Source organism: Chiroxiphia lanceolata, chromosome 4 (genome assembly GCF_009829145.1).
Source record: "Chiroxiphia lanceolata isolate bChiLan1 chromosome 4, bChiLan1.pri, whole genome shotgun sequence".
Classification (NCBI taxonomy): Eukaryota; Metazoa; Chordata; class Aves; order Passeriformes; family Pipridae; genus Chiroxiphia; species Chiroxiphia lanceolata.
Genome location: NC_045640.1, coordinates 14,066,768 through 14,183,515, shown reverse-complemented (window position 1 = coordinate 14,183,515; position 116,748 = coordinate 14,066,768). Strand labels below are relative to the sequence as shown.

The 116,748-nt window shown below is 39.0% G+C and overlaps 5 protein-coding genes across 10 annotated transcripts; 1 reads left to right on the top strand and 4 right to left on the bottom strand.

The window, feature by feature from the left end:
• Nucleotides 1-28,850: 28,850 nt before the first annotated feature.
• DRD5 (dopamine receptor D5) lies at nt 28,851-30,912 on the bottom strand. Its single transcript, XM_032685852.1, has one exon. The coding sequence runs from the start codon at nt 30,910-30,912 to the stop codon at nt 29,455-29,457; it is 1,458 nt and encodes a 485-aa protein (XP_032541743.1). The 3' UTR covers nt 28,851-29,454.
• Nucleotides 30,913-42,278: 11,366 nt separating this feature from the next.
• Nucleotides 42,279-58,024, bottom strand: OTOP1 (otopetrin 1). Its single transcript, XM_032686113.1, has 6 exons — nt 57,664-58,024; nt 51,403-51,539; nt 48,435-48,493; nt 46,694-46,824; nt 43,192-44,138; nt 42,279-42,806 (listed from the first exon to the last, which is right to left on the bottom strand). Exons 1-6 carry the CDS (start codon nt 57,947-57,949, stop codon nt 42,636-42,638), a joined length of 1,731 nt encoding a protein of 576 aa, XP_032542004.1. The 5' UTR covers nt 57,950-58,024; the 3' UTR covers nt 42,279-42,635.
• Nucleotides 58,025-60,257: 2,233 nt separating this feature from the next.
• On the bottom strand, nt 60,258-67,957 carry TMEM128 (transmembrane protein 128). Of its 2 annotated transcripts, none has more exons than XM_032686064.1 (5): nt 67,822-67,957; nt 66,593-66,734; nt 64,521-64,682; nt 63,336-63,444; nt 60,258-62,001 (listed from the first exon to the last, which is right to left on the bottom strand). In XM_032686064.1, the coding sequence occupies exons 1-4, from the start codon at nt 67,946-67,948 to the stop codon at nt 63,345-63,347; spliced, it is 531 nt and encodes a 176-aa protein (XP_032541955.1). In that variant the 5' UTR covers nt 67,949-67,957; the 3' UTR covers nt 60,258-62,001; nt 63,336-63,344. The 2 variants fall into 2 exon arrangements, with proteins under 2 accessions (XP_032541955.1, XP_032541953.1); XM_032686062.1 differs by having other exon boundaries at nt 63,349-63,444.
• An 8,766-nt stretch (nt 67,958-76,723) lies between these two features.
• On the bottom strand, nt 76,724-87,856 carry LYAR (Ly1 antibody reactive). Of its 5 annotated transcripts, none has more exons than XM_032686057.1 (9): nt 87,781-87,856; nt 86,800-86,988; nt 86,298-86,412; nt 83,027-83,134; nt 81,557-81,640; nt 79,347-79,683; nt 78,998-79,081; nt 78,293-78,378; nt 76,724-77,993 (listed from the first exon to the last, which is right to left on the bottom strand). In XM_032686057.1, the coding sequence occupies exons 2-9, from the start codon at nt 86,919-86,921 to the stop codon at nt 77,859-77,861; spliced, it is 1,071 nt and encodes a 356-aa protein (XP_032541948.1). In that variant the 5' UTR covers nt 86,922-86,988; nt 87,781-87,856; the 3' UTR covers nt 76,724-77,858. The 5 variants fall into 5 exon arrangements, with proteins under 5 accessions (XP_032541948.1, XP_032541952.1, XP_032541950.1 ...); XM_032686061.1 differs by lacking the exon at nt 87,781-87,856 and adding an exon at nt 87,678-87,737; XM_032686059.1 differs by lacking the exon at nt 87,781-87,856 and adding an exon at nt 87,603-87,623.
• Nucleotides 87,857-87,915: 59 nt separating this feature from the next.
• ZBTB49 (zinc finger and BTB domain containing 49) lies at nt 87,916-106,057 on the top strand. The gene is made up of 8 exons (XM_032686532.1): nt 87,916-87,993; nt 89,334-89,507; nt 91,519-92,624; nt 97,839-97,885; nt 101,670-101,743; nt 102,399-102,481; nt 102,572-102,733; nt 104,702-106,057. The coding sequence occupies exons 2-8, from the start codon at nt 89,356-89,358 to the stop codon at nt 105,364-105,366; spliced, it is 2,289 nt and encodes a 762-aa protein (XP_032542423.1). The 5' UTR covers nt 87,916-87,993; nt 89,334-89,355; the 3' UTR covers nt 105,367-106,057.
• The last annotated feature ends 10,691 nt before the right edge of the window (nt 106,058-116,748 follow it).

Sequence of the window (116,748 nt, the reverse complement as noted above, 5' to 3'; positions counted from 1 at the left end):
GTGTCTGAGAAATCATCCAAGTGACTTAGACGTTGCTGCTGTTGATTTAATTAATATAAAATACATAGGTAGGCATCTGAGCTATGACTGAAGTAATGATAAAAGCACTGCTCACTTTACAACAGTAGTCAAAGAAAACAAAGGACCAAAGGGATAGGAATGGACAACACAAGTATTGCAAGTCTTGTCCCCCTCTGTAAAAAGGGACTTAGGAGGAGGCAGATTATAATTATTTTAAGTTTTCTAATGGAATATGAAAGTCAAAAAAAGTTAAGAAGAAACATAACTGAGGAAAACAGGATGCAAGACAGAAGGATGACTTGTTTTTATAGTACATGGCACAGGATTTATTCAATGAGCAATTAAAAATTAATTTTAAAGTAACAGAAAAATTCAGAAATACAGAACCAAAACAATGTAAAACCCTAATTCATTGGCACAAATTAGAATTAATTAATATTTTTTTTGAGTAGATATTTAAATTGATGGTAATTTTCATATTTAACTTAGATGCCAGAAATAAATAAAAGAAAAGCTACAGCTAATAAAATGTGAGAAATTTCTCTAAGGAGCTTAGTTTTCTATAATTGGACATTAGATCCTACTTTCACCTTGTTTTGAAATGTACAGATAATTTATGGACATAAACCAACGCTTTGCCTGGACCATTACTCAGACATGCTGTTACAATTCTTGCAAATTGCAGTGAGCCCTATTTGCTGACCGAAGTACAATAGAAGTGGGAAAATCCCAGCACTACCCAATAAATAAATAAATCAGACTCTAAGTCTCACATTGTTTAAAAAAACAACCCTCAACCCTAAGTTTTTTCCACACAAGGGAGCATTTAGATTAAAATTGAAACATTATGCCTACTGATAATCATTGGGAAATTGTGTGCTGAACTTTCTTTACTCTTCCAGGAGCTTTGCTACATTTTATTAACTCAGTTTTGCATGGCTGTTACTTGGTACAAGTTTCAGCCTCTTCTCATTGTTGACAGACTGGGCTAATAAGCATTAGAAATGAATGTTAGTAAGACAGAAGGAAAATGGGAACAATTCAGCAATAGTAGGAGGAGAATCAGCCTGTCTGGCAAGCTCGTGTGTTTGCTATGAACCAGGACAGCTGGCTTTGATTATTTAAGAAACCTAATAAATAGCTTTTTTAGATATTCTCAAACTATTTACTAAATGGGGTCAGCTTTGCAGTCCAAACCACCGGCTTGAAGAACTGGAGCTCAAATAGAGTAGGTGATGTTGGCACCTGGGATGTAGGTGGTGCTGAAGAGATGATCATTCTGGAATTCAAAATCACTCACAGCTCTGACAATTTTTGTTTTAAATTTAGAAGTGACAGGAAAATTGTAACACATGATACATGCTTTCACTGTCATTAAGTTACTCAATACTACTTTAAAAATCAGATTTTGAAGGCAAAGACATTTCTTTTTCCTTTCAAATGAAGGATGTTGACAATACTTTCTTCTGTACACAATATTAGACCACGGATGACTATTTGATGGCCATTTTTGATCAGTTATACCATGAACAGTTTCACCAGACCAACAGTAGAAAAGTCTTTCCTGTCCCACTTGACAAGGAGATGTCTTTTAGGTTGCTTGTACTTCAGGATCAAAAGAAAAATGCCAAAATAGTCAAATATAAAAGCCATTCAGTTCTGGAGCTCCAGACCATAGTTCCTGTAGAAGTTTTACCACTAAATATTGGAGGTCAGATCTGAGGTAGGTAATGGTGGGCATTTTATCCTTCCCTTCCATCACAGGTCAGGATTTTACTCAAAACTTTTACACAGCGTTGACATAAATGCTTGTAGCAGTGTGAAAATGATAGGTTATCAACACAAATGAGGGCTAGTCATAAGATTAAAAAGTAACAGGACTGGGTCCTTGTTCGGTTAACAGCAGATATGGCCAATCCCCCGAGTCTGTGGTCCTATAGATTTATTATGGAGCTGACCAGGATACTCCTGCTGCCACCTAAGAGTGAAATTAAAACCATCTCTACAATTTGCTTTCTGCTTTGAGAATCTGCTTGGTAGGCCCTAGTACAACAACGGGATTGGCCTGGGCATTTATCTGTAATATTTCATCTGACCTACATGCACAATTCGAGCAGTGTGAGATCTGCCCTCCTTACAACTGATTGGGTTGGACCAAGTTCCTGCATGTTGTCACTGATGGCAGTAGATCAGAGATCCAGTCCCTCTCCCTCAGCCTGGCAGAAGTGCTTAGTTTAGCCCTTTCACAGTTACTTAAAGGACAAAAACCTTACAACCTATTGAGCTGGTACATGACAAATGCTTAATCTGCTCTATGACCTTTTGTGCTTCATATTTATGGAACTCGGTAGTTGCTTTATTCTGGTCATTTTTGGTATTCTCTTTATTCATGTATGTGTCTTTCATAGCCAAGGAACTTCTGCCCTTGCCTCTTTTTAAGCTGCAGAAACCTGGGAGATCAGATTCTCTTGCATTATAAAACAAAAAAATAACCTTGCAGGGTATTTATTTAATAACTCATCAAATAACATTTTCACAACCCCTTTCAAAATCTATGCTTTTGTTAACTGGATTTACTGGGGACTAACAGAGAAGAAGGATGAAGCACCACAAAAACAAATGTTGTAGAAGTCCACAAAGGTGTTGAAGATGGAAGAGGGAAGAGTCCCTCTTCCTCCAGCTGCCACTGTCCTGCAAGGAGCCAGTTCACCTGCAGGACAGCTTTGGGGGCTGTGAAGTTCATGCCACATGACAGGAGAAGGAGCAGCACCACTCTACCTCGCTTGTGTTTCCAACAGCTTCTCAGACAAAAAGCAGACTGTGAAGGGGATGTGAGAAGCAGAAATAGCAGCTAAATACCAGGCTCTACCCAGCCAGGCTCTGCCAGCTGACCATCTGACCTAAGGTGCATCCTTAGCACACTAGATTTAACACACAGCGCAAATGTCTATAAACCTTTCTAGCCCAAGGAAAAATCACTGCTTGAAAAAAAATCATACATAATGCTCAAAAGTTTGCTTATCTTCAAGTATGACAGTCCTCTGACAATGACACGGCAATCAAATACCAGTTTGGTTAGAATTTACTCTCACTTGGTGGAGTAAATACAGTTCTGCCACTGTAGTGACTAATGACTCTGCATCAGATGAATCCTGGTGCAAAACAGAAGGAAAAATATACATTAGACAGCTAAATATTAGTCAGTTATTCCTTGTATATATTCATCACAGTATGAAGAATGTTCATAGACTTTAAATGTCTTGTGTTGTTGTGATGGTAATTGCTTTTTTTAAATAATTATTAAATTAGATAATTGCTTTTTCCAGCTGTTTCTTCTGCAATATATTCAAATAATAGTTATGCACAGAGAAACATGCACCTCATACTCAAGGGAACTCTTGCTCCTGGGTCAATAGTGCAGCTTTGTGATTCATTTCCAAAATTACAAGTGCAGAGATCTTTTTATTCAAAAGGGGGAATGTATACAAAAATGTCCTTTCATTGCAGTAATTGCTTTCAGTTACCAGATCCATTCCCAGAATAATGGAAACTATATGCACAGTAGGGGATACATATGTATTTTCACACACAGTTCTTTATACTTAGATGCCTATATATATATAATACAACTTTATGTGCCCTACAACATTGAAAAAATCCAAATTTCATATTCTAATAGCAGTAATCCAGTAAACTGTGTCTCCTTGAGCATGTAGATTAGATGTCTTCATTAAATTGCACAAACTGAAGCAATTCTCCAGACCAGTTGACAGATTTTTAAATTATTTATGTATCTGTAAAGAGTCTAGTCATTTGCTTTCTTTAGTTAGTAAAGAGAATTTCTATAAATCATCACTTGAATAGTTCTAGTCCTTGAAATATAAATGCAACTGTGCACAATTAGTGAAGAGGGATCCAGGTCCCTGCTGGTTTGTTTTTTTCTGCATTCTTTCCCAGTTATTGATGCAAAGTTTGTAATAACCATCAGTGTACTCCTGTGTGAGCTGTGTGTGCAAATCCAGGACCAAATAACAATAGGCTGTGAAATATAGCTCTTGCCAAACTGAGAGTGGTTTAAAAAGCCACTGAAACTAAATTTTTGTGAGTTAATTTCAGTCTGGTCCTACACTGAACATATTCAGAAATTCTCACACAGCTTAACTAACAGCTTTGAATGCCTCATGAATTTTTATGATCTTGTTAATACTGAAATAGTGTTCTTTCTCTATTGCTTAGTTTATATTGGCAGTAGAATGGGGAGTTATATTAATCTATTGATACCTGCATCTTTTTCCAGTACAATGTTTATAGAAAAAAAGTTGCATGATATCATTAATCCAGAGTCTTTGGGGTTTGACAGCTAAAGCCTAGGTTTACACAAGACTAGATGGCTCAGGTACAGTAAAACATTTTGTAATTTAGTCCTCCAAAGCAAAATCCACTGTTTTTACACAAACTGGAACTGGTTTTCTTGTTTGAATTGCCCAAACAGCTTTACAGCCTGTCAGTGGGTGCTCTTAGCCTGCCTGACTGGGTCAAAGTCCTGGCTCCTGATGAATGTTTTCAAAGGAACTGCTAAGGATATGGAGGGGGAAATCACATTCTTCACCCTACATGTTAACTCCATTTAAAAATGACACCAAGCCATTGAGAATATGCTTTTTCTTAGTCTCGGCTTCTTCTTTTAAGCACAATTCCCACAGCACTCTCACACAGTTCCAACCCACTTCTCATATTGTCCATCAATTACATTGTTTTCTGCTTTCTATCAGCTTGTGCCTCATTGGTGCAAACAGTGTTTTTCAGGTCTGCAGTCCTGCAGGTTTTTGATGGGAATTGTGATTTACACATTTTCACTCAGTTTTCAAGCCCACCATGTGTGTTTGATTCCCTACTCAGGGTTCATAATGAGGTGCAGTTCAGTCTTGCAGGTCACAAAACAAAGCTGCACTAACGTGAAATGAAACCAATATACAGAGTTTGACAATGACAGAATTACTTAGGTTGGAAAACACCCCTAAGATCACCAAGTCCCACCATTAACCCAGCACTGCCAGGTCCAACACTAAACCATGTCCTTAAGCGCCACCTCTACATGTCTTTTAAATACCTCCAGGGATGATGACTCTACCACTTCCCTTAGCAGCCTCTTCCAATGCTTGACAACCCTTCAGAACAGCCTGCCCAGTGTATTACCTGAGTCTCATCTCATAGGTTTTGAGGAAGAAGGTTTTGTGGTGCTGGCAGATATCAGTCTCTGAAGAAAGAATGAAAGAAGCAGGGCTCAGCATAAAGAAATCCATCACATGTAGAAATATATATATTTCTACATATATATAAGAGGTTGCTGCAAAAAGGGAAGACATAAACTGTGCTCTTGCTGGATTCAATAAGAGCTAGGAGGGTTCAATTGCAATTTTTTCTTTTTTTCTTTTTTTTTTTTTAATACCATTAAAGTCAGCATGACAGTGGAGTAGATGTCTGTGGGAGCTGGGGAAGGTTTTTCTCTGGTTGTGCCAAAAAATATATTGTAGAAAATGATTTAGATGCAATTAATCCCTTTCTAACAAGGCACTAGAATACTTCCATAGCTCTCCCACGGCCATATGCAACAGTCTTCTAGTGCTCACAGGTTCAAATTTCTGGACTTCAATCATTGGCAATGTGATACAAGGCAGGATGAAGCCTACTGTAAAGACTATGAACAGCCAGAAACCACACAGTGAGCAGGAATGTAATGACAATTTCTCTTACTTTTTGAAGTGCCCTGAATCCCCCTGACCCTGACTGGGAGTGAACTGTGAACAGGCAACTCTCAAAGACACAGATCAGACACAGGTGTTTCTAATTCCATGTGGAATAATCTGTGCTTCAGCTCCTTTCATCTTTTATCCTTTTCTCTTTTTCTACAACATAATCAAAGCCTTTCAGTGCAAATTTTTTAACTGACAGAATACAAGAGATAATTGTTGAATTTTTGAGTGACTTCACCCAGAAAAACCTCTCTCCTGATAATCCTGATAATATATTTCTGTCTCCAGCAGAAGCATGCAGTATTGATTATAGTTTTTTGACATGCTCAGAACTTATTTCATCCTGAATTTGTTTTACAGTTCAGCAGAGAAAAAGCCATTGCCATACTGAGTGTATCACTTTCAGCTAACAGTGCTGCAAAATGTGGCTAGCTCCTCTCATCTATACATTATCCACAGAGCCAAGGTTTAACTGTGCTCCTTCTGAATGTGATGGGAAAAGTCAAAAAAAAGAAATCAATAGGAATAGGAAACGCATTTTAATTACCATCTCAAATTCAAAATGCTAAACATATTGATCTGGAAAGTCTCTGGTAATTGCAGTTGAGCATCACAATATAGAAATGCCACAACACTCAGTTACACTGTGTTTTAAAGCCATGTGTCAAAAAAAAAATTGCTGCTGAATAATTTTATTCTCTTGGCTCAGCTTTAGTGGAAGCAGTGATTTGTGTTGATATTGTGGAGTGAGAGATTTCAGTTTATGTCCTCTGGATGGAACCAGTGGGTGATGTAAATGCGCTCCTCGTTAAGGCAATGTGGTTAAATGAAGGAACAAGCTCTACCATAAACCATCTAGAACTTTCCAGGCACCTTGCTGTGCACTAGGAACTTGATAGGTACAAGTTTAATCTTCCCAAATGAGTCACGATAATACACACTCATGTTGAAAATAAACAGAAAATGGAGTCTCTTTGGTATATATACCAAACCCCAACATCTGCTCCACAATAAACATACACTGCACAGTTGCTGAATATTAGTGGCTTCATCAGCAGAGATAATCAACTTTGAATAGCTGACTACCTACTTCCAGTAGTTACATAGTGCTTTACCTTAAATAGCTCTCTCTTGGGAGAGAGACACCCTGTAAAGAATGTTTTAAAGATCACCTTCCAACAGCGTGCTAACATCAGCTCGGTCATAGCTGTAATGTCTGTATTGGGGTGAGCTATGGCCCATGACCTCTCCCAGCACCTCACAGTGCTTCTGGTTAACACCACACAAGCAATGCAGTTGCCCTGGCATGAGATCTGCTGCAATGGCAAAGGGTGAAACATGACTGCAGAGAGGTTGGGAAAACTCAGGGACCCATCTACAGATCCTGCTCATCTTCTGAGAGCAGAGCTGTGGGGCTCCCAAGGAGCGACTCCCGTCATCTTCTCAAGGTCCTTTTGTCCTGTCAGAAAGTGCATTTGGAGGCACAGGGAGACCTGATGACTCTACCCCTTAGAAAGACTGTCAGATGAGGCTGAGAGGAGGCAGGTAAGCTGGCCATGCCTATCACAGCCAAAGTAAATCAGAGTGCTTCTCAGCAGCAGAATAAAACCAAATGCAACACACTCTGCTCTCTGGCAACAGTAGCTTGAGGCAGAAAGGACTCTGCATAGTTCTGGTCCCACTCTTAACTGGGAGCACAGTACCTCACCAGGACACACAAGCAGGGAGAGAGGAGACCTCTATTCTTACTTTTTGCCACGTAAATCTCACCATAATCTCCTCTCAGGCTTTGGAAACTGCTGATGCAGGTATATAATTGCATGCTCAATTGCGAGAGCATGTAATTGTCAGAGCCAGAACCCCTTCTGTTACCAGTGATCCTGGGGCTGGAGAGGACTTTCTCTCTCCATACTGTCATCTCTTTCCACTATTAGTGCTATAAAAGACATTTTGCAATGCAACAGTGGCAAATCCACACTTCATAGCCCGTGTCTCATCCTGGGCACTTAAAACACAGCTGTCAATGTTGCTGTGGTCGGTGGAGCTTCTGACCCTCACCACAAAAGAAACAGCTGTAGTTTAGGGATTTAAAAGAACTTCTGAAACAGGCTTGAATAAATACCTACAGCCTGAGGGAAGGAAGTGCCAAATGCTGAGGTACCTGGCCATGCTGGCAGCATCCATAGCCCAGATGAGGAACTAGACCATCCTGCACATGAGAACCAAAGGGTCCTGGAAATATCAGTGTAACACTGAGTATACTGGGGATGTGGGTGTGTGTCAACTATCACAGGTACAGCAACCTCCTATTGCAGCAGCTCTGTTACGTACCAATATATCAGCCAGTAAAATCATCTTGTCCATAGGATTCTTCTTTGTCTATGAGAGGGCAGTTTAAAAAGTCCTCATGTTGATGAATGTGGTGAATTACTGGTGAATACTTGGAGTTATCTGCACTCAACAGTGTCATTTTGCCAGTTGCTAAGACATTTGAATGACTGAAGAACTTCAGAAAAAAAAATAACAGAACTTTGACTGTATAAACAGAATATGTATATATAAATATAAATATAAACTGTATATGTACCACTAAAATCAGGGTAGTGCCCTGAGTTTTATTGCTCATAAAGTCTAAAGGCATTCTTCTACCAGCATAAGAAAAATAAGGGCTAGTTTTAAAATTGCTCCCTTCCACCCAGAGCCCAAATCCAACTGTTGAACACACAGTTCTTGTGCCCACTTTATCCACTGCCCACAGAATGACATTACTGATTGGCAACCTTTAATTTGTTGGATTTTTCTTTTTTTAAAATACTAGTGATAAAGGACAGGCTTTTCAAGAGACCTTGAAATGCATATGAGCAATAACAGAGGTGGCTAGACTTAGACATGAAATGAGCATGGCAAGTTGGGTCATGTGCATCTTTAAAAATGGCTACTCAGTCAGCAGATGAGCACTGGGAAAAGGTCTGCAAGCATAATGATTTTGAAATACATTGCTTTCAAATTATTCAAAATAAATTTTAAATGTTTTGATTTGAGTTGCTCTTTAAGGAAGTAAACTCAAGTGCCAGTTTTTGTAACAAGTTTCCTGCAGATATCAAATCTGCCTCAGTCAAATTCCTGTCCAACTGCTCAGTAATCTAATTATCACCTTCATCTTTTACAGGTTACACAAATTAATTTTAAATAGAAAGATATGGGAGAGAAATGAACCTATGAATTATCTAAATTATTCCTACCTTGTCTACCTTGTTTATCTTGTCAGAGACACCAGGGTTGCTGGACTCACACATGGGTAGGGACACCTTCCACTAGACCAAATTGCTTAAAGCCCCATCCAACCTGGCCTTGAACTTTTCCAGGGTTGAAGCATCCACAGCTTCTCTGGGCAACCTGTTCCAATGTCTCACCACTCTCACAGTAATGAATTTCTCCCTAATATCTAATGTAAACCTGCCCTCTAAGCTCAAAACCATTCCCCTTGTCATATCACTTATCTTCAATCTGTTCTAAGGTATTCCTGGGAGTAAATCAGCCAGATGTAAATCCTGACCCAGATTTACATCCGCACAGCACCACAACAAACTCTGGGACTCTGGTCCTGTACGATGGTCCATTGTTCCTGGGAAGACAACATTCAAGTATTTCAGAGCTAGAGCCTTTTTAAAAATTAAGGTATGCATTGGATTAATGTACACGCAGCCTCTGAACCACCTGGAATAAACTGACATCCCAGGATTTCTTTAGAGCTCCTTTAGATGTAACAGCCAGATATCTGGAAGTGATTAATTGTAACATTACAGCTGCCAGAAAAAACATATTTTTCTATCAGTTCATACAGCATTTTATAGCATGTAATCAATGTGCACTAAGGTCCTCAATTTATTGCCTACAAAGGCTTGAATTTAGCTCCCAAAGCACACCTTGTTACTACACAATGTGACACAAGTAATTTCTGGAATCATTTTCCTGTCCCTTAGGATTAAATTCAATGTTAATACATTCCCTACATGCTTCAAAACAAAAACTGTGTTAAAGATGGTAAATGCTGCAGTGGGGCCCAAGTCCATTACTAAAATAATAAACAAAAGCATTTGTTTCGGAAACTACTTTTCAGATCACTCCAGAGAGGAGATGAGCCTGTTGTGTCAAGAAAGAAGATAAATGTCTCCCTTACTGTATATCTCACTTTTCACTCCAGCAGAGTTGTAGGTTATATTTAAACTCCAGAGAACACCATCACCTTGCTCCTCTTGCTGGTGAAGATACTAGGCACTACATTTGTTCTTAAACAGGTCAATATTTATTAGACTCTTGTCCAAAGCCTGACATTCATGACAACCTGCACATAAGTCCTGTATAACTCTCTAATTTGCACCCTTCTTGCAGAGCCAAAAGTTGTGTTTCAATTGAAACTCTAATAGGTGATGTTCATACCAGCTGTCTATTCTCTCCTCCTGCCATACATCACAGCACACTGACTGGTCCTCCACACAGTTTTACAGCAAAGCTGCTGGTGGGACCAAGGGAGAGATAGAGCTGCTCCCTCTGTCACTGCTGCCTCTGGTCCTGGTGCGTGGCAGGGAATTCTCTTGGCCTCCACAAGCAACCTCCTGCAAATCCCACGTGGTTCAAAGCACCAGAGGTGGCAACAGAGGTGCACAGAGGAGTGGCACCCATCTCAGTGAGACCAGGTGGTCCAAAAAATAATAATATTCCTTATGATCTCTGTGTTTGAGTCTTAGCTTGTAAATCAAAAGGGCACGTGCCTGGGCATTCTAACCTTACAGCTGTCTAGCATTGAATTACTAAAGAGGTCCCTGGCTCAGTTTTGGCCCATGCTGACTGGCAGCCTCCCAAAAACTTCCCAGGCAGAGTCTGGGAGTTGGGACAAGGCAAGAACCATTTCTGATAATTAGTTTCTCATTTCTCTGTAATTTCTTCTAGTAGAGCACTGAAATGAGTTGATGCATCTAGGTAATAGGTCCAATTTCCCTATTTTGTGGAGACAATACCTGTGTAGCATCATCATATCTCTCAGCAAAATGTTATGCAAGAATTTCTGGGGGTTTTTTGTGGATTTTTTTTTTAATATGGATTAGGAAAACAGAAAAAATTTCCATGTTCGCACTGTCAATGTTTTCCTATTTACTGGTCCCTAAAAAGATTCCACTGGTTACAGATTTCTGTAGGAAACAAAGCCCACTGACAATAAAATTACTTTTCTTAGGCATTTCTGTGTACCTTCCAAAATAACAGCCAATGCTCCAGTGACCAGCCATAGGACAAATCCAGTTGTTCAAGCACAGTACTGCAGTTCTAGGCTGAGGAGAGCCACTCCTCTGTTCACCACGTTTTTTACACTGCACTTAACTCCCTAAAAGACAACGTCTGCCTTAATTCTTTGTGATTGTTAAACAGCAGGAGATGACTCACTTTGAACTAGCAAAAAACAAGAAAGAAAATGCCAAAGTTCCCAAGTTCAGCATTCCAAAAATGACTTTCAGTTTGACAAGCATGAGTGGAAAGAGTTCTTCACCAGACTCTGAACTGCAGATCTGCTTAGCTCTGGAGCAGCAAAGCACAGGTCAGGCCAGTGAGATAAGAAATGGAGAGCAAAACAGAGAACTGACAGGGCATTTGACTTCACAGAAGAAAAGGAGAGGAATCATTCTGACATAAATCTAAAAAGCCTGATGAACATTTTGTTCCTAACAGGAATAATAGAGGGATGGTACACAATTCAATCTACTCCCTAGGAATAAAGCTGTTGCCATTCTCCAGAATATGTCCAATAAGGTGTAAATCAAAAGCCTGAAAGTAAAATGAAATTATTCATCTCTCAGATGGGTACCCGTCTTGCTGAGAGCAATGTAGAGTAACCAGTCAAATTCCTGAAGAAGGTATTCTGAGGAAACAGATTTCTGAGTAATCTATCACCAGCTAAAGGTACTGTCTGCTGACAGTGAAGTTTTCTGCAGCTTGTAAGATGCAGTATACTCCCAAGCCCTTAATCAAATTATTACATTCTTATATTTCTGAAAGCCATGATGTGGACTCATCACATTTCCAAGAACATTTCCTGCTTTGATTTAAAGACCCTGGTAAAGAAAAATCAACTTTTCTAGAAAGGTCAGGCAGTTTTCACTTTTGGGGGGCTCAGGTGTAGTAAAAAAATCATCCACATTTTGGGCAGAAAAAACACACATCTTTAAAATAGAAATGCAACACGACAGCATTCAGTTGGGCTGCATACAGCAGGTATGCACTTTCTGTACCACAAGCCCAAAAGAGCATGATGTGGAAGAATTTAGGGAGTTATCTGCAATATCCTCAAAGAAGCTATCAGAATGAAGGTAAAAAGCTGTAGCTCAAACTACGCAATATATATAGCTTACTGGCTGTCTGGGAATTTTTGTCTTCACTTAATAATCTATCTTCCAACATAATCAATACCAACACTTCAAAATGTCAGCAGCTTTCAAAGAATCATTGTGTCTTTTAAAGTGATTAGCTTAAAAAGAATGTCTTCCTCAAAAGTCATTAGTAATGCACTGCTGTTGCAGCAGTTGATGCTTCATGCTGATGAGACGGAGGCATTCTGAACTAGTATATTTTTATTTTATCCTAAGTTAGAGGAACCACCTCATGAGGGCTCACTGCAGGTTAAGGACAGCTGTCCAAGATAGCAAAGCCAAGCTAAGGGACATCCCTTCCTGCTGCAGACATAGCAATGAACAGGAGACCAAGGCCACAGAATTTGCAGAGAGATTCATTAAAGTTTATGAAAGTTTTGCATGAATGAGAACAGCTCCAGAGCAAATGAATGCATGACATGATCACAACTAGATTCACAGAAGTATTTATTTCCCAGATACCATAAAACCCTGTGATACAGGAAAGGCCAGTAAAACATGCACAAACAGGAACCTAGTGAGCTCTCCTTTTAGCTTCTCCACAGTCCTGAGCTGGAAATTCATGCACTTGTATGCTGCCAAGTAGTATTTTGTAAAACAGGCTGGAGGACGGAGACTTATTTATGAGGTGTATGTTTTCTCCCAATTGCCTGTTATGGCACTGGTAAGGTAACTCATGAACCTATGTTTTCTCCATCCTTGGTAGAGCAGTCTTTCCTTCAGGGACAGTTTAGTGGCTTTAAACTACACCTCATACCTGGAAAAGTTCAAGGCCAGGTTGGATGGGGCCCTGAGCAACCTGGTCTAGTGGAAGATATCCCTGCCCATGGCAGGGGGTTGGAACTAGATGATCTTTAAGGTCCCTTTCAACCCAAGCCATTCTATGACTCTGTGACACTAGCAAGTGCCTGGCCTGGCCTGCAAGAGATCATGGGATATTTGACCAAGAGCACTCAGGAGCACAAAGGCAGGGGGCTTCTTTCATCCTCTGTGCTTTCCAAACTTTCCAAGCAATGAAAGACTGCACCTCAGCAGCAATCCCACACCTTTCAGCCCTGAATTTCTTCGTTCTCAAGATCAAAAATCCCAAACACAGTTGAAAAAAAATGCATCATATAAAGATTTTCCTAATGGTCACCATCTGAGTCTAAAATATCCAGGCTAGCCAGAAGCAAGCATCCAGGCAGGAAAGCCACACCTGCTAGGCCACCGAAGGACCTCAGAGCCCACAGGTAAGGGGACAAAACCTGGCCTCCGGGCTGAAATACAAAGGAACAAACAACTGTCTGACTTCCATACTGTGGGAGGACTCCCCAAAAGGGATACTGAAAAAGCCCTCAGCCCATGGAAGAAAGCTGTCCAGGGCTGGTGCCAAATACATGTTCTTGGATTGGAGCTTGGACCTCAACTAAGGACTGTAAGATGCATGATGAGCTTTCAAGCCTTGAGGTCCAGAGACTGAGATCTGCTGAGAACATTCCAAAGAGATCCTCTGAGCTCATTCCCTTCTCTATCACTCATCTGGCATACAGCAGCCTGGTGGTTAAAGCACAGCAAGAAACAGACATGGATTTATTGCTTTACTTTTGTGTGCGATGGGATGTTCAAATTCCAGCTTCCCAGAACAAATTTAGACAAGGCTGCTAAGCCTTTCTACAACATTGCTTAGGCTTATAGGGACATGCCCCAGGTATCTTTGTGATCTTTAGCTCTTCAAATTAAAGGAAAAAACGTGTCTTTCTAGCCCTAACTAGGAATTGCTGTGTTGCCAGCTCTGCAGTTCAGATCATGACTCAAACCTGACAATCATGAGAGAGACAATCTCCCCTTCTAGTCTAGGGAGAGCTGAGAGGGGGGAAAAAAGTATTAAATTTTATCACTAATCTGTGTATCTTTCTATTTCACCTCTCTTTCCCACATAGCTGTGATAACTGTTAACATGTTTCCTTGCTAATTGCACAGATGGAGAGTTTACTTTTATTCTCTTCCAAAGCAAATTATAATAATTTCCAATCATTCACTTGATTAGTTTCTTACCTCTAGTGCATCCTGTTCAATATTCCCCTTTCTTCCTCCATACTCTTCCTTTCAAGTGAAGAGCCCTCTTGCAGTGCAAATCCAACGGCGAGTCCTTTGGCTGAGGGCCACGCTCTGCTCTCTCCCACTCCTCCCTCCTTCCTCCAATGCTGCTTCACAACCCTCACTGTCCAGGTGCACAATCCTAACTTATACTGAAGATACTTTAGGGAAAAAGAATCCCACTGATCTCCCATGCCACCGTCCTTTGTTGTCCCGAACAGCAGCCCTACCTGCAGCCACAGGACCAAGGTCAGTGGAATGGCACTCATGTAAAATGACCATGTTTGGGAGTATTCCCAAACCTCAACTTCAGGGTGGCATCCTGCAATCACTTCCATTTTTCAGAAGCTCCTGTGATGGAATATGACCTTTCTGTTTCTGTAGAAACCTAAAAGAGTAGACACGAATGAAAAATTGATGAGGTTTTCTACCCTGGCTGCTGATTCTCAGTGTTTTTTTAAGAACCAGTGCAGGATTTGCACTTCACTATGAAACTGCATGATTGAAGAGGATGTCAGCCTGTTCACACCATCACCTCTGCCCCAGTATGGCACACGTGCTTTACCTCCTCTACTGTTCTGTAAACTCACCCACAGTGATGGCTGTAGAGTGACCAACAGGTAGGGGAAAACCAAGGATATCATCAGGGGATTAGTAAAAGCAGAAAGACAAACATTACCTGGAAATGTCTGCTTTTACTCACCTGTGCCATTTTTATCTGAATTGGAAAGAAAATTGTGAAAAGAATTTTTGACTTACATTGAAAATGGATATCTGAAAAATAGCTTCTAAATATGAACAAATGTATCTTAATAGAGTGGTGAGCCAAATCACTGGAAGAAATAGAGATTTGTTTTTGGAACATAATGATTCCACTGGCATTAAGTATCTCTAAATGCATGATTGAAGGTAATACTCAGACAAATGTCTGCATCATTAAAGGCGTAAAAATGACCTACAAATTTAGGGCATATTCAAAAACTTGAATTTCATCAGATCATCCATGTAAACACCAAATTTTTCAAATCAATCTACCTTCATCTTGCTGTTTCCACCTACCGAAGGTACCAGACAGCAATCAGCTCTTTCCTTTCTCAGGTTTTTTTTTTGTCTTTTTAAGGTAACTTTCCAGTTCTGGCATCCCAGAACCAGGCTAGAATTAGATACGCTGTGGTACAAGCAGGAAAGCGACAGGGGCCACCATTGCCCACAAAGAACTGGCAGGGAACAGGTCCCAGAAGCTCACAGTAAAAGACTCTGTGCCCTGCCCATCCTAATCACAGCTACCTGTGACTGAGGATCACGGTGGGGGATTCTGTAAGCCTCACTTATTTCACACAGCTCCCTGGGCTTGGGACCATCCCACCCAGCTGCAATTGCAGTTCCAGTCCAGGCCTACTGGATTTTCTTTCGGCTCTCTTCCTTGAGTTATAACAGACTAGAAAAAGAAACACAATCGTCCCCCAGTGGGATGGGGAAAGACAAAAAGAAGAGTAGCAATGAGAAAGCTTGTGGGTCAAGATAAAGATTGTTTAATAAGTGAAGGGTGGAAGGAAGAAAAAGCAAAACAAGTGATGCAAAGGCAATCACTCACCACCTCCCTTGTGCAGACCAATGTTCAGCCAGTTCCTGACCAAAAGATGACTAACCTACCTAACCTCACTCTTCTCTGTTTTACTGCTGAGCACGACTTTATAGGGCATGGAATAGCTCTTTTGTTAGTCCAGGTCATCCCCTCCCAGTCATCAGTCTATTCAGGTGGTGGGCAGAGTGAGAAGGAGAGAAGGTCTTGATGCTATACAAACACTCTTTGCACAACATAAAACCACTAAAAACATTATCATACGTGCTATCATTAAAACATAAGTGTGCTATAAGCATTGTTCTGGTCACAAAATGAAACTTCAGGGCCATATGAGCTTCTATGAAGAAAATTAACCCTACTTCAGGCAGAACCAGTACAGAAAAGCTGATTTTCAGAGGAGATGAGCAGCTCTGGTTGTAAATAACTACATTAACAATACAGAATTCATAGCCAGAAGCTGATCATATTTTTGTTATATTTATCAAAATTGTCTCTGCATCTTCAGAGGCAGATTTAATGTAGTTGGGTGAGCTAGCCACTGAAAATATTACGAACACAATACAAATCTTGATGTCAAAATTGTTTATGTAGCACAAATTGCAGTTTTAATATGGATGTGGGTTTGTTTGCTTTCTACAGAGAATGTAATGATACTTCTCTTAAATTGCACCTAGCAGACTCGTCTTTACCTTACTTTTTTTGTGGAGGAGGAAAAGAGCTAGCAGAAATAAAATATTGCTGATAGAATTTCCTAACAATTTGGCGATCAATTGGAATAATACAGATTATTTTAAATGCATCTGAGAGAAATATTTTGACTTGAATACACACATTCCAATGTCTTTTGGAGTTCGAGTTATCATGTTTTGGGTTGGGAATGGGGAAGAGAACTTCTAGACTTATCAGATCTCAAGTGTCAGCTGCATCTCAGAATCTGTGGATGCATGACAAGTTCACTTTCGTTATACATCATCAACTTCAGAACCAAATTTGTCCAAAGAAGGATATGGAAATGAAAAACCCACTCAGTTACAAAACTAGTCAGTTACTCCTACCCATGCAGGATGCTGCAGTTACTCTTTCGTTGTTGTAGTTACCTCCAAATTTTAACACTGAAATATATATATAGGATTCCACATTTTAATTGCGGGAAGGAAAACAACAGTTGGCCTTTGCATGCAGCCCCACTCCTTCTCTCCTGTCGTACACATATGGTTCCTGCCGTTCCTGCCACTCACACACCCACAAATGCAGGGTAGGGGTTTCATACAACACTGTCTACACCACGTTCTGTCACTTAAAAGCATTTGATTTGCTTGCTCACTCTAATACTTCCTGTTTTCCTACTAAACCCTGCATATGAAAGCAGCTATAATCCTCCAGGCAAGGAAAGAGCACCAGCTGAAGAAGATTTTTTTATTGCCATGTTATCTGCACAGCCCTGACTCAAATAGTTAATGATGTATGGGGATGTTCAGTAAAACCTGTCATTTCCTTTTATCCAGCCTTCCAACCCTTAGATGTATAATTTAAAAAAATAACTTCAATATTTTCCCAGATCTGCACAGGGCAATATAGTCAGTCTCAAAACTTTTCCATAAGATGGAAAAAAGATGGAAGTCGGCGATTCTCTTTCAAATGCCTTTTCGAGTTGCATCAGTGACTCAAACTCTTCTTTTGAATCACGCTGTGCTTTTACTGAGACAATACATTAAGATGGTGTCAAAGTGCCACAATAAATCCCTGAATCGGGCCTGCATTGATCACAGGATACTTTACATACTACGGAGGCAGAACTGTACTAGGGCACAGGTTCTGCACAGGAACTATAAGGGTCATAAACTACTCCACCGTAAAGTGTAACTGAAAAGTGTAGAAGCTTTTACCTTAAAAGCATATAAGCTCAAAAATACACTGGAGTGGGAGGTTTCGTTCTCTTTGCCACGTGACACAAGAAATAAGGAGGCATTAGATGAAACAGGGATGCAGCAAGTCAAATGCTGACCACAGGAGCCAATTTTTGAAACAGTTGAGCACCTTCAGTTTTGAAAGTGAAACTGTAGTGAACTTCTAAGACTAAGCTGGATATTAACACAATCTTCAGCAATATCTAAAATTAGTTGCAATTGTAAAGGAATCGCTACTTACCAAGCACAGCACTATTTGTTGCAGGTAGTATCTGCAACAAATATCTTTTATTATCCTCTATGACAACCAAAGAGACTTTCAAGCATACACACTTTGCTTCACCAGATATAGAGGCAAAATACTTCTGACCTCGAGAAAGGCTTTTGTTCTCAGAAATCTGACTGTTTATTGTATCAGTTAAATACAAGATATCAACAAAAATCAGGGATTGAGTATAAAACATCATGACTCAGATACCAGTATTTTAAGCACAATTTAACAAGGAACAGCTACAGAAAAGGCAATGCCTTCATTTTGAGCTACAAAATGTAAAAGGGTTAGACAAACCATGCACACATCTTACCAGGTATTACAGTTCCTTTTTTTTCTGGGATTTCAGTGCAAGATCTTCCTGAAGACCTCAGCAACCTCTCTCCCCGCTTAAGGAAGGAGCTACTGGCTTATTTTCAAATACCTTCAATACCAGAGTGGTAAATAGGACACACACTTTCTTAACTGTGAAAGAAGTTAAAACTAACACTTTGCCATACCCTTACTAGGGCTTATTAAAAGTTTGACAAGATGAATTTAAGTCACTTTTCGGTGCTTTTCGTCCACTTCTTCCTATAGGAAGAAATTCGTGCTGTGGGACTACAATGATTTACCTCGCGTAGGTCGCTCAATGGACTTCATTGATCCTGTAATCACTAACCAGGTCTGGATTCCAACCAGAGAACAAATACAGAGACACTTTGTATAATCCACCTTCTAGGTATTTTGTGTTGCTGTATGAAATATTGGCTGAGGTGGGAGTGGGAGGAAGCAGCCGAGGCTGAAATGTAGCCAGAAAGAAATCCAATTACTGCTTGTTAACCATAGAAAGTTTTTTGTGTGGTTGGTTTTCGTGGGTTTTTGGGTTTTTTTCAATTTAACTTTCTAAGTGTAGGTTCGTCAGCCTGGACAGCTCATCTTTCCTTCTAATCAGATTTATTTAATTCTAATCAAATTCAGAGGTTTACCAGTGGCGAGCAAATTAAGCCAGTGGTGTGGCACAACATGGGCTGCAGAGCACATCAGTCAAGAGAGTACAAAAGCACTTCAACTCCTTTTAGCTCTCAGTTTTGGAAACTCAAAAACAAGTGGAAGCTATGGGATGGGAATACCAACTAATTATATCAAGGACTTTTGATCTGGACTGGGCCATTTAACAGGTGAGAACCATATCTGGGCTAAAATTTCCAAGGACATTATTTACACCAGGACCAGACCAGATAGCATTGGTGCAGATCCCACCACCTCCAACAGAGTCAGAGAATTAACTGAATGGATGAGAGCAGCAGGAACTTCATAACCTGACACAAGCAACAAATGAGACCTCCAAGACTTACGACAGTGAGAGGGGAGGGGAGGCGAAGAAAGGGGAGAGGAGGGAGGGGAGGCAAAAAAGAAGACAATTTTAGGATGGCAAAGTCATCCCTTTTAAATCAGCCTTACCACTGAATGATCTGTCCTACTGGATTAAAGTTATAAAGTTTATATTGCTGCCTCACTGTATTCATCATATTTGCTTTTATACACAAGGCACTGAAGCATACCATCTTTTAAAAAAACAACTGCAATTCAGCTGTGCCTCTCTGAGTCACAAAATAAAGCTCTCAGCCTAGAAACAAAGTGAAGTTCAGGGCATCTTTTAGCTTCCCCAAGGCTGCCTGAATGCTATACAAAGAGGCACAGATGTAACACAAGCCATTCTTTGGCCAGCTCAAGCTGGGGAGAATATCACATAAGATAGTCCTCTTTTTCCATCTACTAGTCCCAGTGCTTCAAAATCCTGCTCCAGGGTGTTTTAATATCCCCTGTACAGGATATCCTCTGTACAGAATGGAGTGTCTGGAAGGCAGTGGCTTGTTTCAGCTCACTGTGAGAGAACACAAAGCAGATGCTGAACCAGGTGATGTTACAAGTGAGAAGGGGTGATCCTGCTTAATATGGGCTTGCCAAGTCATCCAGGTTACAAACTTTTATGCTGCATTTAAAAGCCTGTCCAGCTGGGATCCAGATTCATTTGCAACATGTACAGGTATACTTGGATAAATAAATCTGTAATCTAGAACATATTAAAATGCTTGCATTTTCACCTACATGGAATTTAGGTGCCTAAGTTTAAGACAACAGTCTTGAAAAAAATCTCACTTCCACGCCTAGCTGATTTTTAAGGCAATATTATCTCCATATGCCTAAATCTGTGCCATCACATACACCCCACTGGTCTTCATTTTGGCTGAGGCATATTCCAACCAACTGTGGAGGGCTTGCACCCATAGACTAGGTGTTCCTGCATTGCTCTCACTTTGCTTGATTTAGCGAGCACACTTAGAACCTGCCATTTAGCTTGACTCAGAAACATTGAGTAAGGAGAGTATCTGCAATGTGTATCAAAGTCTACTGGTTAGAGATCCTGCTGAAAACAGATTAAGTTTCTGCAACCTACAAGGAGAGCTGCTGAGCAGCAATGTGAGCAGGGCTACTGTCTCTCCTTCTCAAACCTGGGGCACAATTGGGACAAGTCTAGAGTGTGCATGGATCCATGGGGAGGGCAGGTATGAGGTATTGAGCTGTACCTGGTGCAGGTCTTTCTGTTAACATAAGAACATATTCAAACAGAGGTATCATCACTTCTCATCCAAACACTACATAAGCAAAACCTTTAAATCTTGGAGTTTGCTCTGCAGACCTCTGCAGGCTGTTACCATCACTTGGGTATCCTGAAAGAAGCCACTGAAAGGTTTTAAAAAAAAAAAGACACATTCTGCAAAGATGTAAAACAGCATGAGCCTTACTACCTTGTATAGTATAGAACTGAATATCTTCCTATTAGATATTACATGATATATAAATATCTATTTATGAAGTTAAGCTTTCTGTCTCTTAGGCCCATTTCTGTCTGTCCCATCACTGTACAAAACTATCTGTACTCAACAGGCAAGTAATGGTAGAAGTTGGTACCTTTGTATTTGAAAAAAATATTGCTAATTCTCACATTTATCAGAAAGCAGAACCCCCACATCTTTTGTACTTACACATTGGCTGATTTAGGCTTGAGTCAACTCCATAACATCATCACAGGAGACCAGATTTTCACAATGAATGACTGCATTCAATATATAGCACCACGTTATGACTATGTTAGATACCTTATTTGCACAGATTAAAGAAATCATAGTACTGACGTACTGAGGGTCATTCTACCTGAGATTTCAAGTGGTACCTTTAGGAAGTTTCTGCAAGACAGACTTGCTTCCAGCAATCCAGCAGGATAAACATGTAAAAAGCCCTACCATCACACAGTGAAAACAGCACTGTACAGCATGGTGGGAAGATGATCTCAAAGCCCTCTTTGCTCTCCACTCCTTGACTAAGCATTCCTTGTAGGATGACACAGAGGGTTTCTGTGAAAGTTATTTTCTGAGCTTTAACGCAATGGAATAAATATGACAGCTCTGCATCTGCTGCACAGTAGACAGACACTTGACAGACACATTTTTAAGGATAAAAATGTAATGGCAATACTGAAGTTATTTAGAAGTGGTAGGAGGGGATTGCACAGAGCAGGAGGATCTGCAGATCCTAGAAGGTGGACAGGCAGTGAGTTGCCCGCTCAGCCCTCCTTCCCCATGTATATCTCGTCCATCTCCATATGGCCTCCCAGAGTCCCAAAAGCCCTTAGGGATGCTCACTGCCCAGACCCCATCCTGACCCCTTTCAGACCCCTTTCACCTACTTGCTCCGAAATCTACTGACCTCTATTACCATCCCTGCCTCAGACACCAAGGACCACAGTGATTCCTTCTGGTCCCTCACAGTCTTCAACCACCACCAAATTTCTGGATTGCTGGACCCGCAGCTGGTTTCTCTAATTCCTCCTTAAAATTCTCTTCGTGCCTTCTACCCAGCTATTTTCTTTCCTATGCTCACACAGGGCTCTGCTATCGCCAGGATGTTCAATCCTGCTTGCTTTGTCCAGTGCTGCTGAGCCAGTCCTGGTATTTGCACTTTTATATCCCATTTGACCTATGAAACCCTGACCTTCTGCAAATACTGTTTTTAAGAGAAGGGCATTATTTGAATTATTAAAGTAATTGTTTAATACAGAGAATACTTTTACCTAAGAAACCATTTAACATTCAGACACTGCATTACCTAAATTGGATGTTTTGAAAGGTTATGACAAACATTTTATCTTCTGATGAAGCAGAAACTCTTCGCACTCTGTCAAGAATTTTGCATCTTAGTTTCACTGAATTGGAAAGACAAAAGTGTTGTCTAATATCCATTGCTAAGAGACATCCAAGAGGTACCTCTAAATCATCACCTCTTCTTGCTATCTGTCTCAAAATGCTTATATAGATCAATTAACAAATCATTATAAAACTGCTTTGAATGTAAGATAATTGGGAGAAATTTGTATATTCCCTCTTACTGTATAATTCAAGTTTGGATTTTCAAAGATTCTCAACTTTAAACAGCCAAAATGCCCTTTAAATATGTGGAAAGGCTGTGTACTTGTATTTTATTGTTGGGATGAGAGATAATAATAAAATTTTTAAATGTGACTTGCTTCATTCTGGATGAACTTGCACATTTTGCATTTATAGAGAGAAAAATATATTTAATTACCTTACAAATTGGATTAAGTATTTTTTGTTTATATAAAAGAACGTATACATGCAAATATATAAATACCAAATATGTATACTCCTCAAAAATTAAAATATTCAGCCTTTATTTCCATAAAAGTCTAAAAATTAAACCACTTGTAGAAAAAAATCTGTTATCTCTGTGTCTAATACCAACTCATTCTCACTTTGTATTCTCAAGCAAAATCCCCAAGAGCTTTTAAAAAAGTCTATTTATGCTTGTCCTCTAAATTATGTTTTTGGTGAACAATCTTGTGTTGAGAAGGGAAATGTTGTTGCTTGGGAAAAAAAACACAACACCAACAGAAAAAGAAGATCTAAAAGATTCCCTGTGGGTGGACACATAATGTAATTTAAGTGTAGCTTGAGGTAGTTCCAGATTTGGTGACAATGAGGTGCTCAAGCAGCTAACTCCACGCCAGGAGCTTCTGTTCACCGAAGGACACTAATTATATGAAGCTAACAGAGACAGCAAAAGGTCGAGGCCAAAGGCTAGAAATTTAGGTTTTTAATCTTACTGAAAACATTTCAGATTGGAAATTTAGGTCACAGGGTAAAAGAGGGCATGCTGAACTTCCTGGTTAATATTTTACTCCTGGGACATTTTCAAAACTGCAGCAGGTAGGCTGCCAACTAGACTCCTCCAATATCTCGGAAGCAACCAAGCTCAGGCTGTGGTCGAGGCTCACCTCTGCTATGCAATCACCAGGCTCCTCAGGGGCTCTGGAAAGAACTATAAGAATTTAGAATTTCTTCAGCTCAATGTTAGGCCCCTAAACTATGGCCTACGTGCAGCTCAGACACCAAAACCCCGAGCAGCTGTCGTAGCCACATCCGTTCAAGCCACAGCCAGGTACCAGCTACACCGGAGAGGCTACACCAAACTGAGCTCATTTGCAACCACTTTTTCCAGAGCGTAACCTCACAGGAGAAAAGTGTGGTTTCTCTGTTATGTAGTAAATAAAAAGCATGAGTTTTAAAAGTTCAGACTTCCTATGTAATACATGCAGATTTTGATCATCCACCTTGGGAGCAAGGGGTCTACCACGGAGCCCAGAACCAGAGAGCACGCATTTGTGGTGGAGAGTGAGGTTCTTATACACCAGGAATGGCTCACTGCCCTGCAGTCCCCTGCACCAGCTGGCTGACACTAGACCAATTTCATGCAAACTGAAGCCATCTGTACATGTTATTGCCATTTCTTTCCTTATTTTTCAGACCTCCCTCCTAATGTGAATCAGCAGATTAATAGTAGCAGGTTCAGGGCACTCTTCTGGTAGCAATGAGGGTGCAGAATATGATACAAACAAGTATTTGCTGTTAACTGCAGGGAATAATTCACAGGAAGAAATTTTTTTCATGGACTGGAATCTTTATTTTTTTATGATTACTGCACTGTATTTTGAAAACCTCAAAAATGTGACTGTGATGGCTGTGATGATATAAATGATGAAGCCAACAAAAATACTCTCCTTAATTAGCAATCTATTCACTACAAATATTATTGAACATTATCTCCAGTCACAACTAAGAATGGATTTAGACATATAACAAGATACAATCATCTTGTAAATTTTCTATTAAACTAAACTACTCTGGGAGAGACAGCAGGCTCTCTGACAAAAACAATCCATTATCTGCTTCAGATGATAATATTATTTGTATTTCCACTCCTTACACCCCTTATGACATTACCGCTCACTGCAATCTTACCAGTGCTACAATAAACAAGAGGTTGAAGAAAGAGGCACATCTTTGATGCTCTATTAATAACAGAAATGTTCTCATTTGTAGTTGGTTTTGTGCATACCATTGCTTTTAGACTATAAGTAAACTTAGAGGAGCAAAATCTTGTTAATAAATGCATAGTGCCCTATAGAGTTAACAGAACACTAAAAATGCAACAATTGTTGCTGATCTAAGATATCAAAGTAGAGATGCTCCACACGAAGTATGGACTTCGTGAAGCTCTTGGAAAGTTTGAAAAGTCTTCCAAAGTTTGAAAGCAAATAAGCAAATCTGAATAAAAGAATTATTTCTGCATTTCAGGGGGTGAAATATTTTGTTGAGTGTGCCAACTTTAACATGTCAGCATCCGCTGGCAGAGAATTCTGGTAGTAATATTCATAAGAAGCCAGGAGAAATAATTTCATTGCTCTGTGACCCAAGCACACATTCATCACTGCAGTCTTCTGCTGATTTAAATAGGCACTGAATATATTTAAAGATCTCATGAATTCAATTAAACAGTAGCGAAGATGGCCTCAGAGGAAAGAAAAATCTCTGCATAATTATTAACACTGACATAGGTGTGTACCCTGTGTTCTGCGTGACAGTGACAAAAATGCCCTCCTTATAAAGAGTGGCGATTTTGGCACATACAAACAGCTAAGGAACTTGTGACCTCTCAAACCTCCCCTCTGATGCATGTTCTGAACACTGCCTCCAGTCCTGTCAGTCTTGAATGCTGAGTTTATACATGATTGACTCCTAAATGGTGTAAGATTGTGCTTAGTGTTATTTCTACAAGAAGCCTTCCTAATTTTGAAGCCTTTTTTGTTATATGTTACAAAAATACGAGAGTTCTCAGCAGGGAGCCTCCCTGAGACACACATCATTTCGTGTTTGGTAAAAGTAAAAAACACAATGAATGCAAAAGGATAAAGTACCAGACTTACCAAAAAATACTGTAGTAATTTTTCTTCCTTTGGAAAGTGTTTTATCTGTGTTCACCTCTCAGAAAGACATATACATTTCCTCAGCTTGGGAGCAAAAAAACAAACCACTATATAACCCAACACCCATTGATAAAGCCAGAGTTGTTAAAAGCTCTTTTGGTGTTTGAATAGTGAGTGAGTCTTCATGGTGTTTGCAGCATTTTACACAAAACACTTTTGTGCCCTCCACTTCCCAGATTCTTAAAAATTAACTGAGATAGCTTCACAGGTTCTGCTCTTTCACTAAAATGACCCGTCTGTAATTACACACAGAGATACAGACCAGATACACTGCCCCTCCTTTGGTAGGGTGTTATCCAGGACTAACAGAGTAAAGAAGCCATAACACAAGATTCAGCTGGCTAAGAGGTAATTTAAAAGTGACACGTATTGATTTCTAACAATAACTCAAAACAGAAACCGAAAACAATCTGTGACCTTGAAAGTCAGCCATCACTCAGGACTAGATTAAGTCAAAGCATTAAAATACAAAACAAATGAACAAAAAAAAGAATTACAAAAACAACAACTGAGCTAGCAATAGCAGTAAGTGATCATGCTTAATTGACGAGTAAAATGCATGACAGGAGCAAGGTGACTTTCACAGAAGATGTGGATGAGAGGCACAGAACCATTGGTACAGATGAGTTCCAGAGAGACACCACAAGGATATGGGGATTATAAAAACCTACTTGCACTGCCAATGAACTCTGCTCTACGGTTAGGCAGATGCATTAGTCTTTAAGAGGGAAACCATTAAAAAAGTAGGGCAGCAGTTTCATCTGAGAGAAACAAGTTAGAACAATCCTTTTGGGAATGTTTTCATTAAAAACGGTTGCCCCTTTTTATAGTTCAAGGCAAAATACACATTTCTTTTAAAAGTTTATTTTGTTAATTCTGAATACTCTAGCTTTGGTAAGTAAGTATGACACATTAAAAAGCAACAAATTTTCCCTGTGAGTTAAGAAAAAGGTTTTCTTTCAGATCCGTAAGGTCAAGCTCTGCTTCCAGCAAAAAAGTACCTTCTGTCTGTCTTTTGAAGCAGAAATGTTCCCTTTCTGATGCTCCCAGGCTGCAAAGGATGAGGCCCCTTGACAGATACATACTCCAAGAGAGATTACATCATAGAGCCACCCTCAGAAATCATTTACCAGATGAAGTAATGAAAGGCAAATTACCAACAGAAAGTGGCAACTTGAGCAGCTTTCTGTATTGCCCTAATCATGCTCACAAAATCTAGGGGCAGGCAAAAAATGCCTTCCTTCAGATCTAAGATAAAGATTATTCCGAACATTCTGCACAAAGCTGTTATATAAACCCACCAATGGAGATATCTTCTTGCATCCCAGAGTTAGCCCACTCACTTATTCCAGAAACCCAGGCAGTTAAAGCCTCAACGAGGAGAACACCGATCAAGGTGATGCACCAGCATCTTCTCGTGTACATCTAGCCCTCTGCCATACCTGTAGTGAACTGGATCCAAGGGAACTGTCACACCACCCACACAGGGATTATTATGAAGCAGAAAGGCTACAGGGGGAGGTGGGGGGACACTCTCTTTGCTGCTACTACCCAAATTGTCCCGCTGCTCTGTACTGCTGCTGGAGCAGGGGGTAACACCCAGCATCAGGCTGCAAGCCTGCTGGCACACAGCTGCTCAGGAAGAGATCATGATTTCCCTACTCCATTTCCCCGGGCTGTTTCTGGCTTACTGTGGACTAAACTGGATAAAATACAAGCATTGCCCGGGAGCTGGAATCAGCACCAGGTGTCTGCACCTCTTGCATCTGGATGTCACAGGCTTTTTTGCACAAATCTAGACAGTTTAACATGCTGTACTAGCATCAGAATTTGAGTAGTAACTAGAAAAGTCAAAAAAATCTAAATTGTGGTTGGGATAATTCATGACTGCATCACCAGAAGCAGTTTCCTTCATTTTCATTTGGGAAAATGGTATTATTCTGGGCAAGTTTATCCAAACAGCAGGGCTAGAACTATGGCTAACTCCTCACAACATATGATTGCTTTAGCAGAGGAGTGGTAACATACTCACCCTTGATGTCAAGCCATTAGTAGGCTGAACCTCATTATGGGTATAAGATTTGTTTTCCAAGTTTCCCTAAGCCACAGTCACAAGACCCTTTCCTAAGGACAGCTGTAAAGGGATATTACACTGAGATTTCATATCAAGAGCAAATAAAATGCTCAGGTAGATGTCAATCTTCAGTGACAAGCAGTTGAAAAGATAATCCAAGATGATATAACTAATTAATATCAAAGACTACACACATAAAACATTGCTTGCAGATGAGCCCAGATTGCAGCAGAGGCAACCAAAAAGGGATTTAAATCACATGCCTCCTGTGCTTCTTACATCCCATATCCTAAGGGGAAGACAACCTCCAAACAGGTATTAAGGGTTTGATTTCCAAAGAGGCTCAATATTAAGCCCATAACGTTCACAGATTCCAGCATCTGGTTAAATGATTCCCCTGAACCATGCTGCCCACTGCAGATCCCACTTTTCCTCCATACACTATACCATACAGGGGCCTTCAGTTCACAGTTATGCAGGACTGGGAGCCCCCAGGTCAGGGCCATTAGGAGGGAGGGCTGTTTAATCCACACCTACAGTTCAATTCAAATCTGCTCAGCTCTTGGCATGGGTATTTTTAAAGGGTAAATTAATCCAAGTGTTGCTCATTTTGTGAGCCAAAACTTGAAACAAATACTGGTATTGCTTTTACTACCTTTGATCATTTGTTTTGGAAATAATATCACTTTTGATTTCTGAGCTGAAGGCTTACAACTGTTTCTAATATTCCACTTGGTGTAAATGATTCAATAGCAACAGGGCTCAAAACACTCTTTTATAAATTTTAAAGACTGCTTTAAAATGTTTTGTATAGTCAAAGCACTTACAGCTTATTTAAATTCTGGTTAATAAGTAAGTAACTAAAAAATACATCAACAACATTTTTTTCTTCTCTCGGAGTGAATGAGTACTCTAGTGTCTACACTGCGAAATGCTGATTATTGATACTGTTGTCAAACATAATTATTGTTTTTAGACACATCCAGCTCCTCACTCTATCACTAAATTCTTTTCATCAATATTATTTAAAAAAGTAAGTTCAAACACAGAATAAAGTGGAAAGTTTTAATAGCTTATATACATGTGTACTTGATATTCTTAGCTGCAGAGAGGGATAACATCAGTTATAATACTAAAGAAAAAGAGACATAAATCTATCTGTAAGGGCCATATAAATTAGTTCATTTAATTCGAGTGTTCTGTGAACCTTGCTTTTGTTCAAAAACTGTATTTTCTATACCAACTATATTGCTTTTAAAATAATAGGGTTTAGCTATTCATTCTAATCATTCAAATAGAAATGTTGTTAGTTTGAATACTTGTTGTAAACCTTTCAGGGTGACAAATGAAAGAAAATAAACCCTTGATCAATGTAACTTTTATTTATTCATCTGGGAACAGAGGATATCATAGGCAACAACACCGCCTAGGAGAACAAAGGTTTCACATAATCTGTTTTGGCAGAAACACACATTTAAATAATCATCCAAATCACCACCTCACTATTTCTATCTTTAAACAAAAATCAAAACAAAAAACAAACAAACAAAAATAGAGAAAAAGAAACATAACATCTGAACAAACAAACAGGCCAGAATTTTTTTCTATGTAATGTCTATGCCAGCCACATCCATCCCTGATTTTAGAAGTCATAATACTTAGCAGTGACAATGGCACCTTTCATTTGCAAACACGTTATAAACATGAACTGACTGTAATTATACCACAATACCTCACCACAGCTAATCAACATGACTGCCTGGTCCTCTCTCAGCCTGGGGAAGTGCTGATTTAAGTTTGTGCTGCCAGTCCCCTGTATGACAGTGTCTACATCCTGCAAAGTTCTACACACAGAAGTGAGTTTAGCATGAAGTGACTGACCAAACTACAGCAGGTTTTTCCACTCAGTGCTAATATTTCCTTTTCTAATCCAAAAAGAACTGATCAGAGCAGGATACAATTTAATGTAAACCATTTGGAGTGAAAGGTGTTATTTTGCCTAGCGAAATCTCCCCCTCACAGTCCAGGTCACAAACAGAGTCAGTGGCAACCTCATGGTCAGGGGAGATCTGGGACATCCTATCAAAAGGGTCCTCGCGATTTTCCTCACAGTCAACCACATTTGGGATCATGTTAACATAAGCAGTCACTATCTCCTTATGGAAAAGGGTGTCCTGGTTGTAAGAGATAAGCTCATTGCTTATATTAACAGTCTCCACCGGAGTACTAGAGCAAAACTGACCGCATCCCAAGAGGTTGGAGAAAACTTTCCTGAAGTCAGCATTGAAGGCATAAATGATGGGGTTGAGAGAGGAGTTGGCCCAACCAAACCAGACAAAGATATTAAAAGTGGTCTCACTGACACAGGGAAGGCCAGCGTGGGGGTCACTGGGTGGCCTCTCGCAGAAGGGCACCATGCAGTTCAAGATGAAGAAGGGCAACCAGCAGCAGACAAAGACGCCCATGATGACAGAGAGCGTCTTCAACACCTTGGTTTCTTTCCTGATGGAGGACTTGAGGCTTGTGTGATGGTGGCAGTCAATGTGGCTGCTCCGGCAGCTCTGTGCGTGCTCAGCTGCCCTCTCCAAGGAAGAAATACGACGAATCTGCACCTGGGCAATGCGGTAGATTCGAGTGTAGGTAACTATCATGATAGCCACTGGGATATAAAAACTGATCAAGGAGGAGGAAATAGCATAAGTCCTGTTGAGGCTGGAGTCACAGCTCTCTGATGGTCCAGTGAGGGTATCATTGCTGCCAGAGGTCGCATCAGAGGGTCTCATTGCTGCTAATGCCACCCATGTGGTGCTCATATCTTCTGCCCAGGTAGTGACAGCACCTGCTGCTGCCCAAGCAGTACCAAATCCATCTCCAATATCACCAGCAGCAACAACATCCCCACTTTTGTGCCAGTTGAGCTGGACGGGGATGAAGGAAATGAGTACAGACAGTGCCCATGCCACACTGATCATCACCAGAGCCAATCGCTGGGTCATCTTCCTCTCGTAGCGGAAAGGGCTGGAAATAGCCCAGTACCTGTCCACACTAATCACACACAGGTTTAGAATGGAGGCCGTGGAGCACATGATATCAAAGGCCACCCACACGTTGCAGAAAGCCCCAAAGGGCCAGTACCCAGCCACCTCGGCCACCGCCTTCCAGGGCATGACGAGCAGGGCCACAAGTAGGTCCGAGACAGCCAGGGAAACGATGAAGATGTTGGTGACCTTGCTCCGCAGGTGCCGGTAGCGGACGATGGCCGCGCATACGAGCACATTCCCGAAGAGCGTCCAGAGGATAAGCAGAGCCAGGAGGCTGCCCGCTGCCACCTGCGCCGCGCCGGGGGCGCCCGCCGACCCCCGCGCCCCGCCGGGGGGCCCCGCCGGCGGAGGCAGCGGGCTCCGGCCGCCCCGCAGCATCGTTGGCGGCTCCCGCCGGCGGCGGGGCGGCGGCAGCCGGGATGCACCGAGCAGCCAGCGCCGCCCCGCCGCCCGGCCCCATGGGGCCGCTGCCCCCCCGCCCTGCCGCCACCCCTGCCGGATGGCCCCGCTCCGCTGCCCCGGCGGCCCCGCTCCGCGGCTCAGCGCGCACCGCGCTCGGGGCTCCGCGCCTCGTCACTGGCGCCGCGCTCCCTTCCCGGGATCCCTGTCCCGCGCTCCGGGGACCCCACTGGGGTGCCCGCCCCGCAGCTCCGCACGTCCCCGTGCCCGGGGTCTCCGCCCCGCGGCTCCCTCCTGGAGTCCCCTTGCTCGGAGTCCCTTGTCCCGCGGACCCCGGTTTGGGTACCCGCCTCGCGTCCTCTCGCTTGCGCTCCCCGATCCGCCGCTCAGCGCGCTCCTCTCCTCCTCGGGCTCTCCGCTCCGAGACTCAGCGCGGGGCACACGCTCTGCGCCTGCTCGTCCTGGGGCTGCTCTGCGCCCCCGCGGCTCCCGGTGTGTCCCACCCGGACTGGCGGCTCCGCCCGCCCCGTGCCCGCCCGGGCTCCCAGCTCAGCGGAGCGGCGCCCCCGCCTTGCTGCCCGCCCGGGGTCCGCTCCCCGCTCCCCGCGCCGGCCCGCCCGCCCCCGCCGCCCCGTGAGCATGCTCTGCAGCCAGGGATGCCCCGTCCGGGCCGGCACCGCCGAGGCTGGCGGGGAACGGGGCGGGAGGGGACGGGGCGGCGGGAGCGGCCGCCCTGCGCGCTCCTTCCCTCCCTCCGAAACCGAGCCACCCTCGCAGTTCTTTGGTGCTGTCACCAACTCTGCGAGGCGTTTTTGCGCAGCTGGAGGGAAGAGCGCGGTCCCGCCGCGGCGAGCGGGGAAATGCCCCGTCAGCAGCCCCGCGGGAAGCGGTGCTGTCGAGGATGGGTATGGACACAGTTCGGTCTGAAAGGTGTGGTGGGGTGAGCGGGACAGGCTGGGTGTCTTCCAAAGGGATAGAAAACAGCCTGCATTGGTACTAGTTCCAAAGGGTTCTGCCGGACGACTGAGATGTATTACAGGCAGCAAGCCCGGCAACCGAAAATCCTATTCTCTCTTTCCAGCTCGTTTATGGGATGAATCATTCCTCTCGGTAGGGTTCTAGCACAGCTAGAAACGGACTCTGACCGTGAGCATTACAGGCGCGAATGCCGTGCTCTCGGACTTGCCATGTGCTAACGTGCCTGTTTCTTCACAGAATATGCTTTTGTGATTTTTATTCAAATTATTATGGATTAAAAAATTAAACTTAATTCCTTTTTAAAACCGTTGACAGCGATCAAACCCGTTCTTGATTCAACAGCCTGGTTTGGCACTGAAAGGGCTGAGAAAGCCACACTTTTCAGGGATGTTCCAGCTACTTCTCCAGGCAGATGGGGAAGTACAAGACTCACTATACCTGAATCTGCAGTGACATGAAGGAAGATTAAGTGCTAGAGTTACTAAATACAGAGGGAAAAGAAAAAATAAATAAAACTCTGTAACCTTTTAGGTAATTTTCTAAAATTGTCACAAGAAAAACTGGAGCTTCACTTTAGCTCTCGCTTAAGAAATTGGCACTACTCTTCCACGTTTAAGCAGAGATATATTTAATATTGGAGGGAGAATTTAGCTTTTGTCACCACTGAATTCTAAACAGCATGACTAAAGCTGTGATGCTGAGGCAGTGTGTTGCTTGCACAAACTCTGCTTTCCTAAGCAATGCCTCCTACAATTTCTCTAAATGAAGGACCAGATTGCACAAGTACTTGTGCACATGCTTGTTGAAGCTGCTAGTCCAGAAATGGAGATATTTGTTGTAAAAAAGAGTTATCTGGTTTGCTTGTTTAGGTTATATTCATTGCTTCTCCAGTGTAGAGGTGTGTGCACATACTTGTAATATAGTGTCTATATGCATATATGTATTTACATGCATGCAGTCAGTACACATTAGCAATTTAAATAAACATGTGTGTAGGTATCTGTCTTCTTAATAACAATAGTAACTCATTAATAATATAGCCTGCCCAAAACTCAGCAGCACACGTTGGTGGCTTCGTACAAATCAGCACCGGTGTTGTAAGCAAAGAGTCTGGGCTGTGGCTGGGAGCAGCAGAGGTGCAGGTGTATGTTCATCTCCAGCTCTGCCTCATGTAGTAAAGTCAGGCAGAGACGCAGTGCAAGCAGCCAGGAAGACACTTTAACCTATTGAAACAAAAATTGTAAAAGCTCACTTGTCAGATGTCTAAAGAATGAAAATTTGCGCTGCTTTTTACAGTACTTTTTGCAATAGGTGGACCCAAAGCATCCCGTTTATTGGCCAACTGTTGCATTTGGCTGTCTGGCTCCTGAATAACTCAGAATTCAGAGGATATAATATATCCTCTAAAATATCCTCTCCCACCTATTTAATATTTAGCAGATATTCTCAATTTTCAGCTAGTGTGAACTGCTGTTGCTCACCAAAGATCCCTATGGAAGAAGACCTAACATTGAGCTGGGGGCAGATTCATCAGCCAAAGACACACCTGTGCCAGTGGGTACGCTGGTGATAGTCTCCAGTGTTGATCCAACTTTTCATGCGCGCATGTTCAAAACTTTATTTCAAGGGAAAGCAATGCATTAGGAGATCAGGAATTTTTTCAATGGTAGCAGAAAAAGATACTGGTTTGTGATGAGGTGGCATATGAGACTAAAACCTCCATTCCCACAGTGAGCTGTGAAGAAGTGGAGAAGGAGCAGGTAACAGGACAACTGCTTTGCACTTGTACCAGATCATTCATAATGGCATCAGGTCAGAGAAGCAATCGTGTAATGGGTATGTTTATGGTGTTCATAACATTCCATCCACTGCTATCAACATTTTTTGAGCCCAAGATAAAAACCTTTAACATTTATAGGTTATTAGCATCCTTTTTTAACTTTCTGTAGGCAGTTTGCATATAAATCTCATTTTAAGAATAGTCCATTAAACCCACAGCTGTCACTTGCTGAGAGATTTGGGTGGGTTTTTTTCATCCTGAAATCATCTTTGTAATGGCTTTTGTGCTTTTCCTTCAGAGCTTTGTCTCATTTTTCTTTTTTTTATTCACCTGTTAAAATTGCACTTCTCTCTCACAGCTGGCAGATTGGAAGTAATGGAATTTAACTGCTACTGCAATGGTTCTGAGTGAAAAAAAATCTTTGCAGTTCCTGATTTTAGAAAAGTATGTTTTACTAGCTCTTTTCCTTCATTGCCACGTTTTGTATTTTGATTTCAAAATACACAGACCCATTGTTCTGCCTAATAATTTTTATTTAAAAATAGCCAACACTCAGAAATTCACACATTCTCTCAAGAATCAAGTATCAAGAGATACTTGATGTAAAGAGGTAAAAAATAATTGATTCCAAAAGCAAGTTAAAATAAAGAGACACAGATGTACGCTGAGGTTTAGGCTATAAAAGCATCCCATCAAAAAGCTCCCATTACAGTTAGGCTCTGAAACAGAAAAGAAGAGGTAGTGGTAGAGGTGGAGGAGGCTGGAAGTCAGTGCACATCAGGCCAATTTAATGAAGTCACTGAATATGTTCTTAACTGTAGAAGTATGCTCAAGTGGAGCTATATTTAGGAGCACGGTTGAATGTTTGCTTAAGGTCCATCAGTCTTAGTCAGTGAAGCTGAAGGCTTTATTGAACAGGGGTGGACAAAGGTGCAGGTGTATTTATAGTCATGAAAATATTGAGGAAGGAGGCAGAAAACTTGTATCACCAATTTATGCAGCACAGAAAAATCTTTGCAGACTAGGTCAGGTTCTGCTGTTCGTGTTTCAAACAAAAATAAATATGAGCAATTGGAAAATTATCAGAAATGCATTGCAGGAATTGTGTCTGGGAAACTTCTTCAGTTGAGCGGAGGACAATGGGAGGTTTAGAACCAACTGATGATGTCTAACAGGGGGAACAGTTTTCTATAACAGATTACTTTTAATATTGCAAATAAGGTTAGAAAAACCACAGTGGCTAGAAACTGAATCTCTGAGAAATCAGGGTAGACATAAGGCAAACATTTTTAACAGTGAGGATGAATAATGGCTGCTGTGATAGATTTTGGATTGTAATAGATTTGCCATCATTTGCAGTCTGAGAGCCAAGGCTGAATGCATTTCTCAGAGACTGTGCCTCAGCTCATCCTTCAGCTCTGTCTTAACTTGGACAGTACCAAGCAGCACTCTGTAGTTCTCAGGAAAAGTAATTTTAGATGGCTGCAGTTACCCCTGCCAGCCTTAAATCCTATTTAGTTTTTTGTTGACTTGGGACTGTGATGGATAGTATTAATTAACCATATGTAACAGGATGAACAATTCCTCCACTATTTCCATTACTTTTTCTTTGTAATGAGTGTGATATGGTTCCCACATAGCCAGTGATCACTCATGAAATAATTGATGGTACCAGAAGATATTTCCACAGATTTTCCTTTTTTTTTTTTGTTTTGTTTTTTAAGGGTTGTATAGGCCTAGCAGTAGATTTTGTAGTTCAGGATTTATTTGGGGGAAGGATTCAAGTTTCAAATTTTTAAACTCTAGTGGGAAGCATGAGCAACTTTGTCATTTTAAGATAAACAGCAATAAATCACTACTTTTACTTAGTTCTGCTCTTTTTTTTCCCCTTAAGTAATACTTAAAATTACATGGTCCTTTATAATCGACATGTCCCATTTATCTCCGTAGCAGAATATCAGTAATAGAGATTAGAAAGTTCTTTATTAAATACCTACTGCAATAATCCTGAGGACTATTAGTGCTATTAGAGAACACAGTGGAACAGCTGATGAGGACTTCAGTCTGCTGACACAAGAGTTGTACTGGAGTTGATAAATTAAAACTAAGGTATATTCTACTGACCGTCTGTAAGACAGAAATAGCTATTTCTTCTGAATCATGAATAGCCCTCTGCATGCCAAGCAGTGGCATTTCATCCTACAATATCTCCAGATTTGTCATCCTTTTCTTTCTCCAAGGAGGGTCAAAGAAGAAATATGCACTTCTTCAAGTGCAGAGAACATCAAGCACACCCTGTAATGCCTTTATAACCTCCCATTCTTCTGGCTGACACCGCAAATCAAAGGAGGGAACGTACAGGTTGAAAAACATATGCTTCAGTAAATCAAGGCCAATACCCCAAATTAAGCACAAAGTCATAGCCACAGTGTATGGCTGTGCACCCTTAAAACAAAATCCATCTTTGAAAAGCAAAGAGCTAGGACCTTGACAGCATCATATGGGGCAGGCAGAGGACCTGATCAGACCTGGCGAATTAGTCAGTCTGGAGTTCATTTGAGGAATGGTGCAGCTTTTGAACCCCTCTCAGGGAAGGCTTCTGTTCAAAGTCACAGTGAGACATAAGCAATAGCCATGACACTTACGGGAAGTCAGCAGTTAGTCCCAGTAATCCTTGCAATGATAAGCCAGTAACTCTACCTGGTGATATTTTCTGTGTATTACTTTGGCTGAGTTGGTCAAACAGAAGACTCTTATATATATTAACTTTCCGGATACTTTAAAAGACTGTTTTTGCCCTGGGAACTCAATAGAGAGAACAGTACAGTCTTCATGAAACATAAAATGTGTATTGGTTTGAGATAAAAAGTGTTGCCGTAGGGACCAGCAGTTTCCCAAATCCCAGAGCAGAAAACAGGACAGAAACTATCAATAGAAATATTGTCTAGCTGCTTTCATCAAAGAAAATATTGTATATTGAATTATCTGATATTTGTCATTTGTCATTTGTTTGTTGTGCATGGGTTGTACTGATTTTGCTAATTACCTGCAATAGTTACAACTATTGTAATTTTAGAATAATTTGCAAAGACTTAATGGCTGCTGTTGTAGCCTTAATAGTTAAAAATAGGTAATGCAATTCCTTTTTGTACTGTTGACTGAGATGTGTGGCCTGAAGAGGGGCGGGCTATTTTATTTTAGCTGTAGCTCTATCCAAACGTAAAAGATAGTAATGAGAACTGTAGCTGCACAGAAGTTTAACATTCATTTCTGCTTTGACAGAATATGAGGGTGTTTAATTTATTGTTTATGCCCCATTAATTTCTGTTGTCACAGTGCCAGGTCTCCACTGAGCAGTGTGCAGAGTGGCTTGCCCCTGCCAAGGCTTCCCTGCACTTGATGCAGTGTCAGTGCCACACCTACACACAGAGCTGATATCAAATGCAGGCACAGTCAGCTCTTCTTGATATAGTGAAGTTTGGGTTCTTAACTCTTACTGCACTGGAAAGGTTTTCCAAAATAGACAACAAAGAAAATAGAAGAAAGAAATTCCGATGCTTGGAAAAGGACTCAAGAATGCTTTCAAAAGTCTGTTTGGCTAGTGTAACAAATTATTGCTTGGTAATGAAGCTGTTAAATTCAAGCAGGCAGTGGTGGAAAACCCTACCTGGGGAGCACTGCAGACATGCTCCTCATGCCTGGGAGAGGAGCAGACAGGAGGGACAAGGAGGGGGGGTTATGTAACCAGCTACCATTAAGATGTTGTTACAAAGCTATTGCTTTTTGCCTCATTGCTGTTGGTTGCTGCCTTCATACAAAAGTCATTGCCTGCTAGAAGGGGAAATTACTAAATTCAGAAAATGATGGACTCAAGTCTGAAACAAACATGAATGTAGATTTAGCCTTAGGTATGTTATTAATAATTTCTGCACATTTTAAAAAGCATTCTGATTTCAGTTTAGCCTGGTAAATATTTGATTGCAGGAAAAGAAATTATGATATCCTTAATAATCCTGACTAAATGGTGTTATCATTTAGCCCAGCAACTCACTACTCCCCACTGGTGGGACGGAGGAGAGAATCATAATAGTAAAAGTGAGAAAACTCATGAGTTGAGATAAAGACAGTTCAACAGGTAATGCAAAAATTGTGTGCACAAGCAAAGCAAAACAAGGAATTCATAAACCACTTCCCAAGAGCATGTAGGTGTTCAGCCATCCGCAGGAAAGCAGGGCTCCATCACATGTAACATTGACTTGAGAAGACAAATGCCATCACTCTGAATGTCACCCCCACCACTTCCTTCTTCCTCCATCAGCTTTATATTTTGAGCACGAAGCCATATGATCTGGAATATCCCTTGGCTCATTTGGGATCAGCTGTCCCTGCTGTGTCCCCTCACAACTCCCTGTGCACTCACAACCTCCTCTCTGGTGAGGTGGGGTGAGGAGCAGAAAAGCCTTTGGCTCTGTGTAGGAGCTGCTCAGCAATAACTGAAACATGCCCGAGTTATCAACAGTGTTTCCAGATCCTGTGAAGAAAATTAACTCTATTCCAACCAAAACCAGCACATGTGGAGAGGAGCTGTTCCTCACTCTGCTTTGGATAAAATGCTGATGTGGTTCCCTGGAATTAATGATTCTATGTGTGGTTTTCACAAGCTGGCTTTTAATTCCAGGTAAATTGCAGTGACATTTAAGCAAAGATTTATTAGAAAATAAAGATAAAACGCCCACTGCTTTGTTAAAAGTGAAGCAGAGAGACAACAGCTGGTTTTCCTGCAATCCCTGCTCTTTAAGAGCTTTCCACCTACTGCATCCATCTTTATTTGTACTTTGGCATGAATTGTGGTCCCTTTGCTTCTGGCAAGAACTAGGAAATGTATTGGTAAAGATTTTCAGTTCTCTTTTAGGTGAAAAACAGCAGTAGAGAAAGGCAGGAGACATACCATAGAGAACTGTGTTTTACTTTAAATCTCAACCAAATTAATATTATGGGACATAACACACCTCCTAAAATAAATAAATAAATAAATAAATAAATAAAAGGACTATTGACATTAAAATGAGACTTCCCACTATCATCAACTTCAAGATCAAATTAATGCTTTAAAGCTAATAGAGCTACCCCTCTTTTTTAAAGTTCTCCTTAACAATTGCAGCTGCTTCAATTCTGTTAAATCCAAATCTCATTTTATTCATGCATGCATAGAATGAGGCCAAATACTTGAGGACAAGAGTTCCCAGGGAATAAGTGATCCAATGTGCCATCTGTACATACATCATGTCTAATCAGGCAGAGTGAGGTAGAAAAATTAAAAAAAATAGTGTTTGTAGTAAGATCTTGGTGTTTGGGTATCTTTTTTATTTCATGGATTTTCAGTGAAATTTACTGAATTATATAAGACAGTGAAAAGAAGCATGCACTTAAATTACTTGGATAATTTCCCTCTCTGCTATTCTCTGAAGCCATCTGCTTCTCTCCACTGATATAGTACACTCAAAGTCTATGGAACACAAGTGGGCAATAAGACACAAAAATATTTCCAAAATTATCAAAACAGTAATTGGAAATTATTTTTTTAAGTGATGAAAAGAGGAAATTCAAAGTATTGAGAAATGCTAGTAAAAGAAATTCACTTTTAGAGATCCTCAACCATGACTCCTCCACTTCCTTCCATCTTAGAGTTTGTGTCACTGACACTAAAAAATACCTGAAAAATCTATGGTCATGCAAGATTGACTCTTCAAGTAAATTGAGGATTGTAGGGATCTTTTTGCACCTTACCAGCCTTTATTCCTGTATATATATATGAGTTTAAATGCAACCCAAGCATGTATTATTGAATAGATAAAATTATCAAGGGAAGAGAGGGAAGGAGTGGAAGTCTCCTCTAATAGAGAAGTATATGATGAACATGAGAGAATAACTTTCTGGTTAAGATTCCACAGCAAAAATTCAGAATCCTTTGCATATTATGTGTATTTTGGAGTTCAATAAAAAAATTTACTTAAAAAAAAAATTTCTTTTTAAGTAATATTAAATTGGAGCACCTCAGGAGAATAGCAATGAGCAGCTGTTAGACCTCTCTCCTGGGTAAGCCTGCTCTTCTGCCTCCTGTCACATGCTTCAGCAGATAGGTAGGCAGAAATAGGGGAGCTTTGTGCTATTTCTTATCTTTTCAAGCCTGTCATAAGTTAGTATTGTTGATACACACTAGAGAAAAACAAAAAATTTGGAAAACATTTGTTTGAGAAAGCCCAGCTTTAGCATTGACCAGCGAGCTAGAGGTCACACTATGATAAACAACCTGAGTATTGTTCCTTGTCCAAAAATATATGTTTCTTAAAAATGTATGTTTCTCAAAAATGTATGTTTCTCAAATATTCAGAAATTCATGGCTCACCATTTGCTTCAAGAGTAGTTACACTAAGAGCTGCATCACATAAATACTCTGTGTTTGGATGAAACAATATTTTTTGACAGTATTCCTGTTGTGAAAACCTCTTAAGCATCTTCAGTCAAAATCAAGTCTTTGGTCCTGAAACAGAACCATTTTAGTCAGTGGGGTTTCATCAGTGCAGCTCGGAATAGAATTTGCCCATTAGCATGTTTAAAACATTTGCTCTCTGCCAGTGCTACCTTAATTCACTTTTCTGAATAAACTTCAATTTCAGCACTCAAAATCAATTTAATATTGTGGGCAAATGAAATTATTTCAATCATAATGTGAAGAAGCTGAAAGAGCGAAGTAATTGCAGATGAAATATAACTAAATAAGGATGTTATTTATTTTTGAAACTTCCAAATGTGTGCAATGTGTTTGTAATAGAGCATATGGCCCCTTCTTGGCCTTGGGGATTTAAAGCTAGTTCTGCTTTGGCTGGAAATCGGCTAAAGAACACCAGTTCTAGCTGAAGAATGACATGGGACCCATCCCACAGGAGCAGAGGAAGAAGAAACAGGCTTGCTTTAGCCATCTTTATGAGCACATAAAAGATTAAGTAGAATTTTTGGGCCTACCTAGTGAAATGGATTTTTTTTCTGATACCAGAATTAGCTGGAGACTCTGTCCAGGAGCTGATTTAGAAGGAAGATTAAAGCTTTATTTGATTATCTGGATGGTCCTATTTACTCTTCTCAAAACAGAATCAGTCTGGGAGACACCTGAGTGGTTAGAGCTGATATTTGCATGGAAGTTGGTGAGATCAAGCTACTGTGTTCAATGGGAAAGACAGAAAATGTTACTGTCTAGAATGAATGTAAGAACTAATAGAGATGTTATAAAAGAGCATGACAAGCAGCCATAGGGACAGGCAGTGATTAGATCTTGACTCTTTTAAAAAACACTTAAAATCAAACAACTGAAATTGCTTTGCAGGGAGATATGAGTTCTCATCCTCAGTTTCCTGATGCTTCATGTAATTCAGACTTCACCTGAGACTTCAGACAGAAGTTGCTTTACTTTATCTGGGTTTTGCAACGGGTAAAGAAGGTAGCAAAAATTCCCAAGCAAGTTATGTCTGTTCGTACCACAAAACAGAACTGAAGATTGATTATGATGTGAAGCAACTCCTGGAAGCAATCAGGTAATTTATCGAATGGTCTGTGTTTGCCATCTAGTGGTACAAAGCCAGCATTTTTGTTCTGATGCATGAGAGCAGACATGACAGCTGAAATCTTGCTCAGAAGCAGACCTCTCCCACACAGAAATATGCCTGCTCCCAGGCAGATGGGGGTGACAACTCTATAACTGTCTTTTCAGGAACCAGGAGCAGAAATTTTTCAGCCCTTGATCCATCAGATTCAGGACTAGATTATCTGTCACTCCCTTTTACTATTCTGGTTATCGTTCCAGTCTTTCAATTTTACAGGTGCAAATTCTAAGAATATTCAGGCACCCAACTTTTCACTGCTTTCTGTGAGAATTCAATCAACTAAATATCACAGGGATTTGAAATTATTTTCTAACATCTTTTAAACTATGCTTATAAACCCCTCACCCAAAGGCCCTCCGGATTTCTAGAGGCTTTAGCTTTGCTTTACAGCATCCTGTTTGAAGATATGTGGTTATCTTCTGACCAGGAGACTAATCTACAAAGAAATTAGCAACTCATAAAAAAATTGTACAGAGAATATACACCATTCTGACACTGGAACACATATACCTTTAAGACTAGCTTTATCTCTTTCAAGAATATTTGAATGAAGAATTAAGTAAAAAGATTAACTTTATTTGTCAGTTATGCCATATAGTAAATACAATTAATAGAAATATATTTTATCAGAAAAAGTTATATACAGCATGATACCTAATCATACATGTTACTTGCCTGGATTTCTTGCTATGTAGTTAAGGAAATAATAATAATAATATATTGATTTTTATCGCTATTCAGGAAGTCTAAATTAATTCCCACATCCCAATTACATAGTAAATGTTTTCGGATTTTGCTATTAAAAAAAACTTAGGAATTAAGAATTGGAGTTTTTCTAGTATCTCTGTGATTCAGGAGCATCATTCAGTTCAGCTCTTCCTGGGATTTTCCCTCCTAAATCATACAGAACTTTTTGTAAATCTCTTTTACAAGTCACAATGAATGAAAACAAAGCTATACAAATCATACAGAGGACAAATCCCAGATGACTAAAACAAAGATTAATGAGATTGAATTAACTTTATTATGTAGTGTTAATCATATTAACACTAATATGATTCTGAAAAGTGTACCTATACAATAACACCACATATATAACAAAAAATGTGGAAGAAAAATAAAAACAATTACATGCTATTAGCTATGGTCCCTTCTTTTAAAAAAAATATTGAATCTTCTATTTATTGAGCAGCTGCTACATTCTTTCATTCATTCATTCACTCCTTCAACTGTTATTTATTTAATTAATTATTCAATCAATTGTTCACTGAGGGACCGTGTATTATCTATGTTTTACAATTGACCTCAAAGAGCGAGGCAGCTGAATGCATCCGATAGAAAATGGAAAAAGGCATCGCAAGGTTCACAACAATTATCCAGGGTTCAAAGCCAAAAACTATTTCTTCCAGTCCATTGTCATATTCCGGGCGGCACCCGAATGCCGGGGGTATCCACAGCTGCAGGGAAAGAACGCAAGGCCAATATTAATCACCAGCAATACAAGTCAATAGCCCTTAATGACTGTGACTCCACCATACCGCAAATTGGTTTCAGAAATCCCAAAGAAAACACTCCCTGTTGCTACCGGAGCACACTGGTGGAAGAGGGTTCCAGCTTCCACTGCTGCTGAAGTTTTTAGACTGTGACTGAAATGAGTCTAGGCTCCCGTATTCCACATTTAAATAACCTTTGTCCCCCCAAAGGCATATTCACTTCTTCCAGAAAAAGTAAAATTTACTTCCTACAAACTATAGGTCCACGTAATTTTAATATACTTATCAGACTTGAAAGGCTGGGAAGCTTTTGGATATTAACTTATGAATTACATTCAAAATGTCTTACCGAAAGGTTGCAAAGGAATAAAAATGCAGCAATGTTCTTCAGAATTCTCCTCTTGTTGTTAGTAACTGAGTTTCTTCTGTAAAATGAGAAATCTGAGGTCGATTGTATGACCGAAGTATTGTCCTGACTCGTTTCTTCTTTGGCAACACCAGCACCATCGTTGTCTCTCCCAGAGATACTGCCCTTAAACAGACAGGGCACCTCCCCAGTGTCACGAGTGGCTCTGCCATTGTAAATCTCTTTGTACAAGGGGGTAAGGGACAAAGTGCTCCCCCGAGATATAGTCACTATTCGGAGAGTTTTAATGTCATCATTAACCTTTTCCTGCTCACGGTGTATGGATTCAATGATAAAGAGATTCTGAATATATTTCTCAATGATAACCAGAACAGAGTAGGGCAGGTTATACCAGGTGTATTTTGGATGAGCTTGGGCACAGATAATGGCCAGGATTGAGCCCCAGGAGAGCAGCCAGGACCCTGCAGCTGTGCCCACCAGCAGTTCTGCATCAAGCTTTCGAGCGGGATTCTTTGAATTATCCAGCGATCTATCTTCCAGTCTGTAGATGAGAAGGGCGACAATTCCAGCTGTACACATGAGAGCCAGCACAAAGATAGCATGCAAGTAGAACATAGTGAGTGCTAACTCGCTTTTGATTTTTGAACCTCCAATCTGAATCAAATACACAACAACTATGGCTATTGTGCTAGTTAACACGATTAGTCCGAAAATCATTCCGACAGTTATGCCGTGGAATTTGAATCGAGTTTTGTTTTGCTGGTGGTGCTCAACTTTGCGGCCAATGTTCTTCCACAGGACATAGAGCATTGTGGATGCCAGGATGTGGTACTCTATATTAAAGGGATATAGGTAATATATTCCTTGAGAAAATATAGAGCAGAGAGTTGTTGTTGTGCAGTTGCATTGAGGTGCATGATCATCTAGAACTAAAGGAGAAAGAGAGATTAGTTATGTGCATCATAAAGATTTCTTGTTTAAAGTGAATAATTAAAACATAAATTTAATAATAAAACACGAAAGATAAGATTTCAGTCAAACAACACCCAGCTACCCACCTAAGAAAAGACTTCACCATTAACCTAGCAAAGCTTTTGCTGCTTCACTAGAATATGATCTCCAGCTTCACTGCTCACTCACTGAGCAATAATCGCATAGTGAACAAATATTGCACCAAAGTGTACAAAACTTCATCAGGTTCTTGTTAAAATTACTTTTTTTATAACATGAAAATCCAGATGCCAAGGGCTTTGAGTCCTCAGCCCTTCAACAGAGAAGATTTTAAAGAAGTTCAGGGATTGTTGATCAGATCAAGAATAAGCTTAACAAGGAGAGGGCTCAGTTATACTCTCATTTTTATCAGTTATTTACACTAGTGTAGTGTCCAATAGCAAAACCACTTTATTAAAAAGTCATTTATGTTTAAGGAAGAGGTAAAATAAACCACAGATACTTTGACTCAATGTCCCAGAATAGTTTTAAAGTAAAAACCAAACCAAACAAAACAAAATAAAAACAAACAAACAAAACCACAAAAACCCCACCACCAAAAATCAATCTTCTCCTTTTGAGAGGAACTTATGAAATCATTATATCTCTGCTGTGAGTACCTGCAACATAAACCGGTAAGGCATCTCAAGGAACAACTGCTCATATTTGTAAAATAAATATATTTAATGTGCATATATAACCTAAGCAAATAATGTCAGAAATCAGAAATTTCCACGGTGGTGGAAAAAAAGACACCTATTTCCAATGTATTTATTTATAAATATATAACCACACATGCTTAAGAGCACATTTTTAGGTGTGGATTTTAGATCTGTGCCTGACAATTTTTCTTTTGTTTTCTGCAATTTCAAGACAGAAGAGAAGAGGAGAAAGTTGGTATTGTTTTGTCTCAAATACACACTGTTAAGAGGTGGAAAAAATTGCTTTTGCAGTGGATTGTATATTAATGCCAATCTTATCTTGTGGATCACTATCTCACTCCCCATTTTTCAGATGCTATTTCTGACTCTTCACGTTGTATAAAAATTCTGGCAGCGGAATAATGGGGGAAAATATAAGGAAACTACTTTCATTTAACAAGTAAAGATATCAAGAAAAGCCATCAACTTCTGATTTGCCTGTTGTCTACCAATGCTCCATGATTACAAAATCTCTGGACTATCAATTCAGCTACCTGACTATTAATGGAAACTTGATAGTTTCCATGGATACATATAAAGGGTAATAATTGCCAACAGATGTAAATGGTGGTCATAATTTTAGACACAATTATAGTGAAATAATATTTTATAGATTTTAAAGTTGTTTTCACTTATATGTGAACTTTGGTAGGAATTATTAAAAATGCCTAAAATTTTTCAATTTATAAAAATTATAAATAGGCCAAAAAGAAATTAGATCAGGATTTGGCTTTACAGAGGTAAAATCAGGATTTTTGGTATACAAGCACCATTGAATTTCTTGGGTAGAAAAACATACATTCTCACTTTTAAAAACTGTCTGTCTTTTCCTTTGTGAACACAATCAAAATTTATCATCTGCACTGATAAATTTTCATGGGAAGAAAATTGCTTATAGCTACTGAAAACTTTTATTTCCTCTTAAAGTTAAACACTCCTAATTTCCCCATGCTTCACTGGAGTTTGAAAGCAGAAAGTATCCCCAGAGGTTATAACAGAATCATAGAATGGCCCGGATTGCAAGGGACCTTCAAGGTCATCTAGTTTCAACTTCTTGCCATGGGCAGAGACACCTTCCACTAGACCAGGTTGCTCAGGGCTCCATCCAACCTGGCCTTGAACATCCTTGGCTCCATCCTGCCAGGGATGGAGCATCCATAACTTCTCTAAGCAATGTGTGCCAGTGCCTTACCAGACTCATAGTGAAGATTTTTTTCTTTGTATCTTCCTTATACTAAATATTTGCTGACTACAACTTGTGCCATCTTACCAATAGAGAAAATGGATTCATTACAAAAAAAGAACACCCCAAGCAAAATCTTTGTCTTGTAAAGTAGCACTTATGGATAACTCCTGTTCCTCTGAGCCACCCCACTGAACCCTGTAGGACCACAGACCACATGCAACCACTCTTCTGGGAAGGTTATCCATGCTTGTTTTTCTCTGAATAACTTAGTAAATAGTAAAGTCTCATTTTAAAGCCGCTGTGTTCAATTTACTTCTATGACTTACTGATAAAGGGGTTCTTCAATGATGTTGTTCCTGAAAAGAAATGTTTTCAAAAATCTGTATGTTTGGAATTTAGAAGAAAACAACAGCCTTTATCACATATATGCTAATGATCATGTAACATTTTAGTTAGGTCTGAACTTACTACATACTGACTACCATTTGCTCTAGAATGACTATGCTGACATAACCATAAATGACCCAGCTCCAACCTACAGTGACACAGTATTTTGTATGAGTGTGCTAGAGCAGGAATTCCAAAATGTACCAACCCTTTCACTTACCTATAGTTATGTTCCCAAAACCAAGCGTGATTAGTCTTTCCTTATGTTCATTCAGTTGATGTTTTGACTCCGTTAAGACTCCGTTTGTCCACAGGAGCAAATTTGTGAACACAGAATGGATAACCCCAAACCTACAAAATAAAGTAATTATTGAAAGAATCTGCACAAACTGTATCTCCATATATTTTAGATGAAATGAATTAACTTTCTGTAGACAAGCTATATGGCACTATTTATTTGTTGGTGCAGGGGAAAAAACCAATCATCACCAGTCTCTAAAGATGTTCTGCAGTGGAGCACTCTGAATATTAGACCTGCAAAATTTTACAGAAACGCATTGGCTTAATGTATTAAACTACTAATAGGATGCTGCTATTATTTGTTATGCTCTCTCATTGGGCTGAACAAGCTTCATGTTACTGACAGTGATTGAACAGTCTGAACAGGATTAATTGTTTTGCAAACTATATTTCACAGCCTTCTGCTGTGCTCCTTCATATTCACTGTATCTGGTCTGTCTTTGCAGAGACCGCTGCCTTCTCTAACTTCTAGTTCATGCCTTTTTGTCTCCTGGAGAGAGCTGAAGCTAACAGAGGGCTTTATTCCATTCAAAGTACTGGTACAATGAGGGTAGGTCTCCATGCATTTTTGAAACTCATGGTCTCTGACAGGAGACCATTTCAGACTTGCTGAAACAAAATGGCATTGGGGAAAGTGCATTTATGGTTCTGAACTTCCTAATAAAATCCAGACAATAATGGTTTTCCATTGTCAAGCACTCCCTTTCTTTGTAGAAGATCATAGTGTCTCTTTCTCAGGCATCTACCATTCTGCCAGGCATCCTCCTGTACCTGAAGCTCTTCATGTTCCTTCACCAAGAAACAGTTCTTTCCTCCTGCACTGTTCTCAGTGCTGAACTTGTAGTTAGGGATTTTTAAAATCTACTTATAAACAGAGTTGATATCACCAGCTGACACTGCAAAGCCTTCTGTGATAACTTCTCCTCATAGCAGCCTTCCAGTACCTAAAAGGGACTTAGGTGAAAGATGAGGACAGACTTTTTAGCAGGGACAAGGGGTTTTAAACTAAACCAGGGTAGATTCAGGTGCAACCCTGGAACAGGTTGCCCAGAGAGGTGGTAGATGCCCCATACCTGGAAACATTCAAGGCCAGGTTGCACAGAGCTCTGAGAAACCTGATCTAGTTGAAGATGTCCCTTCTTCCTGCAGGGTGGTTGGACTAGATGACCTCTAAAGGTTCCTTCCAACCCAACCTGTTCTATGTGTCTAAGATCTAGTTATAAAAAGGTGCTTTCCATAAAAATCAATATAAAATACCTCAGATACATTGCACTGACTGCAGGTTGCTGATGCAGATTCCCTTTCAGTAGCTAAATAAATAAAACATAATATAGTGCATAGTCCTAAAACACAGACGTGATCCTTCCTTCAAAAAAAGGAAATGACACTTTGGTATCATACATTGCCATTTCCCTCTCTCATGAGAAAAATACATCTATTCTGTGACTATTGTATATTAAAAAATATAAGTACAGTTTAAATAAGGGTAAATGGGGTTACTTTCTATTTAACTATTCTATTTCTTTCTATGTAACACAATCAAGAAGAGAATCAACCTCTGTATATTTTCACTGTCTCTAATACAGTAAAAATGTAGCTGTTAAAGCCCTGTACAGACCTACACCTATTAACATGCCAGATGAAGATCAGGTACACTTTACCTTTCAAGTGTTTTGAAAGACTGGATAACATCCTTCGCATGACACCACAGAAAATAAACCTAAATGAAAGGAATACAGAGAAATATTATTACACTAATGAGCATGTGTGACACTGAGAAAGGAAAGTGCATCTATAGACAGAAACATTGGTAATTAAAATCTCTGATGATTTAAACCGATGTAGCTCCATCTCCATGCATGTGAAAGAGCTCATGATTTCCTGTGACGTTCTCCCAGAACCTGAAGTTTCTTGTACACAAAATCAGTGGCTTAACAGTAGAAAGTCTCAGTATCACTCACAAAAACATTTTGCTTCTGTAGCTGAAGAGACTTTTATTTCAATGACAAAGGAAATAAAGCTACCAGCTGCGGATTGCAGTATGATTACTGTAGGGCATGGTCATGCTAAGTTTGAATAATTTATTAAATATATTAAATTCTATGCAGGGACAGAGATAGGTGAAAGGATGCCAGACTTAACTAATAAAACAGCAGACTCTCAGGAAGCAAGAGAAAAGCTTGTGCTATCAGCCTGAGCGACAACTCCATTAAGAACACAGCAGTTGCACTCAATGATAGCGCAGAAAACTCAACTGGAGAATAAAAGAGAGAGATAACAACAATGAGTTAGCAAGTCAAGGTAAAAAAGGAATAAAAATAAGACTCTTTGTTTGTGGGAACATAATGGAGACCTCAGAAAGAGATTGCTGCTGATACAAAACTGGTTCCAAGTGCTGACAGGTTCAAGGAGAACTATACCAATATTCCTCAGGGATGTTAGGGTGAAACTGGGAGTCCTGTTTACTCTCAGTAGTTCCTAGAATACTGAACTCAACAGTAGGTGAACTATCAGGAGAGAAAGAATCCAAAGATTTCTCTTAGAAACCTGCCTAGTTTAGTGTTTCAGTAACAATCTGAAAAGTAAAAAGAATTTTAAGTTCTTCAGCAATTGGAGTAACTGGAAGTCCATTTTACCACAGTTCCCATAAATGTAGGGTGCCTTCATAGCTGCTGTTGTCTGAAGCATTTAATGTCTAATTTTGGAAAAGCTAGGCAAATGCAGTTCTCTATGGCTCACCTATGCTACCCAACAATAACATTAATTCCTCTAATTGAAGCATTTATAAATAAGAGGTGTGGCCACTGTAAAACCTCAGATGTACAGAGTACAAAATTTCATGCAGGTTTCAACTAAAATCAATTTGAAATTATCTTAGTCTCTAATGCTACACTCAAGTTCCCATTCTGGGATTGATGCAGTAAAATCTGACAGTAGATCTGAAGGCATTTTTCAAAACTTAAAAAAAAACATAAGTTTTGAAGATCTATTCAGACATGAGAAAGCAAGAGGGAATAGGAAAAGTCAGTAAAGAAATAGCATAAAATCCAATTTTTGCTCACAGAATACTCATTTCCTCAAAGGGATTCCTGCCTGTGAAAGAGGATAATGCACAGCCTGTCTTGGAAGGGCAGGTACATATTAGTTCATACATAGGTGCAGTAAGTATATATTAATTTAATGGTTTATATCAGGATGCCTCATTTAGAGTAAAATACAACAGAATCTGACACATATTCTGGAGAAAACAAATCCTTTGGCATTTAGATGTTTTAGGGATCTGCTGTAATTTCATCCTCTGTTTCAAAGACATGAGATATGTCTTAGGTAAGAGTTATCTGGTAAATTAGTTTTTAACTTTTTCTTTGATTGCTCAGGCTAACATTTGACCTTTCATTATTTTAAGCTTTGTAGATGATAAATTCAGCAACACTGGGTGATGCAACATTTAAATTAGCACTCTTGTTCCCTTTGTTCATCACACGCTGTTCTTCCACACTCCAGTTCATGGTGACTGGAAACCTTGTCAGCTCAGGGTCACTGGATGCAAGGAAGAATGCTGCATGCAGATCAGCAGGGCAAAAGGGCTTAATTTCATTGGTTTGTTTTTCAGAGGTAAAGCAAAGAGGTTGCAAGACCTGGAGAGTGCATATTACAAGAATGTGAAATTAAGATTATTTCAACCAAATCAGGATTTCACCCCCCAGAGAAAAACATTGTAGAGGTCAGAGCTACTACTTGTATGGCAATGCTTTTTTTTTTTCTTTTTTGTTACAGAAAACAGGAAAGTGTAGGTTGTTCAAAAGCTCATTTACATGCAACCACAACTGCTAAAAAAATCTTTCTTTTCTTTCTGAATGACTAAATCATCTTGGAAAGTGCATACAAGTACCTGGCTACAACTAAGAATCTCATTTGACTGGCTTTTTCTTTCCTTCTTTCCTAGAAACCTGCTGACAGGGGCTCAGAGGAATTAATATGAGAAACAATGAGCTATGGAGTGTCACCACACACTATGGAGCCAAAGCCTTACAATAAGCAGGCAGCTGGAATATTCTACAGGAGTCACTGACTGCTTGCTACTGTGCAGCCACTGATAAGCATAACAAAATGCTTCCAGAAGGAATATCTGTGTTCATTTGTTATAGGAAAGTTGTGCAAGTGTTTTTGAACCTGTTAGGAAGGGTTTTGTCCCTTTGACTTATCAGGCTCCACTCTTGAACACAATGGGTCATCAGGAGAGACAGATTGAATTGAACTTGTATGACAAGTCCTAAAAACAGAATCAAGAGAATTGTCTTTAGCTGAGCTACTCATTTCAGCCTGAAAATTGTGAAAATGACGTATGTTACTCTAATTTAAAATACAATATAACTTTAACTGTAGGAGAGCATTTTTTGATTATTCCTTTTTCAAATCCATATGAATTTTGTGGCTGAGCAATTCCAGGTTTGCAAAGCAAAGCTTGAATTTACACATACTTAATACATGCACAAGCATTTAGTCCTCCAAAGTATTCTGTGACATGCTTAGAAATTAAATTAGTGTAAAATCCACTGATAACAAAATAAAACATATTTTTGGGAAGGAATGAAGTTGTAATATAAAACTGCAACCAGTGACTTTTACCTGTAAGATGGTGTGCACAGCATGTGTAACAGGAAAAATGCCTTCAGTTGGTGATAAACAGTTTGAAAAATCAATATAATATCCAATTTTAAAAGAGTCCAGAATTAAAGTAATCACTGCAAACAAAGTAATCCCACCTACAAATGAAAAAGATACAAGAAAATGTCAATGTATAATTATGGTGTCTAGAGACAATTTGTACAATACACTACAAGCTGTTTAGGGAAATAAAAGTCAATCAATATCTGTGTTCTTGTTTAGTAGAATAAAAGTAGATCGATGTTCATGAAGTTAATTGACTCAGTGTAATAAGTGCCTTTAACTTGTGAAAGCCTCTGCCCAATATATTCTGAAAGCACATCACAGTACACACCCTGCATGGCCGGTGTAGCACTGGCCAGGACCTGGAGACACTCAGCCCCTTTCAAGTGACTCCCAGCTCCGAGCAGGGTCAGCCTCTCAAGTGCAGCTGCCATACAGGGCATGAATTAGTGCTCTAGACAGCCACACAGCAAACTGTACAGTTCTGGGGAGCTGAACAATCACCTTACAGTCTCCAAGCCCAAAAGCTCGACAGTGGGAAGTAACACAATCACTTGGTGTGCCCTCCCCGTGGCTCGGGGGTTACACTTTAACTGAGAGACCACAACTACAATGAGCTGTATGGTTTGTTCTCCTAGGAAGGAACTAAAGATTTAATTTCAGTATCTATATTTCACACACACAAAAATGCCCTAATATATTTCTCTAAATATGTATTTTATGTCCTAAAGAACTTTAAAATACATTTCCCATTGTTTAATTATTGATACCTTTTTTTATCATGCATTTGTACCTGTATGACTAAGCAACAACTGGCAATAAGATTATTGAACCAAACTAAAGCCTTCATTTACTCGGTTTTGGTTTGTTTTCAGGAGGGGGGGCAGGGGGGTTGTGGGTTTTTTTCTGTAGGTTTTTAGTCAAACAAGCTTTCACTGGATTTAATTTGGGCTTATTTTAATGAAGACTAGACAAAAATTTACCATGGACCTTAACTGGACCTTATGATACATATCTCCATCAGTATCTTAATCTTTCTTTGTAATGTAAATAACATCACTAGTGTTGACTTCGATGAATATTTATCTTTTATAAAGGACCACAACCTAATTTCCATATAAGCACAACATGTTCCACTTGACTTCTGATAATAAAAAAGTATTAGTAAATTATTTATTTAATTAATTAATATTATCTTTGTCATTGTTGCGGCGGTCAAAAGTAAAGAAGAAAAACACAAACAGTCCAGTACCGAGCAGAGTACCAGAGTCTTGATTCTTTCCCTCAAGTCTTTTTATATCCCACGTTAGCAAGCATCAGAAGGCAAGTAGATAATTGTATTTTTTAATTAGCTATTATTTGTTAGTAATACTGTTGGCAAAGCTCAAGGCCAAAGCTGGAGTTCTCACAGGACCAAACCTAAGCACTCCACAGCTGTCTTCTTTCAGCCAGGGCTGCATACATACCTCTCCTATCTCAAGGATACACCCGCAACTTTCCCAGGTCAAAATCTTCTTCCAAAGAGCTAACAGACCTGCTGTCAGCCCTGACATGTCTTTATTCTTAAAATTCCATTGATAAAATGAAGTAGAAATTATAAAAACACAGTGTAATTTTGTTTATTATTTCCTTGATCCTTTAAAATTAAACAAAAATAGACTTCCAAAACCTTTTTAATTGCACAGGTGTGAATTTCAAGAGGATTTTGTGTTTCTGTTTTACAATCTCTCTATAAAAAATAAAAGCCAAATTACTGATTGATTGAAATTTCTACCAAGAGATAAAAACTTCTGCTTTAATATTGCAAAATCTAGAACCTCAGCTCTGCACTTCATGCATGTGTACAATCCCATGTAGTTTCCTAATTTATGCTTCTTACATCAGCTAAATTGTATTCTAACACATGTAACAGGAATGAAGACCACATGTGCCATTATCATTATGTATGAAAGTACATGACATCACAATACACAAAATTCTATGCTACTCTTGAGATCAAATGATACATTTGCTTCCTTATCAAAAAAATGTAAATAATTCTAAAATAAATTAGAATGGCTAATTCTGAAATAACTCTATTTGAGGTAACTGAACATGCTCTGAGCATGGTGTTCAGACTAGATGACTTTCAGAAGTCCCTGCCTACCTAAATTATTCTGTGATTGATGTTGTGATTCATGGTTTATTTAAAAAGTATGCAGGAAACAGCCTATTTGTCTGGAACATGACAATTAGAGGGATTTCATGTGTGTTATGATTGTTTCAATAAGAAGACAAATGCTGTCCTCCAAAGCAAAAGATTATCAGTAACTCTACAGTGAATTGCTGTGCATATGTTGACTTTACAGAGTACTTTAGAAAGATATTTAAGTCCCCAATCGTGATAGGAGTAAAGTAATTTCCCAATGAATTTATGATGCACGTTTAAGCCCTAAGGATCTGTTTCAGTGAAGTAGTAATGTCAGACCAAAGTGGGTGGAAAATGTGTTTTGTAAGAAAAAATTCTGCATCCTTGCTTCCATTATTCATGAGAGTAGCTCAGCAGAATAGAACCACAAGGGACCTGTTAAATAGAAAAAATGTGAAGAGGGAAGGGAAGGTAAGGCAAGGCAAGGCAAGGAAAGGAAAGGAAAGGGAAGGCAAGGAAAGGCAAGGCAAGGCAAGGCAAGAGGCTCAGGTTTAAATTCACAAAAGTGAAAAGGAAAGACATTTTAGATTAATGATCTGTCTCCTGCACCATACATGCATCTTGTTTTTACAAAGATGACCTGTACTGTAGTTCCACTCTGTCTTGCTTCCATTTCACAAGGTCTGTATTTCAGCTGTACAGTCTTAATAGCTTTAACTCAGTGTCCAGCAGATCACTGAGAGGGAAACAACAACAACAATAAAACACACAAAATTTCTTTCACATTGAGTATTTTGGTTTATGCTTTCAAATCACTTTTCATGTTTCTTTTATATCCATCAGAGATTTGGTAGGCTTCAACCTGTTTCCACTGAAATCAATAGTTTTGCCGTTGTCCTCTAGGGATTAGAAGATTTTATATGACTCTTTTAATGTTAGATTATTTCATTTATTCAAATGGTATCTAGATATTTCTTGCAATCACTCAGGTGGCCACACTACAAGTGTATACAAAGTGTCCAATGTGCTTATTTATTTATGGGCTTCGAAAGAGAATGATTGTACTAGTTTGTTTAGTTAAAAATCAAAGCACAACAGTCGTGACCATACATGTGGTATGATAATGGTTTCTGTGTTAATTTTTCCTGATGGAAACTTCAGTATTATGTACTAATGCTAAATGAGTATCAGTAATTGCAAGGAAAATAATTTCACTGTTTTGCTATTTCCATTTGAAAGTTTAAGAAATGTGAAATGATTGCTATTGAGCACTGTTTCTTTAATTTTTTTAAAATACTCATTAAAACCTGTCTATCTTAAGGGACCAGTATTAGGATTTTCAATATTGCTAAATGCTGGCTTGTTTCTTTCTATCAACCATCAAGAAGAACAAAAGTCATAATGATACAGTTGCAAAAATACCACTCTTAATTTCAAATACTGTTCAAATAACTGGCAATTCAATGCAAGCAGTAAAAAGATATAAGCTGAAGTCTGCCAAGAGCTTTGCAAGTTGACCAATTGTCAATGCTGCAAACAGAAGCTGTGCTGCTGGAGAATGTAATAAAATGAAGCCATTTGTGAAGCCAATTTATTTTAATTTTGAGTTCCCTGGCTCACTTGGCTGAACTTCCAAAAAAAGAGCTTTTCCTAATAGGAAAGTGTACTTAGGGGAATAACATTTGTAATAAGTCAAGGAAAGGGCTTCTTAAGACTCCCTGTGACTATTTGGGTCAGGATAGCTGTGTCATATTAAAGCTCTCCTGGAAACTTTTCCCACATTCAGACTGTGGGAGTGATTCTTGGTGCCCATGCAAGCGGGAAGACAACCATGCTCTGGGGTTCACACAAGTGACACCTTGGTGCAAAAAGGCTCAAGGAAACCTTCCTGCAAGCAATTCTTGTAATCTGACCAACTGTCCTTCTAGCATTGTTAAATATGTACAAGGACTCAGTTATAGGAGGGTTTTGTTAAATTGTTCTTTTTCAACAGTTATCATAGCAAAATCCTCTAAGTAGGCAGCTACCACCACTTTTACTAAAATGATATTCACAATTTGAAAGGATTCATGAAAATACACTCATTTTATACTGTTTAATACAAGGACATTTGCTCTCACAAGGACAGCAAGGAGATATTCTTCAAAAACAGCTGATAAAGCTAGTAAAAAATTGCAGAAAGCTTTCCATGGAAAGACTTGATGAAAATGTCTCTGTCCCCTCCACCCCACTTTTTCTTTTTGGACTTTTAGTCTTTCAGTTAAAAGATTTTTATGACAAAAACATTGTTAAAGAGGAGGGCAAGGGGGATCTTGGCAAAAGAATTGTCACCTGAGTTTTTCCTTAGCTCAAATAAGTTTTCTTTTCCCAACAGAGGATAAAGGAATTGTACAGACTTATTGTAAATACAAGAAACTCCTAAGAATAGGAAAGTGTAGGTCATTCCCTAAGGGCAAATTTGATGAATTGCAGCCTAGACATCCAAGGGAAGTCATGGAAGCCGCACCACTTGAGAAGCCAGTACAAAGAGCCATCCTGTGCTGGTAAAAGAAATGGGTAAGGTAACCTAGTAGTTCAATCCAGGATCTTATTTCTAAGTTTCTGTGACTCCTTATAACCTGTAGGACAAATAAAATGCTGTGAATGCAGTGCCAAAAGAAAAAGGGCAGGGGATCCTGCTGTACTTACCCATGTTAAGCAGTAGTTATTCCATACTTAGGAGGGGAAAGCTACCCTCTGAGTAACAAAAGCATAGCTTGGTCCAAGTTAGGATCAAGTTAAGACTTGCATTAATGAATTTCAGAACGTCGTAAGCCATATAAGCTAATAAATGAAAAATGCCTGAGAGATGAATATGGCCTTGAAAAACAGTAAATAAGGAAGAGGAACAATTCCAGAGCTGGTATGTGAACTCCATACATTTCAAGAAAGAGTCTACAGACCATGGCTGTATGTTAGACATCGAAAAAAAAAAGATTTTCTGTGAGCAGTTCATACAGAATTTTTAGCAGTTGCAAAGAAAATAAAAGACACACAAGCACCGACATTGAGAACGAACTACATTTCCACAGCACAACCTCACTTTTCAAAATAATCAGGTATTAGATGTTCTTGGAATTTTAATTTAGGTATTTTATTAGCTGCTGTGATAATTAACTGTTGTCTCATTGCTAGCAGGTAGGAAATATTTTATGGAAAAGCTGTCTTACAGCATTCCACTTAAAATACTTACTTTCCAATCTATCGCTTACAGTGCTGAGACTGGAAAAGAGGAGGAGGTTGGTAAAACTGGGCTTGCCTGTTACTCCACTCAGCACTGATGTAGGTTGTTTCTTTTTCTTGGTACCTAGAAACAGCATTTCTGTCACTGCAACTCTGTAATGTGCTCCCCAAATACCTTCTCTCAAGATACCTTTATATTCTCACTCCAGTACACACCTGACTCTGCAGATAAGGGCCATCACATCCCACCACTACCGTTGCAAACTTGTATACTTTTCCTACCAGCTAATGCTAGTTTTAGATTCCTTGCTTAACTGCTTTATATACTGATCTACCTACTGATCTGGTCAGGGATTTTGTCCTTTTCTGTCTAAGTCCAGATGTTTCTAAAGCATCACTGTACACATATAAATGGGAATCTCTGATATACATTGGTATAGAGAGCACTTGAGGACCCTTCTGACTGGTACTACCCTTAAGTAAGTTGCATTATATCATCTGGAAAAGGTGGTAATTCCTCCAAAAGAGCTGCAAGACACCAAAAAATTGCCTCTTCCAGTACCTATATTTAATTTTTCAGGAGTTGCCAAACCAGCCTGCTAAGGGAAAAAGGCACCAGAGCTTTCAGCACTGTAAACGGTAGGTTGGAAAGTGAGGATGTTTAGCAAACAGCTTTCCCATACAATCTCCGAGTATGTTCAGCTTATGCATATATTTACTTTAGAGTGCACTGCATGTGCGCTCAGTTCATGAATAGCAGGATGCCTCCTGGTAGGGATGGAGAGGGTAACAAAGAGGTAGCAGACACAGGTGATGGCACAGATGTCTCTTGTGCGGTACCACCCTTTGTGCCGCCGGCCGGTACTTACACTTCAGCCAGCGGGCTCCGGCGTGGGTGTCCTTGTCCCGGATCAGCCTCCTCTGCGTGCAGCTCCTGCAAAGGTACCACAACATCCACAGCAGCTGGATGAGCATCAGCGTGATGAGGTAGGAGAGCAGGTGGCTCTTGCTGATGCCCACGGCGTGCACAGCCCAGGCGAAGGTGAGCAGCAGCCCGGCCAGGAAGAGGTTGATGCCATACTGGCTGCTGAGGATCTCGGCGTTTTTCTGCGGGTAGCTGCCGCCCACCGCGGGGAAACCGGCGGCTTTCTCCATCTCCCACGCCGCTGGCCAGGTGCTGCAAGCAGGCGGCCGCGCTTCCCCTGGGAGCCCCGAGGCTGGCCCGTCCCCCATCCCGGCCGGGGGCGGAGCGGGGCCGTGGCCCTGGCCGTGCCTGCCCGCGGGCGGGACCGCCGGGGGTCCCTTGCCGGGGCCGAGCCCCAGGACCCCGATGGGAAGGGAGGCCGCCGGCGGGGGGGAAAAGGATGCTGAGGTGTTTGCGAGACAGCGTTGCCTGAGACTCAGACAACAGCTGGCGTCGAGACCAGGGTAAGGGAGAAGGTTAGTCCGGAGGCAGCCGGTCGTGTCCCTCGTGAAGGGGCAGGTGAGCCCTGCCCGGCTGGCTTTGGTGAGGGATATGGAGCTTCCATCCGTGCGAGCGTTGTACAAACCCCCCTGACCATTAGCAGCTGTGATTGGAAAGCCGAGGAACAGCCACCGTGTGGAAGGAAGATGCTGGGAGAAAGCAAGGACAGGTGGATGGAACCTGCTCTGCAGCCAACAGCTGGTGATGGAGTTCCTTTGCATGGAGGTGGCAACGGGATCACCCACCATGCTTCACACTCTGGGCCCCACAGGTCACCTACTTTTGGGCAACCACTACTTCCATTGGTAGTACAGAATCTCCATTTTCAGGAATTGCCTAGACCTTTCAAAAGCAGCAATTTGCCTTATTTTTTTAGGAAGTCTATTCCGACAACACAGTATTATAGCAATTGCTAGCTGGAGAAGCAACTACTGAGCACAAAGTAGCAAAAACTTCTGCAGAATTTAGTCCACTTCTTATTTATTTATTTTCCTAATATTTATACACATTTTAAGTATTGACCCTTTTCTACTTAAACTGCCTAGTTCTAACTGTGACCCATGGTCACAAGCTATTTAGGTATGCAAACCTCAAGATTTGGAGCACCAGTTGATTGCCTGTAGGGGTTGAGAGGAATTTAGCCCAGGGTAAACCATTATTTTTTTTTTTAAATTATATTTTGTTTGCATACAATATGAATTCTCATAACTCTAGGGTTTTGGGTACTGAGACATTGCTTGGAGGCCAAATACCAAGATAGACTGGTCCTTGTTCTGGTCAGGCAGGTCTTACATATTTACTCTGTACCTGTTGGTAGCATATTGATTACCCAAAGTATTGGTTTTTACAGAGAGTGACCCACCCACATCTCACATGAAATTAAGCCACTAGTTCAGTTACATCAAAAAAAAAAAAAAAATGGATATATTGAAAATACAGCATTTATTTTCTCCACTTCCTCGGCCAAAACTTAGAGTGGTTCTAAGCTTTTTCTCTTTTGAAGCCAGAAATTATTAAAGAGGGTTTTTTCTTAAATAACAAAGGACACCTTGAACTTACATGTAAATGTCTGGGATTCTCATTCCTCTTAAAGAATAGGGAAGAAAAACAAAAATGGCAGAAGGCTGGAATGAGTGAATTCTGGACAATCACCTTATGTTTAAGTAAAAATAAGGAAGTAGTAGCTCATGTCCTTTATTCATTTTGGCCTGTTCTCAAGAAACAAGTATTTTAAGCCATCTGCAAATCTTCCCTTTGAAGAATGCACTTAACTGGAAGCCCTGTTTCTATCAAGTCTGTAACAGCAGTATAAATAAAAAGCATAAATAATCAAACTGCTCAGGCTTCAACAACTTCTAGCTCATAGCTACATCCATCATTCTCAAAAGCTTGTGGAAATGCCAAATCCTACTTTTACCTTATGCAATGTAACCTTTAAAGAATAATTAAGAAAGATGCTTCCATTTTAAAGAGCTTTTGTGGGTAACTGTGATAATCTTCACTATGTGGACTATTTTACTTCAAGATTATCCAAGACCATCCCTTGTCACCTGTAAACTAAAGCTTTTTGGTGCTGATACACATTCTCATACTTAAATGAAATTAATGTAAATGGATACAGAAGATACCTATGATGGTCTGTAGCAAGATGGTACATTCAAGCTTTGGTAGGGGTGGGGGGTTTGATTGCCTCACAGTTTTTTTTCAGGGGACTATTAAGACTTTGCAGGACTTTTGTACAATGTAATATCTATCCAGGATTCGCAGAAAAAGACATCAAAGTAGTCAGAGAGCAAACAGCTCTCCAAAGATGAACAGAATGATATTACACCTTCAATAAACACAGTGAGGGGTCATGAAAGACAAAGATACTCCAAGTCAAGTACAGTATTTAAAATCTACATGAACATCCATTTTATAGGAAAAATGATGGGATGCACTTCAAATCTCCAAGAAAGTGGAATTAGACAGTTAAATAATTAAGTACTGAACAATAACTGATCACTTTCGTACAAAGTTTATTAAGATGTCCAGAAGAATAAATTTGAAAAACCATGTAGCAAATAGTAATTTTAATTCAAGATTACAAGGCAACTTAAAACACCTAGAGCATTTATACAGTTGACAAATAAAATACAGTGATAATTACCATCCCTGAGCAACACTGCATTTTAAATATCATAATAAACAAAGTTACTCAAATGTACCTATGTATGCAGACATAAAATAGTTAAAATTAATTAAAAGATGGACACCTGAAGATAAGCAATTTGCTCTTTAAGGATGAGAAGCACAACTGGTTTTGGCAAACCTAAATATTACATTTCAACAAATCAAGCTGTTAACTTACTCTACAAACTACTAAAAGCAGTGCTGAATGTGTTTTATTTTGGTTTGACTGATCTTTTGTATCACATACCAATAGCAACTTTTTTCCTTAATGGAACAGTAACAGCCAAAGACAATGTCTACCTTTTCCATGTAAACTAAACATTTCACACATTTTGTATTCAGCAATGCTGTGAATTTGAAAGCCAGAATGAAGAACACAGTATCCTCTGACAGTCCAGACTTCAAGCAACAGTCACAAGGCGTAAAGTTTAACAAGTTTCCACACCCAGCTTTTACATTCTCCTATTTTCCAAAAGCCATGGGTGGGAAAGTATTTAACACAAGGATCTACATAGAGTGGTCTAGCAACTGGATGGTGCCCGGGTCTCCAGATAGCCAAGTATCTCAGTCAACACGAACAGTCACCTAATAAAAATAAAATGCTATTTTATTTTCCCAACTGAGTATGACCAATAGCTTTTAAGTTAACATCAGCCTCTTCGTTGCTGAGGAAGGAAAATGGCAACTTCATTAACAGGCACTGCTAAGAATCAAAAGTTAATTTACAGAAATAAAAACATCCTGAATACTGAAAAATAGTGTGTACATCAAAAGAATTTAATTTGTTCTCTGAATTTCTTGTGTACTGTTAATAGTGTTCATTATATTGCTGGTTATTCACAGCTTGATCATGCACCTTTGGCTGTGGACAAACTGTATCAGCACAAGTAGAATTTATTTATTTAATTGATGGCCCTGCCAAATGTCAACCAGCTTTCTAGGCCCCTATCCATACTTTTTTCCAAACACTAGCAGATCTGAATTCAAGAGATTATGTAATATTTCCTACATGGTAACAAATATAACATTAGAAATGTAATAGATCAAGAAATGCCTCCTATAAGTAAGTTTATAAGTACAAACACAGGTTCCAGATAACAGTATTTTAGCTGTCAATTCAAATGGAAAGAATATAGTATTAAAACTCCATTACACTTCAATTAAACATCAATTACTTCCAAGTCAAACAACATGATTTGAGCAGGAAGTTGACTAGGTGACATCTGAGGTCCCCAGAGATAACTAAGGTCCCTTTCAACACCAACTATTCTATGTTTCCATGACTTATTACCCATGTGCTTAATATTAAAACATAAACAGAAGCTTTACAAAGCAGCAATGAAATGCTTTATGTTACCAAGAGATGTCAAACCTATCTATCTTTCAATTATTCACTATTCAGTTTCTTTTTCCTACAGTTATGTCCATTGACTTATAAATCAGGTAGATTAAGAATTACTGTATCAGTTAGAGCAAAAAAGGCAGCATTAGAAACAATAAAAGTACTGGAATGTAACAAAAGTGACATCCACTTTGCAGGATAACAGTTACTCGAGTCCTTCACATGAAGCTGAAAGAAAAGAAAAAACGAACACCATTTAACAAAAATGTTATACTGCACAAGCTGTATCTTGTACTAACTCTATAAGTTAATGATTTTGCAACACCAAGTAATAACTTAGCCCTAATTATTAGGCAAAGAATTCTTTGGCCTAATATAGAACTTCCCCACATCCTTCCAGTGCTCAGACAGAACATAGCTAATGGCAGAACTAACAAACATGATTTGAATAAGTTTGCATCAGTAAGTGTGACTGAAGCTCTCACAGTAAAGAGATTCTGAATAAAGTATTTTTCAGAAGTACATAGGTGTTGTCAGAATATGACCTAAGTTAATTGCCTCCTGAAAAAATCAGGTTTCTTGGTATCTAGAAAATAGGATGAAAAATGCAACACCAGTTTCAGTTTGTTTATGTAAAAAAAAATAAAATAAAATTTGCATTTCACTGTCTAAGCCATTAAAACATGTTTTGCCTACAACTCTGGCACTACAGTGATATAAATCCAGCACTGTCATATTCTTCTTACTGCACTCATAAAACTGATCAGGGACTTCCTCACCAAAAAGGATTTGTGATGGCAAGCAAAGCTAAACAGCTCCCCCACATTCTCTTAAGAACAACAAAGAAGAGTAACTTCCCTGGATGATGTAGACACCTGTGACATCCCTGACCCTATTTACTGAGCTCTCTTTGATGTCTTCCTTAGCTTTTTCCATTTCACAGGATTCATTTGATAAATATATCCTAACAAAAGTTGTGGGATGTAGCAGTTATTGAAAATTAATTTTTCAAGTCAACAAAACAGATGGTTTTGCCTTTGAAAAGTTTTTTTAGGAATAACAAAGAACTTCTCGTATCTGGCAGTTTTCCAGACAAGCAGGTTGATCTGTACTGTTCATCACAGCAAATGAAAACAACATACCTAAAGACAAAGGTAAGACAAAGCTTTTGAATTAAAAAAAAAATAGAGAAGGCAGTTGCATATGGATGTTAATAGCTTCTCCCCTTTAGTCAGATCAAGCAGCTTTGCTAAGAAGTTTTCCCAGTCCAGGTAAAAGCTGCAGGTATTTGACCTATATGTCTCCAAACCATCCATTCTCACTAATCACTTCTTTTCACTGTCTAGAATGAAATCTTAGAGAGCAAAAAAGGATATTCTTCCCCTTTGGATAATTGTATGTTCTCTGGTTATTCTATATGCCACAAAATGTCAATATTGTAGAAGTGCAGACAAAACATAGAGAAGGAATCCTTAAATGGTCTTACAATCTTTAAATGTCTAACAAAGCAGTTCACACAACAAGATAAATGCTTTTGTGTGCTTAAAAGGTAAATTACTTACCTGAAGGGCTTATCCCAGGAGTGATACAAGCATCACAACACCCATAAACTGAATGAAGAGCAACAAAGGTGTCAAAAACGACCAGACAGGCCACAAGGCAACATTGAAACTGGGAATAAAAGCAGGAAGTATTTGGTAAGTTCAGTTGCCATACTATGGAAATATCAGGCATACAAAGAAAACTCCACAAGAGGAAATAAGATTTAAATTACTCAACCTGGAAAAATACTTGCTTCTTTATGAAAACAAAAATAAAACACTCCAGCATTACTTATTAAATTGGTATCTTAGTTTACTGTTTACTGAATGGCAACTCATCCTAGAACTTCAGCAGCTGCTGAGTCCACTCAGTCCCATCAGGGGTAAAGATACCTTTTACTTTCAGAATCTCTGTACCTGAAGCCCCTGGAAATGACCTACTCTTTGATTTTTCCATGGGCACATGGCAGCTGAGAAAAGCCTTAATCTGAACTTCCAGCCAGCCAGATTTCAGTTAACTGAAGAGACAGGGGGAAAACCAACTTATTTTACAACTGAATTACAAGAATTATAGGTTTGACTAATTCTAAACTATAGAGAACCTTTATTTTCTTCAATCTTCCTTTTTTTCCCACCATTGCAACAAATACTGACTTTCAGATAAAACAGCTAAACAAGAGGAAACCAGCTTTCATGCAGAGAGCAAATATAATGGCACACACACATATAATTTTTTTCACTCATATGCACATTTTCTCAATCCTGACTCATATAATCTCATAAATAAAGTGTCTGACAAAATTTTGTGTATGTTTGCTACTTACAGATTATTTGATAATGAAGAACTCTGACAGAAAGTGATCAGGTTTTTTCTCAGCTAGGGAATACACCTTTACCTTAATTTGTAAACTGCACAAATAGTTGCCAAAGGTGATAAATTTACAAAGCTAAGGACTTCAGTTTTCCCATACATTTTCAAGATAGAAAAGATCTTGTATATCTGCAAGTACATTTAATATACAATTTCAACTGTTCCGACTGTTGCTTTGTGGATGAAAGTTGAAACTGGAAGAAATTATGCTACCCAGAACTACTATTGTGACCAACACACGTGGTAGAATTACAGAAATTATACTTATAAAATGAGCCCATTAACACACAGACTTGCACAGGTTTAGCAGAAGTTTGTACAGCATTTGAACTCACCAAATTGCTGCTGCTATAAAGGTAGCTGTTGTGATAGGTATCAGTGCTGGATACTGTGCATCATAGTCCACAATTCCACAGTACCACTCAAGATACAGGATGCAGTAAAAGGCAACGGATAAACACACAGCCATCAAACAAGTGCCACTGGCGAGCCACCAACTGCAGGAAGGAAAGCATATAAACCATGTTAAGCAAAATCACATTGCAGTTGGCACGTTAATCTTCACTCTAGTCTAGAAACAGAACAGACAATATCTGTTAATTACACAGATTATGGCCTAGAGTTCCTCTAGTTTTTATCTTAGATTACTTTTACAAAACACTTTTTGCCCTTCAAAGCTGTCTAATGTACACAACAGAGTTTAATTTTGCGATGCAGCATTTCATTCATTTTTCCCTCAAGCATCTTGGAAATGCAATGCAACAGATCTTGTCAGGGATCTACTATGCTACCACACCACAACTACTTTGTCAGTAACGAAACAAAAGAGGCTTCACTGCAACTGTGCTTCTCACTGTAACTTTTTGTGCAACAGAAATTTTGCAGAAAGCTTTAATGAGATTTCAGTTTGTGAACTCTCAAATTTCACAGACAAGAAGCATTAAGATTTTTCTTTACAGATGCTGAAGAAAACCAGAGAGAAATCCAGGACTTCAAACTCAGAGTCAAAAAAACACAGGGTATGCGATTTGATTATTTAGGAAGATACACTTTTGAGTCTCTTTGAGGACATACTTCAAGACTAGAATGGGAAAGACAATTTGTGAGGAAGGTGCACTTGAATAAAACCTTACACTTATTTGAATGTGTATTTAGCAAATAAAAATTTTAAAAAGCAAATTCTTATTGCTATTGTTTGATTACTAAGTTACAAAGGGTAATCAAGGATCTTCTTACTCAGGTAACATTTGTTCTGGAACGGTACAGGAAAATATCAGGGGTTATTTTGGTACCTTGGTACTACCAATTGTGAATTCTGCATTAAGAGAGCAGTTGCCATAGTCTACTTACACAAGCAGTGCAGGAAGACAGGGTCCTGACACCCAAAATTTTGATTACATCCTGGAGTCACTAGTTTGTTTTCACAGCCAACTGGATGAAGGGTGTATCTAGCCTGGAAGAGCAGCTCCAGAGCAAGGCCCTGTGCAGCTTCCACATGCTGATACAATAATGACAATGGCAATGGGAGTTTTAAAAGCACTTCCAGCTAAGGGTATCTAAAAATATTTGACACCCATCAATCCCATTGAAATTAATTTAATGGAAAATAAATAGACTAGAAATAGAAATTGCTTCAGAGAAATTATTTTACTAATTTTTCACTGACCTACTCAAAGAGGCCTACAGAACTTCTAGAGAAACGAACTTCAGTTTGACATTTAAAGATTAATTTCAGGGGGGTTTTATTAAAATAAAAGCAAAACTACAACACTTTCAACAAAAGAGGCAGCTATTTCTTGTACTTAAGTGAAAACTTGAAGGTACAGTAATAAAATGCCTGCTATCAGAACAAATTTTGCACGTACATAGATGGCTCAGTAGTCCACAGAAAAAAAATAATTATAGCAAAATTTTAAGCACTGTATTTACTTAAAAATTAGTTTAATAATATCAACTTAGGTAGTCATCTGGTTCAACCTTGCTGCTCAAGCAAGGTCAGCTACTGCCAGTTGTCCAGGACCATGTCCAGATGGTTTTTGAGTATATCCAAGGATGGAGACTCCACAACCTATCTGGGCAACCTGCACCAGTGCTCAGTCACTCTCACAAAGTGCTTCCTGATGTCCAGAGGCAACCTCCCATGTTTCATTTTGTGCTCACTGCCTCTGGTCCTGTAACTGGCCACCACTGAAAAGAGTCTGCCTCTGTCTTCTTAGCACCCTCCCCTCAGGTATTTGCATTGACAAGATGCCTCTGAGCCTTCTCCAAGTTGAACAGTCCCAGCTCTCTCTATTCCTATTGTAGATCTTGTTTATCCATGATTTAAAATATAGTGTTCAGGTGCAACAAAACTGAACATGATTGTAAGATGAAAACACAACTTTCTTTGTAAAAAAAGATACCTTACCTATCTGCTTGCATAGTTTCTTTAACAGTTTTAAAAAAATCAAAGTAGTATGTCACAGCTATTGATGCCAAAATCCAGAATGCAGAATGAATATTGAGTCTGGTAGGAGGCTTCATCTTCTTCTCTACAGCTGTAGACTCTTCTGTAAATAAGAACATAATTATAGCACTAAAGCCAGTCATTAAATGGAGTATGATTATAGTTATGGAAAACATGATGCTTTATCTTTTTAATTCATTTATCTCTGGAGATTATAATACTCTTTGTACTACAAATATTCTAAAAAGCTCTGAACGTTTACTGAAATAAAACTGACTAAGCAAGGTATCCTGTGATAAAAGGATGAAACACTAACAATCAGCACAATATCACGTCTGTGTACACTTTCAGGAAACAGCTGACTAGATTTTGTATGGGTTGTGTTACTAATTAAAGCCTCCTGGCATTATCAAAGCATTTTTATTAATCTAGCATATAGAATGTCAGGCTGGTATTTCCAATTACTAATTTATTTATACCCTTTTTAATGAATTTTGTATTTGTAAGTATTTCAGGCACAAATAATTTTCTTGTTCTTAACCACAGTTAATTCACCAGAGATTTTCAGCTCCAGTTTCAGGAGCTACCTTGACTCACGCTGCACACCTTCAGCAGGTGAAGCAGAACTATCATTGTGCAGAAAAGTATCTTCTCTTTTCCCCTTCATCACTATATGTTTAGAAGAAGCAAAATAACAGAGCAAGCAGATAAGAAAGTCTTTTTTTTAAACCACGACAGTAACCAAGTATTTAGGCACTCAGTATTTATACACACTGTCAAAAAAAGGTGTCAGAGGTGCTTTTGATGTCTCATACTCTGAACTTTATCACCAAGAGTAGCCTGGTGCCTCCAGCAGCGTCATGTATTCTGGCTCCTCCACACGCTTCACCACCAGCCGAGCGCTCCGACAGCTCCGCTGGAGCTCACGGGCGGTTTTATTTTTCATTTCTCCTCACACTACTAGAGCTTGGGCCCGGGAGAATTTAAGCACTTCATCCCCATCAAGCAATCCGCGGCTGTAAGTCGCGTCTCCCTTCCACATCCAGCTCCCTGTTAGGAGCAGACACCTGAGGGCGAAGGAGCTGCGGGCAGGCGGGCACCGCGCCGCTCCATCCGAGGGGCCCCCGTTCCTGCCGCAGCGCCCGCCCGGCAGCGCCCGGCCCCGCTCTCCGCGTCCCGGCACCACCCACCGGCCGTCCCGCCGGTCCCGGGACGCGGCTGCGGCGGCCGCGGGTCGCAGGGCTCCGGCCCGCGCCGCACCGGGCGCCGGAGCCTCGGGAGAGCGTCCCCGTCCCCACCGCCACCGCCGGGCTCCATCTTGGGCCGCTCCGGCAGTGACGCGGCGGGGCGGGAGCGGCGGCCGCGACGGCCCTGGCGTGAGGGGCGGCGGCGGGCACGGGGCGCCTCGGCCCGGCTCACGGCCCGAGGGTGTGTCACAAATAAACAGCCTCAGGGATCGCTCTAGTCCCCACTGAAAACAGTGAACGGCGTCACGTAAAGCCAAGTGCCGCAGTGACGGCTGTTATGTCAAAAATTATTAAGAAAATTATTAAGAAAACTAGTGGGAAGCACTAGTGCATAGAAGTGTTTGGCTCATCGCACCCTGGCAACCAGGTGCTCTTGAGGGCAGATGTTAGGAAAAATCTCAATTTTTGTGACAGAGAACAATAGCGAAGGTGGAACATGAGGCAAATACAAAGCTCTGAGGGGTTTAGAGAGCCACAAAGGTCCTGTAGCACTCGGGACTGCAGCTCATAACTGGAAATAATTAACATATTTACATGACAGACTAGGTAAAAGTTAAATAACCTAGTAAAATGGTAAAATAGATTGTTTCGGTTCTGTGGCTGAGTTCTGCATGGCTAGATAAAAAGTCACATCACCATGTTTCTGCAAACAAAACCTTGAGACCTATTAGATTATCATGGCTTTCTTGTTTATTCACGAACAATTTATGGACAGACTCAAAACTACTAAATTATGTTGACAGATTAATTTAAGGTCTGGTCCTTATCAGAATACTGTGAATATAAGTACTGTATCTTTTGGGGTGTGTTCAGTGATTAAGCCATTAAGCCATGGCTTTTAAAATTGAAATTTGTTTCTAATAGTAATGATTCACCAGGCTGCTTAGATGATACATGTAGTTACAAATTCTGGGCTTTCTTAGACAAAATTGTGTGGTGTAATGTTCCAACTAACACAAAAATCCCGCTGACTTCAGAGTGGATGTACCTGTGCAGTATGGCAGTTGTTATGGATAGCTTTTCTTTCCAGTGGAATTAAATGTAGAAATATTCAATAAAAGCTCAGATTATTATAAAGTAGATTGAAGAAAAAAAATTCTTTGCATACCAGGAGAAAAAGTTTGCAGATACTTCCTCTGTAGTTTCATGATGAGAAAGCAGGAAACTCAAAAAGAATGGAATGTAGACTGTGGTTAAATAGTTATGTATTTTATCAGTAAACTTTAAAAAATATTAGGCCGTCCTAAGGGTAGAGACTAACTGGTAGAAACTAACTAGGCTAAAAACTAAACTTGCTCTGGCCTGCACTGCTCTTAAGCAGTTCTAAACCTGCTGGATAACTATATTTTCCGAATATCCTCTTGTCTGCTTTATAGACGAGTGAGGTTCTAGGGACAAGGAAAACAAGGTTTCTGGTTTCTTTATTACTGTGTGTTGAGTTTGAGTAAATTCAGCCTAAAAGATTAAAGAACAGAATTATTTTTTTTCTCTGCATAAAGTCAGGCCTTCATTTACATCTGAATTTCATGTGAGACGTGTCATAGTAAGTAGAAACTGTTTTCCCAGCCTTACAATATATGTCACATAAGGGCCAACCACATCATAGTCCTCAGTGACTACAGGGATTATTTTTTAATTAGTCCAGTTCAATATTTTGAAGTTAACAGCTCGTGGGAGCTCAGAGCTCTGCTTTCTTAGCAATGAAATAGAGGTTTCTTTGTTTTATTTCCTTTGAGTGGAATTACTACCTCAGCCTTCACTTTCATCTTAGCGATTCAAATAAGAAACAAAGGAAATCATGCTCTTTCTTTGCAAAAGCTATTCATAGGATGTATCTTTGATTTAATCATAGCAATTAAATAAATATGTATGCTTGAAAAGATTAAGATCTGTTCGAGTTCTTAAACTGACCACTTCTGTTTACCTACAGACTAGGTATTGTGCAAAGAGCTGAAATAAGAGCTTCCCTTCCCAGACTCACTATTGACCTTAACTGAGACCGCTCATGTTCAGTGTTTGTAGAGCTAAGATGTTTCCTGTGATCTTTTTGCAGTGCTTCTCTGATTCAGAAATTATTAATCTGCTAAAGAGTAGATAGAGATCAGGAGCTGAACTGAGACAAAATGAACAACATAATTAATGAAGCATCTAATCAACGGGCCCATTGTGGATAATTAATTCTTGCAAGTTAACGTTTAAGAATCCTTGAAGAAATGTTAGGAAGTATTTTAAAATGTGGTGCTCGATCTGATAAATTTAGTTAACAGTCTGTGAAAGAAATTTGTGAATTTGAAGATTCAGTGAACGAAATGTACACAGAGTTTGCAGCGATTTTTTTGTTAACTGTATTGCCGATCTCTTGCATAGCATGATTCAGTTCTCACATTTTTGGAACTGAATTTAACACCTTTGCATTCTTTTATTTCAAGTAGAAAATAATGTTTTGTTAGTTATTTGAATGTCTTTAAATGTTCAGGGGTTTCACCTATAACTGCAAGCTGAATTTTGCAATCTAGTTGCATATTTTGAATTTCATTTTCTTGTTGCTTGCTGAGGATTTGCTGTTTACTGATTAGTTGGTTTATGTTGATTTACAGGTAACTCTTAATGACACTCACAAATGGTAACTTTTTATGTCTCTTGACTGGTTGGATATTTTAGAATTGGACTTCCCAGTTAAATTCTCACTTTTAGGAAGACAAATTAATTTTCTAGTATTCTAGCAAATAGTTATAATTTTTTCCCCATTACAGAAGTCAATAGCTAAATTAGCCCAAATGTTATCTGTTCACAAAAGACCTGGTTGAAACTTTCTTCATTCCAAAGTAAGGTGGTCTCCTGCCTATGTTAATTTTTAGCTGAAGTAGGTTGGATGCAGTGTAGACATATTTTTCATTTTGAGGAATGGCTGTGCTATATACTCTGTGCTTTCTGTTCATGAACCAATAAAAATGAAGTGAATAGTAATTTGCTGCTTATCTTCTACTATCAGGAGTAAAATGATTGGATGTGTAGAGACTCTCAGTCCTTTCTTTACCTTGTCCTTGCACTGAAGCATTTACACTGTGTGAAAAAGTAAATACATTGTCTGACTCATCTAGGTTACAAAGAAGCCTCCAAATAGTACTACAGTTCTCTTGCTTTCATCTTGCTTTCTTTTAACTATTTTAAATTCAGTACAATGGAAAAAAATCAGCAAAGGACTTAAAAGCACTTGGTGTGAATAACTTAATGCAGATCTGAAAAACAGCTGAAGGTTAAAACTCAGTTGACTCTGAATGTGGTCCATATACAAACTGTTGAACTCAAGCTGAATTCTCATGCGAGTATTAAATTGCAGTGCAGCCTTGAATTGACCCTTTAGGAAGAAAACAATGCATATAATAGTTTGTTTGATACCAAGAAGGCACTACATATAAGCATGCAAGCATTTGAACTCCATGAAGGAAAAGAAAGCGGGAAAGATAAAGGCGGTCAGAAAGGTGAAGACTGCATCTAAGAGAAGAGGAAAAAACCACACCACATATTGCCATCTGATTTATCTAGGTATGTTATTCTTCACCTTCAAAGTTGTCAGCAAATTACAAAGAAATAGCTGATCCAGACCAGTACTTTAATCTGGAGTATCTGTTTGATAGAACACCATTTCAACACTCTCAATTACTCTGATTAAATATTAGGTAGCGTCAGTGTTTGACTCATGCCTTTTGCTATAATCAGCATTAAGAATATAAAATGAGAAGAGTGTTCTTTCTGGCTTGCATCTTCAAAAGTGTAAACAAAACCAGAAAAAATCCAAATTTATCCAAATGTCCAAAAATTATCCTATTTATCCAAAATAAATCTGGATAAACCATTCTCCTACAAGTTGCTAAGTAAATTTTCCTGCTGTCTCTTCTAAATCATTTCTTGAGTTTAGTTTCACTTAACTATGCTTACTTTCTTAAGGGAATACAATGGCTCTCAAAATGTTTTCCCAAGACTACAGTTTAATGATACAAGCATTTGGCAGCAGTATTCCAGCTATAATTGTTCTTGACTACTCAATCCCCAGTAGTGGTATATAATACCTCTCAGTTTGAGGATTTGATCTGGTTTTAAAAGCCTGCAAAAAGGCAGGGGGTGGTGGAGAGGCAAAAACAAATGGCCAGATGTGGGAGGGTGGGAAAGGAAACACTTGGGAATTATTGAAACCGACTTCTTTATTGAGGAAAATGTCTGTGCAACCATGCATCTGTAACAATATGACAAGAATTTCATACTTAGGGCACTTAGGAACATCCTGAACTTTTGTTTGGTTTTTGAATAATGAAGATTACACATCTAATTCACACAGAAAAGACTATCAATTGTGGGCACGGACATTCAACTGTGTTATTTATCAAACATTCACTGTACAGCAGTATTGGTCTCTTTCAATGTGACTTCATTTCTGCATTGGTAGAGATTAACATTATTTTAGGCTGTGATAACATATTAATTATAGTTCTGGGGATGTCTGGTGTCCCCACTGCCTGTGATTTCACTGATGTAAAAAAGAAGGGACAAAGGTTCTTGGGCGCGTGGATCTCACTGTCAACAAGATTGGAAACTACAGATCATTTTCATGTGTTCAGCCTAGCAACATCTCACTGATGTGTAGAGTGTGGGATCCAGCTCGTGCTGTTTGCCTGGAGAATTTTTCTGTGGAAAAAAAGTAAATACAAAACAAAGCTCTTACATGCTTCACTCGTGTATAAGCAGGTTTTCTTTACCATCATCCTTCACAGTCCATTAGCACTTATGTATCTTGTAGGGTCAATTTTTCATGTATTTTTATCTGGTATTGTAATTAATTGGACAACAGAGTTAGAGGGAACACTGACAGAGTGCTATACTGTCCAAGAGAGACAGGAAGAGAAAGATGTTTGCTTTAGGAAGACTGAATTCAGCAATTTGAAATTTTGTCTGGAGATGTTAGTACAATTCCCATATTGTTTTGACTAATCTGCTTAATATGAATAGATCTTTAAGAGTATCAGCTGAGTTAATATTTTTTCTTCTCATGGAAAACTTATCCAATGCTAAACTCTGAAATCACTTAAGTTCTGAAAGTTCACCAAGAGAGCTGAACTTTCAAAGGTTCAGCTGAGACAGAATTGTAGCAGCAAGAAGCAAGAGGAAACATATTTCATGGTGTAAGATAAAGAAATTGTAGAAACAGACCATAAAATGTGTTAATGTAAATGGTAGAATGGATAGATTGGGAAAAAATTATTAAAACACTCTAAGAGATGTCTGTATGAGTCAGTCAAACCTTTTAGACTAGCAATTGATTTAGAAGTTCAAAGCAGAAATGCAGGCATTAAGTGAAGAACTTGCTTTAATGGTAAGAAAGAAGTCTAGAAGAAAATTCTGGTCCTGTCTCATCCACGGAAAACATGAGCCTTTGTCACGTATGGATATTATGCAGTGTGTTTTCCTCCTTGAATTCCTTCTCATCATCAAGAGCTAAAGGCCAGCAGAAGGGAAGAAAATATAATGCATAAAAGTGCATTTCATGGTTTACATTTATACATTAATGGCTCGGTCGTGGAAATTCACTAAATGGCTCCTGCAAAAACAGAATGAAGGACTAAACATCGTGTATTTTGAGCCATCTGCAATGCAGGTGGAATTCTAGTATTATTTTTCATTCAGTTTGTCACCTAAATGAGAGGTAGTGACTTGAATACTTTCAGATGGATGTCATGCTGCCTGAGAGGAAGATTCCAGTATGCTTAAAAGCATCTTTTTCTAATAAAACAAATATAGGTGAGTTCATTTTGACTGTAATCAGGCCTCAGTTAGGCTTTCTATACTAATTTAGTACTAATGCATTCCACCTAGAAGTTTGAGAATAGTGGTTTAATAGGTAGCTAGGCATACGGAGGCACAATTTCTGTTTTCCTATTACTTTTAAGTAATTTCAGAAACTATAAAACTACTTCTGTAGGAAGTCAGTATTTTCCTTTTGCTGTAACTCAGGTATGAGGTTGAGTAGCAAGAGCAGGTTTTATACAAAGAATGTAGCAAGAAGGGCAAAACACACAGTCTCCAAAGACTGAACAATTCTAAGTCTTGTAAAATAAATTTTAAAAGAAAGGATAAATAAAAAATAAGATGTGTTTGAGAAAGCTCTGTGATCTGCAGTCTTGCAGAATAAAGTTCAATTTAAGCAAAAAGCTTGAAGGTTTTACAACTTTTACACTGCAAGAGCATAAAAGCACGAGGATTCAGGTGCAAAAGGAATTCCAAGAAGTGCAAAGAAAAGCAGTAGATTACAGGGGCAAAAGGAATTGTGTCTTAACAAGTGTAAAGGAAAGTTACTACTAAAACTTCCTCTGGTCCAAGTGAAATTTAGAATTCAATATAAAGTAACGCTTCCTGTAAAAGTACAAATGGGAAACATAAGATGCTCCTTTTCTTGGCTGACAGAGCAGAAAAGAATCTTAGAGGACTTATTTTTTTTTTCTTGATGGCTAAATTGGGAGAAGAAAGGGGTAAATGTTGAATATATTGACTGAGATATCTTGTAACCTGTGAATACAGCTCAATGTACAGAACAATATGCCTTTTTTTCACTTATCTCACACAAAAAGTTTAATATTTGCTCTCTTATTTCCTTAATAAAGGTGAGTGTTACAGCCTTAAAGGTTTCCGACTGGAATCATGTGTTGGGTCTCTGTATCCTGTGGTCATCAGCTACGAGCCACTACTCCTGTCGGGGGCTGACTGCATTGTACTGATGCAATCGGATTATAGCACCAGGTGGGAGGATCGGTTTTCACTGGAGAAAGAAGAATGAACTACTCTAATGCACCAGAACAGTGGAGGGCTGAGCACAACAAGTAAGTAGCTGTCCTTTGAAGATTTTTTTTTCTTCCAGTGATTAAACTTCCTGCTCAAGTGCTTATACTATACTTATAGTGAAAGCCACTAGCTTGAAACAATTTTCTAATTCACATTGCTTCTTCCTTCCCCACCCTGCCACAGACACTCAATTTCCAATGCACTCTTTTAGAAAGGAAAACTTTAACAGCAAGGCTTATTTTATTATGGAGCTCTATTATGCTGTTTAAAAAAAAAATCACTAAAACATATTCTGGAACATTCTGTAATGCTACATTACTGTTACCTGATGGTCTCTACTAAGTTTACTGTGACTTCACATTAACAGTGATCGCTTAAACATATAATTGATGGAAAAGAAAATTTAAAAAAATTCCACATGATATTGTCAATTTGTATTAAATGCTAAGAGAAGCTTTATAAAAGCATTCTCTTGCACTAATTTTTCAGTACCCTGATCCATGTTACAGCAAAGTAATCCCCTGTGGTTACAGTACTGAGTGAATACTGGAAAACTGTAAATTGTTAACATTAATTTTATCTGTTTTCACATCTCAATTTGAAATGCAAGTGTAAAATATGAAGTTACAAAGTAAATATTTAATGACTTTTTTTCATACTATAACACCCAGGTCTTGCTGGTAAAATCAGAACTCTATTTACATTCTCATTTATTGAGATTTTTCTGTACAAAAACTGTACTAAAATACTAGCTTTAATGGTATAAATTCATGCAACTAAACTAGGAAACACATAAAATAGAATTCATACTGGTGCTACCCTATCTCCTTTTTTAAAAGTTATATGTCTTACAGTAGCTTTTCTGCTTCTGCAAAAGTTTGAAGGGCTCCCTCTTTTTTCCTCAGAATCTAGATTGGCAGCTGCAAGTATAAGAAAGTTCCTTCTGAATATTACTGTTGGTTGGTTGCAGCTGAGAAAAACACAACAAAAAGTGCACATCCATCAGCTGCATGATTCTGCAGTGTGGCATTAAGCAATGCCTCTTTGCCCTGAAAGCACAGGAAAAAGAAAATGGTGGGGAAAGGTGCTTTAAAATGCTTTAAAAATACTGTTGCACAACTTTGGACCTTCTTTTTGGTTCTTGTTTCCATCAGATATAGATCAGCTTGTCTGTAGATTAGAAAATGCTGGTGCTTTCCATGAGGAGAAACCATCATTCTCCCAAGATGTGAAAGACAAATTGCAATACTCCAAAGTATGAATTTACTGTGAATATTTATTTTCAAATGCACAGCATAAATAATCCAAACTGCCCTTACCAGTTTGAAAAAGGAAAAAAAAGATGCAGCTGATGAGCAAGTCAAGAAAACAGCAGGGCCCTGATTGAGAACACGTGTGGGTACCGCAGGTGCCAGCAGTAGCACGGCCAGTAGTGCCACTCCACAACTTGCTGCCCTGCTCAGGAACTGACCCCAGCTACAAAGCCCTCCCACAACACAACAAGGCAGCTGGGACCAGCTGGATGATGGAAGCCAGGGCAGAGAGACAGAAGATAATCCTGGTTTGTGGACACGGAACTGGCCTTTTGAAGTGTAGGAAGAAGTTCAGCAAATGCTTCAATATGTGTGTCAAACACGTGCTGTGGTCAACAACAATTGAAGATGAGAAGTGTAAGGGAATGTCATAATTTGGAATTAATTCTAAACAAAAAACAAACAAAAACCCCCATGAAAACATGAAACAATTACTTTCACAAACCTGTTTGTGATCTTAACGTAGCAGTATCTGTTGTAAAATTAATACAGTGAGTGAAGAAATTGCACTGTATTGATTTCAATTTCACTGACCTTTTATGTCCTAAATTTAAAAAAAAAAAACAACAAAACCCCCTAAACTTTTTAAATGTTCTCAACTTCTCACTCTCTTCTCATGTCTGTAAATAAATTTTATTCTATTTATCTCCAAAACCATTTTTCATGAATTAACAACAAACACTTAACGAAGAGATCTTAAATTTATTAGGTGCTTTTACTGCAACTTCTATAAGACAAATATGTACTCAGAAAAACGGGACCCAGTGTATCAGACAGGTAATTTTTTCATATTAATACTTTTAATATATTCAATATGTCTATAAATTCAGGTATTTTTTACTATGGAGTTTTATAGAAGTGTATCTACTCGAAATCACTAAGGCATTTTTTAAAAAAAACACCATACCATCAACTGCTTTCTACCACTGTTTGTAACAGACTATTTCATGGTAGGAAACTTTCTAGATGGAAGTATTTTGCATTTCAGTAAAAACCTATAAAACTTCAAGGAACTTTCCCCAGGCAACTCTGTCTCTTACATATGTGTAACATATCTGGTCTACTTAAATTGTTTCGGTGACTGCACTGTAACAGCCTCTTCAAATAATTTATAATCTGTGGATTTATTATACAATTGTAAAGTGACAAGATTTATTATATTTAAGGTGGTATTTTAAAGTAATTGGTTTCATCAGTCAATTTTTGGTCCATGTAACCACTTATATTGAAGGCAGTTGCATTACTAATCAAGCCTTCCAGTAGCAGTGCATATCCAGGTAACTGAGTCTTTAGATTTTCACTGAATGTGCAATATTGCACACACAAATCTGAGACACTATAATTACACATTTTACAACACAGACTTAGCGGTTTATTAAAGCCTGCATACACTAGCTACACTGTGTAAAGGGGATATCAGTCATGCCATTTTGGATTTGAACATAACAAAACATTTATTCCACAGTGGGTTTTTTAATATGAAAATCCTCTTTGCTCTTAAAATGGTTTCTGCAAAAAGCCACACAACCTAGGTCCAGGTAAAACGTTCATGCCTATAAATTATATCCATTACTGGGAGAATTTTAATACAGTAGGCAGTAATTATTTTCAATGTCTCTTAAAACTTGTACCAGAAAATATACATTTTCCATAAAATCAAAAAATAAAGTATCTGAAAATGTTCTGTGATCAATCTAGAAAAACGAGCCCAGTATTAAAAGTTAAATTCTGCTTTCACATATACAATTCCAGACCAATGCATAGTATTTGTACAGGTGACAGAAGAGTTTGACTCCCTCTGCAAGATTAAAACACAGCAGCAAAGTATGCAAACTTTTATTTCACAAGTTTCACTTTGTCCTTCCGAACTTTAAATTTGGGATTGTTATTCACTTTCTTATTAAATGTGACAAGGATCTCCTCTTCTGATTTGTACTGTTCAGCAGCTACAGCGTAAAAATGAGCTATAACCTGCACAAAGACAGAGGAATAGTTTTTAGTTAGTAAAGATGACTCCACTTTAAGCAGTAATACATTCATGTTACTGTATTAGAAGTAGCATAGAATCTATGATGCTATAATTTCTTTGCAGAATTAGCACTGAATTTCTTCCGTAACTCAGTAAGCAATAAAGAACCCATCCTTCAGTTGACATTCTGTCAATTGATGTTCTGTTAAATAATGTCAAACCAGGATTTTACAAACTTCAGCATTACAGAAAGAAATTCACAAGACAAAAGGAGATAAAAAAACCCCATGTTTTACCATACCTTTTTTCTTAGTCTTTTAATTGAAATTTCATTGTCTGGAGCCTGTCTCAGAACAGCTTTGATGGTTCCATTCCAGTTGAATTTACCTAGAAAATAATTAGTAAAATTAGGCATTGCCAGGTCTTCTTCTCTAGTATAGTTAGGAAGGTCCTGTCTCCTCAAGCTTAGAGCATGGGCAGTCAAATACCACCTTCAGAGGTCATTAATTGGTAGTTCTCAAATAACAATCTGTATGTTCAAGCAACAGCCACAATGTGTTGGATGATAGGAAGAAGTAGCTTTATCCAAGCATAAACTAAGGTCTGACACATCTGAAATCCAATTTATGATTCACTGAGCAAAAATGAGAGATACCAGGAGGTCCAAGAGAGCTTTTTCCTTTTTCCCCTGTGCTGGCTAATGTGCAGGGAAGAGACCTGTTGTGGTGAAACAAACACACCAGATTCCTCACTGCCCAGTGGAACCAAATGTAGCCAGAGGTTGCCAGCACAGCTGAAGCAACAACTGAGAGAAGTAATTCAGTGTCAGGTGTGAAGTGCAGCACAGGCTACTTACTCTGACCTGGTGTGTATATTGAATATACATTTATGTATGTTGCAGCACAATGTATTTCATGGTTTCCTGCAGAAGCACTGTATTTATAATCTGCATTAGGTCTTTTGCAAGATAGTTTTTAAATTAACTAAATTGTCTCTTTAGGAATACCTTTATTAGTTCCCACACTTTTTTTGTTGTCATTGGTGTTTTCGGTTTTCATTTTCTTTGTTTTGATAGGAGGTTCCTCGGGAGCTGGAATTGGATAAACATACACAAAAAAATTTAGAACCAGAAGAAAAGTTCTGACATGACTTAAAGTTCTGTTCTTCTAACATGAGTTTATATTTGCTAAGAGGTTCAGATTATAAAAAAGAACTGTGCAATCACTGTTAAAAAATAATCTAATTTGTATATGCAACTTCCTACTTAAAAATTCTACTTAGGTAATTTATTAAGCTCTGGAACTGAGAAAAAGCATCTTCAAAACAAACAAAAATATAAGTTGTATAATGAATACCTTCTACATGTTTATGTTTGCGTTTCTTTACTTTTGTTTCCTCTTCAACTGCACCCTGATGGCCATTTCCATTTGTCTCAAATTCATTCTCCACGCTCTCCTTTCCTTTCTTGGACTTTTTACTCTTTTTTACCTCTGACTGGTTTTCTAATTTCAAATCTTTTTTCTCCTTCTTTTTGTTCTTTTGTCTCTCTTCTTTTCGTTCTCTCTTATTCTTTTTCCTCTCAACTTTATCATCTGTAGTTCCATTTTCTTCTGCCACTGTTTTTTCCTCAGTTTCTGCAGACTGGCGCTCTTCCTTCTGTGGTGGTTTGTCCTGTTCTTTTTCATTTGAAATCTTTTGTTGAAAAAGAAGATTATTACAATTTTTACATGCCTTGTTTTGACACTGCAACTTTCCCCTACTACAAAATTTATGAAGAACACTAATTTCTCAAAATCAATTAAATTTCTTACATCTGGTAACACCAGATACCTGAGAAATAGCACGAGTGTGTCTGATTCCTCTTTTAACTAAAGACTAAATGCTAATTAATGTCAAAGAAGAAATGTTATCTTACAACATATATAATTTCTAGTTGAAGTAAATGTCCATGTGTTTTAACATAATTGCTAAATGTAATTAAGGGAGTGACAACTCTTTGATTTACACAAGCAAAACATTACAGCAACATACAGAACCTATTCCCAAATATACAGCCCTTGAGTAATAATCTTAGTTTTGCCACCCAGTTCCCTGTCTTGGGATATGTCTGGGACAACAAACCGTTATAGCATGATGTTAACAAAGGCACTTCTGGTTGTTTTAATTTTACTTTTCTCACCTTAATATATTTGGTCTGCTTCTAACATTCCTTGGCTGATAATTATTTTCTTGTTGAAGAATGAATATATTAATGAAAAAAAAAAAATTTAATTTTAACTTTAAATTTAATAATTACTAGTGAAATACAATTACTGAAATGTTAGTGTGGCTATTTAGTAAGATAATAGATCTTTACACAGGGCAACTTAACACCAACATGGTTTTGTAAGGAGTAATTTCAATTAAATTTGAATGTCCATTGAGTACATAAAATTCAAGGTATGTTTTACAAAGAATATCTTAAGACTTTTTTTAAGAACTCTTAAAGGTGCATTGAAATTATCTGAGCAAGAAAACTGTGCTATATATTTTACTTTAATGCTATGCTCTATGGACAATGCAAATTGTTTGTATTTAAACAGAAGTTTTTCAGATTGAAGATTTATTTTCTTTAAAAATCAGTTTAAGTCAAGAGAGAATATTTTATGACTTAAATGAAGTTCTGTCGACTCAGTATTAATGTTCCAGCAAAACAATGTACTTCAAATTCAATGTCCAGAGCTAATATTATGTTCATATCCTTTAAAAAATGTATTTCTTTCCTTCCTGGCTCTTATATTTGGATTCTTCAGAAAAACTGCAAATAGATTTAACTGGAATCATCAAATCAGAAACATGAAGCATAATCAACATGGGATTAATGCCAAATCTATGCCTACACTCTTCCTCAAAAGAATGTGGGGGGAGAGCATCTTTACCTCAACAGAGAAATGAGATCTGTGACAGCCTTCTAATAGAAGCAATACATGTACACAATCACAACACCACCCTACCAAAACGTGCTAAGCTAGTAATGAAATAGCAAAGAATTAGGCACTGACAAAAAGGTCAGGGTGAGTCCACAATTTGGACAAAGAAGTGGGAGGAATTTCCGTCATGAACTGGAGGATCTTCTCTCTCCCCACTAGTAAGATAGGTGAACTGGGTGCTGTTAATTTTTCAGTCCAATACACATAAATTTGGGGCCAGTAAAGTTCTGAAAAGATATTTGATTCCATCCCAGTGTGTGCTAAAAGACTGGAACCAAAGATAAAGGTAGTGGGTTTTCCTTTCTTTATGTACTAGTAGCATTAAGTTGAATTAGCCTTCTGATTATCATGTCACAATCGTGTCACTGTGTCCAAGTTTTCAATCACAACCTACCCAGTATTCACAACTACTTCAGTGACAGTCTGTTCCACAAGTAAGCAATTCAGTCTAGAAATATTACATTATAACAGAATCCATGGTTATAACAGGAGACAATATTTCTGCCAGCATCTACAAAAGGAGTCTGAAAGGCTTTCCTTCCAGCATTTTGAACCGCATTCTTGTTGTATGATGTTGTACCTCTAACTTAACTTACCTTTCTGGTTGCTTCTGAGAAAACATCCCACACCTGATCTTGTAAAGTGCTGTTAGTAATTCTCAAACTGTTCTTGATCCAATTCTGTGCAGGGAAAAAACAGCAATAACTGAAAATGTGCACCTCTGATTTTCTTTCTTAATTACCATATATTTGGTTCTTGGGTTTATTTTTCATTTAAGAATCTAATCACTGCTTTTGACTAAGATCTGGTTACAAGTTACTGCTATGAATCTCTCAAACCTCCTTACTAAATTGTACTATGGCTATGTACATAATGCCTATGTACTGTTATGAGGCTACACCACTCTCTGAATTGCCTCACCAATAGCAATCCCAAAGAGGTTAAGTATATACAGAAGATAACCACTTGTATTCAAAAGCTTGAGGATTATGTTAATGTCCTACCAAACCTTCTGACTGTTCCCATGAGTTAAAACATTAATGATCTGATCTTATTTATTTGTGTACTGGACACACACTAGTCATGCTCCTCCTTAGTTTATTACAGAAAAGTAAAATTTAAACAAATGTCTCGATGCAAACATTTGAAAGTTGTTTGGGTTATTGCAGGAGCTCCTGGTGAAACAAAGCCATAAATTTCTACTTATCTGTTTACAGTATCAGCAACAGATCAACTTTTAGAAACATGGAATTCTATATAAAACCTAATGTAAAGATTTTTGCATTGCACTGAAAATCCCAGGAAAGGTGCATTAGTAAATTGAACAAAGAACTGCAAAAACATTTGATCTTTCACTGCAACATATATTACCAAAAAGAAAGTGGCTTCTTGACAATATAATTTTCCCTGCTTAGAACATTAACTTTCTAGAAAAATACTTTAACCTTCAGCTCACTAGCAGCAATTTCACCACAGCTCTATTAGGTTCTATCTGAGTGCTTTGGAAGCAAGCATGATCTTCTCTCAGCCTCACCATCTGAGGCACAAAACAGAGAGGAGAAAAAAAAAAGGCAGCTTGTCAGTAATTCTTTACTGATACCACATGAAACATTTGGAATTTACTTTAGTGAAGCGTGCGGTGTGGAAGATTCTGTCAGAATACTGAGTAACAGGAAAACTCTCAAAACAAGATCTTGCCTTCACCAGGGAAAAACAAAGCCAGAGAAGTAAAAAATCTTTAAAAGTATGTCTAAGAATTTGGACATTCAATAGAAATTGGAAATAGGGAAAAAAGAAAGGTATTGAAAAAAGAACAATTTAAAGATTATGCTTAAATGGTGAGTCTCTGGCTTAATACCTAGTTAAACTGGCACACAAAGAGTCCTTTTAAGCACAGAAATGTATTTTACAAATATTGCCTATTTGAAAGTCAGGCATTGCACCATCTGTACCAATGCCCAAATAAGCAATTTGTCCCACCTTTGTTAAAAGAGAGTAGCACTTCCTAAGAAAGTCTGTTTTTAAGCTCACTGCATAGATTACTACAAATCTCCATTAAAACATACCTGAAACTTTACTTTTTTTCTTGGAATGTTATCAAAGGCACGCATCTGCTCCAGGATGTTCCGCACTTTAGGGCTTATATTTGGCTTCTTCATTACTTCATGGATTTTCTAAATAACAAAAACAGAATTAAATCAGAAAAGCAGCATAAGGATCTAATGGTACATCCAAGGAGTGCAAGTTAGAAGTACACTGGAGAGAATCACCCAGCACCCACAGCTGGTATAGTCTGTTCACAGGAAATGTTCAAAATGCATGAGAAAAAGACTGATCTTTGGTTTAATCACAGATCATCAGATGCATCAAAGTTACCTATCTAAGCATTTATACCTATACAGTAAGCACAGGCAAGCAGGACTGCTCACCAGTGCTTTCTGATGTACAAGTTACAATCTGTAATAATACATTTTAAAGTAAAGAAACTGTACCATATTAGGGATTCTTGCAGCATGAAAAAGACCTTTATTAAGAAAAGCAATTGTCAACTTATCGTTTTTTTGCAAGCTTCTGGAGTTAATTGTGAAAAATCAGGCTTACTTAGATGCCACAGTGTCATGGTTTGAGATAGTCCAAAAATCCAATTCCCCAGCTCCATCCCCCTCCCACATCTCAACCCAATGTGAGATGGGTTTTTCCAGACAAAACACAACCAGACTCAGAATAGGGGAAAGGGAATATATTACAGTGACTATACAAATAAATACTACAATACATTATACACAACCTTAGCTATGTCTACTATGACATAAGTATTTACAATGGATCAGATCTCTTCTCCCCTCCAAATAATAAGTCCAGGAGGGAAAGAAGGACAGATCCCTTCCAGTCTCTCAGGGCAGCAGCTTTTTCAGAGTAGCAGTCACTAAGCAGCAGCATCTTCTAAGGCAGCAGGCTCTCTCTCTCTCTTCTGTTTCTTGCAGCAGCTGATAGTTGGATCTCTGCCAGCACTCACGAGGGGGTATCCCCCTCGGCCACTCGTCTCTCCAAACGAGGAGTCTTCCGTGGGCTGCGTTTCCCAGGACAAGGGCGCTATCACCACGTCATATCACGAAGCACAGGGGGTCTTCGCGACGGTCCTTATCTTCGGGGGACTCAGCCCCTTGCAGAGCTCCTGTGCCCTGCCTCAAAGATGGCTGCGAGCTTCTTTGTAGCTTGCAGCAAGGGAGGGCCTCAAGGTCAACCTCCACACACCATCCTGGCTGAGCTCTCAGGACGACTGAGCTTCTTAGCTCCTCTACTCCATCTAGGACTTCTAATCAGTAAGAGTCCACCCCCTCCATTTTTGGAGGGGTCTCCAACGAGGTTTAGGGGAGTTTTGCAGTCCTTACCCCCAAGCTTTCTCTCTGTAGAAACTTAGCTCTGTTCTCTGCTGCTGGTTCTCTACCTCAGCTTGAGCAGCTCTGAGTCTTCCTTGGCTGCATGCTGTTTCTGCTGCTTCCCTGGTTCAGGTCTTATCAGTTGGCTTTTAGCCATAACCTCTGGACGCTGCCGCCGCTTCTGCTCTGTCTCTGCTCACTCACGATGGAAAACATCCTCCAGCTCACAGCTACAGACACATAGTCCAGCTTAACACTGTTCCAAGTCTCTGTAGCCCCCAACTGGGGCTGAGGGGGGGGGGCCACAGGCCCCGAGGGGCTCAGAGCCCCTTCCTCTCGTGGCTCACAACATGGCTGCTTCTTCTAACCCAAAACTACCACTCTTCTCTTCCGTTTGGTTGTGGTATGTTTACATTTTTGCAGGAGCGCTCATTGGACAGAATTTCAAAACTTCCAGGGGTTTCCACCCCTTGGGGTCTACCACTTTTCTTATCCTCTGGGGGAAAACAAAGTCCAAACCACTACACACAGTTTGATATCCTTTTCTTTTGGCAGCAGTGCCAGCTTCCGCAACCACTAATCCCTGTAAGACTGTTCAGGATATTCCCATGCTATGGGTGTCAGCACAAGAGAACAGAGATTAGGCCAGGGCAGTTCCTCATGGCAGTTCCTTGAACAGCACTGCTGCTTGTGGGGGTGAAAAACGGCTGAGCTTCCTGGAACTTAAAGATGCAGCCACTGGACACTGGAGAGTCTTCCTGTACTAAGGTTTTGTGGATGTGTTAAGACTATTGGAAAAGGGTGTTTGGTAATAATCCCTCAGCTTTCTGTGTAGGAAGAACTTACTTCTGAGGCAGGCTTACAGTGTTCATGAGCAATAGCTCTCACATCATGCTGCCTTTAACAATGTCCTCAAACCACGTTCAATCTCAACCACTACTCATGTTTGAATGTATTACTCATATACCTTGCGTGTGTGTGTAGCTTAGTACCTTGTTAGGTTGTGTTCTATACAAGACAGAAATCAACCAATTCATGTATGAAGGTGATTAACTTATTACTAATGGGGTTTTAAATGGGGTTTGAGTTCCTTCCACAAATCAACGAAGAGCCTTAAGAGGGCAGATTCTTGCACAAGACAGAAAGGGTATTAGACATTTTCATCTGTGCTGGAGCCTCTCTTGTTCAACATATTTACAAAATATCCGACAAGAGGACAGGAAAATTTTCCTGATGATTGTGAAGCTATTCAGGATGAGGACTATAAGGATTGCAGAAAGATTTTAAGAAAGTGAGTGACTAGGTAATAAAAGGGTGAATTACAGCCACAAATTCATGTAAAGCAGGATGCAAAGGAAAAGCAATCTTCACATCTAAAATGGCAGGCTTTAAGTTGATCGCTGGAGCTTAGACACAAGATATTGGGTTTAAAACAACCAATTCCATGAAAATGCCATCACAATGATCAGCAGCAGCAAAAAAACAAAACCAAAAAAAAAAAACCCACAAAAATATATTGACTGGTAAAAATCACTTTGAAAGATACAAAGAAGGACACAGAAAACATCATTATGACACATAGTAAATCTATGGTTCATCCATATTTTCAACTCTATTTCACAAGCATACAGTAGAACTGGGAAGACTTCACAGGACCAAAGAGATAACTTAAATATGAAGAACAACTGAGCAGGGTAGAATTTCTCAGCCTGGAGCACACACTCAGCATGCAACTGAGAAAACTACATTAAATCAAACTAGTAAGAGATAAATTCAAAACAAACAAAAGATGTATTTCTTACCAGGATAAGCAAAAGACCTACCTAAGACATGTCAAAAGAAAGTTGAGGATATTGGGAAAAACAGATCTCTGGTTTGATCCAGTATAGCCTTTTTAGTGTCTATAACGATTATAAACAATAGTTATTTATCATATCTGTATATAATACAAACTTACCTGAATCCACTCCTGCTGTTTGGCATCTCCTTTGTTAGTTTTGGCTTCAAAACCTTTTCCACCATATTTCTGGTCTTCACTTACGCACTTCATATGTTCCTTATAGTCATCACCCCTGAACATACGAGATTTTTAACCACAGGTCACAGAGATGCTTCAGTCCTTTGAAACGTGCAACACCTAATCAACAAATTAAGTATGTTCCAAAAAGAACATTATTGCCAATTTCACTCTCTCTGCAGTAGCAGAGTAAATAACACCTGTTGATGATCAGAAGTTGAAAGCTCTGTCGCTGATGTCTGTTTACTGTTGAGGTTTAGCTGTCTGTGGGGTTCAAACTTGGATGATTAAGCCTGAATTTCTATAAGAACACATATATTTTTTAAATACAAATATTATTATTCAGACGTAGCCACATTTAATTCTAAAAAACCACAGAAAAAACTTGTATTTGTGACAACCTCTACAGAGTGAGAAAAGCTATTTCACATCCTTTACCTACCAGAAATCCTTGCCACAATCCATGCAAGACAGGCACTGACAGTTTCTGCAGATGTTCACATGCTTTTCAACCTGTGCTTTCTTCACAGCTTCTCCACATGCATTGCATGTGAAAACTACCATGTTGGCGAGTGGTCGGGAGCTTCCAAGAACTGGGTACAATCTCCTTCCTCCACATACAAGCACAACCCTAGAAACACAAAGAGATCTTACACTTACAGCTTGGAAAAAACACGCGGATGGCCGAAAAGCACCTGCACGTGCACCCACCCACAGACGGGGCGAGCAGTCCCATCCTGCAGGTGCAGGAGCTCGCCTTGCCTGACACCCTGAGCACAGGGGAGAGCAGCGACCCGGGAACCAGCACTCCCAGTACTCACCACCCCAACCTGGGAACCAGTAACCCCCAAACAAGGAACCAGTAACCCCTGTACCCGCCACCCCAAACGAGGAATCGGCAATCCCCGTACCTGCCACCCCAACATGGGAACCAGTGACCCCCAATCCAGGAACCAGTGACCCCCACACCCACCACCCCAAACCGGGAACCAGTAACCTCCATATCCATGACCCCGACCCAGGAGCCACTAAACCCCATACCCACTGACCCCGACCCAGGAACCACTAAACCCCATACCCACCGCCCCAACCGGGGAACTAATGACCCCCCATTACCACCACCCAACCAGAGAAACAATAACCCCCAACCCAGGAACCAGCAATCCCTGTACCCACCACCCCGATCCGCCTCCTTTTCCCGGCACGACCTCCCCCGGCCCTTCCGTCCCGCTCCCCTCAGCAGACCCGGCCCGGCCGGGTCCAGGCGAGCGGCGCTGCCGAGGGGAAGCCCGGCCATAAGCGTACCCGCCACCCGCGCTCCTGGCCGGCAGCCGCTGATGCCGTGCCGCCTCTCCCGCTCCTGCTCTCTCTCTCTCCCATTCCCATTCCCATTCCCGTCCCCTGCACCCCTGCACCCCCGCACCTCAGCGGCCGCCGCCTCCCGCAGCCGCCCCGCGCGGCACGTGCCGCCGCCCTGTTCCCGCCGCGCCTCGGCCCCGCTCCGCCCGGCGCCTGCGCCGCCCCCGCCCCGCCCCGCGCAGCGGAACGGGAAGGGCAGGGAAGGGGAAGGGGAAGGGAAGGAGCGGCGGCGGAAGTGGCCGGTGGCGGGGATGGAGCTGGGAGGTGGCCGGAGCCGGTAAGCGCTGGGCTGGGCAGGGCCGGGCCGGCTCCCGCCCCTCGGCCGCTCTCCCACCTCAGCCGGGCGGCGCCGCGTCCCCCCCGCCCGCGGCCCCGGCCCTGCGGCAGCGGCTGCTCCGACACCGGCCAGAGCCCGCTCTCCCCTCGGGGCCCTCTCCCCTGTACCCTCTGTGCCTTTCTCCGTGCTGAGCCTGGGCTCAGCTGGGCCAGGCTTAATCATACTTACACATCATAAATAGCGACCGTGTTGCGGGGGTTCCCCGTGTTCGGGAGCGGCTCTCCATGCTCGCCTTTCCCGCTGGGAGACAGGCACCTGATGGCTGAGAGGCAGTTCGCTGGTTGTCAGAAGTATTTGCAGGATGCCGTGGTGGGAGACGTACACAGAGAAAGCAACTGCTTGGCAAACAGATGTGGTTTCTTTATTTGAAAGCCTGGTAGAAGACATGATAAGCGTTCACAGAGAAGAAGCACAATATAATAGCCCACATTGTAATACAGCAGGAGGCAGTGAATCACAGAGTAACAGGATAAACTAAAAAGTGGAACCTTTGGTCCTCATGAGAATTGAGAATGGGGCAACCACTTTCTGGTCGTGTTTAACCCAAGGTGGTCTTTCTGCTTCATTAGTTAGAAAGTTAGAAGTTCCAATTGCCCTAATAGTCGGAGTTCTCATTTACAAGTGTGCAGGGGAAGAATTAAGTCTTTCTTTAGAAAAAAGGAAGCATAGAATTGAATGTAAATATGTTCAGTGGGAATTACCTGTATTTTCAACCTATTCAAAGAAGGATTTTTTTTCATTTAAACACTATATTGTATTAAAAAATTACTATATCTAATCAGATCCACATGGGAAATGTATTTAGCTAGGACAGCAGCAAATATGTCTTCAATAATACTAGTACTATATTCTCCCCTTTCAGTTTAGAGGGTGAGGAAACTGAGATTTACCTTTACAGATGATATTAATTTTGCAGTCATGATGTGTTTTTGCCTTAGAATCTAGTTCTTGTCCAAGTTGTCTAAATCAAGGTGTGATTTTTTTTCTGGTTATGGAGTTCAATTTATTGACAGCACCATTAGATTTTTGCAGAAGCTCTTTCTTGTAAGCAAAACTTCATTAAAATCAGTATTTCCTATGTATATTGCTGTGCATCTACAGTGAGCAGTACTGTGACTCATCTTTAATCAGAAAAATGTCATTAGAGCTCACATTGCAGGTGTAAACTGTAGTCTGTTTCCTTTGGAAGCTAAAACAAATTGTGAAAATGTTCCTAATATTTTAAATTAATTTTGCAATATAATATTTAAAATTCATCTTAGCATTTTATTTCATTGTAGGTAATTTAAGTGATTTTCTAGCATGGACACTGTTGCTAGCCATAGTTGTCATCTTCTCCAGCAGCTACATGAACAGCGCATTCAGGGGCTTCTCTGTGACTGCATGCTGGTGGTAAAAGGTGTATGCTTCAAAGCACACAAAAATGTATTAGCTGCTTTCAGTCAATATTTCAGGTATGTGATAGAAAATTCTTCTTTTTAAAATGATAATTAAATGCTGTTGGTTGAGGTTTTCTTTGAGAAGGATATTTTTTTTTCTGGTAGTTGCAGAGTAAAGTAACTGTTGGGAATATAACGAGAAAAGGGAAATTGTTTGTCCAGAGATAAATCTGTGTCAAGTATTCATACTATACTGTTGGATTGTTGGCATTTTCCTGATCCTTACTTGCTTATAGTGCCTCATATAACGGATTCTGGGACAGACCTGCATTCAGTACTTCAGTAAGGAAAGATAACTGCTTAGAAGGAACATAGTAGAGTACATGAACAGAGCCAGATAAGGGATATAACTGATGAAACATTATTCACTTCTGAATAATGTGACTTGTTTCATGAATCATATATTCAAAATAAAATTTGACTATATAAGTTATTGTTGAATCTCTGTTTAGAACAGATTCTCAGAGATAACAACTGTGTTTTACAGTATACAGATGACTCATTATGCCATATCACTGGTTTCTTTCCCTTCTGTACTGCCCTCAATTGACCCTCCAAATTTTGGAGGATGCTGGATCTCCTAACTTAGTGTTTTACATTAGTTATGAGTAAGCTGTTAGATCTGGCAGTTTTTAGACCTTGTTTTTTGAAGCATCTCTAAAGTAAGAAAATTATTTCTATGTTACAACCGGGGAAAAAAGATAAGAGGTTCCTTTTTCTCTTCTAGTGGTGTAATCCTGCTGATGAAGTGCAATTATGCTCAAAGACTGAATTTTTTAAAGTAGTCAAAAAGAACTAAGCACTCAACTCCTATTAAAATTCAATGGGATATAAGTGGCTAATTAATTTAGACTCTCAACTCAGATCTGTTCATTGTAGTTCTGATATTAATTTTGATAGGATGGTCTCGATTTCTGAAAGAATTTTGATGTCAGCACTGGCTTCAGAGTAACCTCTGCATTTCTAAAGTTTGGGCATAGGGTCTCATTTCCTTAAGATTAAGAGCTCATTGATATTATACCCACCTTTAAACAAAACCTAATTTGAGAGTTTGGCCACAAAGAGGAACCATCAAGTTTGGGGCATTTCGTAGCGTAGGAAAATAACTACATAGGAGTGACCTGACCCAGTTTGTTTATATGTCGTTGTTTGCTGTGAGAGTATCAGGTTAGAGACTGGGGATTTTAATGGGAGGGTGTGAAGTTCTTGATTGAGACAGAGTATGAATCCACTTAATCTAGGACTACTTGTGAATGTGAAGAGCTACAGCTCTGAATGTGAGAATACTTTACATCAAATAGTAAGTTTTGTGAATTCACTTTAATGATTTAATGACAATTCAGTGGGTATTGGTTGCACTGCTGGCTTAGGCTCTTCATTATTCTTTTACTTGGTTGTCATCTAATGCCAGTAAAAAAAAGTACTTCTTTGGATATGAGATAATAGATTGAAAATAATGCCATCTTCTTTCTTAATGTCACCATCCTCCTGTATATTTGTGGAGAAAGAACTAATACTAAGAACTTTAATAAGATTTCCTGATAGTTTGATGGACAAGCTCAGTTTCCAGAAGAGTTTAGCTGACTTTGAGGTCTTATCTTCTCCCTTTTACTAGCAAATTTCATATGTCCTGTTTTGTTTGCCTTGATGAAAGGAGAAACACCATTCTGAGTAAAGCAATTTTTGAAAATTGTCCGAAAATACTCCACTGCACTTAATATGTGAATAACAGTGGATAGGAAACCACAAGGATAGGGTGTCATTTCAAAACATTAAAAAATACAAAGTTGAAATTATATATGGATCATTTGTTTTGATTTATACTTTAAGTGCACTAATGTAGGACTAATATATGACAAGTAATTGAGACATTTTGAGACTGTAAAAATACAGCACTCTAGGTAAGGCCTTAGAGTATAAATTGTTTCATACCAGACAGTCTATTTGAGGTGTATGTGTATTTTTCTTATTAAAGTGCCTGTGAATTATTTCTGTTTGTATTTGAGTATTTGCCTTATTTTATCAGGACCCTTTTCCAGAATTCTTCAGGCCAGAAGAACGATGTGTTTCACTTGGACATTAAAAATGTAGGTGGCATAGGCCAGATCTTGGACTTCATGTACACCTCTCACCTGGATCTTAGTCAGGACAATGTACAAGCTATGCTGGACATTGCACAGTGTCTCCAAGTGCAAAATGTGCTGAACATTTGCCACACCTTTTTAAAATCTTCTACAGCTGTAGAGCAAGCAGCCAGCATGCCTTGTAATAGTGTCTTTTCACTGCAGAATACTTTGGCTGCAGATGGGAGCTGTGCCAGTGACGGTTATGGGACAAACCTGTTGCATGAGTGCTCATCTGACACACAGGCCAGTAAAGTCTTGGCTGACCACCATTCTCATGCATCACAGTCTGTTAATCTGCACACACCCCCAGGTGATGCACAGAAACAGCCACAAGACTCCTTAGATGGCAACTGCACAGAGCTTCCATTTAAACAACCGAATTACTATTACAAACTACGCAACTTTTACAGTAAACAGTTCTACAAACAAAATGCTTGCTCTGATCATGAGAGAGGAGCAGAACCATCCTTTTCTTACAACACATCCACAGAAATAAACGCAGTGGAGAATAATTCTTGCACTGTCAGTCACACTGAGTGTATTCTGGAAACATCTGATCATTTACCATCAAACTTTCTGGTTCAGTCTGGGAACGAAGCTGCTCCAGACCAAGATGCAGAAAGCACAGTTATGCAGCCAACCAAAGAGATGCGGCTGAAAAAGGCAATACACCTCAAAAAGTTAAATTTTCTGAGATCTCAGAAATCTGCAGAGCAGCCACCTGAGCCTAAAAGGGATGACAGTAGAGTACCAGAAGTAATTGAACCTGTAAATGAAAGTACCACAGACATGACAAATGTTAGAGCTACTGATGAAAAAGAAGATGAAGATTTAGTGAATTCTGAGAATTTTGAACAAACTGTTGAAATGGAAAGATCTCAAGGTTCTTTGGAACAAGAAGGACAATCACAGACTCTTCAGTCACAAAGACAATATACTTGTGAATTATGTGGAAAGGCTTTCAAACATCCAAGCAATTTGGAGCTTCATAAAAGGTCTCATACAGGTACAGTTATCAGTTACTTGGTCTGCAGACCAAATATTTCAGTTAAAGAGACTATCTTGCAGTGTCTCTTGATTCAGAGATGCTGGTTAAGGGTCTGCTTTCAAAAGATGATGGTTTTGTGGTTTGTTTGGGGTTTTTTTAAGTGAATAATCATACAGAAATAAAGGCTGTAATACTGAATTTAACTGAGAGCTGTAGAAAAAATATGTCCTATGTATTTGTTTGGGTGCTTTTTTAAAGAACGTTGTTTGAATTCAATGAAAATGAAATTTCAATGGAAACTTTATTTTTGTCTTGCATTTAGATGAGTGATTTCTAGTCAGTTTGTCAGGTGGCCCAGAAGTTTCAACCAGATAGCAATAAAAAGTGTAAATGAATAGGTGATACTACAAGTGTTCTAGAACACCTCATTTCTCTCTGGTCATATATTCATTGTGAGATACAAGTAATTGCTGTTTGGTGGTCATGTTTTTTAACTGTAGAAATATTTTTTATAACAACTTCCATTGTGTTTACCTAGAGAGTAAGGCTCTTGCAGACAAGTAGGCTGCAGAATGAATGGGAATTTTGAAATAATTTACTTTGTTTTAAAAACTTACAAGTAATAGTTTTAAACCTAACATAGATTTATTTCTAAGTACCTTTTTATTCTAGTGAAAAACAAGACTTGGTCTGACTTTGAATTAATTAATTTGTCTGTTCAACTTAACCAGCATTTTCTATTACTAGATATACTTTTTTTAAGGAGTTTAAGAATTACCTTATCTAGTCAGGTAATGCTATTGATTCAGAGTCAGAGATAGCATTATTCCTGATTAAGCTGTTGAATATTTCTTTTTTCCCTGTATTAAATATACAAACACATCTCTCTCAATCTTGTCAAATAAACATCACTTTGGAAATGAGCATACATGTATTGGTACTTCGACACTAAATATGAAACCCTCTTAGCAGACGTTAATTTATTTTGTTAATTGGTCCTTAGTATTAAAAGTTTATTTTTCCACATTATGAGTAGAAAAATCTTTCCAGAACCTGAAAATACAAACATTTTTCATTAGCTTCCTAAAGTTTTCAGTTATTACCTTTGACTACTTCTGTATGTTCATGTTTCTTTTTTTTTTAATTTGGTCTCCTGTGATAGAGTTGTATGTCTCTTTCCTAGATCCTCTCTTTGCCTTGTATTTTTTTGAATCTTATCCAATTTGAGCTGACATCATCAGATATATTGAAATATCCTAAAAATTTCAGGAAAATAGGTGATCAGATAGAAGACAGAGCATCTAGAAAAGTCCCAGCTGAGGGAGAGGCTGCAGTAACATTTGAGTTTGTGCTAAAGTATCTATGAGAGACACCCCAAGATTCAGGAATTCCATACTGCTTTTCATACACTGTTTTCTTCCAGTAGTTTTTAAAAATTTCAGACTTGAATGCTTCTTAGTGTGGCATCAGCATTCTTCTCTAGATGTGCTAAACTAAAGGTTCAAGAGCATAAGTTTAACAAATAATAAGCACATAAAAGGATGGGAAAACTGAAGCAAGAATATGACTAGAAATGCCTGGTTGCTTCCCTGTTATTCTTGGGTCACGTTATTTTGTTTTTAAATATCCAACTAGTGCAAAAAGAGTACTTGGAAAACTGCAGTGGACAGGGAGTAGGATGTTAATATAGGCATACAGGGCACATCTGTTCTGTTGACTTTAGATATACTAGCAGTTAAGTAATATTAGTGTATACTAAAAGCCATTTCTATTCACCTGCCCCTTCAGAAAGCACAGCAGATTGCTAGCTAATCAATTTTATTTAAAAACATTTATCTTCTAAAACTAAGCAAAAGGTTTAGCAAGCATTTAGCTATTACAGTGCTTGCTGAAAGTCCTTCCAATCTGGCTTTGCTGAAGAGATAAGTTACTGAAATGGATCTTTCACACTGGAAAACCTGTTTTTAACCCACAAATGACAATTCTTTCAACACAAGTGCAGTGGTGGTCTGGTTGTCAAGAAAAAGTGTGTGTGAAATTCTCTGTCCCTGAGCAATAGGAACTACTGAAGAATTCACAGGTTTGCACGATTACATTGATGAGTTTTCTATGTGAAGGCAGTCATACTGTGTGCAACACAGGTTGTTGTACTGGGATGTCTGGCTGTTTTAATTGTATTGCTACTGGATACTTAAAGGAATCTCTAAAGAGATCTTACTCTCATTGACTGATTTTGACTTGACTGAATGTTATAATTTGTTTTTATTATATTGATATGTCTGAAAAAAAAGGAAGCAAGTATATTTCTCTTATACAGTCCATACCTGTCCAAGAACTTCCAGTGGTTTTGTTGGGATTTTTAAAAAATATTTTCGGGGAACATCTCAAAAAACTACCCAAAACAAATCCAGCCCCATGGAATGAACCCTTGGCAGGATGGAATACAACAGGACAGAGTAATGCTGTCATAATACATTGTTGATCCTCAACCTTTTCATTCTGAGCTTTGCTTGAGTAACTTGCCAGCATTCCATATCTTGCTCCTCACTCTTATGATCTTTTCAGGAATACAACTTCTGCATTTCCTGCTTTTCTCCTCTGGAGCTGATACACCTCTGCTTTGATCCCACTATTGTGTACTTTATCTTCATCTCTTCTTGTAGAGTGCTGAACGAGAAGGATGCAGCAGGGGATAGAAAACACAAAGCAGTCCAAGGGTTCAAAAGTAAAGTCTCATGGCTGTTTGTTGAAGCATTGTCTTAATTGTAGTTCAGTTAGTGCTTTTTCCCAAATTTTCTCTATTGCAGTATATCCGGCCCTGGTCTTTGGGAAGATTGGTGTCCTCAGATAGAATTTTTTGGGTTGGAATTAATTGACAGCTGTAGAGTCATAGAATACTTTAGATTAGTTTGGATCTCTGGAGGTCATCTAGGCCCATCCTCTACTCAAGGCACATCAAATTACATTGGGTTATTTTGCTCATGACCTTATGTAGTCAAATCTTGGACATCTCTAAGGACAGAGATTCCACCATCTCTCTAGGCAATCACTTCCAGTGTCTGACCACCCTTGTGGGGAAAAGATTATTTTCTTATATCTGATCAGAATTTCTCATGATCACACTTGAGATCTGTCACCTCTTGTCCTAAAACTGTGTACCAAGAACTGTGTACCCATGTAGGGGAAGACAGATGTTCCATGTAGGACAATAAGATTTCCTGTTTGCCTTCTTTTCTTAAGGCTCCAGATACAGTCTCACCAGTGACAGGCAGAGAAGGATAATCTCCAGTTTAGCAGCTGCACTCTCACTAATACACCCCCAGGTACAGTGAGGCTAATTGAGCAACAGGGTACTTGATAAGCCCAGTGGTTAGGAATTTTATGCAAGTGCAAAATGGTTCTCCAAAAACTAATTTGATGTTTCCTTTTTAAAACAAAACTTTAGTTTTATCTTGGGGGGAAAAACTCCCAACTCTTTGTACATCATTACGATTATAATGAGTTTGCCTGCAGCCTACAACAATAGTTTTGAGAAATTTGAGCCTCCAATTCCCTCCCTCCCCTTCTAGTCATTTCAGAGTGGATTCCTGTTCAGATACTAGTTGTTAGGTCTGCAGTAAATTTTTTGTGTGTGTGTAGGTAATTTCTGCAGAAATTGCTACTAGTGTTTTTTATCCTCCATTTCAAATTACCTTGATGCTTTGACAATTTTCAGAATCCTTCCCAGTTGCTACAGATCTGCTCCCCATTGGTTTCATTTAGATTTGTGTTGTCAATACCAGAAATTTGCATGTTTAGAGCCATAATGAAATTAAATTAAGCCTCAGTGCTCTTTATAGTTGAGTTACTGGTTTCATAATTTTTATCTTTAATTGAATAAAAGCTTTTTTAAAACTGCCAGAAGATTTCCATTCTTCATTAAGTAGATAAAGCCTTGAGTTGTCAGGTTAACTGCAGGATTGCTATCTGTGGAGCAACATAACTGTATGTTTACTCTGTGTTTTAAAATCTAAAGAGAATTGCATTTAGTCCTTGATCTTAGAATATGTGGAAAGAACTTCATCTGCTTTGGCAGCAGGAAAGGAAAATGGAACCTCAGCACCTGGGTATGGTAGATGTTGCTTGTAACATTTCTAAGGGTGGAGGAAAAATACTGATGTAGCGAATACTTGGTGGAAGAGAAGCCAAGAGGTGTTCTGTAAAGTCAGGAAAACCAGAATTAAAGAAGTAAATAAAAATCTATAGACACATTTTTGAATAAGCATGAAGATGAAACACATTTTAAGATCTCTTTTTCCCTTTGGAAACATCTCGAAGATGATTAGAAGTCTGACTGTCATTGAATTCAGTAATATTTGAGCATTATTATTGTTTTAAAAATTCTAGAAGTTGCACAGAGAATTTTATCAACAGTGTAAAAACTAGGAACTAAGCAGAGAAAAAACCCAACTTTATGAAATACTGTGGAGGAGAAGAAGTTATTACAAAAACATACTTGTCTTATATTGACAGCTAGAGAATTGAAGTATTGTGCAGTCACATTCTAAATTGAGAGTCAAGTTATTTTGAAAAGCTAAAGTGGGCTGCGCTTGTTTTTTACTAAAGCTGCTCACGTGTTTTTGGAGAATCAAGAATACCAGTTTTATATGTATAAATTCAGAATTTTGGAGAAAAATACTTGGGTTAATCTTTAGATATATCGGGTGAGAATTTGAAGGCAAATATAAGGAAGCGAATGGCTACGTGCTGAGCAGAGGTGTACGGTACACACTGAAACTGGAAAACAGAACCCTGTCAAATTGGCTTCTCTACATTCCTCCTTTTTAAGAATATGTCTCTGTACAAGTGAAAAAACAGGTGCACTTCCCAGTGTTGTTGTTGTTGTAGGATCTTGTCATCTATTCTGTTCTTCCTGGCAATATGATACAGCTTTCAAAATGAAAAAAAAAAAAAAGTATTTAAAAAAATTAAAACCTGCACCCATTCATATCAAAACTCTTCTACCTTCTTGTTTTGAATGATCAATTCTGTTTCTGAGCAAGTCTGCCTTACAAGCTCAATGGTAAATCCTGTACTCCCCTCTTGAATTTCCTCTTAAATACATGGGTAAGTGTCCTTTTGGGGATATTTTTACTTTTAAGTTACATGTTTTAAAAGGAAGTGTACCAATTAAAAACATTTTTTTATTCCACTTCAACTATTAGAAGTTCTATGTTCTGTTTCTTCTTTTAGGTGAGAAACCTTTTGAATGTAACATTTGTGGGAAACACTTCTCACAGGTGGGAATATTTTATGTATTATGGTACTTAGACTTGAAATGCATCTATGTGTTGATTCTAAAAAACTTGGGCTTAAGTCTATAGATAAGATTTTTTTTGTTCAAAGACACTTCACTTTAGGGATAATTTATTGTCTTATTTGAAAGTAATATGTTAAGCGGTTTAGATTTCTTTGATGCATTTTGTACCTTTGATTCTGTCTGCTCTCAGTAGATGTGTTATGTATTTTACCTTCAAATGAATGTTTAACTATCCAGAGCCACACTATATTTGAAATACAGAGAACATTCATTTCCAAACTGTTCTTTTGACTTATGCTTAGGGATATGTGGGAATAGCATTTTTACAGTGTCTGAAAAAAGTACAGGTTAGAATTTTCTATGATGTTTTATTCACAATACAGTTTTATCTTCCTAAATGGCATAAATTATTAAGCAGATTTGAATCAGATAAAAAAGTTTGTATCCATGTAAGTGGGTTTAGTTTCCTTCAGTGAGAACATCACTATCTGAAGTGACAGAATTCAGCTATGATTTAAAAAAAAACCTCCTGTGAAATTCTGTACTTACATACAGGGCCTAAGCTTTAGCTGTCTTAATTTGCCCTCCAATGCTTGCTTCCTGTTCTAGGTACAGCACTTAATTTGTATTCCTGCAAATTTGGTGCCTAATTGTCTCACATTTCCAAACTGTCTATTTCTGTTCTGTTTTCTTGTTTGGATTGTGCACATCTAAGTACAGGAGACAATAAACAGATACATATTTTTATACTAAAATTAAATAATACTTAAATAATTATTGTTGAATAACTTTGGTATTTCTCATGGATCCTGATTTAAGAATTAGAGTTATGTGTTCTTTGTCTACCCACCCACAACTATTTGTGTTTCTCTTGTTTCAGTTTCATAGTCCACCAGTGGGACTTGTTTACCCATGAATCTGATGCAGTTGTGTCCTCCACTTGTTGCTTAATATGAATATAAGACTGAATATAATACACTGAACAGTACTGTTTCATCATGCTTATTGAACCATTTTGAGAAAAACTAGGTCTGCCTAGTAGACAAAGAAGTGCATTTTTATTCATTTTGATGGCTGAACTTCTAGTTATTAAAAGCAGAACGTGAATATTTCCAAATTCTATTAAAAGTACTTTTGGCAAATAGTGGTACTCTGTACCATTATTGTGGGGGAGAGAGAATACAAAAGCTTCACACACAGAGTGTGTGACAGGCATGACAGACTCCTCATGCAACATCTTTAACTAAAAAAAACAACCCCCTCAACAAAACTGGAAGTTTCTGCCTTTTAATTAAACACTCTCAAACAGCTTTCCTCCTTATTACCTCACTTGCCTGAAGCTATAGGTAGATACATATGGATGGACAATTCCCACATGTCCAGCACACGAGCCATAGTGCTCAGCTTGGGTGCTGCAGCTGGTCTTAAAGGGATCTTGTGTATTCCTGAGGTACTTGCTTTTGAATCCTGCAAATGAGTAAGATTCCACCTACCAGAAAGCTGCAAGGATAATTACTATCTACTTTTTGCTTAAAAGACCATGTTTGATCTTGATCTTCTCCATCTGCAGGCACAGAAGTAGAAACACTTTTATTTAAGCCTTCATGTTCAGTGCTTTTGAGACAGTGCAGTCGTTGTGCCTGGTGGTATTTCTGCTCCTGCTGAACATAACTGATGTTCTGTGTGGTGGAATGTGGAGCAGAAAGTGAAGGAAGTAGGGGAAATGGACATGGGAACTCATAGTTGGGAACAAGTAGCAATAAATGTGTTTGATTTTTTGAGAAAAAGGTGCCTTCTGTACTTCAAAGCTTGCATCCTCCCTTACTACAGCACACAGCCTTTTGTAATGTGTACCTTTTCTGGCTGGTTATCCGGGGTATCATGTTTTACCTCCTTCTGCAGAGCTTCTATTGGGTGTCTCTATGCTTAAGTTCTTTCCATTTGAAAGCAAGCCAGTTACAAATGGACTAAGTGTAGCATATTTCTTTAGTCTCCAAATTTGTGAGGAGTGCTGTGCAACCAGTATGAGGATTCCTTTGAGCATTTTTTTTCTTTCTCTGAAACGCTAGCAAAAGTCCTCTTATGTTTTTTCATTGACATGGCATTGTCAATGCTGCTTTAAGCAAGCTTGTGTGCCAGCTTTAAAGCTTAGGAAGAGTACAAGCTATTGATGGATTTTTTTTTTTGTCTTAGTACAGTTAATAACAAGCTTTGGCCTCATTAGGAGGAAATTACATAGAGTTGTAATAAATAAATGGATCTACTTGCTGCTCTCTGTAGATTGTTTTTATTCTTCATTAAAATGCTTGTATGGGAACTGTTTTAGAATGGTTGTTGCACTTCAAATTCACCTTTTGTCTTTATCCAGAATAACTTTTAAGTGCCCTTGATAAGGTTTGTTTTGTGAGATGGATAGAAGTAAAGGCTCTGTCTTTTATATGTTTTCTCTCAAATGCACCACTGAATAAAATTCCTTGTCTTTGCAAGGCAGAAATTATTCCATGGTTTGTCTCCTTCCTCACACATAGGTGCCTAATGCCTCTCTTTGAATGGATTTCAGGATTATAAAGTTTGGCCTGAGAAAATAGTGGTTCAGTCACACTGCAGTCTGAAAAAAATTACAGGGGTTAAAGAGAGCTCTCTCAGGGTTCAAACATTGACACATTTGATACTGTCCTCTGTCTGCGTTTGTGTGTGTCTGCCGTACTTCAGTTCTGGTATATTGTAAGCTCTGATTACAGTGATGGATCATCACTGGTAATTTATTATCTAAAGGAGTCAAAAGAAATTACTGTGGATCTTATTTTTATTGTCTTACTGTGACTGAGGAGGACATGATAATCTTTTGCATCCCAAATTTTCTTTCCCAATGGAAAGGACTCAATGTTCCTTTAGTGTACTTAAATAAAACCAGGCAGCTATCAGTCACAGAGAATGGAAGGGTTAAAAACTGACTGTGAAAGTATGCACAATTTAGGAACACCTGCAGCTCTTCTATCCAGACTAGCTGTATCTTGTGCTTTGAGAACTGGACTCTCAGTGGATTAGCCATTCAGAAGCACCAGTGGCTTTAAAAATCATTTTAAAAATAGTTGGACAGAGTAAGAAGGTTTTATCTAGTCATTATCTGGTTTGCTTGCTAGACTAGCATTCTTTTTATAGGATTGAGAGAGGAAAGATATGTAAAAATTAGTTACCACTAATCCCATTAATTCATTTCTGTACTTTCTTTTCTGTTTTCTTTTGATATGAGTGATTATATATAGGTTTGGAGCACTTGGCTCTAGTATTTTATAGACTGAAAAATTTCCATGCTATTTCTTTTCTTTTTAACCTCCTGGTAGGTGAATTCAGATATCCTCATGTAGCAATATTTTATTTGTAGGACAGGGAAAATGAGACATGAACTGTATTACTAGTAAGTTCTTTTCCACTGTATTCTAGATGGTGTAATTTTCATTTATAATTGGATCTGTTTTAAACTATAGGTCTTTCTTTTCCCTTAGCATTTGATCCCAGGGTTATTGTTTTCCCCATTTCTCTTCTTGTCAACATATAATTGCATACATAAACAATTTGTTCTTGAAGTACATGGTAGTCTGTCTTTATTAGATAAGAATGCTTGAGTTCATACATGCTTTGTAGTCTTCACTGCCTTAGAAGTAGGAATAAAAAGCCAGTCTCACAGTTCCCATCATTGTTTTTATATCTGTACACAACAACAGGCTAAGTGAATTTAAATGCTTAAATTACTGTCCCTTCAGGCAGGTAATCTCCAGACACATCTACGTCGGCATTCTGGTGAGAAGCCATACATTTGTGAAATCTGTGGGAAAAGGTGAGTAGAACTGTTCACCTTAGTAAAATTAACATGATAAGATTTGGTCATGTTTTCTACTAATCTTCATGATAAACTAAGGGCCAAGAGCTAAGGCAGCATGCTGATCAATTTTGTCAAAAGACACTGTGTTTAAATGTGTACTGATGGGATTAAAATACAGTTTTGCAGTTGTCTTGTTTCAAGTACATAATAAGGTAATTATACCACCATAGTTTGTGGTCTTAGTTTTATTTTTTGGATATTGGTATGTAGTTAAGAATATACTGTTGTGTGTATTTTGAACAGTGTGAGTTGTAATAAGTCATGCGGGTTTGTACCTTTTCATCATATTTTTTTTTCATTATTTGGTGATAAAATTTTTTTTTACATTTTAGGGAATTCTGAAGTATGGGAAACTTGACAAATTTAAGTGAAGTATTAAATAATTCTGCCTTCTGCTAGCCAGCAAGTGACAGAAAATACACTAATGCAGGAGTAGCATAAAATGCAGAATGAATTAGTAACATTAATAGTAAAATTTATCTGTGGTTTAGATCTTAATCTTTGTTCAGAACATCAGGCATTCATTATACTCAATTTCTGCATGATACTTAGTTTAGCAAAATAATAGGTCTTACAAAGACACTAATTAGGTTTCTGTACTGTGTTACAGATTTGCTGCTTCTGGTGATGTTCAGCGTCATATTATTATTCATTCTGGAGAAAAGCCTCATCTGTGTGATATCTGTGGCAGAGGTATGTGAGAACCAAAGTTTCTGCCTCTCAGGTTTTTTGACTGAAATGTGAGCAGTCATTTTAATCTCAGACTCTGTCATATTTTTCTAGGGTTCAGTAACTTCAGTAATTTAAAGGAGCACAAAAAGACCCATACAGCAGATAAAGTATTCACCTGTGATGAATGTGGAAAGTCATTTAATATGCAACGAAAGTTGGTAAAGCACAGAATTAGGCACACTGGAGAGAGACCATACAGCTGTTCAGCATGTGGTAAGAATTACTCTGTATAGCTTGGTTATGTCTTTGCTCTTTAGATGACAAGTAGAAGTTCCTTTGTCAACAGAATAAGAATTAACCAAAATGGTTTCAAATTGAAATACCATGTTACTCAAAAAATCTTTTGGCTTGCATATTCTATAGTCTTTTGTTCGGTGTAACTCCTTTATCTGTCACAAGTTTAAAGAGAATTTCAGTTGAAGAGTAAAGGAAATAAGAGGAATCTACAGCTTATGTATACATGTTTGCTAATGAGGTAGTGATACTAGCTGCTTCAAAAATAGATTTATTTTCAGAATAGTCCTTTCTGATGGAAAGTTAGGTTTGACATCACTTGGTTATCAATAGGGTCTTTTTTTTTTCTTTCCCCTCAGTTGAATACTGTTTGGTTTTAACTGCATTCACCCATAGAGTTTGATAATAAAAACCTTTTGTTCCTTTGCTTCAGCCTCTGGAATAAAATCAAAACTTGATCAACGTTTCGTACCAGAGAACACCTGTTTTCAGAATCTGAGTCATACTTCCAAGTGGTCTGAAAGTGGCTCTTTGATCAGTGATTCATCCTTCTATAACATAGTTCTCAGAAATTGCATTGTCTATCCTGATCTCTTATGTTACTTACCATCCTGCATACTACTCCTGTTTTTGTCCTTAGGTGCTATTTTGATACCATTTTATTCATTTCTAAGGAACCAGCTTTGGAGGAGGGTAGTTTTGTCTGTTAAAGTCCAGCTGCAGTATGTTTTATTTGCAATGCCTTGAGGCACAAGAAGAAGCCAATATTATCAGGAGGTCTTCCATCAGAATGAGGAAATATAGACATGTGGGATATGAAAGTATAAACAGTCATTTGTGTTGCTGTCCTTAAAACAGGCTTGTTTCCATCTTCCCTTGTAGTGGTCTTTTGAATATTTTTCATTTTAGCCAAGTCATCTTGTACTGAGAAGGCAAAAATTGTGCAAAGAGGATTTGATCAAGCATTAAGAAATCATTGGCATTAAGCAAAAAATCCAAATGTATCACTCTAGTAATTTGTAATCTTACCATTATTGTTTAATGGCTGTTCTGAAAAGAAATCTGTGTTGTAAAATAAAAAGTATAATGCTGAAAATTGAGACTGCAGTTTTACTATGCATTCATTTAATAAAGTTAATTTTTACTGATACCTGTCCTTACAAAATAAATGAGATAAAAATCACAAATAGGTACCAGCTTACTTCTGCTATGTTAAAGTATGTGAGATGTCTGAATCATGTAGTAATTCTGGAAATTAATGCTTTTTTGTTCTGTTTGTTCTTCTGCACTTTGCCACGGTTCAGCCTCGGACACTTTTTTCTTTGCAGTATGGTGATTGAGCTTATTTTAGTCTGTTGTTCTGAAGATAGGCAAACAGTTGAATATTTTTTTTGTATTCTAATATTTGCAGCAATAAAAATTACAGTTCTCATGCATTCCCTGTCTAGAATATAAAAAAAAGACTGCTACATTATACTAGCTTACAGTTAACAAAAAAGCTAACTTTGTCAGCACTCTTGCGAATAGTTCTTTGGTAATGAACAAACCATTTCTTTCTATGATGCAGCTCTCACTGGAAGAATATAATTAGAAGTTTATCAGCATGCTGTTTTTCCAGACAAATTAAATTGATAATTTCAAATTTTTTTTTTCTCCATGAAGCTCAATATAAACTGAGAGCACTAACAGCTTTCAAATACTAATGGATATTCCTGTCTCTGGAGAAAAAAGCTAAACATACTTGTTGGGAAATACAAGTTAAAAAATCAGATCAAGAAGAAGAAACAAGTTAATGGAATTGTGAAAATAGATTGAACTTGTTTGAACCTGTTCTACATAGACAAATTACCACGACTGGGATATGTCACTTGATATTTTCTCTAATTAAAACATGTTTATTCACTTGTGTTAAGAACAAATTCTTAATCTATCACTTCTGTCTTGTAGGGAAATGTTTTGCAGGCTCTGGTGACCTGCGTAGACATGTGAGGACTCATACAGGAGAAAAACCCTACACTTGTGAGACTTGTAACAAATGCTTCACTCGCTCTGCTGTTCTGCGGCGGCACAAGAAAATGCACTGTAAGGCCTCTGAGGAGGGGCCAAACGCACTGGATGAATTTACTCCAGGGATTGAAACTTCTGACCTCGACAAGTCTCAGAGTTCTGACTCTTTCGGCCAAGAAATGTCTGTTACATTGTTACCAGTGTCTGTTAAATTTCCAGTTCGTCCAACTGGGAATTCCACTGAATTTGATAGTTCTGCAGATCCGTACTGTAAGTTGCGATCAATGGCTCAACACCACGACTCAGCAAACCAGCAGAAACTCAGCGTGGATTCTGCTAAACTCCCGAAAGCTCAGACTCAGCAACCACCACCATACGCTTACGCAGACGTTGACGTGTCTTCTGCAGAAGAACCCCTGCAGTCGGATGGTGTTCCCATGATTCGCTCCTCCATGGCCAGCTTGGACGGCCACTGCAATGACCCGCTGGCCAGTCGGACATCGTCGGCCACGTACAAGAATAACGAAGGACCCTTCTTCTCCAGCATGACCCTCTGGGGTTTAGCCATGAAGACCTTGCAGAATGAAAGTGAGTTGGAACAATGAGGGCTCAGGTGACTGCACCGAAACTTCTTAGAGGCATTTCGTGTTCAAGTGATTGCAATTGCACTGCAGCATAGGGGGATCAGAGCTGGTTTTTAAGCCAGGTTGCTTGGATACTGATAGGAGTCAAGATATGCATGCCCAGAACCCTGTGTAGGCTGACTTTATTTACACTGCTTCTCAGCAAAGTTCAAATCTACTTTTGGGGACCTTTGTTATTCTGTGACTGCACTGTGTAGCTCATGTGTTGCCATGATTTATTAAAACTTGCCATTTTACTAAATTTGCCATTTAACTTGGAATTTTTTACCTGATAATGGAGGAAAGGATGGCCAGTGTCTAATTTCATTATATGGGTACAATTCCAAGTATGGGCCATCAGAGCTGTGTAAGGGTGTAGATATGACAAGACAAAAATACTTAACAAATCCCTAGTGAACCTGAGTTTCAGTAGTGGCTTTCTTACCAGTAGGGTCATTGGTTTACAGGACTTGAGTATTGTGGCAGTAAATTTAAATGTTAAATACTGGATAATATTTGTGATAGTGCAAAGTAACTGTATATCTAGAAACTTTATTTTTTTACAATAAAAGCTTTTTTTAGTATTTTATAAACTATTTTGCACAGCAGATTATTTGTACAATGGAGGCCAAGATCAAGACATGTGAATAAAGGGAAGTTGTTTTACCCTGTATCTTAATTGCTCCATGTGTTTCATCTTTTTGTGAAAGATTTTCAGTAACAGTGTCGTCTATTCCAGGTATCTTTACAATGCTAATGAGGATGCCACTGCAAGAAGAGCTGCACTGCAAAATAAACACAATCAATACACCAGTAGGTTGTCTTGTACTTTGGCAAATGAGTATAAAACATTGGCTAATTAATAGACTGTTACAGGATAGAAACTTCGCTGAGAGGCCTTTTTCTGCTTTGGTGCTTTGGATGGTTGCATTCATTTCTGGTGTAGATGTGTTGCTGCATTTCAAACCGCCTGCTATGGACACATGAGTTTTACTGGCCTCTTTCCAACCCACGAAAAAGTTTTAGCAGTGCTTTGTGAAGCCTTATGCTAAAATTTTCCTTACATACTGTAGTTTCTGAAGTGAAAATATCCTCATGCTCCTTTTTTCTGAAGTTCATTCACAGGCTGGAAGGTCTGTTTGAAGCACATACTTCTTATTTCCTATAAGGAGTCTCAATGTTTGTAGGCTGAGAAGTAGGTTTGAGTGTTTTGCAACAGCTAACAACATCTATTATCACCACTATTTTAATAACACTGCAGTTCCTCTGCTGAAAAAAAATCATGTGTGTATAAAACTAACAGCTGGAACTGTCTAGTAATTAATACATAATATCATATATTCCTGGTATTAGAAAATACATTGTCACTTGTAAAGTACAAAGATTCAACTCTGTTATGGTCGTCTGGTTCTTGGTTGCATAAGAATTAGTTTTGCTAGAACAAGAATGTAGACTGGAGGTGACTTACAATCCACTGCTTGCAATCTGTGGAATTTCAAAGCTTGGAAAACACAGTATTTTTTCATATTTTAAAAGTGCTCACCACTCTTTTCCCCCCAGGAATTCACAACCAGCTGTTCTGTTTCTTGTGTTAACACCATGCGTTAAAATTTGTGGCTTCACTTCCTTAACATGGCCCCTGTACCTTCTTGTTTTTAGCTGCTTTCAACCTGAGTTGAAATGGGAAAGAGCATTGCTGGCCAGAGCATGGCAGCCTTCAAACAAAAGGGGCAGAGCTGTCAAAGTTTCAAGACATACACATTTTTCTCAGTCGTCGTTTAATGTTATGAAAAACTTTTTTTCACTACACTAACAGACCAGTTTAAAAAGAAAAAAAGAATCCAGATGCACTGGAGAACAAAATGGGATTTTTTTTTTCACCTTTGTTTTCTCGTAGTACATATATACTAGGAAGCTTAAAAACATCTCTATTTTTCCAGCCAGTGAAGTCAGAACACAAAAGCTTTTGCAGCATGTGTGTGTTAAAAACAGCACATAGGCTATATGAACACAGTCCCATATGGATTAATCAGGGAACACTTCATATATGTGAACCCTTAGCTCTCCCCTCATTCATTGTCTTTTACGTTATTTGCCTTTGAACACTGCAGATCTTTGTGGGAATTCTCTATGTGCTATTCAACAGTCCAGGTATTATGGTTCTGTCCCTGACCACGTGTGCTCATCCTCGCTCTCACTCTGCTTTGCTTGCACAACTGCCTAAGGCAAAATGTGGGTACCTGTCAGTCACTAGCTCTGTAGGTTTCCTCTTGTCGGAAACTATTTTTAAATTTACTTATCCCAAGAGAAAATAGAAATTTGATTCTCTTCCCACCAGCATTCTGCTGCTAGGAAAGGACAAATTGCAATTTGTGAACCTCCTAATTTTTAGTTTCCTCTGTTTCTGCAGTGGTTTTGCTTCCTTTGTTGTATTTTGGGGGAGTCACTATAGGATAAGTTTAAAACAAGCCATGTTGCAACCTTGGTGCTCTTCTAACCGGGTGTTGGAAGTCTGTACACTGGTTTGAAGGAATGTGTAAGAATGTCTTAAAGAGAAAATGGCATCTTGAAATACTTCTAAGCACACAGATTAGATTGCAGTATCATGTGCTTTGTGCCAAGAGGACAGCTCTGATGCACTAAGGATAATTCCCCTTGCTTGGCAGTATGTCTTTCTGTGAGAGTGTTTCACACCAAAAACATGAAGGTCCTCCAACATGCTACCAGGCTGTGAATGCTGTTTGCAGGGGTTTTTTGAGTGTTTGTTAAAACACCACATTGCAACGTGGCATCTTTGAGAAGGAAGTAGAGCAAATGCTGGTAGGAGGAAGCCGCCCCATCTGAGTTTGTGCACTGGAACCAGAAAACACAGGAGCTGCAGCACTGGGCAAGGAGCACTGAGAACTGTTGCTTCTAGGTGGATGGAAGGAAAAGCTGAGAAAGGGAAAATTCAAAAGATTAGGTGGAGTCAGATGGAAGACAATTAATTTTTATGAGTGAAGCAAGAAGTTTTGGATTAAGAAGCCCCATTGCTGCAGCCACTTTGCAGTGAGAATATAACTGCCTGATTGCAAGAAAATGTATTTTGCATTTGTGTTTACAAAATCGAATACAGCATGTCATGTCATTTTAGTATTGCCTGAGCTTTCCTCAGTGAGACCTCAGTAGAAAATTACCTCAAAAGAGAATCTTTCTCTGTATCCTAATGATTTCCTATGCCAACCCACAGGTCCATAATGAAGAGGATGTTTGAGTGGGAATAGCAAATATGGTCTGATAGTCCTAATGCTGCCATAAAGCTGGCACAGCTGGAGAAGAGCAGCTCCCCCGTGACTTTGAAAAACAGGTGGAAACCGTGACACAATTGCTGAGCCAATAGTATTTTACAAGCAGCAGACACCCATCCCTAGCTTGCTCATAAATATCCACAGCCAGTGTGCTGAGGGGGATGAATAAGAATCAGTCCCTTGGCTAGTAGCAGACACTGCTGAAGTGCCATTGTAGTTGATGTACATGGCAAGCTATTAAAAAAGATTTTGGAGAAAGAGAATGTAACCTGCCTGGCCTAGTAAAATTGGAGGACTGCTAGTTGTTGTTTCTTGAAATAACTATGCTGAAACTCAGAGCTGCTGTTTATCTTGCAAACTTGAATCACTTCTGTTTACAGAAGATGCAGGTGACTGCTCAGGGCTTTGTGTGGGTTTGTTCAGTGCAGACATCCCTCTCATTTGACTCCTAAACAAGATTAGAAAAAATTAAATTAGTGTTTAAACTTTTGAAGGCATTACTGTGGGTTTTTTTTGATCATTTAAGAGCATTAAACATATATGAAATATGCCATTTTATGTGGACATGTTTTCTGGATGTACATAGGAAAATGATACACCATATAATTACATCTAAGTTCAAATAACTCCCTGTAAAAAAACAATCCTCTGCTTGAGACTTATGATCTAGTTTAGTTAGAACTGAAAAAGTATAAGGAAGGAGAACTTCACTAGGAAGGACTTACTGCTTGTTTATTACCTGTTGCCATTGAGCACATAAAGTGTTTTTGTGGTCTAACACTTCATCCGCATTCTCTCATACTCTTTTTAAACCCGGTCTACTAGATTGCTTTGCAGTTTCTTGAATTTAGAGGTTGGGCTTTCGAACAGAGCACTTGTGCTTTGTTTCCATGGCTTCTTCAGCAACTCCAAATAGGCTTAAACTCCTGTTGATAATTTTACAGGGAAGTAATTGCTACACATGAAGTCCTCCCAAAACATCCAAGTGGCATATACAAGAGCAGGCCAAATTTAAGACAAAATCAGTGTGAAGCAAGTGGAACTGGCCCCATAGGCCATTTGCTTCTTGAATCCACTTTTTTCTTTCCTTGCTTTGTCTTCCCCACTGTGGGTAGCTCCATTCATATGTGGACAGCTGCATTCAATTCTTGCTGCTCACTTCATGCCACTTACCCACCCCTCATAATCCAGACCAGAGGTTAACATATTCAAGCTCCATAAGGAAAAGTGTAGAGGCACATAGGTAAAGAGAGTCCCACATGATTGTAAAACTTTATAAAAACGGCCAGTCTCCACACTTTGGGGTGTGTGCTGGGGTTTGGGATATTTAGCTTTCTTGCTAAAGAGCTTGTTTGAGAAATAATATGCAAAACAAACATGACAAGAAATGCAGATGGTCCTCCTTGAACAGAAGACTTAATAGAAAGCAAACAAACATGAGCTTTATAGACAGATTTGAAAGAAGAAAATGTGATAGCTTGGGAAATGTGTTCTAATGACAACTGAAGGGCCTTAGATGCAGCTATTTGGTAATTCAGTATGCTAATGACTTCAAAGTGACCTGTGCTCCACTGTGCTGCAAATAGATTTCTTTGTATTGGTATACACAGGCTTGTGCTTTCTGGTCCATAGCCTTATTCATTAATCCTTACTGACATCTATTATTGAATTTGCCTTCTCCAAACAGTTGGTTTCCACCTCTGCTATTAAATCTCCATCCTAGCAAATAGATAACACTACCTTTAAAACACAGCCTAGTGAAGACACAAGCTAGTGACTCAGACATTCTTTTTTTCTAAAGACAGTACCCCTACTGTTTAAATATATTTTTTTTTCTTTTTTTGTAGTTGATATTCACATGTGTGTTCAGATCTGACAACAGTTTTGTTCTCTTGGTGAGGGAATTTTTCCTGGAAGGTTACAAAAGCCCATTAATAGAAGTGCACAATGCAGTGCTGAGGAGCGTGCATGCATGAACTACAAGTCTGCCAGCTTTTTGTGAAGCTCTGCATGGGGCAGTATACTGAAATAAAGCCTTTCAGACCCTTTTAATGTAGTTCTGACCTTCCACTCTATATTAAACAGATGACTGGAACCAGAAAGATAGGTCATTGTGATTGCAGTTAATATTTGTAAGGACCAAAGCAGCTCTCAGCCTTTGAGGTAGAAGGGAATCATCTTAAGTGTGAAAATGTATCATCACAAGAATGGAGAGGATCAAAGGAAGGCCAGCTGGTGCTCGGACATCTTTTCATAACCTTTATTACAATGCTAGAATACACTAACCTCAATGGGAAGTCCATTCAGTTCATGTATTTCAAACAGATAATCTGTATTCTAGTGAAACAAAGAAAGCTAAAATAGCCCTTTCTAAAAAGGGGGTGGTCGGCACAAATTGCCTATGATTTAATCATTTTGGTTTTCTGAAATCAGCTTAGCTTTTTCAATGCAAATATGTGAATGTTTAACATGCTTATTTTAGAAGTGACTGAAAATTTGTAAAATTTAGGTACAGAGAGTTCTAACTGATTTTAACTGTGTTTTACTTCTGTAGAATAAAGGCCCTCCACATTTTCACTTGCAATGCACAAAAATAACACAGTTATTTCAGGAAAAAAACTATACAGAAAAACCATAAGCATCAACTATCCAGGAGGCATGTATATGTGGAGTTGTGAAAAAGCCAAGATTAAGCCTAACTAGTTTTGACAAACACCAAAATTTTAAGTTTGGGCTTTCAGGGAACATCAATCCACTATAAGTATATAAGTATATATGATATTAGCAATAATGAAACAGAAAATCAATGAAGATTGCTGTTTGTTGGTCAGCTGCTACAGTAAAAAATGGATAGGGAAAAGTAGTGGGACTGTAGGTATAGACTAGAGGTGAGCACTTCTGCCATGATATTTTTTATATGGGGAATGCTACAGATCACTAAAACATCAAAGTTCAAACTCAAGTGTTAGATTGTTTAGTCCTTTTGGATTTGGATTTCAATCAGTCACTTTCTGAATTTGTTCTGTGGATGCAGAGTGGGGAAAGTATCCCTTCTACTTGTTGAGCAGGGATTTATTTCCAACCAATTCTATTAAACTTTTTGTCTGAAGATTGACACCAATGTCACAATTGCATTATTTATGAATTATTTATTTCCTTGACAGGAAATGCAGCAGTCAGTCTCTTAATATTGCAAAACACCAAATGGACAAAAGAATATTGCCTTTTCCTACCCAGAAAGTGAGGGCAGTCATCGCGTCAGCTGGGTAAAAACTGCAGCCTGCGAAACGGGTCTGAGGGGCAATGAAATTCTGACAGCCTCAGGACACACAACTTCAATTCAATTCAAAAGTCATTAAAATAATTCCTAATTTCTAAAGCTTAGAAGAAAAGGTATTTAATTTCTTTTTCTCCAAGTAATTTGCATGTCAAATCTCTCTCCCTCTCTCTCACACATGCTTCTCCCCCTCTCTCTCCTGTCAGTGATGTCTCTCTCAGCAGCTGTCTAGTCATGAATCACTCCCGTCATCTGAAGCATATTTTAAACACTTCTGGACGTGCTCTAAAAGCAAATGCTCTTAAGCAAACAATTTGCACTGTTTTTCCATACACTCCCTTCACTTCTCAAAACCTTTCATAATCATGACTTTAAAAGCTGGGTCACAGGGGAATCAGGTACTGGAAAATACAACCTTTTGTACTTGTGAGAGTATCATAATGTTACATCAAGTTCTTGTGTAATGCAGATCTTGTCTGACTTGCAGAAGACTTGAAGTTGCCTGAAGCTTGAGAATATCACTTCATTAAGATTCATATAAATGTTGCCTTTGGTTTCACCCATTGTATTCTGCACCCTCTCAAGCTCAAACTTCAGTCTGAGTTTAGGAATTGAGCAGATAAAAAGAAAATCACTGTCAAAGGTTAGTTCAGCTGCTGTTACGGTAAAGCAGATCAGATTATGCCATATTTGCTTCAGAGCAGTTACTTCACACCCTGAAATGGAAAACATAATCATGGAGCTAATAAACTATTTGTCATGTAATCATGAGTTTCAGAGCTACCAGAAAAAGGATATTGACTGAAAAGGTTTTGATCTTAAAAAGCTCTTCTGTTTTTCTCATCTATTCTGTGGCAGAAGGATGCCCAGCAGGGCCTTAGGGCAGCAAGGCTTTTTGCTAAGTGCCTGGAAGGCCTTTAGAACCATCCAGTAACAAGTCAAAGAGGAATTGTAGCCACTGGCTAGTAAGTGACTCTTCTGGTAATTTGAATATTTGACAGGAATACAAGTTTTGAGCTCCAGATCCAAATGATTACATTTGGCACACGGGCAAAACAGGAATACTAATTGTGCCCAATTGGAAAGAACTTTCTCTTTCCAAATAAAATGTGGCTTTTAAATACCTAGGACCAAGTTAGTTTTGTTTCTTGCAAAGTCTAGAAGTGATAACCCTAAAGGATGCTTTTGTCTGAAGTCCTAATGCAAGTCTTACACAAGCTATAAGCCACGTACTTCCACTTCATGTTTGCATTGGGAACTTTTCTTTCTTGCTGCTTTGATGTCACATCCTTTTGTATTTTTTTAAGTGCCTAGAAGAACCCTACTGTGACAAAACACTAAATAATAATCAAAGTCGGGAACATTAAATGATGCTATCTAATATATTTCTGGTATGGAGTGCTGTCATATGTGGATTGTGATATGGATGACCACCTTGAGTGCTCTGACTGTCCTGCATATATCATTTCATCTTTCTTAGTAACCTGGTTCTAGTGGAATCATCAGAGTTATCACATCAGAAAGTTTTGTTTTAAACAAGAAAGCTTTGTCAACCACCATTAATAATATCACCACTATTCAGCAGCTTAATTATGCGATTTTTGCTACTTGCTATTCCCAAAAGTCCTTCCCTCTGAAGAGAGGATTAGATAAAACCCATATTGAAAGGGGTTAGCCCTTGCTATTGCAAGAGAAGCCTGACATATTGCAAGTGCCTAGAAATCAGAAAACTAAAAGTATTTAAAAATATTTGTAGCCATCTGGAAGTCACATTCATGATGCTTTACGATATACCCATATGATTTTTGAATGTGTGGTTTGTATCAAATAATAGGTTCATCTATCTCTCCCTTATTTCTCCATGAATTTAAGTCGTGTAAATCTGTCGTGTAAATCCGCAGAGCCAATGCATCTGATGCATCATCCTTAGTCAGTGGGATTCAGAGCCCATTTGCCCGCCGGGTGGCAGTGAAAGCCCGAGCTACAAAGGGGATGGGAGGGGATGGGATAGGATGGGATGGTCCCGATGGCTGAGCTGCTCTGCTGCGGCTCCGGCGGAGTCGGTGCCTTCCTACCGCACATCCGCGGCGATCAGGCTGTGGCTTTATCCCTAATAATGATAAACATCATTCCGTTGTGTTAGGAAGCGATAATGTGTTTAATGGTTTGTTATCCGCATCTTTAACAAACTGTAAGGAGCTAATTTCTTGCCCTTGGGCACACCTGCCGAACAGAGCTGGAGACTGCACTGCAGTGACAGCCAGAACGTGTCTATGCTTCAGTCTCATTGATATTGTGATGTGCGACATAAATATCATTAGTTTTATAATGTGTTTTATCTCTGTGTGCTCTGTGAACACATGCTCCTGCCTTATGCCTGAATACTTTACAGCTGTTTCTCTTGCTGCAGGTTGTTGCACAAAATAAGCCAGCTCCCTGGTACTCATGCAGTGGTCCCTTGGGAAATGCTCTGACCCCATGGCAGAGCTCTGTGGACTCTCAGGGCAGAGCTCTGTGGACTCTCAGGACCTCTTACCATTTCCTGACACTTTTTTTTTAAATAAACCCTTAATCACTTCTTTCACATTAAGTGAAAATGCTCAGTACACCAAGTCGTTTTAACACTACTCTATTACTACTCTATTTTGAACTGTTAACCATCTTTTGCCATTCTTTTGCTGCATGTATTCAGGCTGAAAAGGGTAGAGATGGCAGAAGCCAGTCAAAGCATAAACAGTGAGAAGTTGTCTGTGTTCAGCATAATTAAAGTATGAGTGTTTGGAAATTGCACGATTGAAATTGTTTCACAGTACCTTCTCCAGAATGGGAGGACAACAGGTCAGAAATCAAGGAAAAAAAAATTCTGAGAGTGTTTCCTTCAAGGGTAAGCAAACATTCACTTTAAAAAATACAAAACCTAAACTCTAATAGTAAAGTGAAAAGCATAGATTTTGGTCCTTTCGTGTAGTTTCCAAGGATGTTTTGGTATGGAGTTGAGATGTTTGGCTTTGTGATTTTGGCTGAATAGCTTAGTAATAGATGAGGATCAAACACTGCCACTGGTTTTAAACCTAATTGCACATCTGGCAGGAATAAAGGTATCTATAAGGTGTTATGAGTCAAACAGCATGACTTTGTCAATACTACAGCTGTACAACCCAAGCACATTTCATTGTTTTACCGCCTGTGGTGAGGGCTGTTATCACTATAACTGGTATTGCCTTGTTGCTACTCCCTGTGCCAAGGTCTGAGAGCCTCAAAATCCAACTCCCTGCCAATAAGCAGATTGCCTAAACTGATCCAGGATGTGCACCTCCCTTTTGCTCCAACAGGGGTTGTACTGCTGTAACATTTTCAACTCTGTTCAGTAGTATTTTTCCAAGGGAATCTTAACTAAATGTCAATGTGTTTATTTACATGTTATTACTCTTTGAAAGCATATTGCTTTCTGAGTGCACAGCAGCCAATAACAACAAGTACTGTGCTTGTTTATTGTAAGTATTTTAAGTACTCAGCTCTACCAGAAGTGTCAATTGCTTTATTAATAGGCAGTTTTGTAACAGAGATCTGTTAAAATACTGTTCTGCAAAACGTTTCTAAAACAACTTGAATAAATTATTCTGTAGAAAACAATTACTTTCCAAATATTTTTAGTATTTTGGTACTAGTAGTATCTCACTAACTGGGTTTTCTTTAAGGAATTTAAATAAGTTACGTACATTGGATATTAAGAATATTCAGGTTCTTTATTAGATCTGTGAAAGCAATGAGGTGTCTCAAAAAGACACCCTCCTGTACCCACCTACATACAGGTACCCATAGAAATACATAAAAATGTCTCTAAACGTTGGCCTTCAGTTTCCAGCAGATCTGGTCATTGGTGTTCTTTAGAGTTTGTGTATACAATGCATGTTGGGTTAGTTACACTACTGAGGGAATGCATGGTCCATATGTGCTATCTATATAGCAATATAATTGTTTATAGTTCTTGAAAGTGTAATTTTTCCCAAAAGAGAGGAAGAATAAACTTGATCAGGATGTGATGGCTTTAGAGAAATGGAACTGCCATTGTGTGTCCTGTCCTGTAGATGTGAGGACACTGTTGTTTGTTTTTTTTTTTAAAAAAAACCAACCCAACTATGTCCCAAAGTCACATAGCTGTAGCCTAAGAAATATCATGTTTTGAACAGGCTTAAAATCCTCCAGAAAAATGTCTTGCATAAGAAAGTAAATTAAAAATCCTCTACACATTAAGATCATAACTTTCATCCAAAAGAAAATACCAGAGACTTAGACTTACTGAAACTCAGTATGATCTAGTTTAAAAAAAAATGTCAACATGGATTAAAAGTCCTTCCCCTGCAGCAGGGAGAAGGCAACCAGTCCCTGCTGCTGCTACTTCCAGACTGTTTTCTAATATCCCTAGCTGCACAGTAGGACTAGGCTGGCAGGACAGACAGGACAGCTCTTGAATGGCTGATGTCTTCTTTTAGTAGAAGTGATAGATTCTTCCTCATCCTTGCCAATTATTTCCTTACACAGCACACTCCTTGTTGACTTTCCAGTAGTCAATATCCACATACAATAACTGGAGACAGATGAAAACAAGAACAGACTACTGGGAAATGGCAAAATTATCCACCTGCTCTCTGTGTGTCCAGTGGGTTGTTTCTTTATGATCCTATGATTATCTGCAGATTCTTCTTATGGTAAGAGCCAGCTGGATTGAGTTCACCAGAGCAAAATGCAGTTAGGTAGCTGGGAATCTATTAGAATATATCACTTTGGACTTTTCTGTAG

What these genes read in the sequence shown, in the direction of transcription:
- ZBTB49 (XM_032686532.1), top strand. Translation starts at nt 89,356, where the DNA reads ATGGACACTGTTGCTAGCCATAGTTGTCATCTTCTCCAGCAGCTACAT. An exon ending in GTGGGAAACACTTCTCACAG is followed by an intron (nt 97,886 to 101,669) that starts GTGGGAATATTT and finishes CTGTCCCTTCAG; the next exon opens with GCAGGTAATCTCCAGACACA. An exon ending in TGTGAAATCTGTGGGAAAAG is followed by an intron (nt 101,744 to 102,398) that starts GTGAGTAGAACT and finishes ACTGTGTTACAG; the next exon opens with ATTTGCTGCTTCTGGTGATG.
- LYAR (XM_032686057.1), bottom strand. Translation starts at nt 86,921, where the DNA reads ATGGTAGTTTTCACATGCAATGCATGTGGAGAAGCTGTGAAGAAAGCA. An exon ending in GATTGTGGCAAGGATTTCTG is followed by an intron (nt 86,413 to 86,799) that starts GTAGGTAAAGGA and finishes TCGTATGTTCAG; the next exon opens with GGGTGATGACTATAAGGAAC. An exon ending in CAAACATAAACATGTAGAAG is followed by an intron (nt 79,082 to 79,346) that starts GTATTCATTATA and finishes ATCCAATTCCAG; the next exon opens with CTCCCGAGGAACCTCCTATC.
- OTOP1 (XM_032686113.1), bottom strand. Translation starts at nt 57,949, where the DNA reads ATGGAGAAAGCCGCCGGTTTCCCCGCGGTGGGCGGCAGCTACCCGCAG. An exon ending in CTGTGCACACCATCTTACAG is followed by an intron (nt 48,494 to 51,402) that starts GTAAAAGTCACT and finishes CCTTTCATTTAG; the next exon opens with GTTTATTTTCTGTGGTGTCA. An exon ending in TTTTGGGAACATAACTATAG is followed by an intron (nt 44,139 to 46,693) that starts GTAAGTGAAAGG and finishes TTTCTCCTTTAG; the next exon opens with TTCTAGATGATCATGCACCT.
- DRD5 (XM_032685852.1), bottom strand. Translation starts at nt 30,912, where the DNA reads ATGCTGCGGGGCGGCCGGAGCCCGCTGCCTCCGCCGGCGGGGCCCCCC.
- TMEM128 (XM_032686062.1), bottom strand. Translation starts at nt 67,948, where the DNA reads ATGGAGCCCGGCGGTGGCGGTGGGGACGGGGACGCTCTCCCGAGGCTC. An exon ending in CGGGACCGGCGGGACGGCCG is followed by an intron (nt 66,735 to 67,821) that starts GTGGGTGGTGCC and finishes TCTTATTTACAG; the next exon opens with AAGAGTCTACAGCTGTAGAG. An exon ending in TTTATAGCAGCAGCAATTTG is followed by an intron (nt 63,445 to 64,520) that starts GTGAGTTCAAAT and finishes TTTTATTCCCAG; the next exon opens with TTTCAATGTTGCCTTGTGGC.